The sequence below is a fragment of the Argiope bruennichi genome, chromosome 11 (assembly GCF_947563725.1).
Source record: "Argiope bruennichi chromosome 11, qqArgBrue1.1, whole genome shotgun sequence".
NCBI lineage: Eukaryota > Metazoa > Arthropoda > Arachnida > Araneae > Araneidae > Argiope > Argiope bruennichi.
The window spans coordinates 102,347,002-102,450,052 of record NC_079161.1 but is presented as its reverse complement, the minus strand read 5'-3'; the positions used below and the strand labels follow the sequence as shown (position 1 = coordinate 102,450,052).

The 103,051-nt window shown below is 29.5% G+C and overlaps 4 protein-coding genes across 5 annotated transcripts; 3 read left to right on the top strand and 1 right to left on the bottom strand.

Moving 5' to 3' along the window:
* The first annotated feature begins 3,857 nt into the window (after positions 1-3,857).
* On the top strand, positions 3,858-25,621 carry LOC129957660 (spermidine synthase-like). Of its 2 annotated transcripts, none has more exons than XM_056070106.1 (9): positions 3,858-4,048; positions 4,766-4,914; positions 7,039-7,159; positions 7,995-8,087; positions 9,500-9,653; positions 12,125-12,208; positions 16,321-16,466; positions 24,183-24,305; positions 25,237-25,621. In XM_056070106.1, exons 1-9 carry the CDS (start codon positions 4,001-4,003, stop codon positions 25,264-25,266), a joined length of 948 nt encoding a protein of 315 aa, XP_055926081.1. In that variant the 5' UTR covers positions 3,858-4,000; the 3' UTR covers positions 25,267-25,621. The 2 variants fall into 2 exon arrangements, with proteins under 2 accessions (XP_055926081.1, XP_055926082.1); XM_056070107.1 differs by having other exon boundaries at positions 3,889-4,048; positions 4,782-4,914.
* A 5,687-nt stretch (positions 25,622-31,308) lies between these two features.
* Positions 31,309-52,446, top strand: LOC129957185 (putative inorganic phosphate cotransporter). The gene is made up of 10 exons (XM_056069381.1): positions 31,309-31,446; positions 37,079-37,302; positions 40,107-40,340; positions 41,027-41,210; positions 43,907-44,034; positions 45,364-45,513; positions 46,374-46,506; positions 48,075-48,230; positions 49,889-49,974; positions 51,148-52,446. Exons 1-10 carry the CDS (start codon positions 31,380-31,382, stop codon positions 51,307-51,309), a joined length of 1,524 nt encoding a protein of 507 aa, XP_055925356.1. The 5' UTR covers positions 31,309-31,379; the 3' UTR covers positions 51,310-52,446.
* A 1,526-nt stretch (positions 52,447-53,972) lies between these two features.
* Positions 53,973-62,702, top strand: LOC129957463 (uncharacterized). Its single transcript, XM_056069776.1, has 3 exons — positions 53,973-54,087; positions 58,539-58,827; positions 61,775-62,702. The coding sequence occupies exons 2-3, from the start codon at positions 58,556-58,558 to the stop codon at positions 62,028-62,030; spliced, it is 528 nt and encodes a 175-aa protein (XP_055925751.1). The 5' UTR covers positions 53,973-54,087; positions 58,539-58,555; the 3' UTR covers positions 62,031-62,702.
* An 11,477-nt stretch (positions 62,703-74,179) lies between these two features.
* On the bottom strand, positions 74,180-76,323 carry LOC129957141 (uncharacterized). Its single transcript, XM_056069307.1, has one exon. The coding sequence runs from the start codon at positions 76,244-76,246 to the stop codon at positions 74,639-74,641; it is 1,608 nt and encodes a 535-aa protein (XP_055925282.1). The 5' UTR covers positions 76,247-76,323; the 3' UTR covers positions 74,180-74,638.
* Positions 76,324-103,051: the final 26,728 nt, after the last annotated feature.

Here is a 103,051-nt window from a genome sequence, read left to right as displayed (position 1 = left end):
GATTTCTAATATGGAATTGAGAATGAGGCTTGTCTTTAATATTCTTCGTTGTAATATAGACATTTCAGTCAAAAAAATTTCTTTAAACTTGGAGATATGAAAGAAAAATGAAATAAATAATATATTTCAAATATAGTTTCGCAAATGTTTTTTCTTCTTTTTTTTTTCTCCCTTTTTTTGTATGCTGCATATATATATATATATATATATATATATATATATATATATATATATATATATATATATATATATATATATATATATATATATATGTATCACTACCCAACTCTCGTCTGCTAATAATGGCGGGAAAGCATCACGTGATTAATGACGTGACGCAACATGGCGCCATACAGGATACGGGATCTGTCAGCAGTTCCCACATCGGCCATCATGACAGGATAGGCGACCCAGCCTTATGGTAAACATATTATAAAACAAACAATAAATACAGAAAAAATACTAACATGCAAAATTGAAATATTTACAAGATAAAACAATCAAAATAGTCATACCATCCGTTACAGCATAAGATTATATAGCACTACAATAGTGTGCACTGGAAATATCGAATAACTAACTAAAAATAAAAATAATATTTGTGTTGAGCATATAAAAATATAATAAGACAAAATAAGTAGAGAAAAAAAAATCAAAGTCTTCCATCGTCGAAATACACACACACAAAAAGTAAAATAGTTGTCTTTTTTTAAAGTAGTGTTCAGTTTTTTCTATTGAAAAACAATTAAAGTGATATGTCCTATATTTTAAAAACCTTTTTGACTTAATAATAGTTTTGGTTTTTGAAACCCGTTTATCAAATAATTAGTGTTTCAACCAATAATAATAAATTAAAAATTACATCATTTTTTTTTAATTTCCCTGTTTTATTTAAATTTTTGTAGAGAATTTACATTACTTTTTGTTATAAAGAAATAATTTATCTGATTAATATAAATTTAAGTATTTTGACTTCATGTATGAGAAAAAACATTTCTTTCCTTCATCGTTTAATAAAAATGTTACAGAACGAAAAAAAGTGAAACTATCTCTAAACTGATAATTAAATTGTAAAGGAATTTTTGCCTTAATTAATACTATTGTCCCTTAAGTACTGAGCTGAAATCAAAATGGAAATAATCATCACTGCGGGTAAAGTAAATTTCATTTTTTTCCCAAGTTTCAAAAAGTGAGATATGTCTATGTATATTAATCGTTTAAAAATCCAAGTTTATACTTTTCTCCTGAGTTTATTGTTTAAATTTCATACCAGTTGAAAGCCAGTAATCAGATTTTACTTGCTTCAAAAGCTTAGTTTTTCTGAATTTCCTGCTTCAATATATATATATTTATATATAAGGATATTTTAAACTCTTAATTTAATCCAAATTAATTTCCAATGCTTTTTCTTAATTTAGCCCATAGTAATTTCATTCTCTTATTTCTTGATCCAATTCCATTTTCTCTACTTAATTAATTCAAGAGAAGCTTTATAAAATTGCTGAATCGGCTAAAAGCCTAAACGTTCCCACACTCCGAGTGAAGGGACAAAATACCACTGCCTTGACAAATTCTTCTAAAAGATCCCTGGGTTTTCCTTGCTTTTTAATCGACATGCCTTGGAAATCCCTTTTAAAACATCACAGTATAAAAGACAGGGATAATTTGTTTCTCTCTCATTTTACGCCACTTCTTACCTAATACATTGCTGTGAGCGGACGTGCCTTGTCCGCGTCTTCTTGTAAATATATTATGCCTTTCCGGGATGGATTAAAGAGAACTTTAAAACTTCAATGAGTCTTTCTGTCTTCGAAACAAAATAATACTTACATAAAGATATTAAAGGTTTTGATTAACCATGAACTGCAATTTTGATTCAAATATGCCAAAGTTATAATATGCCAAATTAAAGTTACAGAAACATTCAATGTAGAAGTATTGAAAAGGATTGTTACATCATGAGGTAAAATAGTTGATCATTTCATATTCGGTTAAATCCTATTATGAACAATATATTAATTTATAAGATTTAAATTTCTGAAATTTTGTTCCTCTATGTGAAATTATCAATAATCTGTTAGATGTGCTTTGATTCTACGCTGGCTTTAATTTTTATAAAAAAAAAATATCCACTTAATTTCTCTTGTCATTGTCATGGTTCAGCCATTTTGCCTACAAGATTTATTTTTTACAAATTCGATAGGATAAAGCATATAGACATCAACACTTAACCAAAGCTGGTTAACCAAAAAAGGTGTAAAGTCAAAGAAGGACAACGAGGAAATCCTTTCAATGAACAAGCCGAGGGCACCAGAAAGGGTGAGCTCACAGAGCTCTCCAGTGAGATGACGAGAACGACACCTGATCTGGCAACCCCACACTACTCCAAAGTTCCACACCGCACCAGCGGGAAGACATTTGATCCCGATGGGTTTAACGTGCACCAGGTGTCCTATGGAATAGGTGTCCTATGGTTTTTAATTAACTTAATAATAAAATAATTAATTAACTACTTAAATTATAACTAAATATCAATTCATTTGTCTCTCTCCAGAAAGTTGAGAGAATATGGTTCAATCATGTGCAAAAACATAAATTAAATATTTGAATGTTACTTGACCGAATATCAATCATGTAATAGTAAAGCTCTCAGATCCCCATGACCATCATTACTGAATAGGCATTCGATATAAATTTATTGTAGTGAAACTTGTCTAATTTGAACATTTTTTTTTCATTGGAATTCTTTGATAATTCAAACTTTGTTCTGGTCTCTGGAATTTCCTGTAGTCATTGTATTAAAATATCAGAAGAAACTCGAATGAACTTGATTTATTCCAAGTGAAAACTTAAAATTGTAATAATAATAATAATAATTTTTTATATCTAAATTGCATCGTGAGTTCACGATAGTAAAATAATGCTTTTGCTTAACTATAGTAAGAAAATATTTTCAAGGTTCTTAATTCGTAAAAGAGGTTTATTGTTGTACAGTGTATTCTGTCAAGACAAAAAAAAATGTCTTAGTTTTTAATGAAAGCTTCAAACCCGTTATTTATGAAATGAGTGATTATTTTGAAGCTCTATCGAAGTATTTAAATAGCTGTATATGGCTTGTGTATTAAAATTATCTACTTTTTATTTACGTTATTATTTTAAAAATTAATTTAAAATTTTAATTTCATTTATGACAATTATAACTGTTCATTTATTTATTATTTTTATTAAAATTAATGGATAAAATAGGATAATTTAAAATCAATTTTTATTGTCCATTTTTATTTTAAAAATCAAGGTTGCTTGTAGTTCTATACATATTTAGAATGAGGTTTTCTTCATTAGAATATTTGAATCAAGCGTTTTTATTTTTTCCTGTCAACTTCGAATTAGTCCAATTGATAATTTATCAAAATTCTGTGTCATTATTAAAATACGGAAATTGCGATTTCAATGCAAAACACTAAATGCTTTCCCACTTTGGATATTAAATAATAATTCTTTTAATGTAGAAAGTTACATTTTCAAGGAAAACTTAGATTGGCTTATTTGATTTAACACTTTTTTTTTTAACCTGTAGATGATACGTCATTTCGAAAATGGAGTCAAAAGAAAAAAAAAAATATTTCCATTTGATTTGAAGCAACAATAAAACTGAGGAAAATGTCAAATGATTTTAAAGTAAAATATGCCTTATATTGATCCAACATCTGCGAAGTTTGAGTTCCTCAAAAAATAAGATTCGCGCAGAATTTTGAAAGAAAAGTGTGTTTGCTTTACAGACGCATCATTGAAAAATCAGATGGGACACATCTGGGTTGTCAACATTGTTTTTCAGACATTGTCTTGTGTCTTGCTAATTTTATTTTCCATGTATGCCTCGAAAGAATCTTAACCGAAAAAAACCAAATTACTTAGAATGTATTAAAAGTTTCGTAATCGGGGAAATGCCATTTACATCGCCAAATTATTAAAAACAAAGGCCTTGTAAGCAAAAAGGTTTATGGGCGTTTTTTATTGTTTCCTTTGGAAAAGAAAAGTAAATAATTCAGTAAGTATTTCTTTTCTTTCTTTTTTATTGTGAAATGCAAGGAAAAAGCTTATTTTTACTTATGAAGTAGTTCAATCTAATTAAAATAATACAGTTTACAAAATTTATTAAAAATCTAAAAGACGGAATTCCAACAAAAAATTTTTTTATAGAAAGTAGAAAGTCTTTGTGCTTATTATAACGATTAAGTTTTAAAATAATGTGATTAACAGCTCTTATGGAATTATATTTTTAACATATAATCTCAGGATTTTCTATCTGCATTTTGGATACCTGGTGAATTATCCATTATAGATTTAAAATATTTTCTACCAATGTGAATTCTCGGTAACAATACATTATTCCAATAGATTCAGAATTTAATTATGATTTTAATCGATGACTTTAATATTTTTTATTCCATATGCTTGGTACGCATGGGAGTGAATTGTTAAAACTTAGCTACTTTACGATTATGCAACTTCTGTAATAATGAATTATAAATAAGTCATTAAAAAGTAGAAAATAATCAAAGTAAAAAATTGCACTTTGCAACACAGGATTAAAAATACATTTTAAAAAATATCATTTATTAAACTTATTCTCCCAGTTTTCTCTCGTATTGCAACATGAGGATGACAGAAATATTTACGACTGTCATCCCTTAAAAACATTATAAATTATTTACCAATCTGATTTGTTAGTTTCTTCACATTGAAATATGGATTTTTTCCCAAGATCCTTTATGTTACAGTTATGGATTCTTTCAAGAAAGGCTGGTTCACTGAGACGGGCACCTTGCACAGTGACGTGGTTATGTCGGTGAAAGTCAACAAAATTTTGTATCACGAAAAATCCAAGTACCAAGATATTCTCATATTTGAATGGTAAAAGGTCGATTCTTTTCATTTTTTATATCTTTTATTTTTAAATAAAAAAATGAAAACTATTTGAATTAAATTTTGGCGAAAGAAAGTTCTTAGACCCTCCAAACTACTTTTCAAAATGTTAATGTCCACAGGTTGGATATTTTTTGTAACCGCGTGATACGATATGCGTGATGAAAAATTTGTTCAAAATACTCTATAGAAACAGCTTTGCTCTACTTTTTACTACAATAAAAAATCATCTTTTCAATGATATTAATCTAACTGTCGTTCAATTTTTTCCCATAGTTTAATCAAAATGTAAAAATATTTGCATGCATAATTAGCATAAATATTTTTTATTGTTGAAGTGAAACTCAGATCATCTTCATTGTTGTTACAAATATTTTATAACATATTTCTATGACATTCTTTTAAGTTGAAATTTCTGCTTACCTTTTTACATTCTTTGGCAAATGATTCTGCCTTCGTTTTAATTTTATCAAACGTTTTTGGGGAAACAGTAAATAAAGTCTTTTCAGGTACAAAGTATATTTTAAAAAATATCCATTAAACTGAATGACTATGATTGTGATTTTTTAAATTTCCTTTTATAACCTTTTTTTACCTTAATAAAATATGTCAAATAATTTTAACATTATAATTTTAATAATAATTTAATAATAATTTTTGTTACCTTAAATAAAATATGTCTCATACTTTGGTAAATGCGCCGAACCATTTTAATTCTGAAATTAACTTCACATTTTGTATTAGGAATAAAAAATTGAAATTGGCTCTTGGAATTTTTAACAAGCAGAATATGTATAAGGCTACAGCAAAATCTTGTCTTAAATGTCTATTGCGATTTGAAATTCAAAATCATCTTGTTAAAAATGAAACACGAAAATAAAATGACGTAAGATATTCAGTTGAATATAAAAACGTAATTTATTCAATTCAAATACGTAAAATATTCTGTTGATATAGAACTGAACAGCAATTGTGCGACATACAAATGAGCTGCCAAAGTCGATGAATGCGTTTCTTTCAAGCAGAGACAAGGAATCGTAAATCGAGAGCTTTCTGGCTAATCAGAAACGCCTTTCCAGTTTAAAAACAATCATCTCCTCAAAATGTGCAAACTATGAATTAAAAAATACATAGAGTTGTATTTATTGTCATAAATGTAGAGGTTATAATAAAGCAATTTTTTTAATTATTTTCCTTGCTATTTCGACGATTTTCTTTCTAAAATTTTAACATAATGTAACGAATCCTGAGAAATTAGAGGAAGACTCATTATGGATAGTAATTTAAAGACAATATTACAATATTCTGGAAATTTCAAAATATAAAAAGAAATTACGGAAAGGATTTCTAGCCTTTTATCAACAATTCGAAGATTCTTTGAACTTTTGTTGGCTGTTGTTTTCTTGCACAAAAGGACGGATATTTAATGAGCATGAGAGCCAGTCTCAATAATCCCTGTTTATACGGCTTAGTTCTGTAATGATGGGGGTAATTTGCTGTCATTAAAAAAAGGTCATTCATAAAACATATTAGACTTATTATATACATTGAGTAATCTATTATAAAACAAATCCTAATTCCTATTCTTATTTCCAAATAAAGAAAAAGTTACATTTATTAAAATTAGTCCAGCATTTGCCATCCTCACCAAGTTAGTTTGTCTGCAAATGCTTTTATTTAACGCAGTTTTTATTCTTTTGTATCGATGATGGAATTCAAGTTAATTCAATTTTTTCTATGTACAGATTGATAAATTTGAATTACTTTGACGTAATCCATTATAAGAGTCACTCATCTGATAGCCATGGGAAATAAATTGATTCTTATTTATTAATATTGTAAGAATTGAATGCATTTTGTTTATTATTATAAATGCATAGTGAATTCAGCATAAAAATAAAGATATTAACTTAAATATTATTCTGTAAAAGAAAGAATAATAGATACAGATACGGGTGGTTGGTGGCTAAGTGATTGTTTGAGTTAATTGATTTTAGCACATACATTGAGGGCTCATCTTATTAGCTTATTTATCCAGGATGACAAAATATGTCATTATTTTTGGCATAGCCAACCTCCGGATGTTAAAGTAATTTTAACCAATTTTCCTAGTGACAAGTGGGGGCGAGTTTTAGTCCTCGACAATGCCGTTCAGCTGGCGGAGTTTGACGAATTTGCCTGGCAAGAGACATCCTCCTTCGTCTCCCTTAACTCTCACCCGCATCCAAAGAAGGCGAGTATGGTGATATTTCTAAATGCAATGATTTCATCACAAAAGCACACTTTAACCCCTTATGGATGAGGTTATATTTAGTTATTGCTGAGCATTTAATAAAACCTTACGCTTGACCAAACGGAAAAACTTGAATCGCAGAACTAATACTGTTACGGCGAAGATTTCATTATGAGAAAAAATAGGCTTCATTATAGCGTCTCATGTACAAATTCCTGATAAGGAAGTGTATCATTTTATCCACAATCGAACCTGCAGCCCTCTCTATTATTATTGGGAATGCAAAATTTCATGCAGATATATAAATCTGACGACAATATGCCAAATTTCGTCTATCCACATCGTTGCATTCTCGTTCTATATCGCGTTCTAGCACACGCAAATACACGATAGAAAAGTCAACCAAATTTGACAGATCTGATGCAGAGCTAAATTCTAAATTTCATTCATTCAATTACGTACGTTTAAGAATTATCATTTTCCCATGGGCATGTATAAAGATGCAAACTTCATATAAACAGAATTTGTCTAAAATTCGATAGAAATCAGTTTTTTAAATAAAGGCCTTATGGATTTCATAACTCTAGATCATACCGTTTCTGTGTTATTATTTTGCCCACAAGCTGGCAGATAGGTCTAATTCCACTAATTATTATTTTTTTTTTTCAAAGATGAAAGTTTATTCAATTTTTTGGCGATTGTAAAAGTTTTTTATATATGCATTGTATACAAAATATCCATATTAATTATTACAATATTAATTATTTATTCTTTTGATCACTTGTAAGCTGCATACTTGTGCTTATTAGTTTTTTGTTTACCATGTATCTTCCAGGTCTTGATCATCGGGGGCGGTGTCGGAGGAGTTGTGAGAGAATGCTCGAAGCACCCTCTGGTGGAATCGATCGACATATGTGAAATAGATGAAGTAAGAAACATAGCCTTGTAGAATCATTTTATCATCAATCATATTTCAATAATAATCTATAAATTTTTATAACTGAATAAGCAACATGTACGAGTAGACAAATAAAGTGTTTGTTCTTAATATCTAATCATATTCATTTCTATAAGAAACACATTTTAAACTAATAAATGAACTAATAAAGAATTAACAAACACCTAACAAATACAGGAGAAAATATTGGGACCAAGGGTATGGAATGTAACAAGGGAAATATTATATTGTATTTTTACAGGGTTATTCAACTAGTGTTTCTCATGTCTGTAAAAATGGAATCTATTTTTCACACATTTTCTAATCCGTTTAAAGTTTATGCCCTCTGTGACGATGCGCTCATTCAATATATTCAGAATTCAAATGTCAATGGATCGATTACTGCTGCTTCATATCAGATTCACTACGCGACTGTGAGTTTCAAAAAGTATTGATTCTAAGATCTCATAATATTTATAATAATGAATTATATATAAATAAATTATTCAAATTAAAATATTTCAGTAATAATTAAGAATAATGAATAAGATAAAAAATTCTACTTCATAATGCGCGTGTTTTTATGAGTTATTTCAAATTTATTGTATATTATTACATTTTCTTGTCCACAAATTCTCTCGCATCTTAGAATCTCTCTAGTGTTAGAAGAATAAGATTTTGTGTGTTCGTTCATTTTTCAAGTTTCCTGGATATTATGGTGCGATTATTTTCAAGGCTTCGTTGCTTTTATTTTCCAGTTTCTCGAAAAATATGTTTGATGGTTTATTGTGAAATTGCTTTTTAGTTGTCTCCCTCTTCCTTCAAAAAGAATAGGTAAGTTTTAAAAAAAATCGGATTATTTGATGGCAAAAAATTAAATAGCAAATAGTTATACCAAGGAGACAACCAAGAAAGATCCAATGAGGCAATGGAAATAGGTGCATTTTCGAGGCAATTATTTGCCATTATCCCATTGGCGTCTCTTGATCCTCCTGAGGTAGGCGTGAGCACAATAATTGACCTCGTATAAGCGCTGCTAAATATTAGTTTCTAGAATTTATTTTTACAAAACCATCTTCCGCAAGACAAGCAAACTATTTATTCTAACTCTCATATCATTTATTCAGAAATGTTAGTTAGTTTTGTTCAATGTTTGTAGTTAAAAATCTTTTTAATTATATTTCTAAGCTGATGATTTTTTAAATATGTATGCATATGCCTGTGTATATGTGTACACATCACCTTAATGCTTTTATTATTTTTGCCACTATCTATCTGAAATTTACTGTAGCTTTCAAAAATTTCGAAATAATTCCCATTTCGCCTCTATTATTTAAAATATTTAAGGATGCACTGCTATATTTAAAATAAAATAAAAATTAAATTTACTCTTGTATTCACAGAAAGTACACGAAGCTTCAAAGAAATTCTTACCATTCATGTGTAAAGGTTTCGAGAGCACCAAATACAAGTTGCACTTTGCGGACGGGGCGGAATTTGTGAAAAACCATCCCCAGGAGTATGATGTCATCATCACAGATTCGCCAGATCCAAAAGGTATGAAGATTTGAGGAAATAATACGCAATTGCATTGCACAATAGAATCAATTCATGTAAGGTCACTCCTGTAAACTGTGTGTGTTTAACGATTCCACAAGTGAGATCATTTGACCTCTCCCGCTCTATTTGTGCTACAAAATCTGACACAAATACAGTGGGAATGAGTAGTGCGAAACTATTTCTCAAAATTTTAAATAGGGTTTTATCTTATTAAAAAATACGAAAGATTTTTGAACATTTTTTATAATAATTTCTGAAAATATCACTGCTCAAAAATTATTTTTGTACTATTTAAAATGCCAAAGTTCGTCATTTTCATGTTACCAGCTTCATTATCATATTGTATTATCCTTCATTTTGAATTTTTTTTTAAGATACTTTTTATCGATTCCTTCCAACAATACTTGTTATTGTTGCAAGAAAAATCATACCCACCTCACTGTTTTTCCAAATATTTAATTGTGCGTTACTTTTCATTGTTAAAAACCAACAAATAAAGATTCTACGTATATTTCATAATCTTTCTGAATTTTGTATTGAATTTTTTTTTTTTTTTTTTTACCTTTTGATTTTATTTCCTTTATTTTTTAGCATCCATTCATTGATCCTTCTAAGATATTAAGTATACTAGAAAAAAATCAGGTTGCTCTGAATGATTGTACTTACTATTCTTTAATTTTTATCAGCATATCTCATTCCAGATATATTGGTTTGAGATGAGACTTAATATACGTTCATCATGCCAGACAAATTTAATGTTGGAATCTGCAGTGCAGGAGGAATAAGAAAGTTAAGTTACAAAGCTAAGTAAGACAATGGGCAATTAGATATTATTAGATTCAAAATATTACTATTTATATGCAGTTAGGTCATGTCAATCTATTAAAATGGTTTATCCATAAATAGTGGAATAGTGGTAGGCAGCAAAAATAATCCTATGCAAATTTTTGTCCCATTTTAAAATTCAAAAATAAATGGATGGAAAAACATGAAAATCAAGTTATTAATAAAAGAATTCATTGAAATTAGACGTAACCGAAATTCATACCAACCAGCTGGTCACCGAAAGCGACTAACGTATCTAAGCAACTAATAACTAAATCTTTCAGAATTGAATTCTAAATCTTTCTAAATAAATTATAGAATTTTATTGGATGCGTTTATCGTACACGCCTTCTATTAAAGTAAAGAAATTATTTATTGATATATTTACTAAATAAAAATCAAAAATACGAGATAATTACGTTTGTTGGGGGAAAACTGATTCCATTATCGTATGCATAGAAAAAGCATAAACACTTTGAAAAAGGCATCGATTTTAGCATTCGGAGAATATTGATCCAAGTGCCTATTTGATTGATAACTCATAGCTACAATTCACTTTTATTATATAGCTCATGTATAATACTAGAACAATGGAATTCTAAAAAAATGTTAAATAAATTTTTGATTTTCAATCTATGATCTACTCCACGGCCAAGAATATTTCATTGATGCCTCAAATCCTTCATCAAAGATGTTAGCACTAGATTCAGTTTCCAGAAAAGCTTATCATTTTTTGCTAGTATCTTTAAAGAAAGATCGCAATAGGAAAGAATAAGGATATGGTCAATATCTATTAGCTTTAATGCCATTCTTTATTTCATGGATGAATGATGCAACAGATTCATTCGATTGAAGACAAAACCGATTCGGCAAATTCTTTAGACCGGCGAGATGAAAGAGCTGCTCTTATCGTTTACGGTAATTCGAAAATTAAAAGAGAGATATTAAATCGCTTTTGCATATAAGGAAAATTTTAATTAATATTAATCTTATATTCTTCTAAAAATAGGAAAATTTCACACACAAAGAAGACTTTCTCCATATCTTTTTAAGACTTGATCAGTGAGTTGGCATTTCCTTCTGCAAGTTCTGCGTGTCTAGTTTATAACTAAAGTTTTCCATCAGAAATATGTTTCTTGAATATGCACTTAATATAATATTCAAGTCAAATAACTTGCCGATAAATATTCATATGCATTATGCAGCTGGGAGCACGAACGTGAAATTCGTATTCCCAGCTGCATAATGCTAGGAACATTGGAGATTGTGCCTACCCTGGGTGTCTCTTCCATGAACAGCAAAAATAAATTCTTAATATTATTTTTTCAGTGTATGAAAGCCAGAAAATATTATTATCAAAAATTAGTATGAAGCGAAAACTGTAAAAACATGAGATAATGATAGAAATACTTCAAGCAAACTACAATTATAATCATTTTTATGATACATATAATTTTTATGATACATATTAATTTTGAACATTAATAATATGCTACATTTCAGTAAATAAATAGTTTCAATAAAAAATTTTAATAAAAGTGTACTTTTTAAAAATTATATATATATATATATATATATATATATATATATATATATATATATATATATAAACAAATTTGATTAAAAGTTTCATTTTTGCACAGGTGTAGGAGCTTGTCTTTTTGAAAATTCTTACTACGTCTCATTGAAGAAAGCACTCAAGCCAGGAGGAATCTTGGTGTCTCAAGGTATTGAAAATTCTCTGTGAAATCTGCTTTATGGTTTCTGAATTTTTTCTGAATGAATACATATGGATGATGCATTTGTAATAATAATGTGGGTAACATTTGTAACAACAAAATTTTGCATTTACCAGAAGAAAGAAGTTTTAAAGTGTAAAATGTTTCATAAATTAATGAAGTGGTTCATATTATACGTTCTAATTCAGTGTCAAGTATTTGATTCAACAAGGTACAAATTAACTTTAATTAATTATAACATAAAAACGATTGGGTACAAATTTTCTATGAAAGCTATCTTTGAAATGCACATTTTACAACTTTTGTGTTGTGAATCATTTCACTGTTATTGAAATCAAATAACATTGTTATAAAAATTCAACTTTTGTTGTAAAACAATACAGAAAAAAAAAAGATTAGATTTGAAATTGTAATTTGAAATATCGCAATATAATAATGTTTTACATGGGATTCATGTGGCATCATTTCATCCATCTTGAATTCTGTACTTAGTGATTTTTTCCATCACAGAATTTACAAAAGAATGCCAAACTTCATATTAAAACGAAATTCAAAGTTTTAAAATATTTATCTGGCATTAAAAATCTAACATTTACTTTGCTTAATTGTTCTTCAGCTATCAAAATATTCCCATTTATTATTCCCAATCTAGTTATTATTATTATTATTTTTTTTTTTTTTGCACGTGGCTGTGTAGTGGGAAATCACAAATATTATTAGGAGATTGTATTTAAAATTAACTTTCAAAAATTAATTAAAATAGGATGATTTCTTTGATTTTTAAATTTCAATTAAACATTCATTAAATATCTAATTAAAGATGTAATAAAGCCTTACTTAATGAGCATTCAGCACCCAAGAATGAACTTCGCAACAGTTTGGTAATTCTAGATTCAAGAATCAGTTTACTAGCGCATATACATTACATAATATATAATGTAATTTCGCAAAGTATACCAGTCTATAAACACTGCCACGTTAAGAAATCTAATGTTGCAAGAAAGCTAATATCTGATTTTTCCAAAGTGAATTATTACATTAGTTTATTGTACAACGAGTTGTAAGTCAATTCATTTTTGCATAGCAGGCGAAACAGACTTTGAATGAGGTTTAAATGGTGAAGAACTTTAAGGGGAAGTGAGTTCCTTGTTTTGCAGAATTTAGATTCTATGAAAGTTTTACATAATGACGTGAATGTCATTTCTGAGTAACTTCTCTAAATTAAGGGTTTTAAAATAATTTTTTGAAAGTTTAATCTGGTATAAGATACTAAAATTTCAAAAAGAGATCGTATTCTTATGGTTCTTATTCACTCAACAATTTATTTAAGATAAAAAATTAAACAGAATTAATTAAACAGAATTTAAAAAATTATTGGTTCCAAAAATTCATTTTATAGATGCTGCCTATTATTAGTATCCTGGAAGCGAAAGATTATTGGAAATTATTATTATGTCCATCACTACTATAATTCAATTTTTTTTTTCATTTCAAATGGGAAATTTCAAATTTCAAATTTAAAAAATTCAAGTTAAAATTAACTCTAAATTTTAATTTAGAGTTAATAAAATTATATGTTTATAAAAAATGATTGCTGCGATTATTTTTTATGGATGTTATTAGCGGATTTATGACACTTTAAAAAACTCTTCCAAACCCTCCTAAAAAGTCATAATAAAGCACTCGTTTGAATTTTAAGGGAAAATTTTTTGAAGCCAAACAAATGACATTAAAATTAAAAGTAGATACCATTACTATTTCAATTTATTTTTAATTAAATAACCCAATTAAGATTTAAAAGCCCATTTCCTTACTATCCTAAAAGTAACTTCTTAGGTAGGTAATTTTAATCAAATTAGGTCATTTTAGACCCAATAATATGACTTGCAGAGCATTAGTATTTTTTAATTGTGCATGTATTAATTTTTAGATAGTATCCAACCTGTAATCATGTTAAAAAAAGAGAAAATTATTAAGGTGCATACTTCTTGTGCATATCTGTCTGCCTGCATTTTTATTTTACAGACGTTTTTCCTCTAGGTACTTATTTTACATCCATGAGATATAAACTCTGTGAGGAAGAAGTGGAGTATTTCGACCCACTTTTCATAATCATTTTAAAATTATAAACTTTTACACTTGCATATTCTCGGGAAATGACGTAATGCAAAAAATATGACCTATAAAATGAAATGTTTCATTGAACCTACAGCCACTAAATTTGGGGTACATACTGCAGGGATGATAAGTACTTATTAAGAAAAAGTCATTCATTATTTTAATTTCTTTTTAAATAATTAGAAATGAATCGAATTGAGTCGAAATCGAAATTAATCGATTAATAGTAAAAGCTACAAGCTAAAGAATGAAATTATATATTCATTTTGTGCACAAAACTTTTACAACAAATATAGTACTCATAAATACAGTACTTACCTCAATATAAATATTTTGTACAGGTGCATTGTCATCCCTTTTAATTTAAATACACCCCTTTTTAACTATTACCTGCATGTTGTTTTAATGTGTCTGTCATACAAAAGAAATATGTACAATTTTAATTGAATTTACAAATAAATGGGTCACCTTTACCAAAATATAACATTTTTTCAACTATTCTTCACTTTCTCCGATGACGACGGTGAATTCAGCAATAACTTCAGAAGTTTAATCTTTGATTTCCTTCAAAAGAAAAACTGCACAATGGACTTAAATGACTTCTGCAAATCTGACTTTTTTCTATTTTATTTTTTGTTATGAACTTTTCTTCGACGCGTGAACTGCGAATCTGAGCTGAATATCAATATCAGCGCAGCGTTTTTTGGGTGGACTTAGACTTTAGAGATTCGAATAAGAATTGAAAAATTTCCTTTCCGTTATTATATTCTTCTGAATGACTAGTTTTCTTTCTTCTTATACTCTTAAGCGTTTTGCTTTTTAGCGCAACTTTTTTTGTATATATATATATATATATATATATATATATATATATATATATATATATATATATATATATATATATATATATATATATATATATATACGGAAATTTTTTTCTCTTTTAATCTAAACATCTTCTTCCATAATACGTTTTAAAATAACTTTTGATATTTTTTCTTAATCATACTTTTTTTTTATTCCAATGTTTAAAGTAATATCCACTTTCTTATTCATTTTATTTTTATAAAAAATGTAAAAGGTTTTGTGTTTTGTTTTTTCCTTATTTTATGATTTCATATGCCTTATTGTTTTGTTCCAATATATTGTTAAATGCTTCCTTTTTACCTGCATTTCCTAAAGAGTGTAAAAAGCATATTTGTGATTGTTTTCGTGTAGTCCTTAAGAAATTTTTCACATCGATTCATCCATTCAGTAGCCATATTGGTTACAGGCGCGGAGGTATGAGGAGATATTTTATGTGTCACCAAATTGGAATGAAAATGTTAAATGCATTTTCATTTTCTTTAAAGCGAAACATATTATTAAGGTAACGCATTGCAATCGTTTAAGAATTATGTTTCAAAAATTGAATAGAAATAATGGAGAAAAGTGAAAATTTTATATTTTTGATTAGACGTTAGAAGTAATTTCCTTACAAGCCTCTATAAGGGGAGATCGAAGAAAAAGTTCTCATGATTTTTGTAACATCATACTGATTTTAGGCTGATATATTGTCTGTAAACTGCATGATATATGTACGAAAATCTCAATAAGAAATTAAATAAAATGAAGAAATTAATACTGTGAAAGTTTAATGCAAGGCGGACAGACGGACATTCTAGAATGACACATTACTAGTACATAAAAACAATTAATTGCAGTATGTATAAAGAACATTGAATCAACGCTGACGTAAGTAATTGCTGACGTCTGAATCATCATAATTGCATTACCAAATTATGATGATTCAGACTAAAGGTTCGGAACTGTTTTTATCGAATTTTGCATTTAAACATACCCCCTCAAAATGAAGCTAGATGCCGTTACGTAGCACAGGGCATCTTTCAATGAGCATCCTCGCTATCACCATGAGACTAAGGTATTTGAAAAAAAAAATCTTGATTAGCTGGAATCTTTAGAATTGCACCATTTTGTTTCAGGGGAGACCTTCTGGTACGACCTCGAAATGATGGCGAAAATGATCAAGATGTGCAAGTCGCTGTTTCCAGTGGTGGACTACGGAACGACTTACATTGCTACTTATCCAGCGGGCCATATAGGATATTTGTGCTGTTCTGACAATCCGGTAAGCGATCATATTTAGAAACTTTCAAAATGAAATACAGTAAAAGCTCATTACAGAAAAACAACAATGCATAACATTACAATTAAATAAAAATACATAAATGCAGTGAAAATTGATCTTATAACTTACTGCTCGTAGTGAGCAAATAACAGCAGTGTTAAATTTAATAAAAGTTCACAAATTACTGAATCGAGTATTTAATTTCAAAATTTGTTACTATAATGCTCCGCTTATAAGGATCCATATCTGTTTTCAGTTAAATGCAAATCCGAAGGACCATTTCCAATCTCACTTACATTTTAAGTTCTTAATGTTTGAAAGTGGGTGTCTGTATGCATTCCAGGGAAAGCATTCGAAGCAGTTATGAAATTTTATAACTCTAATAATAAACTACAGTATATTCTGCATTTCTTTAAGTGCTTTTTAGGTCATCATTGATGAAAATATTCCAATATTTTGCCATCGCAATTACAGAATTCTCATAGTATCGGAAGTTTACTTAATTTTTACTCCCACCGGAAGGAGGAACCCTAGAATCGAAGATGAGAAGCTTCTGGTATGGTGGTTGGCTCTCACCACCCTGGTGGGTACAGAGATAAAGGAAGTTGGTTACCTCCTATGGATGACGGGGCGTACTTCCCTTGGGAAGGATTGTACCATGGCCGGTGATGGCTCTAAGGACTCGACCACAGATCTCAAAAGTGTTGATATCGCGGTGGTTCAATTTTTCAGTTTTTTACATATGCCTTAGGGTGGGTCGGGGTAGTCAGTTTGTGATTACTTAATTTTTTCTTGCTATAAGAATTTACTTTTTTGTCTCTTTGGAATTATCTTGTTGACGATGAGCTGCAACCCAAGCAGCAAAGAGAAGTCGCTAAACGATTGGCCAAGCATCGCATCCATCTGATATACGCCGCCCATATTTTGCCAATGTCACCTTTGCATTGGCGCGACATCGGATTCTGACCATATTTTTTTCTGTCGCCTCTGAAGATCGCTTTTTCATCGGGGCGAACTCCTACGGCGACTTAGTGAAAAAGACCGGCTCAAAGCAATCGGCTCATAGTCGCCTCGATGTCGGGAAAGTTGCTTTTCCTAGGCGGCGCTATGCGAACATATTTTAGAAATTTCCCATGAATCACCTGGCGTGTATTGGATTTTGAAATTCAACCAGCAACGCATACTGTCATTTGAAGAAACTTGGTAAGTGTAAAGTTTTTATTATTATATATTTGTAAATAATATATTATTTATTCTAAATAGTGAATAAAAAAGGTTATTTTTGTTGAAGCCGTTCGAACTCGTTGCTTACCTGAAACATGGAGTTGCACGTGATATTATTAGCGTTAGGCGTAAGCGACCATTATCATTTCTTTTCTTGTTTGTATTCTTTTCAAGTGATTTTATTTCTTATCTTTTTTTGTGTGTGTGTTCTTAAATTATTGCAGATATTTTTCCATTTCATTTACAATGCCTTTCCTTTTGTTAACAACAATTTCTAATGAAAAAAGTTTTTAAAAAAAATTAAATTGCGTTCTTATGTTTTGGTTTTGCAATAACATTTGTGTTATTATTTTTATTTCGACATAAGGCTAAAAAAATAGATTAGCAGAATATATTTATTGTAAATTTCAAAAAAAAAAAAAATCTTTAAAACTTGCAATTATGTAGTTATATTTTAATACTCTTATGTGAATAGTTTATAATTATTTCACCTTTCATAAAATAGTAACATAAATTTTACACCCATTAGTTTATATTATTTTTCTCTATTGTCCTAAACATTATTATAATATTTGCCTATATAGTTCATTATCAGATTGAAAACATTATTAAGCTTATGAAGTTCTATAAGACTTTTACTCCTTAATTACATATCTCCAATTGTCAACAAATATTTTATTTGTACTTTTAAAAGAAATTAAAGCTCAATCATTATTCTAATTAAGGAATATGTTTTTTAGGTTCATCAAATCTGCAAAAAGAAGAGTGAACTTGAAGAAAAAGTATATGTATAATTCTTTATATGTATTACCAGCAAAATATGAAATCCAGTATTCTATAGAATGCCCAAGCATTGTATATAATGCCTAAAACAAGCCAGTAATGTATGAAACAATTTGTATTTCATACATTTTCTAAGCATTCTATAGAATGCCAAATGACAACCTGGCAAAGTATGAAATACATCTCTCATTTAATAAAATAAAAATTTTGTGCAACCTTTGTTTCAAAACTGAAAATGCAATTAAAGATAAAATACATTTTAAAATTTATCTATAAATATAAACAAAAAAAATTTCTCACTATTTGTTTGGAAACTACTGTGCAAGTTTCTATTCCTGACTTCAAAAAAGAGCAAAATATTGGAAGTTACAATTAATGTGACGGAATATGGTTTCTACCAACTTGGAACATCAGAAGGAAATTTAAAACAATTATATGTCCCAATTCACTTTATATCCTAAGAACTTGTTTAGAATTGAAGTTATTCCAAATCACAAAATTTCTCTCTGGTCAGTTGCAATTACTCAGATCAGTGGAAGCAATCAAGGATTTATCAGATGTATGTGTTAAAGTGCCAAAATATGTAATGTCTTTTCGTGAAAAATGTAGTAAAACTTCAAAATGTTGTAATGTGATAGGCTTGAATGACAAGTAGGTAGATTTTAATTTCTGATTTTTTTATCTGAAAACTTATTTGCCTTAATTAGAAAGGCATAAATTTTGTTTTGTACAAATTTTATTTTTCTATATAATTAGAATAAATTTTTTTAAATGGCAACCTCATTATTTTTGCAGACTGACAATTCAAGTGATTTTAATTCTATTTAGCTTAGTTAATTTTCCTTTTCATTTACAATTTTTCTATGAAAGAAGTTTAATAAAATATTAAATAACATTTTTATATTTTGGTATTGAAATAACATTTGTGTAATTATTTTTATTTTGACATGAGGCTAAAAAAAGTTTAGCAGAATGTATTTATTTTAAACTTTCTTTAAAATTTGAGATTATGCAGGCACTTTTGAGTACTCTTATATGAATAATTTCAAATTATTTCACATTTCATAAAACAGTAACATAAATTTTACTTCCATTAGTTTGAGTTTTTTTTTTTTTTCTTTATTATCCTAAACATTATTATAAAGTTTGCTTACACAGTCCAGTATCAGAACAAAAATATTATGCTTATGAAGTTCTATAATACTTTCGCTTGTTAATTACTCATCTCCAATTGTCAACAAATGTTTTATTTGTACTTTTAAATAAAGCGGAATCTCAATTACTATTATAATTGTTTTCTAGGTTCATCAAATGTAATCAAAAAGGAAAAATGAAATGTATAAATAAATGTATAATTCTCTTTATATGTAGCTGAAGATTCAGTTATACATATATATAATATTTATATAAATGTGTGTGGATTTTTAGAAATTTCAAACTCTTCAAGTATTACATAATAAATAAAGTTTAAATAAATTTTTTATAAATGACTTTGTGTCAATATTATTTATTCTTGTAAATTATAAGTCATAGTTTCAGGATTTTGCTTGGGTGTATAAGTCATTACAGAAAATTCAGTAAAAAATTTCAAGTAAATTATTATTTTACTTTGTATTTCTAAAATATTATTTAATGAAGGTCTTTGTAAATAAATTGTTTTGCATAGTTGTTTTTCTTTTCTCCTAAAAATAAAGAGGGGAAAATAATAATTAAAAAAATATTTATCTAAAGAAATTTTGTATAATTGAAAGTAGTGTTTACATTTTTAGGTATGGAGTTTTTGTGAAATATTCAGAGTTAATCATAGATCAAATTTGGTTCTTGTGCCATGAAACAAAACCAAACTAATAGATTTAAAAAAATTAGAAATTTGAAGTAAATTGTTAATTTGTGCTTGTAAAATGTTATCAATTGGACATTAGCTAACACTAACATTTGTAATGAGGTATACAATTTCTACACTATAAAGTAACTTTGTAAGTTAATAATAAATAAGATTTCGTATAAGTGAAAGAAGTGTTGTATTTTTGTGCATGGAATTTTTGTGAAACATATTTTTCAAATATTCAGAGTTAATCATAGATGAAATTTGGTTCTTGTGCCATGAAACAAAACCAAACTAATAGATTTAAAAAAATTAGAAATTTGAAGTAAATTGTTAATTTGTGCTTGTAAAATGTCATCAATTGGACATTAGCTAACACTAACATTTGTAATGAGGTATAAAATTTCTACACTATAAGGTAACTTTGTAAGTTAATAATAAATAAGATTTCGTATAAGTGAAAGAAGTGTTGTATTTTTGTGCATGGAATTTTTGTGAAACATATTTTTCAAATATTCAGAGTTAATCATAGATCAAATTTGGTTATTTTGCCACAAATCTAAACCTCACTAAACATAAATTATGAAAATATTAGAAATTTGAAGTAAGTTATTAAATAAGAAGTAAGTTTGTGCTTGTAAATTGTTGTTTATTGAATATTAGCTAACACTAACATTTATAATGAGGTTTAAAATTAATGCAATATGAAGTAACTCTGTAAATTAATAGTAAATAAAATTTCCTATAATGGGAAGAAGTGTTCCATGTTTGGGTATGGAATTTTTGTGAAATATTCAGTGTTAATCATTAATTAAATTTGGTTCTTGTGCTACAAAACCAAACAACTAAATATAGATCAAGAAAATATTAGAAATTTGAAGTAAATTATTAATTTGTGCTTGTAAAATGTTGTATGTTGGACATCAACTGACACTAACATTTATAATGTGTAAAATTTCTACAACTTGAAGTAACTTTGCATGTTAATAGTAAATATAAGGAATTTTGTAGAATTGAAAGAAGTGCTGCATTTTTGTGTATGGAATTTTTGAGAAATATTCAGTGTTAATCAAAGATCAAATTTAATTCTTGTGCCATAAAACCAAACTAATCATAGATAATAAAAAAAATATTAGAAATTTGAAGTAAATTATTATTTTGTGCTTGTAAAATGTTATCTATTGGACATTAGCTAACACTAAAATTTATAATGAGGTATAAAATTTCTTCATGAAGTAATTTTGTAAAGTCAATAGTAAATAGAATCAGTAAAATTGAAAGAAGCATTACATTTTTGTATATGGAATTTTTATGAAACATATTTATGAAATATTCGGGGTTTAACATAGATCAAATTTGGTTATTTTGCTAAGAATCTAAACCTCACTAAACATAAATTATGAAAATATTAGAAATTTGAAGTAACTTAATAATTTGTGCTTGTAAAATATTTTCTATTGAAGAAACATATAATAGGAATTATATAATTTAGTGTTTTAAACTATTTTTAATCAATGCATTAAATTTTAGGGTGTTAAAATAGGAATTTGTGTTTTATTCCTTATTCTTTAGGAATTATTTGTTGATTACTCACATTAAGCAATATAAAAGTGTGTATAGTAAAAAAAAATATTTTTTTAATAAGAATTATATATTTTTCTATTTCGAATTTAAAATAGCTTTTAAAAACAGATGATATAGGCAATATATGTAATACACCTACTTTTAAATTTCTAATATCAGTTAAAATCATTCTGATTAATTATGTAATTGAAACTATGATTATGTTAACATTTCTTCCCATGCATTAAACAATGAAAATAAACAGGAAATATCAATGAAGGAAATAAATCTTATATGTAGATAGATGTTCAGGGGATCAAATTTAAAATTATTTCTGATAATTTTAACATTTGTTTATTTTTTTAAAGAGCAGTAAAAAAATGTCATTTAAACATTTTATAGGGTAAGGTTGTGGTAAAATCTATGCTATAATAATAGTTAAAAAAAGTTGGAAGAATTATTAGAATGACATTTTCCATGAATTTTTATCAAAAGCAAGTATTTTATGGAATTTTAAATTTATCAAAATAAATAACAAACACTATTATTAATAGGTAAAAAAGAAAAGTAAACTATACAAAATTTTGAAAGTATGATAGTTTTAAATATTATGACACTAGTTTCTAGAGTTTGAGAAAATTGAATAACCATTAAACTAATATTTCAATTTGACACCAGCAAGTGTTCAGAAATAAATTGCCTATTGATTGGCATTTGGTTGCCCATTGCTAAAATACATGGGGAAATGATTGGTATTGGGTCGCCGATTGTTAAAACACATGGGGAAATGATTGGTATTGGGTCGCCGATTGTTAAAACACATGGGGAAATGATTGGTATTGGGTCGCCGATTGTTAAAACACATCGGGAAATGATTGGTATTTGGTCGCCCATTGATAAAACAGGTCGCGAAATGCTTGGTATAACGTCGCCCGTGATTATAACAAGTCGCCAAAGGATCGGCAAATTCGTCGAAAACAAGTCGGGGCGGCCATCGCGCGGCGAACCGCCGGGGGACATGACCAATGTCGGGGCGAGATCGCCTCCGATCTCGCCCCAATCTCGCTCGTTCCGTGGGGCGATGCTTGGCCAATGGTTGGCCAACGATCTTTTGCTGCTTGGGAAATTATTTGTGATAAGGGATTTAAATCATGCAGTTATCGTTATATCGGCATCTATTGCATTATTTTGGGAGAATAAATTATTATCTGCATTGCAATTCATAATTTGGTGTGCATTCTGTTAAAATGGGTGAAATATGAGAAAAGTAGACCGAAAAACATGCAAGTGTTTGTCCGCCACCCAGAAGAGTAGAAATGGCAATTGAACAACAGATGAAAACTATTTATTTGGTGATGCTTACCGACCAGATATACGTGGGCGTGTCCAGTTTCGGGACAACAACTCAGATTCCTCAAGTATTTTTTTCAAATAATTGGGAAAGTCCTAGAATTAGTCCCTCAGCAGCAAACACAGGAAAATTTTGCTAATCTTTATTTTATATGAAAGCTTATAACTTCCAAATATGTCTTCAAGGATCGATTGTACATACCGCCTTCAGTTTTTGAGAAAAAGCAGAAAAAATATTAGCCTATTTTTTTTAATAGACACAGCACAGAATTACCATGCCACTATACTGGTTTTACCAAATTACATTTCATATAAAAACTTATGGTTCGTAAATATGTCATCAATAGTCACCTATCCTTCCTCGTTACCCTTGAGAGAAATCTCAAAAATACTACTTAACTGCATGTTCTTATTCTCTAAGAAAAAAAATCAGCAGAATTTCCTAACCCTAATCATAGTACTGATTTCATAATTTTTTATTTCAGATACATTGCCACCCTATTCTATATTCTCGATATATATTGCAAAATCAAACTTTAGCAGCAAAACCTGCAGCTTCAACAATCGATTGATTCCGCCTATATTCGTACATTAAAAACCAATCAGAATGCTCTAAATTTATTGAGCAAACATAATTTGAAAAAGTACTTTCTTTTGGCGTAGTAAAATGTGGCCCATCAAAGTTGATTGTCATAGCTAAATTAATATTATTAATATGGCAGATAAACAACAGGACAACGAAGACGATTACTTCACAACTATGCAGGTTTTACAGCCATGGAAAATGATTCTGAACACTTTTTCTTAAACATTCTGTATTCCACGAACATTTATAGAAGGAATAGGAAATTTTGCGACGAGATTGATTGTAGAATTAAATGATGTCTCAGGTTTGAAGAAGATATTTTTACAAGACCGAAAAGAGAAAAGAGCCAGTAAAATATTTAATAATATTTCTTTTTTTTTTTCAGGAAACTAACTTCAGGAAACCTCTGCACACATTTTCACGCGAAACTCTGAAGTTATTTCAATTGAAATATTACACTCCAGAGATCCATCGAGCTATGTTCGCTCTACCCTTCAAAATGGCAGAAGTGAGTTCTATTTTTTTTTTTTTTTTTTTTTTCGCCAACCCTTCTAAAATGATTAGATTTTTTAAAATTCTTTATGAAACGTTGTGGTGTTAAACATTTAAAATGGCATTTATCTTTGTCTGAAAAACATCTCTAAATATAACAACTAAGCAAGTAAAGTGTATATTCGTATTACATCATTAAATTTCAGAGTGATTTTCATTATGGTTTAATGTGGTCTACGAATCTAGGAGAAACTGATAGCAACATAAATAGAAATAAAAAAAATTTAGAAATTTTATTGATTTGCAGATTTTTGTAATAAGTAAAACATTTTTCAGATATTCAAATTTTTTTTTGCACAGTTTTTTTAGTTCCACTTATTTCGTATTTGTGTAAATGGATTGTGCCATCAATTTTACATCGATTATTAATGTCCATATACTATTTTAATGTTTCTAAAATTTAATTTTCAGTTTATTCCTTAATTTGTTAAATTTTTATTTAGCTAGAAGGATCCCATGACAGTAGATTTAAATAAAAGAATTATCCATTAATTAGAATGAATTGTATGTCCAAGACTAAGAGATAAGAAATAATTAAAATAAGAATAATTCCTTTAATGCAAATTTATAAAAATGTCCTTTAAAAACATTTTTATTTCAATTTTACTTATTTTTCTTTCAAAATTGTTCTTTCATAATTAAATACAATGATATCAGAACTAAAAACTATATACTAACAAAAACATCGAGTCTCTTGTTCCACACACACTTGGCCACTATCCTTGCAGGTGTTTATTTTTTTCACACACTTTTCTGTATACACCTAGGACATTTTAATCAAAACAGTGCCATGCTGACATACAATAAAAATCATACAGTAAATGAATTTGTAATGAATGTATATGGAATTGTAAGCGTTTTTTATTTAATGTGTGCGTTTGTTGCAGGCATTGGGATTAAGCTGGGAAGTGAAGTGAAAATATTTCTACCTATGAAAGCATGTTCAAACGATAGCAAGCTGCTGAAAGAAAAATGGAATCTATTACACTTCAAGTCCGTTCAAATGTTTTGGAACAAATTATTGCTTTAGCAACGAATTTCAGCCACTTGCACTTATTAATTTATTTAATGCATCATATTATAAATTATTGATCTTCAATTTTTAAAAAAATGTGTATCTTTAAAACAGAATAACTGACGCAGAGCATTGAATTGACGAATAACAGAATCTGCCTTAGATATTACAAAATCCCTTTAGTGAAAAAAAGGGACAATTATCTCCTAAAAAAAGAATGTCAATTTATAAAATAAAATCCTTTTTCTTTGCTGTCATTATTGTTTTCAACACTAATTATTAAACCATTTCTTACAAGCTAGTTTAAGAAAAAGCGTAATTAAATTCATTATATTATATTTAAACATTCTTCGGTACTTATAATAAAAGCGTGTGCGTGCACACTTGAAATATTACAGAACAAATGGATTTATATTGTTATGTTGTGACTTATGGCACTTTACAAGCCAGCTGACAGTTATCTGTCAGCGATTTAAGCCGAGTGAGCGTCTCTGGTTTTTTCAGTGGCGCCAACTAGTGCCAAGAGTACAACTTAGCTACTTCATGCCTCACATTCGCTTGCACAACCCCTTTTTACAGGCGGGCACATTCACACACCTCACAGATAGAACAGAGAAAACGAACAACCATGCCCGAACCGGGACTTGAACGCGGAACGGCAGATCACGGGGAAGACACTCTACCCCTATGTCAGGAAGCCGTCAATACACCATTTTTATAATTCCAAATAATTTTGCAATTATGTTGATTTTTTTTTATCGTGGAATTTTTTTAACATTTTTTTAATTAATTTTCAAAAATACTTTAAGCACATTTCCAACAACATATTTCATATAAAATTAAAAGAAAATTTAATCTGCAGTACGATATTGGTGCTTCGAGAGTTTTTAACAGTATGTTGCCATGACATTGATGGAATCTCAAATTAAAAGTTAACTCTTACTACAGATGAAACCTAGAAAAATTGTGTGTACAGCACATGCCTGTAAGAAATAAAATTAACATGAAACTTAGTATTTTCTATAACGATAATTACAAGAAAAAGATTCGTCTGAACTTCCAAAATATCTGTATTATTTATTAAACTAGCCACCTATTGCGGCTAGCTTGTTCTCCCAGATTATTGATTATAGGGTAGTTAAATTATCAATATGGTATGCACTTTTTCTTTTAATTTTACCATGCTGAAAGACCGAAATATTTGAATTTGGTTTTATCAGTCTACTCAAATTACTGCATCGTTACAGTTTGTTTATAAAATTTTTAAAAGGTTAAAATAAAGAAAAATATGCGAAAATGGACCTTTTTTTATTTAATATAATGCAAAAATAATTTGTGTGAAATAATACTTTTGGATGATATGGCCATCAATTTTCATAAGTCATAGCGCCTATTTTAAAGTCCATTTTAGCGCTAGATAAATCTTTTTGTTTGACACCTAATTTTTAATTTCTATTTCATCTTCTATGGGGATATGGCATATCCTCTGCAGAGCATTTCTAATATCATTTTGAAAGTCCATTAATTTGCGAGGCTTTGAATTAAGCGAAGCTTTAAAAAGTAACACAGTTACGGTTCATTGAAGTAGTCAGACGACTTGTTAAATTTGATTGTTGCCATTCGATTATAAGTAATAAGAGCGATTTCTGTGCGACGTACGTTAACCTTTTAATTATATAGATATTCTGTAGCAATTAAGCCACACATGTTTTAATATATATATATATATATATATATATAACCAATCTTAAGTAAGAAAAAGTTTGAAAACGAAACTAAAATGAAAACGAAACAAAAACAGTTTCGAAATCGCAACTAAAATTTATAACCTATTTAAACTAAAACCAAAAAAAGAACTTCATAGTATTTAGAGAGCGCAATTGCAGCTACTTCTAAAACACAGATGAATTGATACAAAAGTATTAGAATCAAGTTAATAGGAAAAACAAAAAATCAAAAAAAAAAACCAAAAAAATAATAAAAAATATTAAAAAAAATATTAAAAAAAGAATCCGGCCTGAAGACTTTTTCAATAAAGAATTATATTTTATCCAGCTTGAATTAATAAAGTTTTTGATGAATTATGAATTTTGAATTTTTATATGTACCTTAAGTCTCATGAATTGCATTTAATAAAACATTTTTGAAATATTAAAAAATTATGTAAAGAAAGCTTCACTTTTTTGCAATTAAAACTGACTGAGTTATGAATATTTGAATTTTGTATGAAATTTGTATGAAAAAGGTGGCGATATTAAACCATTCCATTGATCGTCTCGAAAAAGATACACCAATCAGTTCCTGTAGTTTCCACACAGATAATTGGCCTAAAATACTGAAATTATTATTTGCTTTTCTACTCTAATGCTACTCTTCATAACTCGAATAGTTTTAGTCGTAAAAGATTGAAATGGTTTTTTTTTTATTTAAAAGTTAAAATGTGTTAAATATTTTACTGAATAGTCATTCATTGGATCAAAAGACTGGGCAACATTTAGAATGTGTCATTTTTTCAGAAATATATTTATTGACTGAAGTAAAATAAAATATCGTTATTTATGTCATTTAAATCCTTTTAAAAATAAAACTGAGAATTAAATTTTCATATTGAACCAGAAAATTTTTTATTGCATAATTGAATTATTTGAGTTTTTCAGCCCATTTGAATTTTTATTGCATTTAGTGCATAGTAAGAAATTTTTATTGCTTTTGATACATTGCATACACATTTTTTTAAAAAAAATCTCTATAGTATACAAAAGACTTCAGTACTGAGCGAATCAATTTTCTGCACGCATAATTTTTAAAACCATAATTGGTTTCAAAAAATGTTTTTGTGCTGACTGAAGTTTCATCATTTCTGTTTCAAATAAAAGTTCAATTTTTAGGGCATATGACAAAGAAAATTAAGGAAATACATAGTACAACAAACAAAGCGATCGATGTAAGGCTTCTAAAAAACTATGAATTATATGATTATCAAAATTTATAACATACAAAAATTTTACTGAAGGCGCCATTAAGATCAAGTTACATTTAATAATTAAATGAAAATTTTAACGTCCATTATTAATAATAAAGTAGATGGTCGTCAAAATTTGCTGGTATAAGATACACCTAGAATAACTAAAGAAAACGGATTATGGGTTGATCATGAACAAAATTTTATTCTTGCGGATTTGGTGCCAGTTCCTTAGTTTGTGTTTGATCAGATATTGACTGTTGTTATGAGTGATGCAAATGAGTCTAACTGAACACTGTAAATAAGGATTAATTAATTGATATTTATTAATAAATAATTGATACAATTACAATTAAAGAATCGAATCTGGTGGAAGGATATGACTTCATTCCTTTTTCTCCACATAATTTTAAGAAATTAATAATTTGAAAATCAAAATATTTCTTCTCTTAGCTTTTAATGTATTTCATCTGTAAAATATGACACTATATTTTTTATTTACTTGTATGAAGAAAAACTACTAAAAAGATATTTTGAAAACGAATTTCACAATTTTGAATCCTATTTGATGACAAAAAAAAAAGCACGTAAGCCGCAAATCTTCCAGTTTACCGCCACATTACATCAGCGCTTCATCGACAACAGATTTAACTTGAATCCAGTCACTTATTGAAGGAATATTCGATGAAATCGTAACTTCTGCAGCCTTCTGAAACAAATCTCTATTAATCAGTAGTAATAAATAATTCTTAGTATATCACCACTGTTTCAAAATGTGATTATTAGATATGATTTCTTGTCGTATTGATATAATAGATTTTTCTTTAAAACACTAAATGAGACTACTAAGGCCTCAAGTAATAAACTAGCTAAAATGTTAAGTTAATATAACGCTGAACAAACAATGCAGTAATTAGAATGTTAATTTTTAAAATGCGAATTAATTAAAATCTCAAAAATCCCTTTAAAGGGGAGATTTCGGTGATGATGATAGAAAGTGTTTATTTTCCATTTTCTAGTCTTTGAAATGTAGATTGTATTTCTGTTTAAGCTAACTACAGTTGACTTTATTCATTATTAGTGATAAATATAGCCATAACACACATGATAGTATCTGTCACAGGGGATAAAAGTAAAATTATCACCAAAGATTATGTTGATTGAGGAAATGAAAATAAGCCATGCGCCAAGGGTAGTAAACTCTTAACGGTTAATTAGTTCTTTATGTATGTCTATACGCAAATGAAATCAGTTTGCTGATCTATGAGAGGATGATTATGTGATTATGTCCTTGCTTTTTTGAACATATTGAGAACAAGTGTAAGTTATTATAACCATCAAAAAATTAAACGTCATTTTTGAATAAGCATGAATAACTATTTAGACCTTCCTGAAAGTCTGGCAATACTTGGAATGATATCAGTTTCGAAATAGAAACGCATACATTTGGTAAGTCGCAATCAGCAGTTTTGTTAATAATTTGGTAAGTTGTCATCAGCAGCATAAAGCAGTTTTGTTACAACGTCTTCTTGTCTATAAACCCAATAAAATGGCATTAAAGGGTTTGAAATCTGATATATGCTCGTTCCATCAAAATTGGAGATCGATTTCATTAAATCCGTGAGAGAAGTTTAACCATTTGTGTGATTATGAATTCGCTTCCTTCGAATTCATACTCGTGACGATTTTGATTAAAATAAAAGCATTTGACACGTCATTTTATCACCAGAATCGTAGACGTGTGCACAAAAAAATTTAAATAATTACATTTTAACATTAAAATTGTACTTCTGAGAGACAATCATTAAAAATGTCGTAAAAGATATCAAAATACTTAATCCAGAATTTTTTTTATCTCTCTTCAATGGAGTTAAGCATAGAATTCAAAGTAATATGCAAATGTGCGAGAAAGTGAAAGAAAACGTATTCCTTCTAGTACACATACAATGGCCTCGGTGGTATGGTAGAAAAATCTCGGCTTTGGGACTGCAAATTCGAAACTGGTTTCCACAGCGTAAGCGTCTGGTGTACGTTCATTCATCGGGACCAAATGTCCTTTCGTTGATGTGGGGTTCGGATAGTGGGGATTCCAGTTCAGGTGTCTTCCTCGTTATGCGATAATGATTCAAAATGACGAGGTTCATCCCAAAATAACCATTGTTTTCCATTAAAACGGGACGTTAGTACAACTAAATTATACTATTTCACATAAACGTTCATCTTTCCAATTTAAATGATGAAAATATAATCAATTCAATTAGTAACTGACAATAAATGCATTAATGATTTGATTACATTAAAAAAATGCATTGCAAATATCTACAATGTAACCTACCCGTTTTTGTTATTATTATTGAAAATATCATCGACCTTTTTTCTATGCACCAAATCACGTGTCCACATAATAAAACACTGCGGAAGGATGAAGAACGGGAAAGTTATTTCTATTAGAAAGTTATTACTTGAAAAGATCATAAAGAAACTGATTCACTCTCTTGTGACTGCTACTCGCACACTCACCTGCCAGTGGAGATACCATTATAAAATAAGTTCTGGAATCGGCTTCTAATTATTTCTCGAAAAAGCAGCTCATCCATATTGACTTATTGAATTTGTTTATGAATGGATTTGCTTTTTCATTCAAGATAAAAGTTATCTGAATGCAAATATACGTAACATATTTCTCCAAGTTACGCAAATAATTTCGAGTCACTTATCCCTCTGTTAAAAGTAAAAAACATCATAAATCGGACCGTTAAAATAAAAAAAGAAATGTAATCATGTCGATAACTCTTCGAATATCTTCCCCATTCCGTGTTCACGTGCCAACCTTGTTTGTGTTGCCACATAAAAACATAAAATCTCGTATTAAATCTCCAACAAATACATTAAAATGATAAAATACATTAAAATTATATTTTTACAACCCAGCTGCCTACCTCCAGCCAAAAACAGCTGAAGAATTTTTGAAATATTTTAATGCCTTTTAAGTTATAAAGACGAGCCGAGAGGACGTCGTGCAGAAATTCACTCAAAAGGTTTTAGAGTGACACATGGATTCCTCAGCATCCAATATGCCATCAGTAAAAGTGGAAATTCCAGAGAAGTTTGTGAGTGAAAGTAAGTAATAATGTGTTTCATCCCCTCTATAGTCACTAAAAAAAATATAACTATTTACATTTGTTAAAATGAAGTAAATTTTGCACATAAAAATAGCTTCTACAACTTATCGTTAAGTTAGAATATATCAAAATAATTGTGTGTTTAATGATACGAACTTTTTTGATACAAAATACTGATGGAACGTTCATTTCCACTGAAAAAAATAATAAATGGTTCTGAATAGAATTAATTTAATAACTGTAAAAAGCTCACTTTTACAAGTGATCTTACAAATAGATTTTTTAATTCATTATTTTCCATTTTTTAATCTCTAAATTGTAACACATTATTACACTTATCGTAATTTTCTCAAAATATTTTTTTCTCAGATTAACTATTAGGTCACTTCACTCGTATGCATTAAAAATGTAATTAAATGAATCGATCCGTTGATAATAATAATAAATATTAAAATAGTTTATTATAATTAGAGAGGTTCTTCTTGCCGCTGGAGGATTTGTTCTGTCCTGATTCGAATATGTTCTAATTTTGAAGATAACTGCGTTGAAAGTTGGGTGTCTTAATGTGCATAAAAACAGAGAAAGAAAGAAAGGGGTAATTCCATAAATGCCTTTTTCAGAATAAGAGGTGTCTAAAACAGACATCGAAATCTCAAGATCCATTTCTTTGTTAATCTTTCTGTGCTTCTTTCACATTCGAGAAAGTAGAGATGTTACCTAAGCAAATAAAAAAATAACAAAAATTAAATAATTCTATATAATATAAATTGCAAAAATATAATATGAAATTTTTTTAAATGTTGGATTATTAGTATATTATATTTTGAAAATGCTTTAATTTTATTTTTAATTTTTGAAGCATAATCGGAAAAAGAATTGTTTTTCCGTCAATCTGACAGTTTCAATAGTTTAACAGTTTATTATAAGGTTTTATAATGAGAGATAATGCCGAAAGTCATTTATTAAGAACTAAAACGAACTATTTAAGTCTCAGGCGATCAGTTGATTTTCCAGGAATATTGCTCTGTTGATTTTTTAGATAAACCGTTTAAATATAACTCCATGTCCATGATTCCATAAAATTATTTAACATTAAATCCGTGCTATTTTAATTGCCTTACTTATCTTCTGTATATGTACATGAATCTTTCTGATGGAGACAATTCCATAACATCAGAGCGCTATTAAAAATGTTATGTAGTTTATCTGTTTTCTAAATTCCACGATATTGAAACTTCACTTTTTCATATGTCTCGTAAGTTACACATATATTAAACTGAATCCTTTTTCTTTAATTTTCAGCACTGGATAGAAAATCACATAGTTTAATATTTTATGAAGTAAAGAAAAGGGTTTGAATTTCAAGGCATGAATGTAATCTATTATTGGAAATTAAGCAAAAAAAAATATTTTAAGCGTACTGCCAAAATTAGGGAAATATTTCTTTAATTATAAAATTGATATCATTAAAAAAACATTTTTTATATATATTTTAAAACAGTGATAAATTCGTCATTGTGCAGTAAAATTGTCTGAAATTATCGCGGAAAAAAATACCTAAATACAGTTTAATTTTCAATTCGTTAAAATTTAAATTTAAAAGAAATTACTTCGAGGTGCATATTTCGATACTCCAAGGCATGCATGTGCCAAAATTGGTAATTGTCAAATGGTCTGATCTGTAGAGTGCCAAAACACACAATCATCTTTATTATTAGTATAGATTAAAAAATTTAAACGCTTCTAGGGTACAAATAAAAAAATAAAGCATTGAAAAATCCAAGGAAATTTACTGCAATCCTCGTTACTGTGTTTCGTACATAAGGGATTTCTTACTGTAAATATGATTACTGAATACACTGTCTTTGAATATTCTGTTATTGAGCGGCAGCACCATGCCATTCATTAATAATAGCCACTTATCTGTTTTTATTAATTTTATATAAACTTTCGTCATTCCCAATTTCCTTTGGTACGAAAAAAATATGTTATTACTCCATTTCCTTACCTAAGTCAGAAAAAACTAAGTAAAAAAATCATTAATTACAATGTGTGAAAAGGAATTCATTAAAAAATCATTAAGATATTTTAAACTAAGATTTTCTTTTAAACATTTTTAATGTTGAAAGTTTGAAAGAAAAAAGGTGCTAGAAAAACGTAGACAATCCTGAATTTATTCTGTGCGATTTTATTACCGGTTGCAAGCTCACTATAGTTTAAGGAATCTGATTCCCTTCTATTCATATGGGGAATTTACAGAATATATATAGTACAATAAACAAAATACTTTAAGGCTTCTAAAATAGTGCGTTATATGATCATCAAAACTTGGAGCTTAAAAATAGTTTGCTGAAGGATCCATCAAGACCAAATTACATACAATATTTGGTTGAAATTTTTAATGGCCATTCATCTCGGCAAAACATTTTATTAAAAGAACACAAAAAAAGGGTTTAGATTTTTGGTTGCATATTGGCAAGATTCAAAAAGTAAAAAGCATGTTGTGAATAATGATGGTGATTCCCACAATTCAATAATTATCTTAGGAAAAGAACTTTTTAGAGATAAATAATGTTTTTTTTTCTATTTTGGAAAATCAGAAGTACTCTTTTCTGTCTATTTACTAAAATTTCCTGAAATCCGAGCCAAGAGAAATTATTTCTAATCTGTTAGCATTGTCATTCATATAAGAATTTGTGTGAAAGAAAAAAACTCCACTCTTTTTTGAAATAATTGTCTCAGAGAAAGATTTCTTCTTATAAAATAATGTACATCAAAGCCGTATGAGTTCACAATTTTTGGAGGAAAAGGGATTCTCTTGAACAGTTCCGAGTTAATATTACCAAGAATATTGTAACGAAACTTGTCCTAGCTTGAAGCGGACTGAATGGCTCAGTGACAGAATGCTGTGAACTGAAAGTGACAGTCCGCAAGTTCGTATCTGACTGCTGGCGAATTGCTTAATTCTGAATCTGGGAGGTTCGAGTCATGTCGTCTTGTGGATAAAAACAGTTGTAAGGTTTAGTTCCTTGAATGAAGTTTCGAGGTGAGATTAGCGAATGCCATATTTGACTTTAGTTAACACACGGTTTATCTCCGCGACAATATATTAATATCTGTTACCTCCTGAATGAGAGTGATGATTAAAACCATGGTGTGATTTAATTAGTTTTTACACTCTATATATCTCTTCTTATCAATCAGAAGCCTCTTCCTACAATCAACAAGAATCTTTCATCATCAAGAATGTAGATACGTACTGATTCAATTCGTCGTATTAATGACCATCAGTCTGTCTAATCATGCGTATGGAAACCCACTGAATAAAAAATTACTACAAGCAGAAGCCGAAAGCATACATTTTTTCACTTCAAATGGTATAACTATCAAATTAGCGCCCAGTAAATCAAAGGGAAGTACATTTGCTGCACAACGTGGATTAAAACAAAGCAATATCCTAGAAATACACGAGAAAATCAAAAGGAGAATAATTCGAACTTTTCAATGATGGGTCTCTGAAATCAGAATTTTAAACACCATATAAGATCTTACTGTCATCGGTTATTCGCGCTCAGCAAGGATTTGAATAATCCATAATTTCTAAGACAAAATTATCTCTAGAGAGAATATCTGGCTGAGACAAAAATAAATTTCGAAGATTATCAAAGTGCACTGTTGTGATATGTAGATAAAAAAACACGATTGTGATTTTTTTATTACTATTTCATCATATCTTGTTTTATAACTTTGTTATTTTTATTTCTTTCCTTTTATTACAGTTTCAATACTAAAATTGTTTTTATGAATGACTGTGTAGAATCTTCTTATACTCATTGATATGACAACATATCAAAAAAACGAATCAAAATTTGAGCCTTCCGATATCACAAAGTACGCAGCTGCATAAATTTAGACGCGAAATTAGTTTTAAAAACAATCTATAAAATTGACATTTATATCAGCTTTTGCTTTTATCTATCCATATGTTGCAATAGAACGTATTTAGAATGCTTGAACTATTTTAAATATATTTAACTTGCTTTGAAAGAAAACGGTATTTTTAGAACGTCACAAAAAGATGGTATATCAGAAAATATCGAATTAAAAACACTTAAAAAATTTAATTCGATTTTAATTAATAAAAATTTCAATTATGAAACAATTCGAAATCCTCCAATGGAAAATAAATATTTCTTAATCTTATTTGTACAAAAAAAGTGGAGATATATGTGTCTAGTTATTCTTTCATTTTAATTAAATATATTCATCCGTTCTATTTCATTTTCATTGTTTATTTTTATTTATTTATATTGGATACATTTATTTCTGTCGCATTCTTTTGATTATTCTAAATATAGGTGGCAGTACAAATCTTATTCCTTTCATGTTAATTAAGCAATATCTTAATGTTAATAGTTAACGCATTCCGAAAGTATGAATGAACGTGGTAGCATTCGGCAACGATGCTCCTTCCTCTTTTAGTGAATGCAAAGTTTGCTGTAACTGATGACGGCATTCGCTCTACTTTATGACATATGTAAGCTGACATCATTGAATAGGAAAGGAACTGTTATTAAAGGAAGAACTTTCCCCGTCAACAAAATGAAAGATGGGAGGAAAATTCATAATGCTTATTTTCAATATTTTCTTTTATTCACACATTTTTAATAATATATGTAATGTGCAAAAAAAAATGCAATCTACGAGTATCGCAACTAAATTGACGATCGCTGCTTTATGGATATTGCGGGAAAATTTCAATCGAGACCAAACACAATCTCTCTTTTAACTGATAGCAGATACGAAGGGATTAGAAATAAATCTGACTTCGAATCATTTTTAATCTTTTCAGAATTATAATACCTATAGTATAACTAAGGGATAGATTTAATGAGAATAGTTTTTAAAAGAACATTTTTATTATTAGAACCCATTTTTTAAATTATTTTCGACTTCATTGGTTTTCATTCATTAATTATAAATATTAAAAAATTCAATAATTATTATAAATGTTAATTATATATATTATAAATATTCGATAGTCCTTTTTTTTCAATTTACTGCAAGATAACTCCACTCTTATGATAAAAAAAAAAGTTTAATTGATTTATTGACATATCTGAAAGTATTAAAATAATGTACTGTTCTTCAAAAATATTTGAGTATAAATTCCAAAATTTCAACACAATAGGAAATAAGTAAAAAATCGATTACAACATCCTTTCTGTACAAATACAATGCCAGTTTAGTTAAATAAAAGAGTGTAAAGAAAAAAATCTTTAGTTAGTATTACCAAAGAGCAAAACTTTTCAAAAAGAAAAAAAATTAACAAGTGTTTTCTGATCTTTCAACCTCACTTTCACATTTTCTCCATACAGCTCTAAAATTGGTTCAGAAAGGAAAATTTTCAAAAATAGTGTGTCATGATTACTTTCTTTGTTTATCCTGAGAATTTAAGAATTAATATCGTTCACTAAAATATGAGAAGGGACTAACTCCACTCCTGAATCGTCCTTGAGATGCAGAAATTAAAGGATTTTCTTTATTTACTTTAGCAAAAACATATTTTTTCTAAAAGGCCTATTAGGCTCATTTTTGATATTTATTAAAGAAGTGAATTTAATTTGCAGGCAGAAGAACATGCTACATTTCCAAAAGATACATTTTGACTTTTTTCGCTTGGCTGGGGATGTTGAACATCTACGCCATGCGCGTCAATTTGAGTGTGGCTATGGTGGCCATGGTTAACAACACAAAAAGCACCTCTTCTAACGATTCATTTCAAGTGATGGAATGTCCGAATCTAATACAGTACGAAACAGAAGACGGACGGAAGGAAAACGAAGGATTTAAAGTAAGTGTGCTTAAATTTTAATAAAGATAATAAAAAATGAGATTTTTAATTATTTAATTTAAATTAATGGATCATATTTATATTATTGATTCTATGTATTGCATATATAGAATATCTACACTGGTGTTCAAAAGTTAAACAGTAAACATGAAACATCTCAAATAACAATTAGTCTATTGAAGTGAAATTGTGTAAGTGCATTCCGCTCGTTATTAGACCCCAGAAAGTAAAAGAAAATAATAAAAAAGCAGAGTTCCTATTTAAAGGAAATTAAAAATAGGAAAGGTAAGAAATTTGATTGTTACAGAATCTCAAAGCTAATAAATATTTTGACGACTCTGCACAGTTTTTAGAGATCTTACAGCAGGACATCATCTAAAAGTGTTTTTGACCAGTGCCCGTGACAAAAAATCCCATTTTCCTAAACCAAAGATTTCAACTCTGTGAAAGATTGACATTTTCCAAAACCCATTTTTGAAACATTCCTATCTAGCTCTATGAGACCGTGAGTCCATGATCGAAAAACCATCTTCTTCGTGGATTCCTTCTTCCCCTTGAAATTAATCCTCAAACTGAGCCTTGTCGCATTTTAATCCATAAAAAAAAGATAGTTACCAAAAGCTCGAAAGCAAAAGCCACACATAAAGAACATATTGCAAATCAATAACTCTGCGTGATTACGCGATTTACGTCAAAGACAAAGAGAGGAACAAGACTTGTCAAAGTAATTTGCTTTTATGCAAGAATTTCAATTCCAAAGAAGAAATCGATTTAGAAGACGTCGCCATGCCTTTTCCAGGTCAAGACTTAACGAGAATCTCAGCTTCCTGAATATCTGTTGATTGGTGAATATGATAGGACTTCAATCTTTTTGTGCCCAAGAATGGTTTCTATAAGAAAGTACATTCTGCGGCACCGAACATCGAGAGTAAAAACTCTTAATGATCCTGTAGAAAATTTGACTTGGAATTATTGTTTCACAAGCAGCAATGTGATTTCAAGGGAGCTCATTGAGAGAGCTCTCACAATAAGAAGCTCTCATCATCAAGAGAACTCATTCAAAGATTAACTCTCTACGATGTTGTGCATTTAATCCAGGATAACATACTCTAAAGACATGATTCCTTCTGGTGATGCAAGCGATACCCCGACCTAGCCAAAGGTCATGCAGGAAACTTGATGGGGCCTCCGAAGAGCAACCCCACCTGGCACGAAGGAATAAACGACACTTGAAAACAACAAAGGAACTCCTAGAGAAAACGCATATTTGCACAGAAAAAAAGAAAATTTAAAAAAACATTACATTTCACATGACATGTGAAATTGTGAAACATTAAAAATACATAAAATACATTAAATGAGTGTTAAATTTTTACAGTAGGAGAGAACAAAAAACAAGAGCTTTTATAAACTGCCCCTCAAATGACTCGAATTTTTATGAGTTCTTCAACGTCAAGAGATATCCAATTTCTTGGGGATCTGAGTGTGTGTTCTCGCCATAGCGCTCAGGATTTGATCACGTGATTTATGGATCCTTCTTCGGTGCCACACTGACAAGTAGAATTTTTGCCAAAGAAACGACTTTGATGCACAAAAAATACACCATTTCCAGTGTGTACTTGGTTAAGATAAAAATCCCCCTCAGTTCGTTTAACAGAAACGTTTTCAAAATGTTGACAGATTGTTCCCCCCTTGATGGAATTATTCCACCTCTCCTGCCAATCCTTAACTATTAGTATTTTAGTCCCATTTCTGTGGTAGATTTTGGATTCATAGATAGATATTTCTTGTGTTTCTAAGTTTAAAGCTCTCTTGAATAATGTATCTGTCTTTTTATTTCCAATATACCCCTGATGAGCTCCGATACAGATCATTTCAAAACCAAATTAAAAATTTGGATCCCGCTGCTGGAATTGCTCTTAATCATTGAACGATGTCCTTTTTCCTAACAAAGAACAAATCTATATCTCTTCATCTTAATTCATCGCTCAAATGATCCCCTTCTTCATTTTTGCTGTGATTTATCAATCATGAGAAACTTCTTTTAAAAACCATACTTGTATCTACAAACATCCCAAGCAAAAAGATCGGTTAATTTTCAGTTCTTTTGAAAGATGTTGAATTTTAAGCGTTTCAAAGGCACTGTATGTAACGCAAATGTTTGCGCTGCATTGATCATACTCTAAATTACATAAAGGCGTCACTTTTTTAAATATATTAGTGGCACTGATTTTTAATAATTAAGAAAATGTATTTGTGTCATAACTGTAATCTATTTTAGTGTAACTGTTAACAGTGTAATAATGGATTGATGGAATCGAGTTCCGAAACTACAAAATTTCTGATTTGAAGTATAGACCTTACCATTCAGGCACAGTAGTCCCAAAAAGATTCAGGAAATATAGAGCTGAGATTAGGACTTGTTTTAGATATAGAATATTACGTTGAAAAGGAATAAAAAAAAAATTGAAAAATGATACGACTTATGAAAGTGATAAAACATCCCTTAAACAATAAAAGAAATGCGTTTGATAAAAGTTTTATATATAAAGTGAAAATTATACGTATAAGATTTTACATTTTTCTCTTTAGCCACATCATTTTCTGCAAAAAATTCCTTTCAGCAAAACTCTATCGCCCTGTTTCTGTAGACAAACACGAATAACTTTGCCGGAATTTATATATATATATATATATATATATATATATATATATATACAAAAGCTATTGGAGTCTACAAGCCTTAGTTCCGAACTTCAAGTTTTGTTCTTTCCGTGCATTTCGAGTGTCTGTTTTAATTTCAGGGTGAGCAATACAACTGGGACTCGAAAGCTCAAGGCATCATCTTGGGATCCTTCTTTTATGGATACATCCTCACTCAACTCCCGGGCGGAATTCTGTCAGAAAGATTCGGCGGCAAATGGCTGTATGGTGGGGGATGTCTGGTAACAGCAGTCTTCTCCCTCCTCACACCCCTGGCGGCCAGTTTGGGAACTGGTGCCTTCATCACAGTGAGAATTCTAGAAGGTCTGGGAGAAGTAAGAAAAAAATATTTTTTTGAATTACTAATTACTAAAATACATTATTCTTTTTTTATTTTAATCAAATCAGTGATTATTTAGAAACAGACCAGAAAATTTCGGACAGTAGTATCACGAGAATGCCTTTAGACTTCTTTATATCGCCAATGTAAGATGTTTAATTAAAGATAGGTTTTTCAGAATTATTTTTAATTAACTTTATGTCTAATAGAGAGTCAGGGAACTATTTTCAGAAGCATCGGTTTTGTCAGTAAATACGTTTGTTTGGAGTAAAATACAATAAAGTAAATAATTTTTTTTAAAAAAAATATTATACGGAAGAAATTAATATTTTGAATCAGAATCTTTGATTCACTTTCTTCCCCACATACTAAATATACAGAGAGGAACTATAATAATTACCAAAGAAAAAAAATGAATTTTAGAATTTGAAGGAATCATCTTCCTGAGTTTGATAAACTCATTTTTGTATTAAGTCTGTCACTATGTCTGTCCGTGAATATGTGAACGCAATAGTCTAAAAAAAGAAACAATAAAGTAGAGATAATTTGATATGCGCAGTCGCATGCATCAAATTTCAAATCTTTATCAAACTTTATAGCACAAATATAATTATATATAATCGTAAAACTTGCTGTATTGTCCAATTTTTATATCTTATAACTTCATTTCCATGCAAACAGGGTGTGACATTTCCGGCAGTGAACATGATGATCAGCAGGTGGTCTCCGAAGGTAGAGCGGAGCCGCATCTCCACCATCATCTTCACGGGTTCCCAGATCGGCAACGTCATCGCCATGCCCATCTCTGGAGTCCTCAGCAGCACGGACCTGCTTGGAGGGTGGCCGTCCGTCTTCTACGTTTTCGGTAAGAAATGGCTGCGTAATCAGTTTAAAATGAAGCGCATGAAAAAATTGTTAAAGTAACTTATTAATATAAGAGCTGTCCAAATGAAAAGTGGACAGGTTGGATGAAAAGAATACCTTTATTGGAAATCAAAAGAAATTACCATGAGCGTTGTATCACAAGTCCCATCGTTTAGGTAGCAGGTCTATGCTTTTGCTGCAGAAAGGTGGTGATTGATTGCACAGCTTTCTGTACTTCGTCATTTGTCATCCGAATGGAAACTTGACCCCTTTAATGCTCTCTTACGTGGGTCAAAGATGTGGAAGTCACAAGGTGACAAATTTGGACTACAAGGTGGGTATTCCAACACTTTCCAAAGGAATATTTTTTAGGTCGTATGGGCCAGCATTGTCATGGAGAAGGGTCATTTGTTGTGTGAGAAGGTCTAGCCGTTTGCGTTTGATTGCTTCCCGTAGTTTCGTCCAAGTATTGCAGTATTGTGTTGAATTTATAGTGTTTCCTTCGGCAGGAAATCAATCAAGAGTGCTCCACGGCAATCGATGAATCAAAAACCGTACTATCGCGCGCTGTTACGATATGGATGCATCCATGAACAGCACGACTTTACTTTCGACCAGTTTCCTCCAATCCGAACAGCTTTCTCTGTTGAACAAAGTATGCAGTGCACATCTCCTACTGCCATTTATGTCCTTGTTCGGTAACGCTGCTGTAGCTACAGTCATTCTGACGCAATCGCAAGTGTCCGCTTTTCATTTGGGCAACCCTTACATAAAACAATATTATAATTGCTTTTTGAATTATTTCACACGCATTTTAAGTTCGTACTTTTAAAAAATCTGAAGTAAGTTCGATACGGCTTAGCAAAGTCAAGTTCAAATGCGAGATGTCTCAGTTTCAAGGCTACAAATTTTAAATCGTTAGATTGCATTCAGCACAGCAATGCAGAGTACAAAGGCTTCTCTAAACCAGTTGTTGTCGTTGAATGTGTTTCTCACCATCCTCTCCTTCCACAGCGAGTGGAAACAATCCAATACAACATGACTTCGTGTAGCGCAGGGGATCATCTTATCGGACTTTATCTCTTGCCTCTTCATCCGACCAGTGGCAATTACTTTATGTTTCTAAATCATTTGTTACCAGAAATCTTTGATAACTAATAGCTTTCCGCTAATTCTAATTCGATGTAGTATCAACCTATTTTAACTATAAAATCACGTGCGGCCAGAAATTGAGAGAATGCACTTGGTCTATTTGAATGCCTTATTTATTTACCTGGAGACACAGATAATCTGCATCGTTATAAGGGTGGAAACAAGGTGGAAATAGTATGACTTCGTGTAACGCAGAAATACTCTGCATAAATGTTTGGGACCACTTTGTATCATTGATGACAAATCCGAAGAACAGATTATATAAATCTTAAATAACTGCCGAAAGTAAAGGCACAACCCAAAACCTTCCAGAACATTAACTCTACAAACTGGAATTGAAATACTTGTATAACATCTTCACATTTCCAGAATCATTGAATTTAAATCGAGATGGCAATTGAAATAATTTTTTCTGCGTTTACGGTTTTTCAATAAACATAAAAGAATCATTTTCTTATTTATTCGGGTTTTCAGGGACGGTCCTACTTTCCCATTTCTGACTGTTCATCTGTAATGACTGTCTGAACTAATGTGGAATCGGTTTTGACAATGTATGCTCTTGATCTTCATTACGAATTCAAAATGCCGGTCTTTATATCACAACTGACGAACTCGATCGCATATGTTGTTAAAAGAATACAGCTTTATATAGTTTTCGAATGTGTTCTTTTTGATCAAGTTTTTAAGCACTTCTTGTTTTATATTTTCAATTCAATGAAAATTTATAAATTCAGTATTATTTTCTGATTCCGCCCTTTTAACGATGTTTCGCGACATGTTTATTATCCCTGAAAATTGAGACGAAGTTCTCGCTTAAACAGCGATTAGAGCTATGGATAAAAGTCTAAATCAATAAATTTGTTCTTTTATATCACAGCAAATTTTTCAAATAGAAGTATGAAAGTTTGTACTGTCAGTCCTTGTAGATAAGTGTTTAAAAAATCATTCACGGACAAACTTTCACTGTGGGGATCGTATAACAATCTAATTTTTGCGTTTTATTATTATTATTCCCTTCTATAAAAGCCAAAATCTATTCATACATTTGGGCACCTTGTTTGATTTAAGTTTGTAGCTGAAATTAACTGACTAATTACAATCACTAAATAAAAAACTTGCTCCCCTTTTTTTTGGGGGGGGGGAAGACCCTATATACTGATGACAGTAACGAGCTTGCCATATCTAATCTGTAGTCGCCTAAAGCTACTACACATAGATATAATTGATTATATTATTTTATCAATTTTAAAAATGAATATATTATTATAAATGCTTAAATTAGGGGCAAAAAGCCTGGTAGATAATGAAAACTAGATGCTTATGAAATGAACATTTAATTATTCTTTTTTAATTTTTAAATTTTAATTCCTTCAGTATGGATTTTTAATTTAAAAATCAGCCAATTTGTATGATTTTAAATAACCTTCTATTCTAGAAAGATTTTATTAAAGGCTATTAATTAAATTTATTTAAGTTAATCAATAACACTTAAACGACATTAATTTTTTGCAAAAAGTCACACACAATATCTTTAATCAATTCCAGGAGCGTTTGGTTGCATTTGGTTTCTGTTTTGGTGTGTTTTCGTTTACGAAAATCCCTCTCAGCATCCGACCATTTCCAAAGAGGAGCTGCTACACATCGAACAAAATAAAGATGAAAAACCAAAGACGGTAAGAATAAAAGAATTTGGAAATGTATTCTGAATTTGGAATAGAAATTTGTATTTTCTCAGCAAGGGAAAAAAAATGTAATTTTTTATTAATTAATGTTTTTTTTTATTATTTAATTATCTAATAATTATTTTTTATGTACAAAAATTCTATCTTTTTTTAATTTCTTTTCTCCATAGAGATAAGAAGTTTTTTGACAAAAACATTTCATATATATGCCATCTGAATAAATATATATTACATATATTTTTAATATGTATAATCTATAAAATATAATATATGTATTATGATAAAATATATTATAAATTAACAATATAATTTGTGTATTTTTAATTCATTACAGAAGAATAATAAACAACAAACGTTTTCAGAGAAAGAACCTTCTTTTTAATCCCTTTAAATTCGAAACAACGCCCCTTATAGCCAGGGAAATAATATGTACTTATAGTGAAGTGACTACGCTGAATTTATTAAGACAGGTTACAATAACCCCAGCAGCCAGCAAAATAAGGAAGTTACAAAAATAACTCAAAAAACAAAGGAAATCGGTCAAAAAGTTCAGCAATGTATGTTATATTAGGACAAAAACACAGTAAAAAATCATGGAGTTATCTGTAAAACTAATGGTGATATTTGTGTTTAAAATCTGAATTTTCCATGAGTTGAATAAGTGCCTTAAAATTGCAAAATGTATATTCAAATTCCCCCGAATACATTTCTCAGTTGTTTTTTTATTATTATTATTTATTTATTTATTGTTTATTATTATTTAAATTTTACTTCGCCGTAACAACTAATAAAAAGTTGTATGATAGTACTAAGAATACTTTTCCAATTTTAGACGAACACTTTTTCAAGTCAAGGAAAGCTCACAATTTTAATTGCAAATATCTCTTCCAATTTTATAGATAACTTCGAGAAACTTTTTCATGTGTTATTATTATGATGTAGCAAACATTTTTTCTAACTGGACTTTTTGACCAATTATTTTTTAGTTATTTTTGTAACTTCTTTCTTTCGCCGCTAGAAACGCTGTAACCTGTTTCAATAAATTCAGCACAGTCACTTTACTATAAGCATAGTTACTTCCTTGACAATACGAAACCCCGTTTTGAATTTAAAGGACTTTATAGATCCATCTGTATACAATATTTTTTTATCTTAAAGCAATCTTTTTTCCAATTGCCTTTTCGTCTTTCTATATTTTGATGCTTTGAAAATTGATACTGTTATTATTATAGAAAATGAATTTACATTTTTGATTTCATCATTTAGCAAATTTCTCAGATAATCTGCAAATTATTTTAAAGAACGCTTTTCATTTTTCAGAAGATGGCCATTCCATGGAAGGACATTTTCACTTCACTTCCCATGTGGGCCGTGATCATCGCTCACATTGGACACAATTTCGGATTCCTGATACTGCTGACAGAGATGCCGACCTACCTCAGTGGAATTCTGCACTTCGACATCAAATCGGTAAGTCCAAATTGACCCTAGGGCAGACCACAGACAGCAAGCCCGTATTACACAGCATTTCAAAAGATAGCACAAAAAATTTGCACTTCAGCCTTTAATGCTTATAAATTTGATTCTGAAATATATATGAATAAAGTTTAAATTTAATTTAATTGCATGAAATATTACGAAAAATTTCTCACGCCTAAAAAAACTTAATTTGAAGTTGAAAGACAGTCGTTTCGGTTTGGTTAGTAAATATGTATTTCATATCATAAAAAATGGTTGTCAAAAGATATAATGAAGTTTCGAATTAAAGGGAAAATTTAGTTTTGCTAAAGTATCTGAATTCCTGAACAATTTATCAGCTTGATATGAAAAAAACGCGAAATATTTCGAGGAATTATTAGCATAACAAAAGAATTTAAGTTACCAATAAGATACAGATTTTTTTTTTTTAATTTACCTTGATTTTACTTTGAAGATAATGACCAGAAAGGAAATTTTGTTTTAAATACGAAATGTTACCACCAGATATTTATAAATATATGAATATTAAAATTTAATGGGATTTCTTATTTGTTTTATTAATGTACTTCTTATTTTTAAAAAATCTAAGTGCGTATAAAAATTAAAGTGCTATTTTAAAATCCATTATATATTTAAGTATTTTTATCTGAGTCAATTCTTAACATATTTGATCTGAATTCTTCTTTTATAATTCTTGTTGATATTAAACAGTAAGTAAATATCGATATCAGGACTTAAAAAATGTCTTCGGATTTTAGTTTTCTTGTGATGCTCTCTTTTTGTATAAAATGAATACCTATGGAATACAAATATCCAGAATAATAGATATCTTGCTATTTATCTTTGTCTAGAATGGGCTTCTGTCTGCCTTGCCTTACATAGTGCAAGCGGTTTGTGCGTGGCTAGTCTCTTTCTTGGCTGACAGGATAAGGAAGTCTGGGAAAATGAGTATCACTACAATTCGAAAGGTCTGCAATTCCATAGGTAAGAGCAAAATTGTTTCCACGCCAAATGATTATTCTTTGATAATAATAAAAATTCATAATTTGAACTTCTTGCGGTCGTGCAAATTTCGGCCAGTAGCAGTTCTAGATTATACCAGCATAGACGATAATCGAAACACAAAGCTACTTTATAAAATATATGATAAAATTAAGCAATCATAGTTACTTTATCTAAACACAGTATCTTGATAAATAACTAAACAGCAATGGAATCACAATAATAACGAAAGGAATTTTTAAAACAGGAATGTAGAAAATAACACAATATAATAAAAAATTAAAATATATACATTCATTATCCCGGACGAACAATACGATTTTCGTAAAAATCGCAGTTGTACACACCAACTTCTCAGAGTGAAGAACATAATTACTGCAGGTTTCAACGCTAAATTCATTACTGGTGGCATATTTCTGGATGTGAGGAAGACATTTGACCGAATATGGTATCATAGCCTTACTTTCAAACTTATTCATTTCAAATTGCCATCTTACCTCACTTCAATTATTTCAAACTTTCTTTCAAATCGAAAATTCCAAGTCAAAGTGCAATAAACACTTTCCATAGAAAGTGAAATCCAAGCTGACACACCTCAGGGAAGCCCTCTCCTTTATTTTATTTTCAATGCCAAAGACCGAAAATATTATGAATTGTCTGTTTACTGATGATGCTGCGATTCTCATCTAAGGTATCCCCCCAAAATATGTCATTCAGGAACTGCAAGGGTTATTACTCAAAACTGAAGACCGGTGCACTCATTGGCGAATCTCCATCAACTCTGAAAATACCCATGCTATTTTGTACCGCAAAGGTCAAAGTAAGAAAAAAATTGAGGTTCCCCTTCTTTGAAAATGACCTAAATTGGGACATTGATGTCAAATACTTCGGCCCCCTTCTTGACTCCAAACTAACCTTCAAAAATAATTTCAAGCACAATGCTGAAAAATTCTGGATTAGAGTTCATGAAATTATTCTTCTAATTGATCGACATTCCCCGCTTTCTCTCAGTAACAAAGTCAAACTATACAGCAAGTCATTCGGCCTATCTTAAGTTACGCAGCTCAAATTTAGGGCTTTGCAGCTAAAACTCACAGGAAGCATATCCAAATCTCACAAAACAATATTCTAAGAATGATCACTAATGCCCCTTTCTGTGTTGACGTCATCCGCAGGGATCTCAAAATAGAGGATATTGAAACTTATATCTCCAAATTATCCAGGAACTTCTTCCTGAAAATTTTATTCCATATCGAATTTTTAAAGTTTGTGGATCTTGTGCTCAATAAATATATTATCGTGAGGATTTAGATGTCCTCTAACTGCTCTCTTTATCTATCACCAATCCGTGATACAATGTTATCTAACTGCTAACAACTCTTTTACTCTATGAGATTCATCCCGAAATCATTCTAATGGTACTTCACAACAAAGATATGGGGGGGGAAAGAACTGGTTTTCTTTTTGTGTTAGTTTAATCAAAAAATAAATTATTTTTATTAATGCAAATAAATTGCATCATTCATGTAGACGTCTTCTTGCAACTTCAGGTCTGTTCGGTCCCGCGGTGTGTCTCCTCGGAGTCACGATGAGTGGCTGCCGTCCGGACCTCATCGTCGCCCTGCTGTCCATGTCACTGGCCCTCAACGGATTCATCTATTCCGGTTTCAATGTCACCCACGTGGATATGAGCCCGGATTTAGCAGGTAAGAGAATCCGATGCTCTGTGCCGTCAGACACTCATTCACCCCTTCATAATGGAAGCTGGGAAGATAATCACTATGCAGTATATTTATTTTTTTCTAATCTAATAAATATTATTACATCATCGATTCGTATCAGTGTGATTTTAAATACTCAAATCGAGCTATCCATCATTCAGCAATACTAGATTTCATATTTTTCATATCACATCCATTTTTCGCATTGATTTTGTCCAGAAAAATTATCCTCCATCTTTAAGTTCATAATTTTTTTAAAAAATGAGTTGTATCTTATCAACAACTGAAAATTTCCTTTCATGTAACAGCTGATGACATTTTTTTTTACCGACATTATGTTTGCATTATGTAATTCAAAATAAAAGTCACATCCTATACAAATTGAAGGAACTCTTGGAGATGTTTCGTTCTACAACACAAAATGGCTCGAATTATTGCTGAAAATGATTGCTAGTACATGGTGAACAAGTGGAAGGAAATGGTGTTTCTATTTTCCTGTTAGGATTGCAGCGCATCGTTAACCCTTTCGTGACGGACATGTCATATATGCATCACTTGCAAACATCTTTCACAGCCGGGAACAATCCGTGCATATTTGGAAATCGAACTCATGGGACGGTGATGCATATGAGCACTTCAAACTAGAACAATTTTTAATCACCACTAGATAGCTCCCTATGTCCATTGCTGAAATAAATACATCCTGTTTAGTATCCTGGCCTTCAGTCTGATCACATTCAACTTGACTTTGGTAGTTTGCTCGTCAGCTGTTGCGGGGGGGGGTAAGAGTAATGTAAATAAGCAGAGTTAAATTGTGTAACTTTCCGCTTGATAGAATCAATCATTCGCGTTTCTGGTCTCCCTTCGAGTTCTTTTCTTCTTTTTTGTTATCACTGTGCAGCCGTAGTCTTTTTGAGTTTTACCGTCAGTTTTGTTGTCTTTTGCGTTGGTTTAGGATATATTTCGTGTATTTCTCTTTTTATTATGGAAAACCTTGGTTTCATTTTATTATGGCAAGAAAATGCGATTTGTCAGAGGAGGAATGTGCTCGTATTATAAATGAACTAATAATCTAAAAAGGTAACAAAAGTAACAACGTTAGGACTTAAACTTTATTTTTTGTGATTTTTTTTTTCAAAGTTAGGCTTAACGATGCAAAACTACCGTCCTGTGAGATGATCCTTTTCACGTACGCTCAATCCTATGCGTGCGTCTAAGATAGAGGCATCCCGTCCCGAAAGGGTTAATTTCTCTTGTAACGCTCAAAGTATCTCGCCTTCTCTCCTCAAAATGGTTTTCTTTGGCTTTATTTTTCAATCAGTCATCTTTCGTATTCGAAAACCTCTAACCTTCTAAACATCTTTTAATTTTCTATTAATTGTTCATGAAAGTTAATTATTTATTGAAATAAGCATATTTTTTAGTGTATCTTTAAGATGGAGCTCTTGTGTTAACATTTATAATTAAATTCTCGCTTACTTTTGTTACACAGAAAATTTAACCTCTGATGTCAAATAAAGCAGTTTAGCAGAAAAACGGCAGCCTTCTCTTGTGTTTTATTATTATTATTATTGCAATACTCATTACTTCTGAATAAATGAGCTATAATTGCAATCGATTAAAAAAATTTTAATCTTTTTCAGGGACCACTTTTGCAATTACAAACGCCACTTCCAATGTTTGTGGGATAATTGGCCCTATGATTGTCGGATATTTTACAGCAACTGGCGTAAGTACCAATTGGCTTTATTGTTTTTACAGACGAGCAAGCTAACAAAATAAAATCAAATTTATTAAAGATAAATTTCATCTATTATCGTATTTTCTGAAAACCTACAGTAGCCTTCTTTATTCGAAATATCTCATGAATATTTATAATATTGTAGGCGAGCAATTTATTCAAATATTTCGCTGTTTACCAGAAAGTCATTAATCAAAAATAGAGTTCCGTTTGAAGTTTCAAATAACGAGTAAATAGTTAAACAAAGATTATCTTAACCACAACGTTCAATGTTGAATGATTTACAATAAAAAATATAATAGCAATTTAATTTTAAAAAGAAAATGTTTAAGACAAGATAAGAACATTTTAAATAAAAAAACAGTTAAAAGCTTTCACAAAATTGTATATAATTTTTAAATTATTTTGAAAAGGATTTAATAATCTTTAGCGTGATTTATCAAACTACTTTCATGTATTTATGCAGAACTCTTCTCTAAAAAACAAGAATATTTTTTAAAAATATCTGATTAAATAGAAAAACACCACATAAAATCACTGATTTCTTAAATTTTTGTAAAAATCATTTATATTTATGAAGTTTTATTTCGTATTTCTGTATGTTATTTTTATGGTAAATATCCCTCACTTTAACTTTTATGTTTATACAATTCCTCAATTATCAAAAAGTTCATGAACGCATTTCATTGAAACTTGCAGGCCAAAATTAAAATAAAATCTACAGATTGAGAGGGTTTATTATTTGTAAGTAGCTGAAAGATTGGAAAAGCACCTTGAGAATAAAAAATGGAATAAATTATGTAACTAATAATAAAATACACAACCAACTTCTAAATTAAAATATGTTTATGTAAAATTCTCAGCATGAATCTCAATTTAAAAAAATAAAAAATATTATTAATATGCTATTATGATAATATTGCTTTTCCATATTGCATCAGTTATCTGTTCTTGTAGTTACTTAAATAAAAAATAAACAGCCTAACGGTTTTCTTGAAATTATATTGTGCATCATTTATTTATTTTTTCTGTATTCATTTTTTATATTAAATAATGCAATTATCAAATTAATTATCATTCAATTAAATTTTTATATTAATAATGCAAAATATATTTACTCGTTTTTATAAATAATATCTTTCTTTGAAATTTCTTTAACAGGCAACTATTGCAAACTGGAGTGACGTGTTCTACGTCACAGCTGCCGTGTACACCGTCTGTGCCGTGTTCTATGCCATCTTTGCGTCAGCTGAACCCCAGCCATGGGGCACAGTGAACACAGACACGGAAAAGAAGTACAGTCTCGACAACATCAAAAGCTAGCGACGGTCAAGTGATGATTAAGAATATTTTCATTGCACACTGGTAAATCAAGCCTAAGTTGACGACCAACAGCAGGCTTTTTTTGAGAAAACTGGTTTGTTCCTGACTTGCGGAAACACTTGATCGATTGAACCTTGACATCGATCGAGAAAGGGAGAAGACAAGAGTGTGGCTGGACAGTAATTTTACGATGAAATTTAAATGCTGAATTTCATTTAAAGAATTCCTCTATATAATTCCTCTATTTAACCATCAAAGTGCATCGAAACATTTTGTAAAGATTTAGTTCAGTGTCTAATCACCTTAACTTTATCATTGGTATAGAGAATATATTGACTCTAATGCGCGATCGAATTTCCTGATGAAATGTTATTTTATCCGTTGATCGATTATCTTTTATCCACGAATTTTTTTCTTACTTGTTAATAACTGACTAGTTTAACTAACATTAAACTTATCCTAATTTTAAAAGCATATTGAGCATTCACAATTTGCTCACGATATTTCGTTTATGATATGCCATTCTAAAAATAACAAGGAACGGAGATTAAGAACCATCCAGTCAAACTTCTCCGTTCATCTCCACATATTTGATGCAAATAGAATATTGTTTTGATCATTTCAGCTCCAAATCGAAAAATATAAAATAAATTAATTCGATACAGCGCATTAAGGTATGTGCACCTCATTTAAATATTTACCTTTCTGTTCAAATTTAATCATCATTTAATTAGTCATTCAGATATACATGCCATTGCATGCATTTAACTGAATTATTTCGTAGTAACAGAAAACAGTAAAATAAAATTCTGTACGGAATTTCGCGCTATCAGGCTCAAAAATTGGAAAAAGGAACAGTTTGTAGATCTGTTTTATATTTTTGTTAATGGATGAAGATTTTGATGCATTGCGTGCCATTAGAGATTACTTATCGTCAAAAATTCCTGCATGCTATGTATTCCTGATGTGAGGCAGCGAACTGCAGAAGTGATTAATAAGAGCTGTATCTCACATAAATGTGAATTACTTGCAATATAAACATGTAAGGGGTTAATAATGTACATATGCATATTTCAACACATAAATATTGTAACTCATATTTAAGTATTTTTAAATAAAGTAATAAAATTCACTGCATATTTTTATGAAAGCGTTTTTCTCTGAATATGTTTTTTGTGTCCTATTATTTCCTTTAAAAATTTCTGTTATACACTTTCGTACCATTCTGAATCATTTTAGGTTTAATAAATTTGAAAATCTAAAAAAAACGCCATGCATTCTTATAAATATTGCCAAAAAAAAACAGACACTATAAATGAGACATTATAAATCTAGTCTCATTTGAAGGGGAAAAAGCCTGTTTTCAGAAAAAATAAGAAAATAAATTCATTGCTGTTTCATTCTCTAGAAAACGTATAAGCACGAGCTGAATCAACGAGGATCCAGAAAACTCTATTTTTCGTTTTTTCCTATTGAAAATATAATAAAAAAATTTTACTTCAAGATGTCGATGAACTTTAATATTTATGATTTCTTTAAAACAGACCATTTTATTATTTTGCTTCTGTTTTTTAATTGTTTGTTCATGTGTTTGTATAGTTTTGATTACAATAATTCAGAAGTGAAACAATTAATGCAGAAGTGAACAATTTAATAGTCTAAAATTTAGCTTGATGTCTTTATATCAGAATTGTGTATCTGCACCCATCTTGCACCATGTAAGCTGATGGGAGAAATACTTTTCTAAAACACAAACTCGTTTTCTTTTATTTTATGAGACTTAAGGAAAAAACTTCAGATCTAAGAAAACAAATTTTAGCATATGTATCGCACTCAAGTGCATGAAAAAATATTGAGACATTTCATTGATTATCGACTTTTTTTTTTTTTTTTTTTTCGAGTTGCCAGTGCATCATACGGAAAAAAAAATCTGAAGATCTCTTTTGCACATGCTTTCGTAATTATAATAAAAAGAGAAATTTTAAAATGACTAAGAAATGAAGAAACCAGATTAAAAAAACGGGTTGGCATTCCATATTATATCAAGGTAATTTTTTGTTAAGAAAGAAAATTTTTCATATTCAAAATGTAAGACTGTTTTTCATTTACAATTTCTGAAGTTATATTTGAAAAATATCAAAATTATGAAATCAAAAATGAAAATGATCAAACTCGCTTTTAAAAAGAAATTCTAGATACCTTTGAAATATTTTAATTGAAATCTAGAATATTTCAAATATTTCTACAGTATTTCTATTGATGTCAATAAACTAAGTTTAATTGCATAACAAACTCTTTTATATCCATCCCATAACCTTATGCCATTTATAGCCTATAAGCAAAAATAAAAGAAATCGGCAATGTGATAGGAAAAAGTTTTGAATAGATTCATTTAAGGTGCATATCAGTACTATAAACATTAAATTGCATTTTACATCGGACTTATTTACACATGAAATAAAATTGTACATTTATTCGCAAGAAAAAAGAGATTCGCTTCAAAAATTAGAACTTTACAAAATTCGAATAAATCATCAGGTAGCTATTTACTATTACATCTCTATCTTATATTATCTGTAAATCGCACATAAACAGGTTGCATTTTATCTTATCGCTTTATTAGAAACTTGTTTTTCTTTTCGTAAGCGTCAATAATTACTCAAAAGAAACATGTGGAAAGCGTTCACTTTCTTTGGAGAAATGTACAATCACAAATCAGATTTGAAACGATCTCGATTCACAATTCAGGCTGACGTGCCAAAGTTTTGAAGATATTCAGTAAGTTTATTGTTTTTCGTTAACTCCTAATGGAAAGGCCATTTTTAAATTAATTTTTTTGAGTCCTTATTACAACTAACTGAAGTTTTTCTTTATGACTTTCAAATAAATGTATAAAATTTAGCAAGTATTTAGACATATTTTATAGTAGATCATTAATTTTAATAAGAAAAAAAATTTTAAAAATTAAGCCAAAATTATTTTGCCCCGAGACTTTATTTATATCATTTTAAATATATCTCAAAAATCTCCCTCCCTTCAGCTGTATACTCTTCTCCGTTTTTAGTCGATTAAGAAATTGTATCTAAATGACAGATTTTAAATCGGTGTGGAGGGCGGGGGTATGGCTAAAGTTGATCTCTTAAGCAAGGCTACAGTAGGATTGCCCCCCCCCATACTGAGATGTGAACCTCACTTTTTTTACTTAGAAGCTAAAGCTCATCTCACATTAGTAGGGGGGGGGGCAGCCATACTGCAGCTTTAATAAAGTTAGAATGTATATACATACAGTGATGAAAGCAATGAGACATTAGCCATAATTTTTTCCTAATTTAAAATCCTAGATAACTAACAGGCCGCGGTGACCTGGTGGTAAGGTCTCGGCTTGTGAGCCGTAGGGTTTCAGGTTCGAGACCCGATTCCACCGAAGAACCGTCGTGTAAGGGGGCCTGTTGCACATTAAATCCGTCATGCCAAAGTCCTCCCGCTGGTGTGGTGTGGAGAGGGGGGTGCCAGCCCAGGTGTCATCATCGTCATCTGACCGAGGTTCAAAATGACGAGGTCCGTCCCAAAATAGCCCTAGTGTTGCTCTACAACGGGACGTTAATATAACTAAACTAGATAACTAACCTATATTCAAATTACTGAAATACAAATTTCTGAAACAAAGAAGCGTATAACAGAATGTCGGGGATTTTTGAAATATCATTTAAAATGGCATACGTAAGGTCTCTGTGGATAAAGAAAATTTTGAATTAAAATATTTTTAATATAAAATGCTAAAATTGCTGGATTCTATAGCATAATAGATATTAGACAGATAAATTAGAGTAAGCATTTGGAGTAACTTTGGAATTTTTCTCTTTGTCTAATCGTATTAAAATTTTAAACAAATGAACATTTTCATGTCTAGATCACCAGCAAATTTCTTTTATGTACTTTATTCCATTGTTGAGCTATTTCTTTCACACATACACGAATCACATAATAGATACAATAACATCCATTTATCGAGTTGAATTTAGAATTATTGTGTTCACATTGCACATTCGAGAAAACAAATTGACTTTCAATGTATTTCAGCCAAATTCGGAAGGTCTTTACAGTTTCGTTGTAGAAAACCCACATAATAAGTTTCATACACTTAGGTTGTTACACATTTGAATCATCCTATTTCAAAAAAGGGTTTTTCTTAATTTGGGAACTCTGAAACGTTAAATTTCCTCAAAATCTCGAGATCGAATTTTTTCCGCTGCTTTGTAAACAAAAATGTGAAAATTGTAGACCAAAATGAGACTTGAAGGCAATAATTCGTCTTAGATATTGGTATGTTTTGAAATATTTTTTTCATTCGGGCAGCACTATGTTTTCAAATTTGATACTAAACCTCATAGTGTAACTCCTTATCATATGATAAATGTTACTGCACATCTCTAATCGCTAAAATGGAATACTGAAATCCTCACATATTGAAATATCTGCCTGTCCTCTTATCTAATGATGATTATAATAAATAATAAAGATAAGTTTGTATAACTGACGTGTATCAGATGAGTTCGTACCCGCTTTGAAATATCAGGCTATTTTTAGTATTCTCAGAACCCATCTGATATTCATCTTTTTTTATTTGATTCGTTTTTTTGGATTTTAAAATCAGGATTGTACAGGATATCAAAACAAATATTCAAGTTGGAGAACCCTTCTCAGAAAGATGGATTACTGGAAAGATAATTACATTTCAGAAAAATATTGAAACATTTTTTTTTTCATTTAAATTTTTTTCAGCAACTGGAATGATAATACATATTAATAAAAAATGCATCACCAGTATTTAATCAATGTAAAAAAACAATAAATGAAGTGATTATTTATGATGCTAGATCATTTATAGGTGGTTTTTGAGGGCCGCATTCGCCTGGTGGGAAGGTCTCGGCTTCGAAACCCGAGGGTTCAGATTCGAGACCTGATTCCACCAAAGAACCGTCGTGTAAACAGGTCTGGTGGACGGGGCCAAACGTCTTCCAATGGTGTGATGTGTAAGTGTAGAGAGGGGGGCAGCTCCGGTATCGTCCTCGTCATCTGATCGAGGTTTAAAATGACGAGGTCCGTCCCAAAATTGCCCTAGTGTTGTTTTAAAGGGACGTTAATATAACTAAACTAACCAAACTTAAAATTGGTGTTAGATATAACACTAAAATTAACTTCTAATTCTAATATTAGACATTTACATTGACTATTTATACTAGAGTTCCGTTCATTATGATGTGATGAGCGAAAAGAAAAATTCCGAACCTTTGTTTGTCGTTTTGTACTCCCATCCAGAGTACAGCTGTCGTCTCCATCTCTCTTACAAATATGTATAGATGGTGCTACAATGCACTCCTTCTGTAAATGAAGGAACAAATAACACACATGAAAAGACTGTAATAAAATTGATGATTTTACAGTCATTTTTAAATATTATTATCGTTACTTTTTTATTTGATTGATAAACAATAAGAATAAAATAGAGAAATGCTTACATTTCAGGTAATAAGTTGCCATGATCATCTGTTGTTAATTACCTACTGCACTTCACCTACAATTCCACTTTATATTGATTAAAACATTCTTCTGTACGTGTTCCGACGGCATTATACTAACTAGAAAGAAAATGTTACACATTCAAGAATACTGGAATCTTTTTAGACGATTCTCTAGCAAACACATTCTAGAACTAATGAGAGTGCTCTCCCAGCGATTCTCCAATAAGACATGACTGAGTTATTTTAGTCTAGTTTAGTATATTAATGTCCCATTTTAAAGCAACACTAGGGCTATTTTGGGACGGACCTCGTCATTTTGTACCGCGGTCAGATGACGAGGACGACACCTGAACCACCTCTCCAAACTTCCACATCACACAAGTGGGAGGACGTTGTCCCCGCCGGATTTTTCTGAAACCCTCCGGTTCGACTGAATTATACACCACCATAGTGCAATGATAGTTGAGTATTTATTTTCGAACAGTACCTCTTCCTCTCAAACAATATCGTTCAAAATCTGATTGCGATTTCACTGCTTTAGAATAAAGATTGAATTAATATTTCAATTCTTGAACTTAACTAATTGAGTTATCGCGTTCACATAATAACAACAAACATGCCAATGGACTCCACGATGCATTTGTCCGAATATCGCTCATAGACTTTATTTCATAACTTTTTGAGATGGTGGCTTCTTTCACACACCAATGGTCGGCAGACAGATTTCCAACGACAGGGTCTTCCTAAATTCAATAGAAATCAACAATTATTGTGGAAGTTTTAAATTTCCTTCAAACACACGTCACTTTTCCCTTCATGTTCCTGAGTTTTTTAAGCATGGACTTCACATGATTCCAAAATGTGTGTTTGTGCTCTGGTAATCTAGAACAAGGAAATCTGAAAATTTAGAGAGAATTTTCTTCAAATTTTATCTTTATATATTTCGTATACGAGAAAAGAATGCATGTTTAAGAGCTGTGAGCGAATTTTTTTTCTAAGTTAAATTCACTTTAATGAAGTCCTATAAACATCAAGCGGGACCGCGGTGGCCTGGTGGTAAAGTCTCGGCTTCGGAACCGGAGAGCTGCAGGTTCGAGATCCAATTCCACCGAAGAACCGTCATGTAAGTGGGTCTGGTGCACGCCGTATCGTCGGGGCCAAACGTCCTCCCGTTACTGTGGTGTGGAAATTTGGAGAGGAAGTGCCAGCTGAGGTACCGTCTACGACATCTGACAGCAGCTCAAAATTACGAGGTCCGATTGAAATTGTTGCTTTAAAACGGGGCGTTAAAATCACTAAACATCAAGCACAAAGTACCTTAGATTTTTATAAACAATTCCCTCTTTAAATTTCGATATTTTAACAGAAGAAAATTTAAATGAGCTACGTATTCACAATATTGCATACATATTATAAGTCGGAACTTCTTTTTTCTTTTTAGTTAGGATAGTTTTGTACATCCTTATTTCTATATTCGTATTCATTTACTAATTAGTTTTTTTTTTCGGTGTAACACAGCTGATGACACACACCTTATTTTCACCAGTCTTACAATATTGCACCTCTTAGAACTGGAATAAAGCTGTTGAATTTTTCAAAGATAAATTCTATTTTAATTATATAATTATTGTTGAATCAAAATTATTAAAATTATGACATAATTCAATTGATCGCGGCATTTTGTTCATGTGTACACTTATTCTCTAGTTAAAAGTTGCAGTGCAATGGATCAAAAGAGTCTCTTTCCAAGTGTTTCTTATATCAATGAAGCATTTCTTATCGAAAATGATAGAAAGGTGACTACTGAACTTTTCGGTGTTGCTGCGGAAAAGACAGATTTTCTGGACTCGAAATCGAAGCCAACCGTGACCGCAGACAAGACTCATAAGACGAAACCCGAGCCATCCTCTTGTCCAAGTCAAATTCACAAGTTAACACAGACCGGCAAGTCGCATATCACAAAATCTTCAAACAGATCAAAAGCAAATTGTCAAAGGTATAGTAGTTTCCCTCAATAGTTGATAAATACTTTTTGTATATTTGGACTGAAATTTTGCTCATTAACATGGGGAAAGGACTTAAACTGCCACGCACCCCAGTCACTGAGATCGTTTGAATGTAGCACTCAGAAACTAAGTTCAAAGTAAATACTGTGGAACTTCACTATTTCTGCAAATCTTTTTGTGCCATTCTTTTAAAAAATTAATCATAAATATATAAGTAGCTAGTTTTTATAAATTAGTCCGTTTAATGCATCACTTATTTATATGAGGATACCAAAAATTTCGCTCCAGTTAAAAATATTAATAATTTTTTTTTCCTTTGATATGAAGGCTGAAGTTGATTCAAAATGACATCGAAAATTTTGTATCGAAAAATACTTACTTAGGCATATTTTTCAAAAGTGAATTCGGTATCTATAAAATGGTAAAAGTCAAAATTGCGTAACGTCAAAATCACATGATTAGATTCATCGAACTTATTGCCAAATTGCATATCAGTTCGATACATCGAAATTCTAATAAGAAAGCACTAAAAATTAATTTTTAAAAAAAAGATTCTGAAAATACAGATTCAGAGTTAAAAATAATAGTTTTCTGATCCAAAGTATTGTAAACAACTTATTAAATGTAAAAGCAAGTCGTACGTCATCCTTTAAGCATTGTGTAAGCATATGTGTGAATGTGTACAGCATATTTGCATACTTTGTCTTTTTTTTCAACCAATAACAGAAGACATCATTCTGACAAACTGTTCAATCTGCACACCAAATTCTTTTTCAATGGCCAAAACACAAGTCACACTCGATGTGCACCGTTTATTTCCACAAATGAATTCCAGATATAAAGCAGCCAAAATTCAATCACGATTCTCTTATTATTATTATCAGTAATGCTTCCACATTCGAATGCCGAAGAGGTGAAAAAGAAAAATAATCTTAATTTGCAGTGGCTGATTTTCAAAACACATTAAATAATAGTTTGCATTCGCATGCGTAATGGTCATCGCTTAATTCAGGCTTCATAATTAAGACAAAATGTTAGCTTCAAAATCAATTTTCACTTTGATACTGAAAATCAACCATTAAAATACCATCTGAAATCGGTACAAAATTTCTAGAAAGGGATTTTTTTCGATACAAGAATTCTAATTGATAGAAAAATACTTTCAAGTAATTTTTGACTATATTGTTTTATATTTATTCGTTTGTTCGTCTTTTAACAAAGTCGCATTTTCAAAAAAATAATACAGTTATCAATCTAAAAGTTTTATAAATTAGTCCTTTAATGCATCACTTATTTATATGAGGATACCAAAAATTTCGCTCCAGTTAAACATTTTTTTTTTTCTTTTTTCCTTTTTTCCATCCTAACTTTTTTATTGGAATACTGAATTTCTGTTTTTTGAAATTTTCAAATTTTCTTAAGAAACGGATATTAGTTGAATTTCTTGATTTAATTCAGCTAACAATACATTCTTCAACTCATTTTCATAAAGGTTTTTGAATGCTTATAGCATTTTAATTTAATTTTTTTTTCTTCTCAGATTAATGGCACTTTATTTAATTGCGAAAGATCGGTATTTTAGTCGCAGTCATTACTTTAAACTTGAACTTATAAAAAGAACGCCAATTTTGAAGATATATCGTTTAATTGGATCTAGACAAGGATAAATTTTACAGCAAGTGCAAAAATAAGTATAAAGTATAATACTTTTAAATGTTTCATCCTAATTCTATTATTTTTTTATTTAGTGCTTTTTATTTCCTTTCTTCTTCGTATGCAACTCTTCATGCTAGATCTGTAATTTTTTTTTAATTTTATATATATATATATATATATATATATATAAAGCTAACGTACGTGGCACAGAAATCGAGCTTATTACCATTTGTCGAATGACAACAGTCAAATATTAACAAAACATCATACGAATTTCAAACTGTTTCATTCACTGAATATTTCCACAGCTGTACTGAATTAAAAGCTGCGTTTAGCTAATGAATGCAGATGCTCAATTTTATTAGATATGTTATGAAGATAGTTCTCCATATCACTAAAGAGGACACTCAGTCAGAGGAAAGAAGATATAAAAGAAATCAAGAAATAAACTTCAAGCAAAAATGTTAATCAAGTGCAAAATTAGACTTCACCATTGCCAGATAAATAATCGTGGTAAAATTAATGTACGGTTTCTCGCCAAGCACGTCAAAATCATGTCAATCGTCAAAAATTCTCAAAAAATCTGCAATCCTGGGTGTCCAAGAGATGATAACAAACGGCTTTTAAAGAAGAAATAAAAAAATTGTCTCGTTTATATTTTGCGAGAAAGCACTCCAAAATTTTTCAATTTTGGCGCCCGCATATTAATTTTGTCTAGCCGTAATCGTTATGACTAGCCTATTTAAATTGATACTCACATCTTTTTTAAATAATTATCTTATAAAAAAGCTTTTTGTATTATCTAAAGACTAAAAAAAATTACCTTTTTAATGATATAAATTTCCTTTTCGTACAATTTTTTAATGTACGAAAAAAATTTAAAAAATATTTTTAATTCAATTTGATACACTATCTGAAACAATTTACACTTTTGCTTTTATTTCGTAGTATATACACTTTGTAATTTGTAGTAAACTACTTTAATTGAATTCATACGCTTAAGTCGTATGAAATTACAAAGTGAAATGTTTTTTTTTTAAGAAATGCATCCCATATTAATGATTAACAGCCTAAAAACTCAATAAACTTGGCCAACAAACTGGTCACCAAAGGCGACTTGTATAAAGAATGATTCTCTATTCATATCTATTCTGATTCTGATTCCAGATACCACGTGAGGAGTGGTGTTTTGTGCTAAGTTAAACGAGCTTACGCATTCAAACTACTTAGCTTAATAATAGCTTCATTGGTATTTTGTCTTATCTTTGTTTTCCATTTTAGGTTCCGTAAGTCTCATGTTGTGAGGCACGTTGCATGCATCAATGAATCATCAGAAATGAGAGAATGTCTCAGCTTTGTGTGTGTACTCATTTTAGGTGCAGCTGGAGTGGGTGTATTCCTCGCATTAATGAAATTCGCAGCGAGTTCTACAGTAACAACCGCACTCACAGTGATTGGTTCATGCATGCTTTTGGTGTTCATATTCATTTGCATCACAACATTGCTCAGAAACGGTACATCACTGCATAGAAGATAAAAACAGACTGAAAACGTCCATACTCTAAAAGTTTTCCCTTTCTTTGTGTCCAGTAACGTGACAAAAATAATAGCGTTATGGACAACATTTTATTTTTCATTCCTACTATACTACTCAGCCGTCAAAAGTGAAATAAATGCATTAGTGTAAACACTGAGGCAATCCCCATCCCAGGACTTCTGTAATTCCCTAGTATCCACTACTGTTCCACTGTTAGTGTCTCTATTGCAGATATTTTGTGCCTGCAAAACTGTGACAAACAATGGCAAGGTCAAGTGATGGCAAATATGCCAAAAATATTATCTCCATCCTCCTTATTATAAATGGATTTAAGTACTCTAGTTAATATTCCATCTTCTAGACATATACTCACAAGGCCATCTATATTTATTTTATCAGTATGCACTGTTCGTGTCTGTAGTTAGCAGTTTTCTACCTTCAGACAAGTGGCGAAGCGAGAATAAATGAATAAATGTGCCAAGCATAGCCATATCGTTATTTTCATCCCTTTTTCTTTTCAAACTTGGCTATAGAAAGGAATTACTGTTGTTAATATTTCATTTTCTAATCAAATGTCCCTAAAACTGGTTCACGGGGCATCTGTAACATTCTTGCCACCCATCAGTGGTTTGGCAATTCAACTTTCCAAATATATATATATATAATAAATATAAAGATCCCAGAAATTAATGCTTGTTTTTACTTACTATAAATTCAAACGATTTTTCTTTACTTTTATACAAGTTACGTATTCCATTCATGTTTTATGGCTTTTATTTTATCTGTATCTTTCCCTTATTTTAATTATGACACGTTAAAATGTAATATATTTCAAGAACAAGTGAAAAAAATTTTCTAAAGCTTGTTTCAGACATCAAAATGCAGAATAAAATTTATTTGAAATTGATTCGAAAAAACTTTTTTGTTCAAAAATTATTCTTTGTTATTGAGATGCTGAAATTTTATGCAAATAATTATACTATAAAAATAAATGTATATAATTTTAAATAATTATGAATTTTAATTTAATATATCTGGTAAACTTGCATTTGTTTTTAATTTTAATTAAAAATTCTGTAACACTTTATTTTTTCTTCGCATTGTTAATTCACAACAGAAATAGTTTCAATCGCATTCATTATTTATGAAACACAACTTATTAATTTTTATATCAAATATAAATACTCAGTTTTATTGAAAATAAATAACTTTCCGGTTTTAGATTTTTCGCTTTCGGTGTAGCTAACTAAAGCTAACCATGGTGCAAATTCAAGATGTTTATTCCAATAAAATACAGGATGCTCATGGGATGTATGTTCATTTTTGAATATTTTTCACGACGACAAATTTAAGAAATCTAAATTTTATGTACAATTATGAACAATTTAATTACTTTTGTCATGTGTATATGTTATTTGTTATGTATATATGATATTATTTGTTTTGTCGTGTATGTGTGTGTGTGTGTGTGTGTGTGTGTGTGTGTGTGTGTGTGTGTGTGTGTGTGTGTGTGTGTGTGTGTGTGTGTGTGTGTGTGTGTGTGTGTGTTTATCCCAAATAATTAAAACTGTGCTTTAAAATGTAAATATTCCACGGTCTCAAGATTATTTTGAACGATCTGACTGTTCACAATTTCAGAAGTTTCAATCTAATTAACTAAAAAATGTTCTATATTTATTAATTCAAATAAAATATACAGCACTGGAACTACAATTACAAATCTGAATAAGGCAAAATGAGCCTTAGTCGAACTTAGAATTTGTGCGGCCGCCGGATTTAGTGTAATTAGCACGTCTTCGAATCAAGAATTTATGATAAGAGGAAATGTTATGATTTTTGTCAGTCAAATTGTTAAATCGAAATACTTTTACTATTTACTAGCTGGTAACCGGCATACCAGCTACCCGGCGTGCTGCCGCAGAAGCAATAGTTTTGGAAATATCGTTTCAAATTTGAGATAGCTATTTTGTTTAATTAAGTACGATAGAAAGAATGATATTTATTTTCTTGTAGATAAGGAATACATTCATTGAAATTGAATGATATATAAAGAAGTATAAATAATATTTATTCTATTTTTTTTTACTTTATTATTCAAGTATACTTTAGGATAGACAATATATATATTCCTTTTTCTATCTTTGCAAAAACAAATGAATTTCTTGGCTGTCTTACTCGTGAGCATTTGACATAAAACGGGACATGTAAAAAAACATGGATTTTCAAGATTCAAAGCAATAAGTTGGCAAAGTTTCAACGCAATCAGATGAACAGTATGGCAGCACATAAAATACAAACAAATAAAAATTCATTTTCATTTTTAGATAAGTATAAATTTCAATGTCATTAATATGCTTGGTGGAAATTTTCCTTCTGAAAGAAAATTAGAAGTCTCATCACATTTGTATTTCACTTGGATTGAAAACCATAAAAATTTTCCAAGCAATTTTCATGGTAACATATCTCTCTACCAGTGTCGAATAATGATGAGTAAGGACAAAGACAGGCGGACTCTTTATCCTCCTGTTCTTGTATACACTAAGCCACTGATGTAAAAGTTTAAAAATTGCAAATTTATAATCTTCATAATATTTAAAAATGTATTAAAAATTTCTAGCTCTTCAAAAAAATTACTCAAGTTTTTTTTTTTTTGTTTGTTTTTTTTTTAATTTTGTGTAAAACAAAATAGTACATGTAATTAAATTTAATAATCCATTCTCAAATAAATTATAGTCTGTAAACGTTCTGGTCGGTATTGTAAAATGAATACAGTCAATGTCATCATTCACGTAATAGTGGACAAAAAAAGAATGCAAGCATTATATCTTCATGAATTCATATTTTCATACTATGACTGTTGAGCAAAAATAATTGTTTTTGCAATTCCAGACTTGAAATATAAAAATATTCTACATGTAATATGAAATAATATCCTGAGAACAAAAATTATCAGTTTTCGTATAATAAATTATCCATCAATTCAGTTTGAACTTATTTTAGAATCCTTTTATTGATTTAATACCTATCCTAAATAAGACAATTTCATTGAAGTTATAACAAAAAGAAAACTGAAATATGAAACTTTTTATAGCTTACTCTTTAGTAAAAAATAAATCATTAGTGTTATTTTTTTTTAAAAATCCAACATTTTATAAGTTTTTGAATTAGACATCAATATGCGAAGGAAGAGGAAATCAAAATTAGCACCCAGAGCAATAATTGATTCAGAGCAACATAAAGCAAAACTGCTGATTTTAAATAATGAAGATTCTGCGATTATTACTAAGAATGGCAAAAAACCAATATTGAGAAATGCCGTCAATAAATTTGATTTAGTTAGTATTCATTAGGAGAATAGTGTACGTAAGTAAAGTTCCCACCAAAGCCATGATAGTGCTTCTTTTAAAGAAAATAACATCGCATCCTGTTAGTACAAAATCAGGTTCGGCCAGTAAATCAATTTTTAAATATTGTTCTTCCATTGCATTGTAATAAAGCAGTCTTTTCTGTGCCTTTTGATGAAAAGTTTCTTTGAATTTTTTCATCGAAACAGACAATCCGCTGGCTACCCAAGCAGTTGCTGTCACATTCAAAGAGGCGTTTAGGATGTAAAATATGATTTTTATTTTCCAAGATATGTCCGAATTGTTCCAGTCATGGACAAGATACCACCCCATTATGCTGCCACACATCAGGAGATTGCCAACGACTGTGCAAAAGACTGGCACAGAAAATATCTCTTGGACTTCAAGTAAAATATCTCGAATTTGCAATCTGTTTGTCAAGATTCCCATTTGTTGGAGTATCTCAAAGTTACCAGGTGAACAATGAGTGATTTTTCGCCAAAGGCAGTTAATTCTTGTAGAGCATCGCAAGCAAAGCACGCAGTATACAAGAGCAATGACGTGTGTTATACACGGATAGATGATGAAGTAAAGAGTGTGTTTAAAGGTCATGATGGCAATTTTCAGCCAATTGTTCTTCACTTCAAATCCATAAAAAAAAACGCTCTTCATTAATGTTATTGGAAGGAGCGAAAATATCAGAATAAATCAGAATCAGCAAAATTGAGAATATGGGTGTTACTATACAGATCATGATGCATATAAAGTTAATAATTTTATCTGAAGAATGTAGTTGTAAGTATTGAGTTGCGTTCAATAGGATTGAGAGTTGCTTTTTTTTTAGCCGAAGTGTCCACCAAGCCGTAATAGTTAGCATGTAACTGGCGAGGAAAGTTAAAGAAATTTTCATTTTTTTCTGATCGAAAAATATTCCATGGGTAAAGAAAATATCGGCACAACCCAAGAGTAGCAAAATGGTAGAAATGCAAGACACTCGCAAATGTTTGCCAGAAACTTCGACTAATCCAACAAAACACAAAAAAGCGAAAAGATATTTTGGAACGCTTTGGGATAGATTCGTTCGATTGTTTTGAAGATTGAAGATTCTCGAGTCTTCAAAGATTATATCTCCTTTACAAGGAATACAAATATACTGTAACTTCATTTTATCATTTAAATTCCTTTTCCTGAATTAAAATTTTCTTATCTCTGGAATTTTGCATCTTTAATCTTTAAAAAACCATTAAACATTTTTTTTTTTTTTTAATTTCTGCTAATAATTTTTACAAATATGGTATCTTAGTAAAATTGGTTTAGTCTATTAGAATTTCTAAGCCAGATCGATAAACGCGAAATGGCCCTTCTAAAATTGGCTATAACATAAGAAGTCAAACTCAGTTTCTTTGAACGTCCTAATCTATGAAGAATATGCCAATAGTTGTAGCGATTTTGCTGCAAAACACGTAACTGCAGATTAGTAGTCTTTAATTAATCTTAGATGCATAAAAATGGATCTCTAACAATCATCCATGTTATCATTTTTATAAAGTAAACTTTTACCATTGCTGCGTCATTGGCAGTTTTATTTAATATAATATACTTCCTGTTTCAATAAAAAAATTTTAATAATTGTTGGCTTGTTCCATGACTTCATCAAAGACATCACACAATGCAAGACTAATAATGAGTCCATCCAAGTGTACATGTCAAATGCACTACGCCATTTCAATTTTGGAATCCATGATGCATCCTTTAGTAAAAGAATATGGCATCCCAGCACGTCGAAAGATAAACAGCATGTTGTTAGATGCTAGATGACATACACACTTACATGTAGGACTAAAACTCAAAACCTTTTTTTAAAAATTACAGCTTTTCCTTGTTTTACAAGTCTCAACTCACTCTATTAAACATTACCTTAAATTATTTGAATTTTACAGTACATTTTGGAGCTTATCCATTGGACCACGATTGTTGTTGTGTTGTATAATTTTATAGGGTTAATCAATATTAGATTACTTATACAACGTGGTCTTTTCATTATCATCGTGATGCTTGTAATGTATCTTCTAATTCCTTTTAGCGTAAGAAAACAGATATCTTATATAATGAAATAAATGTTATTGAAATAAGGACTCAAATCGCTTGTAAGTGATTTCTAAAGCGAGATGTTGCTTTCAAATTTCAATCTTTTTAATGGCTTAACGAAAGCTTTATTATCACAAAAGAATGTGATTGAAAAAAAATTCGACTATTTTTTAGCATGCAAAATCAAAAATAAAAGTAAGCGAATGTTTTGAAAATCTTGATATTAGATGTCATGGTGAACTCGATGAATAATCATCTATTGATTCGTTTGTTATTGAAATGTGAATATCACTTCTTTTCAGTCAAAAGAAGTTCTTTCATGCTCAATTTAGTTTCGAAAATATATCTTAAATAAAAAATGAGTTAATTAAATTTTTTCAAAGTCCAGCAGGCAACTTATTTGGTCCTAAGGATAAAAATTTGAAAGCCAAATCTATTGTTAACTATGGGTTGCATTTTGAATTTGAAGTTGTTACTAAAGAAAAATCTCTTTCATATTTTATAAGGCAATAATACTAAGTCCCAAATTTTTAATGTAATTTTAAAAAATTCAAGGGATTACAACGAACAATTTTTAAGAAACCTCATAGTTAAATATGATTTTTTTTTATGGTTCCAACTTATTTAAATAATAATATTTCACTTAACCGCCCCTTTGATAAAACATTTCGATGGAATTTATAGAACGTTATTTAGAATTATTATTAATGAAAAAGGACAATATGTTTGTCTTTCTATGAGTGCGCGTTATTGCTTCACTGTTGGCACACGATTTGACCTAGATCTATCGAATTTGGCACGGATATATTTCGGAAGATAGGGTTATGCATCTAAAAGTGATTTTTTTAAAATTTTAATCAGAATTTTACTTAATTAAAACTTTATCTATAATTTGGAATTTATCTGCGATAAATTTCAGAAATTTATAGCACAAAAATAAATTTTACACCAAACAAATTTGAATTTTATAAATTAAAAAAAAATATCTTTTCACTGATACCATTAATAAACATAAAAAAATGAAAAGCCATAGTAAGTTAATAGCATACTTCATTTCAATTTAATAGCCCTAAAAAATTTTGTTAAGATTTAATTAGCTTTTAAAGATGTTCTTACATATATTTTTAAACATTATTTTCATTGTTCTAAATGAAGATGAAATCATTTCGATTGTTACTGCAAATATTTCATTCTTTTCCTTTTTTTTTTTTCCCTTTCTTTGTTGATGATCGGATATGAAGAATCAACTTATTTTTCCATATTGAATAGATTTCTATTTAATGCGTGCTTTTAACAGAACTTTTAAATATTGGCTATATTTTTTCGCAGCGAACGTTTAATTTCAAAAGCAAGTAATAATTAATTTTTTTAATTCTCTCATTTTTCTAACATTTTTTATACCATTGTTCTTTTTATTGAAACAGATAAAATTTTATTTACATTTTTTATACCATTGTTCTTTTCATTGAAACAGATAAAATTTTATAAAATAATCTTCTGATTTATTACTCAAATTATGAAGTATTATTCTGCAAATATATAATACAGACAAAAATTCAATGTTTATTTATTATTCTTTTTGCCTTATATATATATATATATATATATATATATAATCTTTTAATCTAATTTAAATCCTAAATCAATTTCCTAATTTTTATCTTCATTTAGCCCATATTAGCTTCATTCTAAAAGTTCTCTTATTTCCTGATCCAATTCCCCTTTTTTTTTTTTTTAATTAATCCTACACGCGCTATAGAAAACTATACGTCTCAGCAGTTTCTCGAGTGAAGGGATAAAAATCCCTAATGTTTACCACATTCTTTTAAAGATATTGTTTGCCAACGGATTCTAAAACCGTCCGGGCTTTTGCGCAAGTGCTAGGATGGTTTGTGTGTGTAAACTTCACATTTGAAGTGAAATGGCAGAAAATTAGAAAGGCATGCAACACAGAGAACGTGACTCTCCAAGACTTCTAAAATAGCTAGCCGATTAAGATATCAAGAGCAAGCTGCATAAATTATATAATTAAAAATTGTAGCAACCCTCAGTGACAGCGAAACAACTGGTAGCCAAACCGGCTAATTTTGAGCTGCAACCGGCATAACAAGCCCCGCGAAACGACAGACGTTTTATTTCTTTAAAAAAAAAAAAAAAATTTACTGCAAAGAACGAAAACGTTTTAAATATCAAAAGAGAATTATTTCCTTCTCAAAAAATGCCAGCATTCGAATACAAAGCCCTAACCGTGGTTGTGACGACGTCTGAAATACTTACCGTATTGGCGGTTGTTGTTGGAAAAGAATACTAATTTTATAAATTTTCAAACAAAAATTATACTCTCAAGCTATAAATAAGATTGTATAATTGTATAAACATAATTTTGTGCAAGTTCCTTATTAGCATTGTTTTCTTTTCTTATTTAGAATCTACTTTTTACTTTAGGATGAATATTTAATTTGCATGCGCTGTTATTAAAACTTGATATATATCGTGTTTCAATAATAAAATATGATTTTGAAAGTTACATTTTTGTCTTATTGTAACGAAAATAATATTTTTTATTCAACATTCACTATCAATGCATGCTGCATGTCGATATTTAGCGATATACCGCATGTACACCAGTCTTTCACCGATGACACCTTCACGTATCGACTTCCACCACGAACATTTGCTAGAATTTGGTCATTCACAATAGTAAATAATACCAACTAAGATGACGATCTGTTTGTCTTTTAGCGATCTATAGGAGAGAGATCTAGAGTACCATATTTAGTACGGATATATTTTGGAAGATAAAAATGTGCACTTCGAATATTCTTTTATATATCTATTCAAATTTTAATTATTTGAGAATTAAATTTTTACGCTTTCAGCTGGTTTTTCTCTCATAATTTTCTTAAAAATTATCATATAATAAAGGATTTTTGCCCCATTTTAAGAGCAAAAATGTATCGCTCCTGTGATATTGGTTTAATACCGTATGATGTTCAGTCTATATTTTGTAAACATTTTTTTTTTTTTAATTAGTGGCCTACGGATTTTTATGATTACATATTATTCGTTTCAAGATTCCGATATTAGCACTTTCAGACATTGATACTTCGATAAGGAGTGTTAGGCAGGAAGATGAACGTTGTTACCTACTTCTGCGAATGTTCTGAGTTCACCCTACTGCTACATGCAAACATCTCCTTTCAACTTTCCTTTAGCCCCTTTCTTTAACGAAATAAATTCTTAATGACGCATGCGCAAAAGCGCTGATGGTTTTAGAATCCGAGATTAATCACAGTTCTCAGGCGACGCCAAAGAGCCCAAAATAAACAAACAGTAGACACAGAACAAACATACACAGAAGAGACGAAATGAACAAAAGAAGGGAAATTTCACAATTCACTACCCCTAAGAAAAAGGCATAAGATTATATATATATATATATATATATATATATATATATATATATATATATATATATATATATATATATATATATATATATATATATATATATATATATATATATATTAGCTTTCAAATACTTTTATTCATTTTAAAATAGGAACAGCAATCTTTCTGAAGATATTGATACTATTCGGAATTTTGACAGACTTTATATCAAATTTTTAGTTTTCTTACAAATTATTAGCTGTACTAATTTTTCAGCAAATTCAATAAGGGTATCATAAACAAAATGGGATAAGTCATATAACGTCAATTTAAAACAACAGTTAAACGTTTTTTTGTCAGTATAAATGCTTTCTTTCATAAATATATAAACTAACAACCATTTTCTGATTGTACATGTTTTTTAAAAATTTAAAATAATATTTCTTTATTTTTATGCCATTTTTATTTGAAATTAAAATGTTTTCAATTTGCGAACAACTTTTTAAAATACTGATCCACAAATTTTCAAAAGTACATTAGAACACTTAAATCTCTTTGCATGCCTCTATATAACCACATAAAAAAAAGGCTCTTTCCCTAAAATATCCATAAAATTTATAAACAAAGAAATATCCTGTGTGTTCAAGCAGAAAATAAGCAGCAACTAGCTATCTTGTTTCCCTTTATTTATGAATTTATTTAAATGGTATTGTTTATTTTTACTTCATTCAGAAAATTTGGCTTTGGAAGATTATATTTTTTTAATATTCCAAAATGAGAAGAAATGTTCAGGCATTGGTTATTTACAGTCACTCAAAACAGTATTGGGACACTTGACTTTAATAACTACAAAGCTATTTATAAAACTATTTATCACATTAAGCCTTATCGTGACAAGAATGCTTTTTTGAAGAAAAGCAAAAAAAAAAAAAAATGTATATAGGTAGCTATACATTTTGTATAGTATACCATACATACAACTTTATAAAAATTATTTTATAGTGGTAGTATATTTTTATAAAGTTATATATATGGTATACAATACAAAATGAACATAAGGGTTAAAATAAAAAAACAAAATGAATCAAGAAATATTTTAACATTTAGTGTACAGATAGTAAGGAAAATTTTATTGGTATTTCAGAATTATGATTTGATTTAGCTTTTCAAAGATAATTCAAAAGCAAGTAGGAGTCAAAAAAGTATTGGGACAATTTTGAAATGAGAAATTCAACGAATATATAGCACATCAATAAAATTGATTTCACTACTTCATTTTTATACTATAATTTTAAACATAAAATTTTCAATAAATAAGATTAGTTATAGAAAAGCAAATTGACAAGTTAGGCTGGCATTTGCTAAAATGCATGTAGAGCAACCAAAAGAATTTTGGAAATGTAATTTTCGTTCATGGAAGCAAATATAACATTTTTGGATAGGGTGGCAAGCAAAAAGTTTAATAGAAATCAAATATCTGAATACAGGTTATAAATTTTCAGCCTACTGTCAAATATGGAGATGGCAATAAAATTTGTCTGTGTTTATATGGCAAACACTGGCGTTGGGAACTTGCATTTTATATGTTGTACAATGAATAAATATGTCCATCTTTACATTCTCAGGCGAAATTCAAAGCAAAGTGCGAGCAAGATGGGAATTTCAAGACACTTTATATTGTATCAAGATAATGACCCAAATCATAGAAGACCTATCGATGATATTTGCAAGTAATGGCTCCTTTGCCACTGTCCGAGTGTTTTTAAGATTCCTGTACAAAGTCCAGACTTTAATCCCATTGAGCCTGTGTATGATTATTTGCAGCAAAAACAATAGGAACATCAAATTTCTAACAAGCAAGAGTTAAGGAAACATTTGGTTGAAGGACCAAAATCAATGGATCATTTTGTAAAAAATTGGTCCAAACCATGCCAAATAGACTAAGAGGTCATAAAAAACGAAGGCAGCCCATCAAGATATTAACTTTTAAGTTTACATTGTTTTTCTTTATTTATTGGGAAGTGTCCCAATACTTTTTTGAGCATGTTTTTTTTTAATTTTATTTCCTTTATTTTAAATTATAACCATAATTTCATTAATATGAAATTTTGTTTGAATTATTATGATTTGTATATATATCAAAATAATATTTACTTCTTTGTTTTGGTTTTATTTGTATATTTATGTGAAATGATAAAAATCTGTGAACTTGTGAGTCGTCCGAATATTTTTTTGACAGTCTGTATGTGAGAGAAAGAGAAACAAGGGGTACGAAAAATCCGATACACAATCGAAAAAGATAGTAATCTGAAATGATAATATCTATTTTCAAGATGTATACAGTTAAAAGAAGGACAAAAATATTTATAATAAAACAAGGACAATTTTAAAAATGTCCCATTTACATATAACAAACGAGGAAATATAAATATTATCAGTAAAAAATATAAATCAATATAAAGCATCAGGAAATATAAGAATGTAACAAATATTAATAATAACGTAAACAAGAAAATTGATGAGAAATATAAAAAAAATAATTTCAATTCATAGAGTGGTTGTTAATTTTTTTCCCTAGGAAATCATGAATATTTCACCTATTTCTTTAAATACATTTCAAATTTAAACGATTTATCTGCCAACTATAGTTACCATATATTTCATGAAATAAATGCATTTTTGACTATAAAAAACTACAATTTTGTTCAATTTCATTCAATAGAAAAATCATTATATAAAATAAAATATTAAATTAATAATAATTCATTTTATAACCTTATAGAAATATTTAATTAAATCAAATTTATAATACACAATGAATAGATTTTTTTGCAATAAACATATATTTTTTATATGCCAACAAATGCAATTTTCTTATAAATAAATACAAAATAATTTTATTTATAAGAAAAAACCTGAACAGTATTTCAAGCATGGAATCTGTAAATAACATTATTTTTTCCCCTCATGCTCATGTTTTACTCATATTTTAATATTGTGCAATTCCTTTTAATAAAGATACATTGATATGATGAAATCAAATATAATCAAGATCATTATCTCCAACTCCAGCTCATAGAATCATTTATTCAAATATGCAATTCCATTATATGTACTATTAATGCTAAAAAATAACTGCTATTTATAACAGTATTTAAAAATTTTTGAATTAGTAACAAATATAACTTTAAAACTAATGTGACAAAACAAAGAGTTGTTTGTTCTAAAATTTTCAATAATCAAAATTTTAACATTTTGTGAAATAAATATAATGTTAATGTAAAGTAAATATTATATTTGAACATTTATAAATATTATTTTACACCAGTAGCTGATGTATTGTGTATCAAAATTATAAATTTTGCATAAAAGTTTAGTTTTATGGATTTTCAACAGCTCTAAAATGTATAGGTAATAAATGATATTTTTATTACTAGTAATATGATATTTAAAACTCACCATATAGTCAACTTCAAATCTTATCATAAATGCTGTTACTTTCAATTCCCTTAATTTTTTTTAATCATGTCAAAGAAAAAAATACAAACATTTTTCTTTTTACAAAATAATAATAATTCTATTTTTATTATTTATAGGGCTCTTAAATCCAAGCACAGATATATTATTTAGAATACCTATTATTTCTAACAATACCAATTTATTAGTCTGACTCAAATTCAATTTGAAGTTCATTAAATACAACATGAAGAATAGTACCTGAATTTTAATATTATGCTGTAGACAGCAGTCTATATTAGCAAGTTAAAACCTGGCATTGCTTGGACTTTACATCAGATCCAAACCATTAATATTCAACAAAGAAAATGAATTAACAAAAACCTGATAGATGCCTTTCAATAACCACAGTCTTGCATTCATCACTTTTTGTAGGTGAATTTGTGGCCCAGATAATATACGAATTTTACTATAGTACAAGCTCAAATATCGACACAAATCTTGTAGCATGATACAGATTTTGTTAAAATAAAACCGTGCCTTTTTATTCTCTTTAGACAAAAGGGATTCTAAAAGAGTTTTCACAACTTGTGGAAATGACAATACAAAATGAAATAAATTCCATTCCTCTTCTAATTTTAAAAGGTTAAAATCAACTTCTTCTAAGAGCTGTAAGGGCTGGTAATAAGATTCTTTTACTTTAGCCTCAAAATTTCTAAATAAATTAGAAAGTCGAGCAAAGTTATACTGAACAAAAATTCCACAACTTTTCCCTCCACTCTGACTGCCAGGATGTTTTAAATTCAAGATGCTATTATGGTTTACTTTTAAAAACTCAAATTTTACAGCACTATCCACTAATGATTCAATACGCTTACTCCATGTTTTGTCTGTTGTTGTAAATTCCCCATACTTATGCTCCATGGCTTTCTCAACTTCAGACTTATAAGCAAGAACTAAATCATCTGCAGATAACTTATTTTCATCTTTAAAACGAGCATTCTGATTAAAAATATAAACTTGTGTACTGGTAAGTTCTTCTAACATTTCTAACAGTATTCCTGATTTATAAATTTGTATACTATGACTCTGTGATCCAATGTATAGAATAAAATCAGGTATTTTGGTCATGTGATCTATCAGCAAATGCTTGATGAAGGCTGTCCTGTATAAATCTTCATATAAATTATTATTAGATAAAGTAATTCTAGATATAACTTTTCCATATTTTTGCTGAAGACAGTTTTCTTTTATATACTTTTCAACATCCATACAGAGGCAGTCCATAATTTCAGAATCAATTTTCCATTTAGAATTATTTATTTTAAACTCCAAATCCTCACAAACATCATTCAGAGATAAGCAATTCCTGGAACAAGGAAGCCTGGTGCTATTTGGATACCCACTAGAGGAATCACGCCTATCCTCAAAATAAAACACTTCTACTTTGTTCGCTCCAAGAAGTGAAATTATATGTTCAGCCAGTAAAGTATTTCGAAGAGAATCGCAGCAATCCAGCTTTCCTTTATCAATAAAAATAAGCACAGACTTATTTTTCTCAAACATACCATAATTAGATGAAATTTCCGATATCTGACTTAAGATATCTTGGTACACAACAGTTCGTTTCACACAAAGTAATAAATTGAAATTTGTATCAATTTCAACACTAAGAACACATGATAAATTCTTTAACTTTTCCAGTAGTTCTTGACAATTCAGTTGAAAAGTCTCATTACTTTTTAAAGGAATAAAATAATCACCTTTCAAATATATACTTCCCTTCATAATGGTTATATTAACACGAGCGATGCCTTTGCTGGTACAGATTTCATCAAAAATGACTTGGATATCATTTTGAAATTTTAAGTAATAATACGAGCGCTCAGTATTACCCTTGGACAAACTCAGCGATTGTAAACTTTCTAATAAAGACATATTAAAAATACTTGTAAAAAATTATTGATATAAATTGAAATTCACTGCTTCTTCTTACTGGATTTCACATGCGTTTCTTTGCTTATTATCATAGTTGAAGTAAAAGCGGTTGGTTTTACCTCAAGTGTCTGCAGATAATTAAAATTGTATGGAAAAATGTATTCTGTTCAAAACAAATGCTTCATACACAGAGTTCGCATTATTTTTTATTGGTAAATTTTTAAATCTATGATACCTAAATCTGAAAAGAAGAAAGCACTGGATTATAATAAACACATTTAATCATATAATAAAAAAGTTCTTAACCTCTTAGCTGTTGTGGCGTCAAATATGCATTTAAAACTTTCTTTGTAAATAATCATATAATAAATATTAAAATTATTTTTAAAAAGTAAATAAATTCCCAAACTTGAAATAAAATATGGTGATATTCTTTCTCTGAATGATCACGAAAAGATCTGTTGATTTTTGTTTGATCGTTTACACGTGAAAAAGATGCATCTTTAACTCACTCATCATTCATTAATACATGCATTTTTTTTTTTTTTTTTTACGATTAAAAAAGTTTATGCTCAGAGTATGCTTTTTGTGCCTTCTAATTCGACTTTGAAATTTATTATATTTTTATTTTTTAGAAGAAAAGAGTATGGTATTACAATACAGCATGTGGCATGCACAGATGTTTGCTATGTTCCTATGACCGAACGATATTACATCAACAATTGGTAGTAAATGGCAAAAAACTTTAAATTTTAAACTGTTCAGTACAGAAAAGGTGAAAGGATAGATCCTAAAAACATAAAACTGTGTATTTATAATTTTAAAAAATGTAAACGTATTCTGAGTTATATAAATATAATTGCAGCGATGTTTTTTCTTCCTCTGAGATAATAACGGATATAAATAAAATACCAGAAGTTATATAAAACAAATGCATATTCAAGATAGCAGAAAGAAATAAGTGTTTCTCTATATCTTTTATACTAGTGAAAATTTAATCTGACAACTTTCTCTCAACACCAAATGTCCCATAGAAAGTTACGATATCCTCACGTCATTGTCTGCCATTCAGACTATCGAACAGCATTGTGAAAATACTATATAAAATAATATGTTTATAGGATTTACTTTGCATATCAGAGCATTAAGTATGAAATCTTTGAATTTTTTTAATCAATTACGGTGGATTAGAACGAACTGAAAATCACTGACGTAAAATTTTCTTGAGGCCTCTTTGTTAACCATTTCTAGGGCCATGAGAAGTATACTTTTCACTAAATTCCTCAACCATTGCATGCAATTATCTAGATTGGCATAGGTTCTGACAAATTTTTCAATAAGACAGTAACTTAGAAGCTTCAGTTCCTTATCTGACATAAAATGGCGTGTCTTGATTTGTTACTTGATTATTAATTAATCAAATTAAATTTACATAATAAGCTAAATGAATTACCTTTCTGAATCCAACCTCAATAGAAAAAATATTTTACTATAACATGACTAAAAAAATGTCATTTAATGGGTTAAACTCAAATCTCGCAATGGGTCAATTCATGTGACGTAAAAGTCACATGTCATGAACTTCTCAACATGGCATTTACGTTTTCATCCGCAACGCTTTCATCGATGAGTTTGCCACTAACGTCCTCCGCCCAGTATGAAGCGGATTTTTTGTTCACATTTGAAATTGCATTTTGAGTCATTTTCTTTCCTCTTATTATATGCTAAAAGATGAAACACTGGTGTGCTGTTGGATGCTTCAAAGCGAAACCCAAGAGTGATTGTCATGATTAAATGTTTCTTTAGTTTCCTTTCAACAATCCTGACTTGGAATTTTAGCTTTGGAATAGAAGGTTTTAAGCTTTCTTCGAAGTCTGAGGATATGCTCCGAGCATTTTGAAGAATTCATGCAATGTGTGTCTATTTATTAAATATAGGAAATTGAAACCCAAAACTGTATCAGTAATTTTTTAGAAAACTCTTCGAAGGTAAAGAAATCAGTAAGAGATTTGCCGTCAAAAATAAATGGTGGCAATCAAACAAAATCGTGAGTGCATTTCTAATTTACTTTATTGGCATTTGATGAAATTTCTGATAATTTTGAATATGCTTAGAAGAGTTTTAAATATTTATATGAATATTACATTACATTTTCCCTGCAACATCTTATCTAAATTTAATTGATGTAAGTCAGTGGTTCCCAAAGTGAGGTCCGTGGAACCCCAGGGTTCCACGAAAAAATTTAAAGGTTCCGCGTGACAAATTTTATTTGATTAAAAAAAGTAAGAATGGCGTTTAATATATTCACAGTTTCTTCGGAAAGTTTATAATCGATCTCCAAAATTTATGTTTTTTGTTTGTTTTGTGTGTGTGTGTGCGTGTGATGTTTAACCGGGATAATACTTTCGATCCTACCAATAGATGGCCATAGTGGCATATTCCAAACTTCTCTTCCTGGTTAATGCTTTGGCGATTGTCTATATCCCTTGGCTTCTTATAACCGCACCAGTTGATCCATGCAAAGCACGTTTTTATTTGTTTTCATCATAATCACTGACTTGTCTGCATTGTATATTCTTAAACGACATCGATTAGATGGAAAAGTTAAAAAAAAATAATAAAAGTAATGCATAAAGAAATTTAAAAACTGTAGATTCTTGATAAAACCTAAACAAAAACGGAGCGTTTTCACACCATTTCGGGTAGAAATACATGGACGGGAGGATACACTGGAAGACTGGTAGGAGGGCTAGTTTGTTTGTAAACAAAGTCGGTTAACCATCCATTTGCGCCAATGCTATTATGGTGAAATAATCCCTCCGGCGCGGCTGCTTACTTTTGAGCAAACGCAAGTCATAGAGGTGCCAGGCGAGAGCCGATGTCTGACGGATTTCCTGTTTGAGGAGAGTACGCTCAGACTATGTAAAACGCGAGGTGAACATAAAAGTTTGTGGATTTTAATTAGAATGATTCCTGGATGATTTATTTCTGAAGATGTAATTATAACGACCTTCTGTGCCCTTGTATTACTAACGGTAACTGTAATTCAGATCGTAAACAAAGTTTCAATATCGAAAGAAATACCGTAATATCTAAAGCATAAAAAAATGCCCTTATAATGGATCGTCAGATAATGGATAGTAATGCAGAAATCGAGGAATTCACAGATTTAGGCATTCTGCATCCCGCAATGCCATCAATTTCCAGTTCCTTACAGCTTACAATCTTCCAACTCTACCATCTTCCAATTTTGGACAAGTGAAATCAACGAAAAGACGTAAATATGATACTAGTTACCTGCCGTTTGGATTTACTAGTACTGATGACGAGGAGGTTCCAGATGAGGTTTGTTTGCTTTGCAACAAAATATTGGCAAACAGCTCCTTAGCATCAGCAAAACTACTGAGGCATTTGGAAAATAAATCACCCAACAGATAAAGCAAAGATTTTCTTTTTTTAAAAGAAAACTAAAAAGCCATAATGAAAGCAAGAGTTTTATGGTAAAAATAAAAAAAATAAATAAAAACAGTTAGTCAAAAGATTACGGAAGCGTCGAATAAAATATCTTACCATATTGCTGTAGAAGGCGAGGTACATGTTATTGCTGAATCACTTATTAAACCTTGTGTTCAAAATTATTGCTTCCTGTGTATTCGGCGAAAGGTATAATAAAAAAGTTAAAAGTGTGTTTCTTTCTAACAATGCTGTAAAAGGGCGTATTAGCGATATTGCTGATGACATTGAAATAGAACTTATTTCACGGTTGCAGGCATGTGACGCTTATGTATTACAACTAGATGAGTCCACAGACGTTGCTGGATTAGCAATTTTGCTTGTTTTCGTTCGGTATGATTTTAACAAAAAATTGAAGAAGATTTACTTTTATGTGAAAGTGTGATCATTAACACCACGGGGGAGAATATATTTAACTATATTGATAATTTTATGACAACACATGAAATTAACTGGGGAAAATGTATTGAAGTATGCAGCGATGGAGCAAAAGCAAAGACAGGAAAAATGAAAGGTGCTGTAGCACGGATTAAATATACGGACATTTAAATCTGTTCTAGACGAAGCAGTGAAGATTATTAATTTTATCAAAAGTAAACCATTGCAATCACGTATTTTCAAAGCCATGTGCGAAGATATGGGTAGTCTTCACACCACTTTACTTTTTCATACGGATGTTAAATGGTTATCGCGAGGTAAAATGCTTGTGCGAATATTTGAATTGCGAAAAGAGCTGATGGCTTATTTTATTGGTCATAAATTTGAATTATCAGAGAGATCAAATAATATGGCTTGGCTATCTACACTTGTATATTTGGAAAATTGAACGAATTATGTTTGGCTCTGCAAGGAAAACAAGTCAACATATTACAAACAAAAGATAAATTGGTTGCCTTTTCAAAGAAAATACAATATTGGATTTCAGCTGTGCAGCAAAATAACTTCGAGTATTTCCAAACGCCTAGTTATTTTCTCGAAGAATCTGAAGTGGATTTAGATATGGAAATCCGTGATGGTATAATAATACATCTGTCCAGTTTAAAACAATCACTCAGTGATTATTTTCCAAACCTAGAGAATCAAGATAATTACTGGGTACAAAATTCTTTTAAAATAAAAGGAAAATCAAAAGGATTTCATTCCATGGATTATGAAAATTTGATTGAATTGAGTTCGGATACACAATTAGAAACCAAATTTAGAACAGTTTCATTAACAATATTCTGGTCAGATGTATTCGATGAATATCCAAATTTAGCAAAACAGGCTATTCGAATTCTATTGCCGTTTGCAACCTCTTATTAGTGTGAAGCTGGGTTTTCAAAATATGTTGCGATAAAAACCAAATATTGTAATAAACTTGATTGTGCACCAGATATGCGAGTTCAGTTATCAAACCTAACGCCCAGTTTTAAGAGAATCATGGAATCAAAGAAGCAGGTGCATTCTTCACATTAAAGACTTTCCATTTATTTTAGTTTATGTTTTATATCTCTAATAATTATTTCTATAATGATTTTTTTTAATTTTGCTTGATTCAATAAAATCTGAAATACCAAAATAATACTTGTTTCATTTAATATCAGATATTAAATTTTGAAAAGTTGTTGATTAAAAAATATTCAGGATTCCACGATCACTGGCAACAAATTTAGGGTTCCACGACCAAAATAGTTTGGGAATCGCTGATGTAAGTAAACAAAGTATGTTGCAAGAAATATCACTCCTAACTTAAAATTAACAACCGCTATAATGCTAAATTTGGGTGGAAGTGAATAATTTTCTTAAAGATTTGTTAAATAATTGAATCCTTTACTAAAAACTGAAAATCCAATTTTCTTATTGACTGTTATCAGCATTTTTAATCATGTATTTTATTAAAAGTGCTCTTAATTTGATAAATTGAATGCTACATATAAGAAATATATATATATATATATATAAAAGTATTAGAATCAAGTTAATAGGAAAAACAAAAATCAAATAAAAATTAAACCAAAAAAATTATTAAAAAAAGAATCCGGCCTGAAGACTTTTTCAAGGGTCACCCTCAGGCAGGGATTCAAATAAAGGGATTTTTTCTGTGAGGACATACAGACATAAGTCTAATAATGATTCCTCGTGACCCGAAAATCCCCTGAAATTAAGCTCAAGAAATATACCATTTTAACAGAAAAGAAATACAAAATAACAAATTAGAAAAAAACCACAAAGTAAAAATACAATAAAAACAATAACAATAAAAACAAAAACAGCATTAAAATTAAAAACGAAAAGGCCAGAACATACCATCCAACAGTGAAGGAAACTTTAAACAATCGATTGTGATTTCCTGTTTTTAAAAGTTAACGGTAAATTATGTAAACAGAGGTAGGCACGCAGCGCCATCTATTGAGTGATCCAATATGCAAGTAAAGTTCTATTTTTATTTAAGCCAAAAGATTAATCCCAAACCATACCTTGTTTAATTAAAAAATTGACATTACAGTAATTTCTAGGAAAATCATTTTTAATTAAATTTTTAAGGAGGATATTTGATGCTTCAATATAAGAATTTTTATTATTGCAAACCCTTTTGATCCTGTTAACTTGTGAGAAAATTAGATTTTTGAAAATTTTAGAGTTTAGATTGGAATGGTAGTTACATAGTTTTGTTATTTTAAAGTTGAAATCATCCCTTTTATCGTATATACCAACTATTGTTTTATCATTAGCAATTTCGATTTTTAAATCCAGAAAGGTAGCCTCAAGTTGATTTATATTTGTATCTTTTAGAATTAAATCTTTTGGATAGCAATTAGTAATAATATTAGTATTGTCGAAGTTAATCAAAAGTAGGTCATCAATATATCTCCACCCGTTTATTAAATTATATTTAATTATTTTTTTCTCATAGTAATGCAGGAAAATATTAGCTAAAGCACTTGAGAAAGCTGTCCCCATTGGAATGCCCTTGACTTGTTTATAAAAATTAATACCATTAAACACGTAATTTTCAGTAATATTAAAATTACATAACTCAAGCCAGTTATTTTTAGGAATGATATTTTCATTTAAATATTCGTCATATATAAAAGTGCAGACCTTTATTAATTTTTCATGAGGTAGATTAGTGTATAAATTTTCGAAATCAAAAGTATTAAGTTTATTAATGTTGTTATCTTTAAGAAAATCCAATACTTCTTTGTTACTAGAAATAATAAAGTTGTCTTCATTTTTTATTTTGTCCAGGATAATTTTTAAGTATTTAAAGAAATGTTTACCCGTATAGTAATTAGTAACCCGTATAGGTTATGCAGATTTAAACAATAATTGCATTTATAACAAATTTAACATTTTTAAAAATTTTCTAAATAAAGATAACTTTTCTAAAAGATTTAAAAGAGGTAAAGGGAAAGGAGGCAATTTTCAAATTATATTTGAGGAATTTCAAAATTACTGTAATCTGGAACACAATAGTGAAAACATTCACAGAATTAGGAAATACATTTTTGGTCTTAGAAATAATAAAATGAAATGGTTTTTAAATAATAAATTCAGGGAATTAGAGTTTAAAAATTCGTACACTAAATGTATTATTCTAGATCTTATTAAATGTAAACTTAACATTGGAAAAAACGATTTACTTTTTAATAATAAAAATGATGTTTACAAAGAATACTGTGTGATTAAATTCTTGGATATTTACTTCGAATATCTAAAATTACCCAAAATTATACATAATAATAATATATTTTTTCCTTTTGCAGATAAAACTACTGTATCAATAGCGTTTAGTTACACTTCAACTTTAAAGAAAAAAATTTGTAATTATAATTACTATAGCAAAAATTTAGATAAAATAAATAAAACAGATTGTTACTGTAAAAAGGAAAAATATAAAGATTTTATAGATATTGATAAAAGTTCATATTATTACAGGTAATTTAAAAATTATTGAATCCAACTCTTTAAGAGATTTGATGGGAAGAGGAACAGAATTTAGATTAAGAGAAAAAATAAACCATAACAAAATTTTGATTTCTATTGGTAATGATTTGGATGTTTTTATTGCCAAATTATCTAGAAAATACCACTGGCCTGCGGAAGGTTTCGGGGAATGGAAAGTGAGAATTTTAAAGGAAATTAAAATAAAATTGAATACTGATTTTGACAGATCTAAAGAACGTGGGATTTATTTTAGTAAAACATTAAAAAATGAAATAAAAAATTTAAAAGAAAAATTTGTTATTACAGTAATAGATAAATCAGCAAATAATTTCTGTTTAATTTGTAAATATTATTATAAAGAACTTTTAATTAATGAATATAACTCTAATGCAACTTATATGTTAAAGAACACCGGGAAAAAGGAATTAGATAAAAGAATGCTAGCTTTCGCAAAAAAAAACCAAAACTAAGACTTGCTCTCTTAACTATCCTTATTTATTCCCAACAGTTAAATTTCATAAAAATCCATTAAAATTCAGATTCGTAACCTGTAGCACTGGTAGTTATAATTACTATACGGGTAAACATTTCTTTAAATACTTAAAAATTATCCTGGACAAAATAAAAAATGAAGACAACTTTATTATTTCTAGTAACAAAGAAGTATTGGATTTTCTTAAAGATAACAACATTAATAAACTTAATACTTTTGATTTCGAAAATTTATACACTAATCTACCTCATGAAAAATTAATAAAGGTCTGCACTTTTATATATGACGAATATTCAAATGAAAATCATATCATTCCTAAAAATAACTGGCTTGAGTTATGTAATTTTAATATTACTGAAAATTACGTGTTTAATGGTATTAATTTTTATAAACAAGTCAAGGGCATTCCAATGGGGACAGCTTTCTCAAGTGCTTTAGCTAATATTTTCCTGCATTACTATGAGAAAAAAATAATTAAATATAATTTAATAAACGGGTGGAGATATATTGATGACCTACTTTTGATTAACTTCGACAATACTAATATTATTACTAATTGCTATCCAAAAGATTTAATTCTAAAAGATACAAATATAAATCAACTTGAGGCTACCTTTCTGGATTTAAAAATCGAAATTGCTAATGATAAAACAATAGTTGGTATATACGATAAAAGGGATGATTTCAACTTTAAAATAACAAAACTATGTAACTACCATTCCAATCTAAACTCTAAAATTTTCAAAAATCTAATTTTCTCACAAGTTAACAGGATCAAAAGGGTTTGCAATAATAAAAATTCTTATATTGAAGCATCAAATATCCTCCTTAAAAATTTAATTAAAAATGATTTTCCTAGAAATTACTGTAATGTCAATTTTTTAATTAAACAAGGTATGGTTTGGGATTAATCTTTTGGCTTAAATAAAAATAGAACTTTACTTGCATATTGGATCACTCAATAGATGGCGCTGCGTGCCTACCTCTGTTTACATAATTTACCGTTAACTTTTAAAAACAGGAAATCACAATCGATTGTTTAAAGTTTCCTTCACTGTTGGATGGTATGTTCTGGCCTTTTCGTTTTTAATTTTAATGCTGTTTTTGTTTTTATTGTTATTGTTTTTATTGTATTTTTACTTTGTGGTTTTTTTCTAATTTGTTATTTTGTATTTCTTTTCTGTTAAAATGGTATATCTCTTGAGCTTAATTTCAGGGGATTTTCGGGTCACGAGGAATCATTATTAGACTTATGTCTGTATGTCCTCACAGAAAAAATCCCTTTATTTGAATCCCTGCCTGAGGGTGACCCTTGAAAAAGTCTTCAGGCCGGATTCTTTTTTAATAATTTTTTTGGTTTAATTTTTATTTGATCTTTGTTTTTCCTATTAACTTGATTCTAATACTTTTGTATCAATTCATCTGTGTTTTAGAAGTAGCTGCAATTGCGCTCTCTAAATACTATGAAGTTCCTTTTTGGTTTTAGTTTAAATAGGTAATAAATTTTAGTTGCGATTTCGAAACTGTTTTGTTTCGTTTTCATTTTAGTTTCGTTTTCAAACTTTTTCTTACTTTAGATTGGTTATATATATATATATATATATATATATAAGTTTTTAAAGCACATGTCATTTAGTTAAGTATATAAATGCAAGAGAATTGATTACTAAGCAAAATTATATGAATTCTGATTTTAATGGAATGTACTCTGTTTCTTCCCAGGCTATCACTTTTTCTAAAATAATCAACATAATCAGCAATTTGCAAAATGAGTTGCAAGCACTTCAGGATTCTGGGAGAAAGATAGAGAGAGATTCATCCCAGAGAATATTGTTGATGATATTAAAATGAGGGCGTTGACAGGTTTCACTAAAGAAAGGTTTTTCTCTAGATATGTTCCTTTTTGAATTCTGAAGCAGATCTTCAAAAATTAAATTTGTCAAAGCATCCAGTTGATTTATATGTTATGTTCCTTATCAAATTAAGGATTGGAATTTCAAATTTATTTTTATCTATTTTGTTTGAAAGATTCTACTGTTTCAAGCAGAGGCGGTGGCAGCAATTTCCGGACGGGGGGAGGGCAAAATATATCCGATGAGGGTAGCAAGTAACTTTTCTCAAATTTAGCTTCCATATATATTACTTAATAATCAATTTTACATTTTAAAAGTAATTAGCTTATATAATTAATAAAAAACTAATTCTAATAAGTAATTATTTGGACTGTTTATCAAATAATTGTATATATATTTACAAATAATTTTGATGTAGAGACAGTAATATTTTTTTAACGGAAGGAAAAGCAATAACGGAAATGTAGAATTTAGTGCATGTATATCACAACAAATAAGGTATACCGCTTTGTAATAAAATTGCACATTTTAATTAAAATCTCATGAAAAAATAAAATAATTGCTGGAACAATAGAAAATAATTGATTTATTATTACACATATATACATATATATTAATCATTAAAATATTTATCATTTTCATACTTTAATGCAATTGTATCCTACTGTTAGGATATAATTCATCAAAAATTTTGATTATCTTACTCAAATCAAGATTTTTTTGGATCTTTTTTTATGAACTCCTAATATTATTAGGCTTTTTAGAGTTTTTTCTAACATTACAGTTCTCAAGTAGTTTTTGACTATACGCATAGTACTGAAACTTCTTTCGCACGTGCATGTTGAAATAGGAATAGTAATGAGCGATTCAATTTTTAATAAGCGATTGAGTTCAAAGAAGGCTTCGGCTAACGGACGAAACGTATTTTTGGAATTCCAGCAAACTAGCAGGTTTGTTGGAATTCTTTCACTTCATAACCTTTTCCATATTTTTCAGTTCTTTCGACAAATCATCAATATTTGCTCCATACAGCTGAGCGAATGCAAGGATGTCCTCCTCCTCTAGGAAATCAGGAGATCTGGGAACGAGAGCCCTCAAGCTTAATAAGATAGACTTGTTGTCGTTGCTGAATGTGTGGTATATTTCAGCCAAAATCTTATCTATGACAGTTATAATTGCCCTGTAAAAAATTATTAATATGTAATTGTGCATCTATTTACAAATCAGCATTTGAGCATATTTACAGAAGGAAAATACTAGCTGTCGAGTTTGCAATCCATTTTTCACTGTATATTTTCCAATTTAATGTCATTTTTTTTATTTTATACATAACATAAAAGGAAAGATAAACTTACCTGCAATATACATAATAATTGTTGACTTTTTCTTTATCTGCAGGGGATTCTACTAGGTAGTTTTTTTAAATATGAGGGCAGTTTTTTAGGTCTTTTTTCATCTTCTTCAAGCTCCATTCCTTCGTAAACCAGTGTTGCTTGGTTCCACATATTTATTAATGATGATTTTTTTCTCATTTTAATTAAATCATCTTTTAAAGTGTCCAAAAGAAATAAGGCTTCAGAATAATCTTATTTAGGATCTTGAAGTAAATCAGAGGCCGTTTTTGATAGCTGAAATATTGTCCTTAATGCGAAGATAAACTTAATGAAGGATGGTTTAAATTGATATATTAATACTCGTGCCTCCACTATTCTGTCCGAATTGTTAGAGAAAATATTACTTATTTTGTAAAGAAGTGCATAAAAGCACTTAATTCCTTTGGAAACTATTGTTACGAATCTGTGAGGCGGCTTCCCAGCATAGTCGGTTCCATGGGAGGTCCCAGAGCTTGGCGACAAACTTGGCGACTTTGCGACGAATTTGGCGCCAAAATAGATTATACCCGAAACATCAAGAATTTTCCCGATCCGTCCAGTAGGAACAAAGATACGCCTCTAACGTTTCTTATTGGTTGAGAGACTTCTAGCCCCGCCTCCTGAGACCTATAAAAGGAAGCACCCGCAGCTGCCGGGCAGTGGTGAGTCGAGTGGTGAACCAGCGGTGAATTGAGAAGAAGTCGGAAGCGGCAGAGCAGAGCAGAGTGGTGAACGGACGGTGAATTGAGTCGTGGACCAGTGGAGTCGAAGAGTAGTCGTAAGCGACGCTGAAGAAATCTCCTTCCAGGGACTAGCGGAGCAGCGACGGAGTAGAGCTGCTGTGTATACTGTTGTATGCTACTGTGTATGCTGCACGTCTCGGCTGAAGATAATCGTCTTCTGAGCTGTATATAGTTGTCGCCTTTGTGCTGTCCTGTGTATCTTCGTGTAAATAAACGTCGTTGTTTTATTTTCTACTGCCGCCTGGTGATTGAGCGTTCTTCACACCGTATAACTCCCACTATCCAAACGACCCCCGGAAATTTCGTAACACTATATTCAGCATAGAGGCGTGACATGCCCATTTTGTTTCTGAAATGGACTTTAGTTCCATTATTTTCATTTTATTGATATTTTGAATCTCTATTCATTGCGGATGAATGGCGCTACAACTTATAAAAGAATATATTTTTTGTAATATCGATATGCAGTCTGAAACGCATTGGTTTGATTGCACTACATCTACTATCACTAAATTTAATTTGTGGTTAAAGCAATGAATATAATTTGCTAAAGGAGCAAAATCTCTTTTTATCCGTGCGTTCACTCCGGCATGTTTATCAGAAACCACTGAAGCAGCGTCATATGCTTGATCAACGCATTTTTTAAGTGGATGTTCATTTTAAAAACTTTAATTATTTTATTTGTTAAGGAATCAGCATTTAAGGAGCTTAATTCCTCCACAGAAAGAAATTCTTCATAAATGCTATCGTTATATAAATAATGAACAGCAATGAATAACTGCTCTCTTTTCCCTAAATCTTTACATTCATCTGCAAGAATTGAAAAGTATTCTGCTATTTTTTACTTCATTTGAAATTTCCTTTTGCACCTCCTCTGCCATAATGCCCAACAGTGCCTTTTGTATTGAATGGTGAGTATATTTGGAATTGGATGGGCCATTCCTGATTTTTCGTGCAATGATATCGTCATGTTTTACAACTAAAGTCAGCATACCTAAAAAAGGCCACCATGTGGCCCATAATCAACGACATCCTTTTTTATAGTTACGTCTGATTGATGAAATTCACTAGATTCTCTAATGCCAATTCCGCATAAAGTGTGCATATAATGCCTGTTTTCATTTACTATTGTTCTACTTACTTAGTTGCATCAGTATATTCCCTTTATTTTGGGATTCCTTAAATAAGTTGCAGTAACCACGGCTGGGCAATGGGAAGAACTTTATTGATGCTTGAGCAACCGGTTTTCTTTATTATCCTTCCCGTAACATTTCTTCCAATGTCTAAAGCCACTGACTCGAAATACATCATTGAATGGATCGTCAGATCATCATGGAGAAACTGCCTACAATAATAGCAAAATACTGCATCCGTGGATACAGAATATTCGAGCCATTCATATTTATAAATTTTTTTTGTAAATGACCGGAAGAATTTTCAATCCTTGTGCATGGGATATGATTCTAAATCTGGTCTTGTAGGCATGCAATTTCTAGTATTAGAAATATCACTCGAGCCAGGTGGTAAATATTTATTTTCTAGAACAGAAATTTTCTGTTTTGTTCCAAGAATCTCTGTATCTTCACATTCAGAATCCTTTGCTTGTCTATTTTCTTCATCGCCACTAGCCATTGAATCAGTATTGACATCTTTTATATCATGACCATTAGATATATTTTAATTTCTCTCAAAATCTAAAGAAAAAGCCTTTTTCAACAAAAAGTTTTTAAAAGTAACTCTCGTTGCATGTTCGTTAAAATAATATCTTCCGTTGTAAAAAAAAAAAAAAAAAAAAAAAAAAGGTGAGAAAACTTTCATAGTTAGAAACTGCAATCACTAAATATTTGAATCCACCAGAATCTAGAATATTAATTCGATTATGGTTCAATTTCAGAAAGTTTTTGATACATTTTTTTCCTTTATATTTTTTAAGAATTTTTTCGAATTTGTATTTGAGTTTTGAATAAATGATTCTCGGAAGTTTTCAACAGCATTTTTCAAATCAAACTGATTTTTAAGCATGAGATTTCCTGCACTTCTTTTGGAATGGTTCATCTGAATATAAAATAGAACGGCAAACTCTTTAGACGTGAATGTGGTGTCTAAATATAGTAAAATAGCAATATGTAATCTGATGAGACCGCTTAAAGCGGTACTTATCTCTAAATCTAGAAACAAATCATTTTTCGGAATTTGCTTTTTTATTGCCTCGAAAATATACGAATATATCAAAAAGTATTTAACATACAATAATTTGTCATATCTAACATTTCATAAAAATAATTAAAAAAGTATAATTTTCACAAAATAATATAATGTTATAAATAATTACTTTGGTATTCAGAATCATTTTCGTTTTCATTTTTCTTTATTGGGTTGTTTTCTCGAGTTTCACTGGTCGTTAAATCAAAAATCATTTCTTCTTATTCATAATTTTCGATTGTTATTTTTAAATTTTCATCAAAATCTAGATGAAGAATAATATTTTAAGTTAACAAAATTCAATAAGATGGGAAACGTCCAAATATTAAATGTTCCTAAAAAGTTTTACAATTCAGCTAAAAATTGGGACATCTCGATATTTGATGTATGATTCATCATAGTCTTTAATAAAGTAGTTCAACTATTAAAGTTAAGAGCTTTTTTATATTTCATTTTTAGACGCCCCATGCAGTTTCATTTAAAATTTCGAGAAGTAAAATTCAAATTGATTAATATCAAATGAAGTTTATTTCTTCCTCCTTTTATCCAATAAAATTCTTCATCCTCTTAATTTTGATTCTTAATCAGATATTGATACTAATTTTTATCTCATTGCTAAAAATTTGCTGGTCTAGGATGTTTGTAAAAAATATTGGATGGGTGGTTTCAATTTCTTCTATTACCCATCAAAAAATTATCAATATTTGAGTCTATCCTTTATGGAATGTTTAAAATTTAATTACGCTGAGATCTAATTCTAGAAAAAATATGGTTATATTTCATTAGAGATTTTAATAATATATCGATCAAAACACAAATTGTAGAAATAAATTTCCTTTAATTGCTTATTATGTTCATGGAAATATTGAATCAGACTTTAAGGAATACATATTTAACTTTTTTTTAATTCAATACTAATTTGACAAAATTTTTAATCATCAGGGTCTTTTTTTAATCTCATAAACTATCTCATTATCAAGAAAATTAAATTAATCAAAAAGGGCTTTAATAATTTTTAAGTATCAATTTTTGGATAATGATAAAATATCTGAAATAATATTTAATGAAATGAAATAATTTAATCTAAAAATACATAAAATATTTCGCGAAAAGTTACTGAGAATACATGATGTATGAATTTTCTTTTTTTTTTTTTTTTCAAAATATAATCATACGAAAAGAATTCATGCCTAAGAACAGTCGTAGCAAGAGAAAACATAGACACGATAAATAATTTATTTACCTTTGACAGCGGCATCTTGAAGAGTATTGCTTTTATCGTCTTCAAGCCGAGAAACTTTTCAGGATATAATTCCCCTTGGACTTTTCCTTTTCTTCATTCCCACTTCTAAGATTGGAGCTGTCCGATTTTGTTGCTCTAATTCAGGATGTTTCACACTCGTGTGTCTTTTGGTGTAATCATCGTCAAAGCGTTCTTTACACAGAACGCATTCAACTTCGTATCGATTGCACCTGGCTAACATTTCTCGTTAAATGAATGAAATGTATGCTGTTGTAATGCCGGCTAGCTACATAAAATGAACATGGAAACTAAATTCAAACAGAATTGTAATAAAAAAAAACTTTCAGAAATCCAGAATATTTAATATAAAAATATTAGATATTTTCGACAAAAATCAATACATTCAGCCAATACCGGATTAAGTCCTTTTGTGCACCCAAAAGTCAACAAAAAATTATTTAAATAAATAATAAATAATAATCCATTTAAATCATTAAATTCATTGTTATTAGGTTAAAATTATTCAATTAATATAATTAGTTAATTATTGACTTACATATTTTTCAATAAAAGAGCTTTTTTTTAAGCTAAAAAAATATAAGAAACCGAAATGTCCAAAATATTTCATTTTAAACTCAATAAGAAAATGATGCCAAAAATAATTTCTTTAATTACAAAACACATTCTTTAATTACAAAAAAAAAAGCATTGTTTTGAAAAATTATAAAACAATTTATATTTTATGTATCATTATATAATTTATATAGCAATATATATTTTATATATCAATATATGCAAATTATATTTATATTTGAATTTCAATTTATGACTTTTTACATGCAATTTCATTATGCAACTTTATTTAATTTTTTGGTGCAAATTCTGTTAGAGTTTTTTGGAAGTTTACTGGCCATAATAGCCAGAGTTCAGGTGATCTTGATTTCTTGATGGAAAGCTTTATAGTTATCAATTCAGGAAAGATTAAAAATAAAGTAGAATAATTAAAATCAACTACCCAAATTACGAAAGAGAAACTAATAAAAAGCGTCAACATATTTTTGATTATATGTTTAATACTGAAAAATTTGTTTGCTACATTTATAAATAAAGCAAAAGGCAGATATTTCAAGGCAAGGAACTGAAAGTAAGAAATTAAAGCTATCTCATGCAATATTTTAAATAATATAACTGAAAAACATTGCATTTCATTTCAGTTTATAATTATTATTTACATATTAACGATCTATTCTGTTTCCTTAACTAAGCTATCTTTTTTAACATAATCATTTTTAAAAGATTCACTGGAATTTAATATATTAGAAAAAGGAAGAACTGACGTAAATCACATACATAATGTTAAAATTATATATATATATAAATTCAACCCAATTATTTTTAAGGCATTCAAATACAACAAATGTTCTTTTTTATTTTAATATAAACATCCACAAGGTTTATATTTGCAGAACTTTTTTATATGTATATAAAAGATATCATGTTTCTATAAATTAATAATTAATACAAGATTAAAGTAAAATAATAAGTAGGATTTTATTTACGTCATGCAACTCAGGTTTAGTTCTTCTATACAAGCTGCAGTATTTTCAGTCCTGTAACTGCTTCGATTGAAAGTAACTGGTTTGAAGAGCGTTGTCTCGAACCCTTGGTAACAGCTTGAGATATTACCAACCAATCGGAACTGAGGGGATCGAGTGATTTTACAACTGAATCATAAATTTATGATGTCAGGCTATTTTAGCCCCCTTTTTAACTGTGGGGTATCATCAAGCTACAAGAGCCTTGTAAATGTTTCCAGTGTACAAAAAAGAAATTGTTCTATTTGCCTTATAATAATGTACACAAGAAAAAGAAGCAGAAGCAGTGCACTGTCAATTCTTCAGAACAAAGTTCTTAAGAATTTATTCTAGAAAGGCGCACATTTTACTGAGGAGGAAGAAAACTCAGTAAACTATATTTTTTATGTTTATATTTTTCTATCTGTTAAATATACACATTAAAGAGTATGGACATGTATGAATTACAGAAGTATATATATGTTTTTCTAACTTTGGGATACCAAAGAAGCATAAAAATTTGTCAGGGAATGATTAAAAAATATATGTAATTTTTCAAAAAAGATATCTTATCTTCTTTTTTAAAGAAGAAATTCTTATGAATCATGCAGAAGGCTTTTTAAAATTCCGATGCTCACGAAAATCAAATATGCATGTTTTTAAAAAGAAAAAATGAAAAGGAGCTATCAATTTTTTTCCCAGAAACAAATTAATCGAATTATTGTTATAGGAATATGACATTTCTTAAATTTCATGAAAGAACTTATGATCTGAATAGTGTAATTATTGAAATTTTATTATAACTTGTATCGATATAAAACGCGTATCTATATTTAAAAGAGCTAATACTTTAAGAATGAAAATATTTCTTTGCTTAAATATAATTCACCGAACTTAATTGCTTGACAAGTTCCTTCATGAAGCTACATATCTCTTACAGGAAAAAGAAATTCCATAATTGAGATGGAAAGAAGGAAGAATCTAATTCATTTTTTTTAAAAAAGCAAGCAGAACAAATGGTTAAAATGTGCAAGGTTAGGCTCCAATAATTTGTTTTTATATCTGTTCGTATTTGCTATTAAACTTATTTTTCAATTATTATTTACTTCTTGATTCTTTTGTTAGAATTATGTTACATTTTTTTAAAAAGCTCTTGTAATATGTAGGGAAAATGAATGAATTAATTCCCTTCAAGTCATTCAAAAATAAAAAAAATTTAAAAAGTACATTTTTAATTTTAAAAATTTTATTTATGTATTCTCTACTCGTGAAACGAAACTTGAAAACTGGCTATCTTCAAAAACTCGGTAAAACAAATTGGCAGTATCTTGAGAGAATTAAAAATATAATGTAAATACAGGTCACTACAACTGTGTATATATGTTATAAATCTAAAGAACTGGGCCGAAATCTATCAAATCTTGTATACATACTATTTGAAAAAAGGAGAGAATACCTGTTAACTTTTATAAGTATGTAAGTTAATTAAATATTCAATTAATTAGAATACATCGAAATTTTATCGTTTGTCTACAGTAACTTTGGAGCAAATTATTCTACAAGAAATGTATTTATACCATCTTAAAATTCAAACCTCTTCCTTCAATGATGCAGTTTCATTTCCCTGTAACTTTTCTCTAATTTTCACCATTTTTTTTTTTTTTCAAATTTTAGAAACAATTAGGTTAATGCAGACGATTGTGAAATAAAGAATTTTATAGCCATTTTTAAAAAATAATCTGATTTAATTGACATTAAGATTTTAATTAAAAACATGAAACACTAAAAGTATTATGTATATTATAATATTTTATAAAGAAAGATTTTTTTAAAACTATTACTAACGAAGTATTTTGATTGCGAGCAACGTCATGTATAAACTAGTAGTTTAATAAATGAGTACAGACAGAAAACAAGAATAAACAGAAATCTACAGAACATTGTCAGCCCTTCTACATAAGGTCAAGGACGTATATGTCTTTCCCTTTTGTCCTTGAAAGAAGTGTCGGAAACGAACATCCCCTTCAATGAAATAAGTGGAATAAGCAATTCGAAGAATAGTTCCACTTATTTCATTGAAGGGGATGTTCGTTTCGCTTCTATGTCACTTGCGCTCGATAAATTTCCCCCTTTCCCCTCAAGTGTCAAGAAAGACTACCACATTATAAACTTTATCTTTGCATGGAAGATTTGGCGATTTTACAATGTACGCCAAACTGTGCGGTCAACTGTCCCATCAACCACCCCCAATAAAACGATTAACCAATAAAACTTTCCCTTACTCTCTGAAGAGGTCACTGTCTTTGTACATCACGAGAGGGGTTTGGTGGGGTTAATGAGTCACCCAAACTTGTTTGGAAAAAATACTCTTTGAGTTGGATATTTTAGATTTTCTCTGCTTGCACAGAAAATCATACTGAGGCCCGCGTGAATGTTAGAAGGACTCTTAGAACATAGAACTCATCACTGATTAATTATTGAAGCACTTCGATTTTGGGACATTTACTTGCTCTCTATAATTCTGTTAATTAACATTTCCGAATTCTGTAATTTAGAAGGAGTAATTCAATGTTTATAGTATTTCGTTTGACACGATTTTATTTTTATCAATAATTGCTTTTATTAATTTTTCAATCCAGGAGAATCGGCCAACATCTATGTGCCTATGAAATTGTAAGACCTCGGATTCATCCCAAAAGAATGGCTCAATCCTTTCTCTCAATAGTTTTAGTACTAACAGCGAATTTTAATTAAATTGTCCCTAATTTTTTTTCGAATTTTATAAGTAAATTATTTATTCAAAAAATATTAAATAGGTTTAATCGAGAAAGAAACGAACAAAATTAAATTGAATTTTTGTATATTTCGTTATTTCGTATTAAAGTTCTGGAATAGATACGAAAACTTTCTCAATCAGCATTGTTTATGAGCATTACAGATAATATACTTATCTAATATTAATTCATTTCACTGACATTGACCCTTATACATACAATAATTTGTTACATTAATGAGTAACAAGATTTAAAAATGGATACACTTTCTAAAAATTACAACGCTATAACTTCCGAAAATATTAAAACACAAAATTGATTTTTGCATCAAGATAAAGCTAAAAAAATTATCTTTTTAATGATACCAATGCTTTAATCTACAAATTAAGTTTCGATTTTTAACGTGTTTTTAAAGAAACATTTTAACCATATTTTTCAACAATGTACTTCGCACAAAATAAAAATAAAATTTAATCTGCATGAGCACGTCAATGGGAAAAAATTAGCTGTTATCCACCTGTTGCCATCACACTGAAAGAAGTTCAAATTAAAAACATAAATCGAATATTATTGTAAATTAAATATATAAAAGTGTAAATTTCAGCTAGTGTCTGTATGAAGCGAACAAATTTGAAATATATTTTCTAAAAAGTAAATAGAGGAAAAGATTTCTATGAACTTTTACAATATCTATATTATTAATTAAATCAAACAATTAAATTTAAGGTAAACAGGGTTTATATATCTATTGGATAGTCACTGTAATCAGCGCCCATCAGTCAATTTTAATCAGGGGCACGCATTTACTAACAAAATGGTCTAAATGAACTAAACAATTACAATTTATGTTACTGGAGTCAATAAAAGCTCCGATGAATTAAGAATTTTAAATTTTTTCATAGGTCCTTTCAATTACCCTTTGTAATCCGTTTACATGTTTATCCTTTTACATTAACCTTTGAATCTTATTTAACAAATTGCTTTGAGACATGAATATATTTACACTTAGCACTTAGATCTCTCCTCTCAGGAACCATTCAAGGCAGTGCATCCTTTTGGCGTTTTATTTAATTATTTTATTAAATTTTGAGTGATAAAAATATGTAGATTAATTTTCTGAGAAAATTCATATATATTAATTTTTCGGAGCAATGAACAAGGCTCTTATTAATAATAATAAGATAAATGTATGTACAAGATCTCATAAATGAAAGATCAAATAAAATTTTTACAAAAATTATCGCCATTCCATTATTACCAATAAGCCCGAACGGAAATGCAGCTACGGAAAACTAAAAACCGTCACCCGCGCCAAGTTTTCTTGCCAAAGGTCCAAATCCCAGTAAACCTATGACAGCAACAGGGGTAGGGAATGATTTACCGAGCGCAAAAGTTCCGATTCCCTTCGAATTACTGTTGCAATTTCCCCTCCCCCTTCTTTTATGATCGCAGGGTACGTTCTTTATAGAAGGAAATTGCTGAGTGACTGCTAACTAAACACGAACAAGATCTCACTGACCTCAAATCTAGGAAAATCATGAAATAGTTTTTTTTTTAATTTATTTATTTATTCTAAATGAATGTTGATTTTATTTAGAATATGCTCAAGTAGAAAGTCTCAAATGCACCACAAAAAAGCAAAATAAAAAAATTCTTGGATACCCCTGAAACTGTAAGGGGCCTTAGGCAGTAGCCTACTCTACCTATTCAATAATCTGGCCATGTAATCACCAACCTAAAAGAATTTTTAAATAAAGATTGTAACCAAGCTATCGGCATTAAAATATCTTCCGAGCACACGCGCAGGAATCATATAAAATGTGGAAATTTAAGGGAATGCGATTGTTTTTTAAGATGGACAGAGAAAACTTTATAATTTTAATATCTTGTAAATATTAAAGTTCCTTCGTTTATAAATGTCATAGTTATTTATAATGTCAATTTTTTATTTTTCATTCTGGCTCCAGCCATGGAAGGAGTCAGATATTCGATGATAAGGGAATGAAACGGTAAACTTATCCTGCATTATGCGATTTGTTCCGCTTTCGGAAATGAAACTCCGACCAATTGAGAAGACTGCTTTTCTTGCAAAGAGCCAGTATCACAAGATAACAGGGCTACAAATATCCCAATCCAACCAACTAAAGAAAAAAAAGACAGTTGGGCATATAGAAAGATTGATGATAATTACCCTAATTTTGAGATTGACCTAGCTCAATCAGAACTTAAAGAAATGGAAATAGACAACTCACCCCAAGAAAACCGCATTACAAGCAATACTAACAATGAAAATTTCCAACTCGTAAACCCGAAAAAAGCAGCAAAAAATCAGGAAAATAGAAGAAAGCCCAAAAATCATGGACACCTCAAACAGATTTGAAATCCTGAATAAAAATCAAGAAATCCAAGAGAAACACAACAATAGACCTGCTCCTATCAATCTTAAACTATCAAGTAACTATAATATCACCCTGCAAGAAATACCTCTTACCAGAAAATAGACTTGTAAAAAATATGATTGCCATTCACCCAGCAAATGAAGACGAAAGAAACAAGATCATTGAACTACTAACTGAAAAAAAAGAAGAATTCATCTTATCAGAAAATTTCGAAGACAGGCCACTAAAAGTTATCTTGAAAGAACTCCCCGGAGACACAGAGAAAGCAGATATTGTTAAAGAACTGGAAGAAAGAAACTATACCATAATCAGGGTATACCAGCTAAAAAATTACAAACTGAAGACCCTGTATCCCATATTTCTGCTAGAAATCAAAAAATCAAAAAGTGCTCTTAATATATATAATGAAAAAACCCTCCTCCATCTAGGAATCAAAATTGAAAGCTACAGAAGGAAAACAACAGCAACCATCTGCTACAACTGTGCAGGATTTCATCACTCAGCCAGGAACTTATGAACTTATTTATGAACATAAAATAATCAAAGCATAAATTCACAATTCTATCAATTCATTTCCTGTTAAGAGAATACACGATCATACAGAAAACCAACAAATGAACTTATCGAAAGCAAACTAATAAACTTATCTGAGAGATACGAGATGTATCTAGTATTGTACAGTAAATATGGGTTCCTCACATGCAAGCAAGGGAACCGCACACAGACTGACTCCGGAAATACTCTGTTGCAGGTGTCAGGGTTGCCAGAATGTTCGCTTAAAGCAAAGATCTGTCATCCCATCTGGTGATGCATTACAGTCCTGGTGCTACAACTTATTTATTTAGTCGATACTAAATGCTGATTCATATAAAAATTCGATGTCTATGACTGACATCATATTGAAGAAAAATGCTGAAGTAATAGTTTTACAGAACTAGGAATTATATTGCATTAAAATAAGATAAAGAGACGCAGAAGTGAAGAAAATGATGGAGTTTGCGTTTCTTACCAGATTGAAAAAAGGCAAAAAGTTTCTGAGGCGAAGAAATTTTTGCCAAAATCAAGATTCATACCATGAAAGCGAACACTTTGCATAATGAATACACTTTGGAGAATCTTGGAGAAAAAAAAGAGAAAGGCCTCCCTCCCCCTTTGCGATTGCACAGTTCTTTTGTTATTTTTTATTCTGGAACCCTTTTTATTCTGGTATCATTCATTGTGCAATCGTAGGAATTGTGCAATCGTATCATTCATTGCACAATCATTCATTGTGCAATCGTAGAGGTATCAGTCGAATAGAATTATTGCATTCTTAAAACTGTTTCAAAATTTCATAAGAGCTCGTCTATATATTGAAATAAAAACAAATTTTAAACTTCCCAATTGCAACATAATTTTTTTCATCAAATTTCAAAATTCATCAAAAATTCTTCAGAGAATCCAAATTTTATTAATCTAGGCTTGTTCGTTTTAAGGAGATAGTGGACTCTATTAGGCACTTTTGAGAATTATTTAGTCAGGGCTATGAATTTTTTTATGTATATGTATTAAAATATAAATACACCAAATTTCTTTTAAAAAAATATTTTAAAACGAAATATATATATATATATATATTAATTAAAAGGTTTAAAAATTATTTTTTTTTAATTTCAAAACATTCCAGACGACTTAGTTTTTAATTTTTTCTATTCTTTTTTTCTTGATACTCAATATAAATTTATTTGGAACAAAACTACGTATAATATTGTAATTCCAATTAAATGCTAATTTTTTTTAGAAATATTTTTATGCACCCTTACTGAATTTTCATAGGAATTTTATCTGTTTTTGAACTGAAACTGACGTTTAACGAGCTAAAAAAAACCCCAAAACATAAAATGCATACCCCATTTTTTTTAATGTTTGACCGAAATCTTTATTATCAATTTCGTTTAATTTCTTCAAAAATTTAGACACCTGGAATATTTCAAAAATATTTAAATCTAATTACAATATCATTTTGAGTCATTAAGATGCACTTTTACCCCTCTTAGCCATTCAAATATTTATTTTATTGGACAATACCCTATTTTTATAACATTCTTTTAGTTGAATACAAACATATTCTCTAGTGATGAAACGATAAAAATTAAATTGCACATTTTCGTTCATTTTTGCTTATTTCAAAGTTCACTGTCCCCTTAAAATTATGAGCTAACAAAATTTTGACTTTTCAAGGTTTATATTAAATTTTGGACTTATATTCATATCTTAAAAAATAATATAATTACTGACCTAAAATCTTTCCGTTATGAAAATATTAGATATTCTACGCGTTTTGAATGCATGCTTATAATTAAAATTTAATATACAAAAAAAAACAACATTAAAATTTTTCAGTGGTAGCACATTTAAATTTGGACATAAATTAAAGGGAAAGCCATTTCATGGGAGCCTTCATTTCTGCGTAGTTTTTGCGTTACATTGAATTGCCTTTAAAATTATACATTTTGGGAAGCATTCATAAATTTCAAAATGTAGACAACATTTTTATTTATTTCAAATGCCTTTGATTATACATTTCTTGTATTAAGGATTATTTTTCACTTTATTGTAAATTAAGAAGACAAAAAAAAAAAAGAATTCAAGTAAAAAATATCAAATCAAAGTAAAAACTAATTTCCATAGCCATAATACCCTATTAATAGCGGTGCAGAATTTCTGTCCTTGTGGAAAGATAGAATTTTTATTCATTGGCTCACAGAATGTCACTTACAGAATATAAGAAATCAAGGGAAAATTAGACTTTTATTTCTTAATAAGTACTTCGTTGGATTGTAACTATTTAATTTTACAAGCATAATAACCGCATTATAACTATTTATGATTAATGCATAGCAAATTCCCTATTTTGTAACAAGAAAAGGACAATTTGTGTTTGTTTAAATAAATTGATATCTTTTTTATGTATTCAAGATTTCTTATAAAAATTTCAAGTTTCATAAAATTAACTTGCCGAAACTGTAATCCTTATAATATTGCATAGAATCCTAAAGGAAATGAAATTCAGGCATCAAAATATTATGGGATTAAATATATAGTTTTTATTTTTTAGATGCAAAATATATTTATACCTTAAGCACACGAAAATGAAAATTTTCACATAATTTCCACGATTCACGAAATTTTTACTAACATTTTAGGTTTACACTGGTTTGACTGGTATAAAATCATGCATTTCTTAATGATGATCAGAAATAGTTCAAAGAATATATTTAAAAAAAATGAATTTCAATCTTCCCGAATGTCAAAGCTAATAAATTTCTTGAAAAATAAGATTTTGTGAGAATTTCTTTTGAGATGAACAAAATTATTTTTAATTCAAAATAGTACGTAAAATTAGAATGAAATTCATTTTTAAGTTATTACTTTTTAAAAGATTTGTTACTTACAGAAAAATCTAGACATAAAAAGCAACTTTTTATAAAATATTTGCGATTATTTTTAATTTGACTTCAGTTAAATAAACAGCCATTATTAACAAACATTTCTGTTACGAATCAAAGCGCTATTCTTACATCCTTTAGAAGAAGAAAAAAAAAATGAAATTTTTAAAAACTAATACAAAAATTAAATATATATTTACTACCAAATTTTTAACTATAATTATGTTCTAAATATAATTTTTTCCTAATAAGTTACATTTAGAATCATTCTTACGATTTGTAACTGTTAGCTATTAATTTTATCACTCCATTTAATATATTTGCTTGATAAATGCTATGCCAATTTCATTGAATAACATTAATATATTTTTACTCCATTTCAGTTTTTTTTAATACCATTTAATGCTGGCATAGAAAAATATTTTATTCCATTTAACATATTTTCTGAGCCACTTTAACTGAATTGCTTTTATTTTTAATCAAAAAGTTCTAATATAAATTTTTGATTCTTCATATTTAAAGACATCGTATGGAATAATTATTCTTTTAATGTCATATATATATATATTAATTATTCTTAGAATTATATTTGCTTTCAAATTTCTCTTCATATCTGAAGCCCCAAAATATATCACAAATCAAAAGAAGGCTACAACAACAGAAATTAAAATTATAGCGAATGAATGAATACACGCGTAGAGTGATCTGTGACTACGTTTCACGTTCATAAGACGCATATATTCTGTATAAGTCTTTAAGCTATGTCGCAATCAAAAAGCATTATTTTAGTAGAATATTAAGTTGCCTATAAAGTATGGAAAAAAAATGATTTACATTGATCAGTAAATGAAGCGGATCACTTTTTTTTATATGCGTATAAAATATACGACGCAGAAATTCATGAGTATTTATGAGTAGTAAGCAATGAAAAGATGAATGGTATATATTAATCCAGAAACGCATAAATAAGCTCAAAGACAATAAAAATCAGCTAATTTTCTCTCTATAACAGAAAAACATTCATTTTAACACTAAAATTGATCTATTTTTTTAAACAAAGAGAGATCTATTTAATTTTATTTCTTTCGTTCATATAACAAAATTTTCCATTTTGGTGCTTTAAAGTGTTGTGGCGATTCAGACTCTAATGCAATTTAGACAAAGCTTTCGTTGCATCTTAATACTTTTTTGTTTAAAAGAATCAAACAGAAACCAAAAAAAATTTACAGTAACATTTTATCATGCATCAAGTAATAATCGATTATAATATGTAGATTGTA

Bases quoted from the DNA above. Each gene is read 5' to 3' on its own strand.
- LOC129957660 (XM_056070106.1), top strand. From the start codon at position 4,001: ATGGGCGTTTTTTATTGTTTCCTTTGGAAAAGAAAAGTAAATAATTCA. The intron at 4,915-7,038 runs GTAAAAGGTCGA...CAATTTTCCTAG, and splicing joins GATATTCTCATATTTGAATG to TGACAAGTGGGGGCGAGTTT. The intron at 12,209-16,320 runs GTATTGAAAATT...ATTTTGTTTCAG, and splicing joins AGGAATCTTGGTGTCTCAAG to GGGAGACCTTCTGGTACGAC.
- LOC129957185 (XM_056069381.1), top strand. From the start codon at position 31,380: ATGGATTCCTCAGCATCCAATATGCCATCAGTAAAAGTGGAAATTCCA. The intron at 37,303-40,106 runs GTAAGTGTGCTT...TTTTAATTTCAG, and splicing joins AGGAAAACGAAGGATTTAAA to GGTGAGCAATACAACTGGGA. The intron at 44,035-45,363 runs GTAAGAATAAAA...TTCATTTTTCAG, and splicing joins AAGATGAAAAACCAAAGACG to AAGATGGCCATTCCATGGAA.
- LOC129957463 (XM_056069776.1), top strand. From the start codon at position 58,556: ATGGATCAAAAGAGTCTCTTTCCAAGTGTTTCTTATATCAATGAAGCA. The intron at 58,828-61,774 runs GTATAGTAGTTT...TTTCCATTTTAG, and splicing joins TCAAAAGCAAATTGTCAAAG to GTTCCGTAAGTCTCATGTTG.
- LOC129957141 (XM_056069307.1), bottom strand. From the start codon at position 76,246: ATGTCTTTATTAGAAAGTTTACAATCGCTGAGTTTGTCCAAGGGTAAT.